Here is a 144,179-nt window from a genome sequence, read left to right on the forward strand (position 1 = left end):
ATCATAAAATCCATCTCCTACATGAAAATCCTCCAGGTCTACACTCACACAACTAAAGTGTCAGTACCAAGTGAAACCAAGATCTCCAAACCAAGAAGATACAAACCAAACTAGGAACTAATCATGCACTATCACCTCATCATTATCACAAGCTCCCACTAAACCATGTATCCAAGCTCTCCATGAAATCATGATGAAAAATCCATCCTCTAACCATGAGAATCAACCAAGGCATTAAACCATCAACAAACTCAAAGTGCACATCACGAGCTCTTCAAAAGAAGCCAAATAACCATGATCCTCAACCAAGAAGATATACCACCATAACCAAATCAAGAATCCAAACCAATGAACATCAAGGATGTACCTGTATATCCACTCAAGTCATGCCAAAATCTATGGAAGGTGTTATGATCACATCCATGAACCAAGCATCTGACTCTCAATATGTCCAACCTGTCAGTATAATATAGTCAACCATAATTCTCCACCATGAATATACCTGGTAACAACATCTCATCCCTTCTACATGAAGAAAAATTAGCAAATCGGTGACTTAGAGCATAGACAACCCAAATCCAAGCCACCAATCTAAATATGCATCAGTAATGAAAGATCAATGGGAAAAGACAACCCATAACCAAGCCATAAATGCAACTTGTAAGTATAGACCACTTACAATACTATACAACTTATAGACCCAACAAATCATCATACGTATCCAAACCAAACACTAATAACCATATCATTATGAGACCAATCTGAAATATGAATTGAGTATACAATGACATCAAATCTTAAATCTCCAAACATACAATGTCATAAACTCACAATGTTACCATAGTCAACATAGACTATTAATTGTTTAGATCAATACATCTCCAAATAAATCATGCCAAACCTACACCAAATCTAAACCAATGTGTAGATCTCTCAAAGAGCTTTTCGTTGACTACTCGAAGTCCAAAATCTGATTCCATATGCCCAAGTTATGCCCTAATCTGCGATCAAAATAAATAACATCTAACTTTTGGGCTCTTAAAACTTGACAAAATGTCAAAATCATAGAACCAAACCTACACCACATTGTAGTGCTCTAAATTAGCTTTCAACACCTATAAGAAGTTTGAAATACGATATCCTGAGAGAAAGTTATGATTGTTTTACTAAGACAATCCTTTTACCATTTTCACTATGATTTTTTTTTATGACGAAAATTCTGACAAGATTAAATTTGACAGCCATCACAGGATGAAACTAAAAAACTCTTTCATTTCCTTTGAACATGGCCAAACTAGGGCATATTATATATAAGAGTTTATGAAAACATTGACCTGGATCTAATGGTGAGGTCTGCTTTTACCTAGGAGGTCATTATCACAAGCCACCCCTTAAAAACCTCATTTAAATGAAATATCCAAAAAACTTTTTTGTCCAACAATTTCACATGCCAAAAATCTACCAATATTTCATCATAACAACAAATCCAAAACCCTTAGATCTGCAATAAACAAGTCATATATCTTGCCCTTTCTTTTATCCTCTCATGCATTCTCATGGATTCAATATAGGGTTACAATAATACAACCAGATACCACTTGTAAGGAAACTTAAAACAAAAAATATAACTATTTCCACATAACCCATGATAGATCTAAAATAAATATGTAATTGAAATCCACATGCAAGAGAATAGACAACATACCCACAAAAATTGTGACACAAAATATACCCTAGGAAACTCTCATTGAGGGAAAAACTTAGCCTCCAAAAGCATCCATCACCATGCATTATTCAACAAAAAACACCATTGCAATACAACCATGGAAGCCTTCAAAGCCATAGCCACAACAAGCAATCCATATGAACAAACATGAATCCACACATCCTATGCCATGCTTCCAACCTTCACAAATGCTCCTTTGGCTAACCTGTCAAGCCTTGTCCTGCTCGAATCTTTCCCTTTTACCCTTTTTATCTTCTTCTCATACCAACAACTACCCTTGTTGTTGCTTATATAGTAGCAAGTCCCATATGACCACCAAGTGATATTACATAAACAATGTGCTAAAACCGTGTGTTACCGAACCCATTGACCCCACATTTAACATTGGAAATTTAATTCTTTTCCCTAATATTAAATAATTACATGAAATATTATCACAATGTTACAATACAACTCATCAAGTATATCCCATGGAAATCTTTACATGTTGCACATCCATTTAGGTGGTCCTAGATGCAACATTACAGAAATAAAATAAAATAATACAATATAACAACATTATGCAATGTGTGCAACACCCATTATCTCAACATTTTATAATGGCTAAAGACTAAGGGCTTATAGATGTAACTTTTTGATAGTCAATAAAGGATTAAAAAAAATTGACGTGAATATTCCAACTACTGAGAAAGAATTGAGAATTTTCATTAAGATTGTTGTTCATGGAGAATTTGATTTTTGCTTGAGACAGTGGGTTGCTGATTTTTAGTGGTAGTCGAGGTTAATAACTTTGGTAGTATCAGTATTGCTATGGTTTCTTGCAATTTCTTCTCACTTTTTTTGTGTGGCATGTGCATTTTATGTTTGGAAAATGGGGATGTGAAAGAGTTGGGAGGTCATTGAATTTAACAGTCATTGAGCTAATGGTTTCTTATGATCTGAGAGCCACTTTGCCTTAATTATATCTTTATTTCCTCTATATTGGTATTTAGGAGTAAGGTTGCATATCATCCAGTAGTTGGTAGATGCATATAGGAGTAGAAGTGGAAGTAGTTGATGTGCCTATTTGGCGATGTAGGACTAAGGAAGGGCAACCAAAGAAGTTAGAAGACAATACAATATGTTTGAGCCCATAAAAATTAGCATTTGAATTTTTTATGATAAGTTCATTTATTAATAACAAATCTTTTTGACAACACTATAAATCAATGAGATCTTCCAAAGAAATTGATCCCCAACATAAACAAACAATTTTGGAATATTGATTAATGAATAAATGTACAACTGGAATGCATATAAGAACTTAAAAAAATTCAATACATCTAGAGTGTTCAAATGATCTTCCATAAGATAAATTTGGAGGCAATGGATATTTAAAAATATGGCATATCAACATTGAGAAATCTAATGTTAATTCTATGTATGACATATCAAATATTCATTATGGATATGCTGCATGCTCTTCCACCCAAACCATTTTATGGTATGCTACTATAAATCACCAACTTAGCATTTAAAGCAACTGATAATGTCAAAATTCAATAAGCTCTTTATTATCTTTTATCTGGACATACAATTGGGAGCTTTACCCTACAGATTGCCTTGCATTATTGAAGGAATACATCTGTAAACTTATGTCCTATTGAGTTGATTGTTGCTTAGATCTAGATACACAAGAGTTGACATTTCAAAAAAATGAAATGGGTATGGGACCTGATAGATTGTTTGAGGCCAATGCAAGCTTCTCCAAATGCAAAATCTTACCAAGACCAGAAGATATAAATCCATTCAACTAATTTGAACTTAGATCCAAGATTCTCAGATGAGAAAGTTGTCCCATTGAAGGAGGTAGTAAGCTTTTCAAATTGTTTCTAGGGAGATCTATGGAAGAAATATTTTCATGCCATGTCTTGGGTAGAAGACTAGAGAGATTTGTAGTCAGTGAATTAAAAAGCTTGGCAGGGGACCATATTGGAGACACCTTCTCCATGGAAATTACTATTATCTTGGGTTCAAAGGTCCAAATCCACCAATAATACAAACATTAAGGCCCTAGAAAAGTGTTGTATTATCATAGGTCCATCATTTGATATACAATCATATTACTTGCTCAAAGAACATATGATCATACTATTATAAAGGATTAATTTTTTACAACTCATGAGACTCATTAGAACACCTCTAATAAAATTTATTATAAGAGAAACAATATAAAAACCAATCTAAGAAGATCTCGCAAGAAACTAAAACAATATCTAACTTGAGCTTTAACTCCTTTGTGCACCACCAAGTAGACGTGCAAGCACTTATATTAAGTGTGATACATCAGGATTTAGTATTGTTCTTATAAGCGTTCATGCCAAATAAATGGTCAAGGTGGAGAAACATGCTTAGACTTAGGAGTTTTGAAAGATGGAGATGGGGCTAGAGCTAAATTAGGTGACATATCTAAGGGTAGTGTAAGAGGGGATTTATGCTTCAGAACAGTGGGTCAAACAATGTGGGAAGCTTTGCAATAAAGTTGCAAGAGGTGACTTCTTATCACTATACATAGATCTACATTCTTCCATGTCAAAAGTGAAATATGAGGCACACAATCAAATCCCTTGTCTTTATTTAATGGAACCAAATTAGGTATCCACTCATTGGGAATCTTTAGTTTTTACAAACCGAGACATCTTAGGTTTCTAGATATATGATGCGACATGCATTATGAAAATGAGTCAAATTGAAACAAATGAACAATAGAATCTACAAATTCTTCATAAGCAACATAATAAGAGGAAAGGTTTGCCATACCTTTGAGTGCCCTCCAAAATTACGTGGTTGTATTCCTCTTAGCTGTATACCCTACATATTTTGCATAGGAAAAGTATTTGTAGCTGGTTTTCTTGTATGGGAATGGCTCTCCTTTTTATAATCATACTAGTCATTTGCAACAACCAGAAGAAATAGAGAGGCATCACAGGGGCATAAAGTAGGAGAAGCCCTAGCCGCTTGGTGGTACTTTCAATCATCCTATAGCAATGGACGACCCTAGACCTCAATATATGTAACAAGTTTGAAATAACCCCAAGCTCAAGACCTGTACCTCGATTTTTGTCTCTTCTCTTGCCTTGGATATTGTGAAAGTGCTAAGCTGCCCCTACTGTTGGTAACTATTGATCATCTTCACCATGATTGAAATATTAATTATTCAAAATGGACATAAAATAGGGAGAAGACAACATTGAGATTGATTGTGCATGACATGTTTAATAACTAGTTAACATGGACCCATTGGCAATAATTTCTTGTACACTAGGAATTAAAAAACACCACCAAAGACCAAATGCCGCTAGAAAGAAAGTTTTGGGATGACATATATATCAATGTTCTAATTGGCAACTATTTTTCATTAATATCCCATACTATAATAAATTAATCCAAATACAAGTAAAATTGCACTTAAGTGCTCCCCCTTAAAAAACTTTTGAACTTTTGAACCGTTGAAACAATACTCCTTGTATGATTGTCGTTAACATTGGCCTATCCTAAAATGCGATCCTATCCACCATTGACCTATCTTAAAATGCGATCGTGTCCACTCATCTTTTTATTATTGTTATATTTTTTACTCAGTATGATTATACAATTCCGCATTTAAAAAGAAAACCAAACACTTTAATGCACTTCGCCCAAAAAAAGTTCTCAAATTATTCCACAGCTTTTTGACCGAAGCATAAGTTCAACTTGGAATTCAAGTCCAATTTCAGAAGGTGGACTCCCATCTTCACAGTTTCGTGAACTCATCTCACACATCCGTTGGCAAAATTTTCCAATAGAATCCTTGAAGTTTTGTTCCCACGGATAAATTTTTAATCTCCATAGGTTAAAATTGCGTATGGAACAACCGGCCTTGACGTATCGACATGACAATTCAATCCTTTTACCATTGAACGGGTTCATGGATTTAACTTTCATTCTCGTCCTCTTCTGTTTGGAACCCTCCCTTCAAACTTTCCTTTGACGCCGACAAGATGGCGATATGATCTATAACCCTTTTTCCACAATCTGTTGATTGCAATGATTCAAAGCAAGAATAAGAGCACTATAAAAATACAGAGTTGCTTACAAATGTTACCTGCAACTGCTAAACACAAGTTCAAAGGCCAATGGAGCAAGAATCCAACCATTACGCTGAAAAAGCGGCTAAAATTTCCGCCAGATACATTACCATAATCGTTTTTTTGGCACTTGCTTTCAGACCCACAGGAGGAAGCGGTAGTTGCCCGGCAAAAAATGGCCCGGTGGCAAATTCCTCTGCTCTGTTGTCTTTTTTACAACAATTGCAGCAATCTGCATTGCAAACATTAGGCTCCTCTGGTTTTGACCCCAAGCTCTATGTCGATTTGCCTCTCCGCTATAATTTGTCCGTCACCACACAGGCTTTCTTAGCCTTGCCTCAGCCCATAACGAAAAAAATCCTCTCTGATTTTCTCGGCAAGTATTTTGGACAGGCAGGAGATGATGTGGGTGCTCATTCTCCTCCAGATTTTGTCACAGAGCCGGATAGATTTTTAACTGGCGTTAAAAACCAGGAGGTAAGAAAATGGGCTTTGCAGGTGCATTCTCTTTGGAATGTACTGAGCAGGAAAGTTAATAAAAGTGTGGGCGAAGAGCCTGCTGACCATACCCTTCTGCCCTTACCGGAGGCTCTCATTATACCTGGCTCGCGCTTTAGAGAAGTTTATTACTGGGACAGCTACTGGATAATAAGGTATTGTTGATATTTCTATGCTTCTATCTTCTATAATGTATCGCTAAGAGTTAATATTATATCCATAAATTGATAATCATTCATGCCCACACTTCTTAAAAAAAAAAGTTGCTTGACAACCTCTGCGAGTCACTATTTTCTTTCATTCAATAAGTTGATAGACTGTCACACCCATGAATATCTTTTATTCAGTAACTTGATAAAATTGCACCCCCTTAGTGAATCGGTGAGTCAATTAACCCTGACTGTCACAACTAATTAGTAAGTTGATAAACGCTTTCAACCGCATTTGTTTCATGGTCAGTCACATAGTTTGTTAATAAATTGGTCAACAAGCACACACTATTTTTTAATCCTAAGTGAACTATTCCTTCCTCATAAAATTTTAAACAATAAAATTGAATAAATTGCTTAATACCCAAACTATTGGAAGTGCAGTAGCAAGCTTAGGCCTCTAACAGTAGCAAGCTTAGACCATTTTTAGGCCAAGAAGCCCTTTAGCTATTTGTCTCGGGCCTGCAAACATGCTATAATCATGGCATTGCTCCATCTTACTAATTGAATATGGTCTACAAGACAGTAAATGACCAGCGAATTGACAGTTAGGAGCTGCACATGATTTTCTAGAATTATGCAAATTTGGAGTTCTTTCAGCAGACAAAGGTTGCTAAAAAAAGGTTCAACAAATGTTGTGTCAAAATACCCACCAACTGAAATAGGAGTGGCACATGATTTTCTGGAATTATGCAAATTTGGAGTTCTTTCAGTAGACAAAAGTTGCTGAAAACAAGTTCAATGTATGTTACTATGTTGTGTCCCACCAACTAAAATATCAATGGAAGAAAAATGTGGTTCATGCCTTGGAGTCTTGGACTATGTAAGAATGCTAAAAGAAAGTTCAGTTTATGTTGTGTCATAATATCCACCAACCAGAATATCAATAGAAGAATAATGTGGTTCATGCCTTGGACTATGTAATGTGCGATGTAGAAATTCAGCCAATGTGGGGCTTGAAAGACTGCATGATCTTGGAACATGAGTTATGAAGAGTTAAGTGCATTTCAGCTGTTCAGATTTAGACTGGTGAAGTACATTTAGTGACACCCTTTTTCCGGAGGTGTGAAGATGCACATTAGGAAGTATCAACTAAGTGCAGGACAAATGTTAAAATTTGTGTTTATATTGAGAAGGATTCTTGAATTTTTGAGTTTGAGCTTGTGAAATCTAGTTTTCAAATCTTCCCATGTTTGAGGCTGGATTTCAAATTTTGGTTGTGGATAATTTCTCCTCCATGGTGACAGACAGCATTGCTGACGGCCAGTCAATCCTCATAACTCAGGAATGCCTAATCACAGGAGGAATACGTTCCAGCTCTGCATTCACAGCAAGAGACTTTGGATACCAAACCAGAAGTCCTAATAGACTCTTTGAGATTAGATTTTCGGAGAAAATAATTGCTCATAACAAACACTGTTTACATATTTATTAGCCACTGAAAGAAGATGAAGAGTCTTCTACCTTATGTGGTCTTTGTTGATTCTTTACAAAAATATTTTAGCCTACAAACAGACATATACAACAGTGTCTCTAAGTCCATGAATTTTGGATTGCCAACTTGGAACAATTTAGGTAGACAGGATTGCATGAGACAAGTACTGTAAAGCCATTAAACAACTTTAATCAAATAAAGACTACTTTAAGTCTTTAACAACTTCAAACAAATAAACTGCAAAGGGATAAGGGTTTACAGAATCTAATTTATTCATAGAATGCAAGAAACTGTGGATGTCTTTTGACTCCATTAGACTTAGTTTAAACATCAACATCAACCAAGCTAGTGTAATCTTCTAAGGTAAATGTAAGATGTTCAAACTGTCACCATTCGATAAACCCCATCCATTGATGCATATCAATGTGCAAGCAATAATCGAAGTTTGCCATTCATGCAAGACAAACTTACAATCAACAAGTAGCTAGTGGTTTGGTCTAAGCAAGTTTACCAAAGAGGCATCCAAAATATATTTGATATAATTAAACGCTACTTCTAATCAATAGGAAATAAAATCCCACTTCAAGTGAAGAGATGTAAAAACCATGCAATACTTCAAAGCAACACAAGTAATCCACTATGAAGACGAGAAATGAATCAACAATTACTTTGATAGTATTATCACAACAATTTCAACAAGTCTCCTCCTACTCCACTATGAAGACCAACAATGAATCAACAATTACTTTGGTAGCATTACGACAACAATCTCAACAAGTCTCCTTCTACTCTATTCTAAAACTAATCTGTTCTCATATAATCTTAATCTAATGAGTTACAAATGAGAAGGCCTTGGCCTTTTATGGTTGTTCAATTACAATGAAGGGCCAAGATCAAGGGCCAAGATTGATCCACTACAAACCCTAATTAGGGTTGCTACACTATCATCCAATTACATGAAGGCACCACACTGTGGGCCAATGAGAGAGTGACAATGCTATTGAGAGCCAAAGAGAAAGTTAATAAGGTATAGGCCTTGATGTCTTCTAGATGTACACTTGGCATAATATGATTGAATGTGCTTCAACATATGTAATTGGAACCATTTGATGGGTTGAAGACAAGTGGGTGCCACCTCGACATCCTTATCTCATAGACTTGATCAATTCTTTTGTGATGGGAGAATATCTCTTGATACTCAACATTATCAAGCATTCAATTGTGATAGCATATTCCTAAATTGCTTCATCTTTTAAAGTTTTTTCCATCTCTGTCCTAAGAATTTTCTCATAGCCATGATTTTGAACTGCTTTTACTTGCACAATGCAAACCAAGAGTCTCTTTTGATGCCTTGACCTTGATCTTCTTGAAGCGATGAAGTCTTCATGCACATAGATCTTTCAAAGTGAACCTAGATTTTCGGAGGAAACTCAAGTTGGTGATGATTTCTTTCTCTTGTAAACTGCAATTTTTTTTTTCTGTCCTTGTTGTTTGCTTTCTTGAACTCCATCTTGATCTTGCCGTGAATTTGTACCGTCAACTTTGAGCATTATCTTTCTTGTCCTTGAGCATCTTCTTGCTTGAAGTTTTTAACTTGATATTGTAGCACCTATCTTTTGTTGGCGTGATGGTTGAGGATTTGCATACCATCCATGTTCCAATCTTCTAAATTGCCCCAATAAGTAAATCTCGACTCAGCCCTCTCCCCTTCATAACTACCTCACAAAAACAAAAGAGATTTCATTATACCCACAAAATGATGAGTACAAATACTAAGGAAATCTGAAAGCTTACATGATATCAGACTACAACCTTTCTTCAAAACAAGGTGACTTTACCATTTCAATTTTCTCAAGATTTACATCAGATATACATAAAATAAGTCACTACGTTGGCTGATAGTTGAAATGTGGATGCCTAGCATTAACTTTAATGTGAATTTCCTTCAAATTCTTGCTTCACAGGGCCTGATTTTTCTTTATTTCAACCCAGATTTCTTTGTTCTGTGAGTTGTAATTCTGATTTTACTTGTCTTTTTATGCCCATATTGCTTCTTTTTGGTAGTTATAAATTCTGACTTTAGGCAAAATCAGAGGTTTGTCTTTTGGAACTTCTTCAAAATTGCCCCTGTTATCATTAAGAAATTTCCGCCTTTTCAATTGGGAAGTTGCTGCCTAAGAGGAGGTTGATCTGCTTGTTTAAAATGAAACGAATATGTCTATATAGGTGCATGGGGTGAAAGGTTGTATCCTTTGGGTTGAGGTCAACTTGCACCATATTGGGCCGATGCAATTGATTTGTTTAAACACCCGAGGCCCTCCTATAATGCTGACTTGTTTATGAGATACAAATTGACCAGAATTTACTCTTTTTGATGACATAGATCACTCATGTTGGCCTGACTCACTTGAGCTCCATACCATTTTGGATAAAATCAGATGCCCCATTATTTTGAACCTATCACACTTGATTTCAATCGACTTATTTCTTTGTATTGAACACCCAGATTTTGTGTCACTTCCACCCAGCATGGAGCCCGAGATGTATGCAGAGATTCCAAACTAGTCCAAGATGTTTGCACAAATTTTAAATGTGAGGCCAAGATGTGTGCATAAATTTCAAGTGTGCTATCCCTTGTCTTCAAATTTTCTTGTTTTTGGCCTTATGTTTCCAGATTTCAACTTTGTGTCAATGATTTGCAAGTTAATTTTGCACTTTGTTTTATGATCATTTTCAGATTTTCAAGTCATGAACCTACAATCTTGTGTGCAAATCGCTTGGGTACCCATTTTTTTGATTGCAAAACACACTAGGTGACGTTGTGGGGAGATCCTGGCGTGGAACTCCAAGGAAGGCAGTTTTGCATCTCTTCTTGGGCTTGATCCAAACACAGTGTCACACTGATTCCTAACTCGTACCAAATGTCCTCACAAAATTGCTATTTGTTGTTCCTCTTCAATTGCCCTCAAGTTTTAATCATTTGTGCAAATGTTAATCAAATTTAGATCAAGATGTGAGGGTGATGTGGTCATGAAGCCCGGGATGTGTTCACAAATTTCAGACGAGCTATCAATTGTCTTCATTTTTTCATGTTTTTTAAAAGTTTCAATTGGCACACAAGTCTCATTTCAATCTTCATACATCTCCATTTTGATGGTTGTTTTCATTTCAACTTCGAGACTTGACTAGCTCATAGCTTTAAATGGGCAAAGTTGCTCAAAATCATCTCTCAGACTTGGACACTTGGAAAATTGCCACTAAGCTACGACCACCTAAGGCAACTACCCCTACTGCCAAGTGAAATGAGGGGTCCCTATTTGCAATGGGTCGATGGCGTGAAAACCTCACAACATGCAGAATGCAGGAAATGGCACTCCTAGAAGAACCAGTGCAGGGGGTTCTAGTAGACCGTTCCAGCCCATTTGTGCCTAGAGAAGGAGAAGGATTACTACTTGAAGAGGAGCCGTCCTTGGTAGATGAGGTTGTTGAAGGAAGAATACTATTCACTTCTTGATGCAATTAGAAATGGAATCACACTTTATCAATATATGAATTAATGTAAGGATAGGAGAGAATCACGTTAGGAACAGAGATCTCATGGCCCACAAACGGAATATTGGGATGCTTTGGGGAAACTCACTCTTTCTGACTATAGCTGTTTGCATATAAAATAAATCAACCATTACCACAAGGCAAAAATGCTAGACAGGAGCAGGCTTTTATAACTCTGAAGGTATCTGAAAAAAGTTGAATCAATTGATTAATCCTTTAGCATGAAAATAGTCAAATCCTGGCTTAGTTTAAGGCCTTTTTCTGAGATAACAATAACATTTTGACCACTCATCGGAAACTTGGATGATGTGCTGAATTTTGCACACTGTGTGTGTGATTTAACTGTTGTTTTGTCCTTGCAGTTATAAAGTTTCATGATTAAATTCTTTCTGTTATGAACGTGCATGGCTAATGTATCTAATTAATGTCCAAGGAGCTTATTAGATTAAGAGACATTACTTTATTTTATCAGTAATTTATGTTCTTACGGTTTCTTTTAAAACACAATACGAGTACTTGCAGGGGCCTTCTTGTCAGCAGAATGTATGAGACGGCCAAGGGAATTGTCAACAATCTGATTTCTCTTATACAAACATATGGATTTGTTCTGAATGGTGCCAGGACTTACTACACTAATAGGAGGTAACCTGTTTTCTTTTCTATTTTATTGATGACTTGATATTATCGATATTGGATATTTCTGAACAATGCTAGGAATTATTAGACTGCTAAAAGGGTTGTTTTGCTTTGCAATTTCAAAATAACTTGATATTACAGATTTTTGGCTGAGCAGACCATTCCTTTCAATCTAGTGAAACCCTTGCTGGCCATTAAATACTTTTCCATCCCTTGAATGTGAAATTTATTAATAAAAAGAATGAAGTTGCAGAGACAAACCGAAAGATAATACAATATCTAGGATAAGAATAAAAAATCCCAATGGAGGCATGCAAATGGAGGAAAAAGCCAGAGAGAATTCTGACAACCTGTAAAACTAGGCAGCAAAATGTAACAAAAAGAAACTAAAAAGTTGAAGTGATTGTAATGTCTCCAACTAGACATTTACTTGATTTACCTTGAATCCCCAACTATTGTTTGGATTGATTTGTTCTGAATGGTGCCAGGACTTTCTACACTAATAGGAGGTAACTGTTTTTCCTTTCTATTTTTATTAATAACTTGACATTATCGATATTGGATATGTTCTGAACAATGCTAGGAATTATCAGACTGATATGCGGGTCGTGTTTTGCTTTGCAATTTCAAAATAACTCGATATTACAGATTTTTGGCTGAGCAGATTATTCCTTTCAATCTAGTGAAACCCTTGCTGGCCATCAAATAATTTTCTACCCCTTGAATGTGAAATTTATTAATCAAAAGAATTAAGTTGCAGAGGCAAACCGAAAGATAATAAATATCTAGGATAAGAATAAAACAATCCCAATGGAGGCATGCAAATGGAGGGAAAGGCCAGAGAGAAATCTGACCTGTAAAACTAGCCAGCAAAATGTAACAAAAAGAAACTTAAAAGTTGAAGTGATTGTAGTGTCCCCAACTAGAATTTTACTTGATTTACCTTATATGCCCAACTAGTGTTTGGATTGCACTTGGAAATGACAATTTGTATCATTTCCTACTAGGAGGTATTGTGGTAAAATTATGAACGTGTTCTTCAATAAATATCATAAATGATCTATATATACAATTATACACAAGAATGTTTCTATAACGAACAGAGAGAGAGAAATAGAAACATTCTAAAGAGAGAAACAAAAAGAGAAAGTTTCCACATTGAACAGAGAGAGAATATGGAAACATAGAATAGGAGTGACCATTAAAAATAGAAATAAACGGAGGAGAGAAACAAAAATAGAGAGATTTAACTCTAATACCCTCCCTTAATGGTCAATGTAACTTTAAAAAAGGCTGCTAGGGAATTCTCAGAAGGCGTAAAAGGATGACTCGGGCTAATCAGTGAGCTCTGTATGTTCTGCAATATTGGCTTGTGGCTGAGACCCTCTCTACTTCTGGTGTTAAGAAGCAATGCGAGTCTTGCAATCTTGGATCACATGACCAAATTTGTGGCAATAGTTGGACTGATTTTGCTTCTTCATGGAGCTATCTTGAGACTGAGTAGATGACTGAGATGGGCCTTTATTCTTGTGAAAGGATTGGGCTGAAAATGCTTGTTTAGAGGAGGATGAAGAAGCACTGCTACCAAACTATCGTTTCCAATGATCCTGCTGCAAAAGTTTGGTGCACAAATCTGAAAATTTGAGATCAATAAAATACACATAGGATTGTGGTAGGCTTTTTAGAGTAATGCCTACCATATCCTCTTCGTCCATTGTACAACCCATAGTTGGCATAATCGCCGAATAATCGGCGAGTTTCTACTAATCGCCGAGTTTTTGGGACTGGCGAGTTTTTCCCAAATTTAATCGCAAGAAAAAATCGCCGACTAATCGCCGAGTTTTTGCAAAAAATCGGCGAGTTTTTCAGAAAAACTCTTTTTAAATTTTTTTTTTTTTTTTTAAATTAAATTTTTTTTTTTTTTTTTTTTTTGTTAAAAACAAAAGGCAAAAAGCCTATATATATTATGTAAGATAGAGAGTTACAATATGCTAGTAGAGCTAGGGAGAGGAAAATTTGATTGTAATGATGTTTTTACTTTTAGTTTGACACAAATTATTTACTATTATGCTTCCCGCCATCAGCATTCAGCATGAGAATGTGATTTTGTACCCACTATGCATTTATATTTATCTAAACTCCTGCTTCTTTCTTTTGTGTTCTCTATAATGAACTCATTAGATACATCTTCTCATTGAAATTTGCAAAAAAATGTATTTTGAATTAAATTTTAGCGGTTTTTTTAGGTTCCCGAGTTTTCCCGAGTTTTATTTTTAAATGGCCGAGTTATTCCCGATTAAACTTTTGGGGGGCTCGACGAGTTTTCCAACTATGGTACAACCAATGGCCTCAATCTAATCTTTGATGTCCTTAATCTTCATAAGTTGTTTGTGGAAGGACATGTGCTCATCCATAATAATAGAGAATAGCTGATTCTTTTGAAAGAAAGCTGCTCATCCATAATAATAGAGAATAGCTGATTCTTTTGAAAGAAAGCTATGCTTTTTTTTGATGTCTGGTAGATCCTTCAGTATAGTCCAAATCTTTACAGTTGTCTTGTCGAATGACACTTGAGGCAGCTGATTATCAGTAATAGAAAGCTTAATGAGCATAACAGCTTCATGGTTACGCTCACCAAACTTGTCTTGAGTAGCATCCATTGTAGTCGGACGAGTCTTGGCATAGTTCAACTTCTCATTCTCTACCACTTCTCGGCAAATATCGGAGAGAAATTGACAATTTCTCGGGAAAATTTCAGGAATTTTAAAAATGATTTTAATTTAATCAAAAATGCATTTTTTCACAAAATTCAATAAGTAGATGCATGTATTGAGTTGGTAATTGAGTAAACAAACCAAACAAGCTGATCTAGATATATATAAATGCAATAAGTAACAAAATTGCATCCTCATGTGGAATGTCGATGTAGTTACAAACTTTGAACTCTGAAACAAGCTACAAATAGTAAATGCCGAATCGTCTCTGTCAAAATATAAGCAAATACAAATGTCAAGTTCAATATGAAACTAGTCCACATCTTCCTCTTCCCCATCCTAGTAGTTCTAGTAAAGTTTCGCTCCTAATCCATTGGAAATCGCTACAAATCAATGCCAAACACTTAGGTACTGCTCCAAAACCCTTCTCCTCCACCCAAGACGTTGAACGCAAGAAACAAAACAACAAAATGACATTTTTTGTGTGCAGGTTATTGGACGCCACCCGTGAGAAGACTGCAAGTTATTGCGAGAAATTGGCAATATATCGCTGATATCTTGCTAACTTCTCGCCACGAGAAGTGCAAAATCGCGGCCCCCAAAATCGATTATGGTCGGATGAGTCTCGGTGCCTAGAATAATCATCTCAAGGAGACGCCACTCAAAGATTGTAATCATTCTCTTCTTCCAGGTTTTGTAGTTCTTTTTGTTGAATCGTTGATTGCATTCCGAGAGAAGATTGTTGAGAGATGCCATGACACATTTAATCATCTCAAGGAGACAACACTCGAAGATTGTAATCATTCTCTTCTTCTAGGTTTTGTAGTTCTTTTTGTTGAATCGCTGATTGCATTCCAAGAGAATATTGTTGAGAGATGCCATGACATATTTTTTGATGCAAAAATGTGAATATCTGAAAAGGCACAAACTTCTTGGTGGATTGACGGAAAACCTAGAAAAAATGAAGACACCTAGAAGAGTCTCAAAGATGAAAATCTAGGCACGAAAAATGACGCACCCCAAAAAACTAAGATTGACCTAGTTGAGCTTATGAAGAACCCACAAGACATTTGCAAACAAAATAAATTTTTGACTTGAAATGAAGGGTGAAAATCATAGCTTAAATGTGTAGAAACCCTAGGTGATGCAGGAGCATCTTGGGTGTAAGAGCAATCTTACATCACCCAAAATTTTTTATTTTTAGTCTTTTCTATTTTAATAAGGACTAGTAGATAGGAAGGTTACTATTTATGAGAACTTGCTATTTTGAGTAAGTTTCTCATATGAGCTCAAAATGTTCTCATTTTCTACATGAAGGTTCATTTTGGAATTATAAGCCTACTATAAAGATCTCATTGCTCCAGCTTAAGTATCAGAGAAGTTATTGAGGATTTTCGGTGCAAGAATTTGTAGAAAAATCTTGAGGCTTACCATTGGAGGCCTTAGAGTGCCCGGATGAGGTCCGAAAACTTGATGGAAAGGTGCTTGTGTTGTTCCAAGCTTGTAGATCAGAAGCTGGTGTTTCTGAAAAGTGGTTATAATAGCCAATTAGAGCAACGGTTCGAGAGTTATGGCCTTCCAAAGTTGGGCTACTGAAATTTCTAAAATAATTTGTCAAAAATATATTTAACCGACTCTATATGTATTGTTACGGTTTGTTGGCCCTAGGTATTAAGTTTGAGCATCTAGAACCTTCCCGAGTGGCATAAAATTGCCTATTTAAGAAAGACCCGAACATTGTCTAGGACAGCTCTGGGTGGTAATTCGCAGCTTAGTCTTGTAGATTACTATAATGAAGGCGCCCATGTGGGTTAACATATTGTACTTGTGAATTCTGTAATTCCGCATTTGTGGCGCAAATAAGAAGTCCATATTTTGTTCTCGCATTTGTTGTTGTTTCTTTGTTTCTGTTATGAGTTTATGGTTTTAAGGGGAGCACCCTTCATTAAGTGGTATAAGAGCTAGAGTTTTTGAGTGCGTAGACAGATCGCCGACTGTGAGGCAGTTCGCACTAGGACTATGGTTTGGGCTGAGCATGTAGACAGATTACTGATTGTGAGGTAGTTTGCACTACGTTTTCAGCGGAAGCGTGAAAATGCCTCCACCAAGAGAGTGTGGCAGAAGAGTTATAGGTGTTACACTTGAGGGTTTTAGAGCCCTCCAAAGACAAATGCAAGCATTGGAAGAACAAATGCTTAGAGGAATAAATCTTTCCGCAAGAGATGAAAGTGAGGATGAGGACGAATTAGAAGAATATGCCGAAGCAGAGGTAGTTTTAAACCCAGAGGAAGAGAGGCTTTTTAGGGTCATCTCCAAGATTGGAAAAAGACTTAAGTTTTAAGTTCCCACATTTTCGGGAAATCTTAATCTAGAGGAGCTGATCGATTGGATCAATGAATTGGATGAGTACTTTGAGTATGAAGATATTGAGGATCCTAATAGGGTTAAGTTTGCGAAGGCAAAACTGAAGGGACATGCAAAGATCTGGTGGCAGGAGGTTCAATTAGAGTGAAATAGAAAGGGAAAGGACAAAATCACCAGATGGAATCGAATGATAGCTAAACTGAAGCGACAATTCATTCTTGTAGATTATGAGCTTGATCTGTTGAAGAAAATGCAAGGGTTGAAGCAAGTGAGAAAATTTGTTCAAGAGTATATCGAAGAGTTCTACCAAGTTCTCATTAGAACCGACCATGCAAAAGCTGATAAGGAGAAAGTAGCCCTTCATCTTAATGGGTTAAGGCCAAGTATTTAGAACGAGCTGAGTTTGGTTCGAATGAACAGTATTGAGGAGGTAAACCAGTTTGTCCTAAGAGTTGAGAAACTGAGCAAGAAGTTTGACAACAAGAATAGTGGAAGAGGTCGCGGTGGAAGATCTAGTGAACAATCATATGGAGGCCGTAATGGTGATCAAAAGAACAAGGATGAGGCTGGAAGTAGCAGTTAGAACCAGAGGGGAAACAATTCCAATCATTTCTATGATAAAAAAAATAGAGATCAGAGAGGAAGAGGTAGAGGACAAGGATTTGGAAGAGGAGGCTTCCGTGGGAAATGTTTTCACTGCAGAGAAGAAGGGCATGGAGCATTTCAATGTTTCCAGTGCCAAGGAAGGACAGATCGAAGAACAAAAGGCTAGGCCCGAGTTGCACATGTTGATGAAGATGTCGGATCCTCGCATTCTGAAGATGCTGAAAGAGAAGTCCTAGTTAACAGAAGAGTCCCACTGAGTGGTGAGAATGAACGTGATCAAAGGAGCTTGTTTCGCACAAGGTGTAGATGTGAAGATAAGTGTTGTGATGTGATTATTGATGGTGGAAGTATTAACAATCTGGTGTTAGAAATGATGGTCACCAAGTTGAAGCTGAAGAGATAGAAACACCCACGTCCATACCGTATTGCTTAGGTGCAAGATGACCACAAGGTCATGGTCAATGAGCAATGCTTAGTGAAATTTAAGATTGGAAACTACTAGGATGAGGTACTTTGTGATATCATATCTATGGACATATGTCATATGTTGCTGGGTAGGCCGTTGCAGTTTGATAGTCATGTTGTACATGATGGGCGAGCAAATACCTACACTCTAACCAGAGATGGAGTGAAGCATAAGTTGAAGCCGTTGAAGGAGAAAGAAGAAAAGGTATGTAGTGCTGCCAGAATATGTTTTGTTGATGGAAAAGAGTTTCTCAAAGGTATGAAGCATGAGCATATGTGTTTTGCTATAATTTCAAAAGGTAGTAAAGAAGTAGAGGAGGTACCTACAAAAGTTGTAGATATGTTGGGAGAGTTTTCTGATATTGTATCAGATAATATACCTAATGGATTGCCCCCAATGAGGAAGATCAATCACTAGATAGATTTGGTTCTAGGAGCTAGTTTGCCGAACAAGGCAGCACACAAAATGACACCAACAAAAAGTGAAGAGTTGAACAGACAAGTTCATGAGTTGTTATAGAAGGGGTTGATTCGAGAGAGTTTGAGTCCATGTGCTGTACCAGCCATATTAGCACCAAAGAAGAATGAAGAATGGAGGATGTGCACAGATTCTCGCGCTATCAACAAGATCACAATCAAATATAGATTTTCATTGCCAAGGATGGATGATATTATGGATTGTTTGAGTGGAGCGGAGTATTTCACAAAGGTAGATTTGAAGAATGGGTACCATCAGATTCGTATCAGAGAATGTGATGAGTGGATGACTGCTTTCAAGATAAAAGGACTGTACGAGTGGTTAGTCATGCCTTTTGGGCTAACCAATGCACCGAGCACTTTCATGCGACTCATGAATGAGGTACTGAAGGAGTTTCTGGGTAAGTTTGTCATTGTTTACTTGGATGATATTTTGATCTTTAGTAAGACATTGGAGGAGCATTTGATCCATATTCGCAAGGTGTTTGATAAGTTGAGGGAAGAAAAGTTGCTGATAAACCTGAAGAAGTGCAGTTTTATAAAGGAGTTGGTGTACCTAGGATTTGTAGTTTCAGTAGAAGGTCTGAAAATGGACCTAGAGAAAGTGAAGGCTATCCTTGAATGGCCTATTCTAAGAAGTGCGACAGAGGTAAAATCTTTTCATGGATTGACTAGTTTTTACAGAAGGTTCATAAGAGGTTTTAGTAGTATTTGTGGACCCTTGACTGAAACAATGAGAGGGGATAGGAAAGAATTTAAGTGGATTGTAGGAGCAGATAAGAGTTTTAATTTGTTGAAACAAAAAGTTACTGAGCAACTTGTTTTAGTTTTTCCTGATTTTAACAAGGTGTTTCTAGTGGACTGTAATGCGAGTGGTTTTGTAATAGGAGCTGTTATGAGCCAAGAAGGTAGACCTGTTGCTTATTTAGTGAGAAGTTGAATGATGCAAAAAGAAAATATTTTGTTTATGATTAGGAATTTTATGCTATAGTTCAAGCATTGAAGAAGTGGAGACACTATCTTCTTCCTAAGGAGTTTGTTTTGTATACTGATCATCAAGCTTTGCAATAGTTGAATAGTCAAGGAAAATTAAACCAAAGGCATTTGAAATGGGTTGAGTTTTTGCAGAGCTATACATTTGTTTTGAAACATAGGAGTGGGAAGTCTAACAGAGTTGCAGATGCTCTTAGTAGAAGACAACTTTTGCTGACACAAATGCAGATAGAGGTGGTTGGGTTCAAGTAACTCAGTACTTTGTATCTAGATGATCCTGATTTTGGTAAAGTGTGGAAGGCTTGTACAGAACTTGTGACACTTGACAGAACAAAGTGGTTGGATTTCATGATCCAAGATAGTTTGTTGTTCAAAGGAAGCCAATTGTGCATTCCTAGAAGTTCAATGAGGGAGAATCTCATCAAGGAGAAGCATAGTGGAGGATTGGCTATACATTTTGGCAGAGATAAAACCATAGCTTTGGTTGCAGAGAATTATTATGGCCACAGTTGTAGCAAGATGTGAAAAAGTTTGTACAGAGTTGTAGAGTATGTTAGATGGTGAAAGGAGTGAAGTAGAATATAGGGTTGTATCAGCCATTACTTGTACCAGAGAAGTTGTGGGAGGATGTCAGCATAGATTTTGTTCTTGGATTACCGAGGACATAGCATGGACATGATTCTATTTTTGTGGTGGTTGATGGGTTTTCAAAGATGACACATTTTATTCCTTACAAGAAGACTAGTGATGCTGTTCATGTGGCAAAGTTGTTTTTTAGAGAAGTGGTGAGACTACATGGTTTGCCACAGAGTATAGGTTCAAATTGGGATACCAAATTTGTTGGGTATTTCTGGCATACATTGTGGAAGAAATTGAAGACGGAGTTGAAGTTCAGTTCATCACATCATCCATAGACGAATGGATAGACAGAAGTTGTGAATCATAGTTTGGGAAACTTGCTGAGATGTTTGGTTGGAGACAAGCCAAAAAGATGGGATATGATTTTACCACAGGCGGAATTTGCATATAATAATTCTGTCAACAGGAGTACTGGTAAATCACCATTTCAGATTGTATATGGGAGTAGTCCCAGAAATGCTTCTGAACTGTGATAGTTGGATAAAGGAGAGATAAGTAGTGTTGAAGCAGAAGAATTTGTTGAACATTTGAAGAACATCCATGAGGAGGTGAGGAAGCACATCATAAAGATGAATACATAGTACAAGGCTAAGGCAGATGTGAAAAGAAGGTATAAGGAATTTCAGATTGGAGATGAAGTCATGGTTCATTTGAGAAAGGAGCGTTTTCTAGTGGGTATATATAATAAGTTGAAGATGAAGAAGTTTGGACCATGCAAGATAGTGAAAAGACATGATTCTGGAAATGCTTATGAAGTGGAGTTGCCTACTGAATTGAATATTTCACCAGTATTTAATATTTCAGATTTGACAAAGTATTATGAAGGAGGTGATGGTGATGAAGTTGTAGAAGCGCAATGAAGTATTCTAGTAGCTAGTTTGGCTACAAAGGAGATTGAGGAGATACTGGACAGTCGTGTTGGCAAAAGTACAAGGAACATAACTTATGCAAAATACTTGGTCAAATGGAAAAGGAGGCCAGTAGAGGATTCATCATGGTTAGCAAGGGAGGAGGTTAACTGTCTTGGTTTTCCTTTGAACACCTGAGACGTGACAGAGTCACTTCTCAAATTACCTCGGGTGTTTGATGCAGGAGCATCTTGGTTGTAAGAGCAATCTTCCATCACCCAAAAATATTTTATTTTCAGTCTTTTCTATTTTAATAAGGACTAGTAGATAGTGTGGTTACTATTTATGAGAACTTGCCATTTTTAGTAAGTTTCTCATACGAGCTCAGAATGTTCTCATTTTCTACATGAAGGTTCATTTTGGAATTATAAGCCTACCATAAAAATCCCATTACTCCAGCTTCAGTATCAAAGAAGTTATTGAGGATTTTTGTTGAAAAAATTTGCAGAAAAATCTTGAGGTTCACCGTTGGAGGCCTTTGAGTGCTCGGATGAGGTTTAAAAACTTGACGAAAGGGTGTTTGCATAGTACCAAGCCTGTAGATCAAGAGCTGACATTTCCAAAAAATGGTTATAATAGCCAATCGGAGCAACGGTTCGAGAGTTATGGCCTTCTGAAGTTGGGCTGCTGAAATTTCTAAAATAATTTGTCAAAGATGTATTTAGCCGACTCTATATGTATTATTAGGGTTTGTTGGCCCTAGGTATTAAGTTTGAGCATCTAGAACCTTCTCGGGCGACATAAAATTGCCTATTTAAGAAAAGCCCGAACATTGTCTAAGACAACTTTGGGTGGTAGTTCACAACTTAGTCTTGCAGATTACTGTAATGAAGGCACCCACATGGGTTAGCATATTGTACTGGTGAATTCTGTAATTTTGCATTTGCGGCGCAAATAAGAACTCCATATTTTGTTTTTGCATTTATTGTTGTTTCTTTGTTTTTGTTATGAGTTTATGGTTTTAAGGGGAGCACCCTTCATCACTAGGTGGCCATGGACAAATTAGAAAAGCTTGAGTGAAAAATTAGTCAAAAAATGCTCTGCAACAAAAAACGCAGATTGGAGGAGGCTAAACACAACCTCACATGCACAAAACAAGCAAAAAATTGTCGTTTTTAGCAGAGAAAGCATGAAAATTTTGCAAAAAAAACTCTCGTTGAGTATAGATTAGAGAATGAAGGGAGATGTGACAGGGAGACACGTCTGCAATAGTAGAAAGCAAGAGTGACTAGAAAGAAGCCGAAGAGAATATTTGCAGAGATGGGTCACCAAAAAATCATCCAAAAATGGCTTTGCGGGAGGATGTTTTTCCCTTGTAAAAACAGAAAAAAGAAGCACCAAATGTAGAAGAAATCACACAGGTTGTAGGGGGGAGCCACCTGATTCGAAGAGAGGAGACTGTGATGGAGAAAAAGAACCCTTGCAAAAATAAATAAAAAAATAGAACATACCCAGGCAAAAGAATGTTGAAAATCTTACGAGTCTAAAATTTCATGAAGAAACTAAAGATTTTCAAAACCTATTTTGAAAAATAACACAGGAAATTTCAATAATGAAATTATTATTTTTTTGAAAAAAATATTTCCGATGCCAAATTGTGGTAAAATAATAAATGTGTTCTTAAGAAAAGATCATAAATGATCTATATATACAAGAATACTCAAGAATGTTTCTATAATGAACAAAGATAGAGAAATAGCGACATTCTGTAGAGAGATAAAAAGAGGAAGTTTCATTGAACAAAGAGAGAATATGAAAACATAGAAGAGGAGTGATCATTAGAAATAGAAACAAACCTATGGAAGAGATAAATAAAATTAGAGAGATTTAAATCTAATAGGAGGCTGCCAATCCCTAATGAATAATGTCCATTACTATGCATTTAAATTAGATTAAGGTAAGAAACAATTACTGATATATTATATATACTTAAGCCCTAATTCCTTCTCACTTAAACATCGACCTTAAGAAGGAAGGGGATTTACTTGTCCTTAGGGCACTTGGACACCAATCTACAAGTAGGCTCCTTCAAGGTTTATGGAACATATTCATGCCTATCTTGGGATTTCTCCCTCAAGATTCATGATATATGTCCTTACCCCAACTTGGGACTTTCCGTCTACATTGCGAGGTTTTACTCTTATGTTTCCCCGACAACACCAACCTATCCTCTTACCAATATTAGCGAGTGATCAAGGAATGAGTATGTACATATTAATATGTCATGTATTGCAAACATATATATTTATGGCATAACATTTTTATTTACTTTATATTTTTGAAATACTCTGATCTTTTTTCCTGATCAGTACCCAATATGCTTTATATATTAACATTAATATTTATTATCAATCCTATTTTAGTAAGGAGGCATCACAGTGATTCCCAACTTGCTTCTAGAAATGAGGCCTCTATCTCGATACATTATATTTTTTCTGACCTAGACTATGGATTCCTCAAGTATCTTGACAAAAATCATCATTTGAATAAGGTGTGGATGGCCATTATGTTGTCCTTTTTCATTGTAATCGTATGTAAACAAGAGGCGTGATTTTACCTTGGTCTTATATTATATTTGACAAAGATGGATTCAGATAATTTGCAGTAGAGAAGGAGTTGCTGCTCTTTCTTAATTAGTCATGGAGCATCTGGGTTCAATGCATGTTCCTTTGGATGTTATCAACTATGTGTAGCAAGAGAGGTTTCTGGCTTCCATAAGTACACAACTTAATTTTCTTTGGCGTCTTTTTTTGTATTTTAATGAATCCATGAGGCCTAGAATAATACTTACACAGCACACTAGTGGTGATTAATACTGTTGGTTTGTTGCAGTTTTTGATGTATATTCCCCCAGTATTTGTGTGCTAGTATTGGTATGTTTCAGTGAAAAATTGTTCTGTGAAGAAAATGCATGATCAAAGGAAGGAAACGGTGCATATTAGGTCAAGAGCAATAATATAACTAAATATGTGAACATATTTAACATTGATTTTATATGCTTCTTATTATTTGTTATTGATGTTAATTATTATGTGGTTAATTGTTGGTTGTTCAATAAGTTTTACAGGCTATTTCATGCCACAATTTAAAAAACAATGGATATCCATTCATTTTAGGTTCTAATTCTGATGTAATTTTGCTAGGATTGAAGATTTATGAAAAATTTGAACACTAGAATGATGTCTTTTCAAAAAACAAAAAATGTTATATTTCTAATATTATGTTCGACTCTTTGCTTTTGAGAAAGAGCTTTGGAAGTCATTTTGACTTGAAGGATAATATCCTTTCATATCAAAAACAAATTGTTGAAGTTCTGGAGAGCATGTAGGCATTACATGTATCCTCTAAAAAGAGTATTCCATTTCTGAATTAGTTTAATCTCTGTATTTTTTTTTTCTTTGTTTGTCAAGGATTAAGTTTCTTCATTTGTATTGCTTATTAAATTGCATATGAATTAAGGAGTTTTACTTAGCATGAATATTGTTCACAAGTGAGGGCTTTAGAGACAGAATGTTAGCAGGATTTCAATTCTTTTAATGTACTGTCACATTCAGGTTCATGTGCATGTTAAATGACTATATTCTTACAAATACCTTTATTTTGCAATTTTTGTAGTCAACCTCCTCTCCTTAGTGCAATGGTACGAGCCATTTACATGAAAACAGGGGACCTGACTTTCTTAAAAAAGACATTTCCTACTTTGCTGCAGGAACACAGATTTTGGAACTCAGGTAATGTATAACCAAGTTACGGGTTTCTTTCAACAGGCTGGTTACATTGCATTCACAGCCCTGTAGACTAGATGTATATATATTATTTCAAGGATAAAGTTGATTACACTTCTTTTACATATTATTGCATTTGATCTTATTTCAATTCCGTTATGTGTCTTTTATATTTCATTATTGCGAATGATGAATATTTAAATCCTCTCCAAGATTTGTATCACATTAATATTGAAATAGTTGCATCATATGGCTGAACTTCTTCATAGCCGCTAAAGGAAAATATGAAATATTTGTAACAGCTTTCCATAAAGTTACTGTGCGTGATGTGAATGGCATCAAACATTCTTTAAGCAGATACTATGCAATGTGGAACACCCCGAGACCAGAATCTGCAACAATTGTAAGTATTAGATCGGTATATACTAAATGATTTTTGAGATTTGTAAATTGAAAATTCTGCATATAATATAATACTCTTTTTAGACTGTAGAATAGATAATTTAGGAGTCAACACCCTTGAAATAAGATTAAATATGCGAGTACTTCCCAACAAATAGCAATAGAAAACATCTCTATGAAAAAATACAACCCAAATGGGAAATAACGTCCACATCGATATATCACCCATCATAATAGTTAAATAGACCCAACACCAAATCAGTGAGAAACTATGACAACTTTCCTCAAATGCCACAAAACTGATTAGACAACATCCCATCATGCCTAGGCATTGGCATTGCATGCCCTATGGTGTCCCTGTCAAAATAAAATCCATGTAATTAAATAATAAATAAATAAAATAATAATGGAATATTAATCATGTTAAATTTACTATATTTATTGCATAATATATTAACATGAAATATGAGAATTAAATATTATATAATTGTTACTCAATTTTCACACATGTTCAAATGGAGTAAAGCATACATGTTTATCACTTTCAAGTTAGAATTGCAAAAAAGAAAGCATTTTATTCATATTGAGATAGTATACAATGTTTGTATGATGGTACAATTGATGTTTACAAGTGTGGAATGAAGATGCTGAAAGTAAAATTCTCTCACACATTTGATTGTGAGAGTAGTCTCTATCTATTGATATATATTCCTGCTCTACTGAAATGAATAACATGAAAGAAGAATAAATAGAGGAAAGGTCATGGGCACTAGTCATTGCCTGTAATGACTGGTCGAGTTGCATCCATTTGCATCCATCGAGTTGCATCCATCTGTTCGCTGCCCTGAATCTCGTCCTTTCCATGCATCTGATTCCTGCATTCATGAAAAAGATAGGTTAGATCCAATGGATCTAAGCAGTGCTGGTACCTCACTTCACCTCACATTTACCATCCTAGCATGTTACTCATCTCAGCAAAATAAAGATGTACATCAATGGATAAAGAAGACAATCAGGAAAAGCAAAAGTATTAAAAGGACAAGACTTTGAGCCTTGAAATCTTTTGTTTCAAACAAACTAATGTAGCTGAAAGACATCAATTACAGGAAACAACAATAAAAGACAATCCAACATTGTTTAAGAAGTTGAAAAACATGGTGGTGAAAAAACAATTCAAGGAATAGAAGATGTGAAGAAAAGTTTGATAAACAAGGAAGCATGATGTAATCAGCAGAAAATGAGAAGAAGTGACAATAACATGCTAAAGGTGTATCAAATACATATGTTGGAGTAGCAAAGAATAAAAGAGAAGACAACATCCAGAGATAGCAGAATAAACTGAAATTCTATACCAGTCACTTGCTAAGAAATCATGCTTTTATATGGCAGAATAACAGAAGAACAAAACTTATTCAAAAAAAAGCCGGGTGCAGGTAGTCCTTCATAGGATTTGAGTAGTTTCTATAGGTAGAAATGTGACAGGCATAGAGGAAATGTGCTCAATTTTCAGATTTTATAACAAAAGATCAGAAGTCAGCTAGCAGAAACCCTCAAAATTGCATATAAAAGTATAAGACTGAAAGTGAGTTTCTGCGAAAAGACCATGTTTTCATGAATATCTCAATACCAAAATTATGGAAGAGGCCACATCTTTTTCTTGAAATTTTATTTGAAAATTATTCATATTTTTCACAAGAGAAACCCCATGAATGTAGCAACATCTTTGAAAAAGTGAGGGTTTCTTGTGCAAGATGTCAGTATATATAAACAAAAAGTCCAACTACAATTGAGAAATTATGGTTTCCAAAAACATGGTTCATACTGTTTATACCATATCTAGTGAAACAACATCAACTTACAACAGTAAAAAGATTACCTGCAAAAAGGCCTCCGATATCATGGTAGAAATGCAGAGAATGAAGCCATGCTTATAAAAACAACAAGAGCTTGATCACGTTGTATGCGGAGTAGAATAATGGCTAGTCAACAAGATGGAGGAACCCAACTCACAGCTAGTAGAAATAGAGCCACGTAATCAGCAAATTAACCGTCAAAGCCACGAAATTGGAGAAGTCATGGCGTCCGAATATACTAGTAGATATAGCGTCAAAGAGCCATGAAAGAAGGGAAATTGCTCACGACAGCCAATGTATCAAGCAAAAATAATGGAGTTCATGCCATTAGCAAACAAGAAATCCAATAGCACTCATGACAAGGCAACCATCAACCAAATCCGCAAGAAGAAAGAGCCAACAAGAGGAGAAACATGGCGTCCAGATCAATCACGACTACTAGTGGAAAACAAAACCAAGAGACATGGGATCCAATATGATGGAGCAAGCAGGAAATCGCAAGGAGAAACTCTCATGGCGGTTAGGGTTTGAAGACTTTAAACAAATATCTCTTCTCATATTTCTTCTAAGGCATTCGAATGACAACATAAAACAAAGACTTAGAAATTGCCTTGTTTATATTTTAATTCATAGCATTTTGGATCCGCTTGGTATAGGAATGATAAAATTAATAATATTGATAATAGTATAGGACTTGTTGTTAAAGTCTTCATTATTATTATTTTTATTAGTAATTTATTATTATTTGTTGCATTATTGTCTTGTTATTGTAAATTATTATTATTTGAGTTGATAAATTATTAAAAGTCAACTATTTAAAAATAATTATCTTTTTTTAATGCAACAAATAATAAAAATTGAATTAGGCTATTTTTGGACTAAAGTGTGTTCAAAAGGGAATTTGCATGATCAAAATGCCTAAGTTCGAGGGTGGACATTCAATTGCTATTTTTGGACGTGCAATTGAGACTCAGGAGTTTGGAGTCAATTATGGAGCTATTTTTGGCATTTTTAGAGTCTTCTTGGACTTGTTTACATGCGTGTGTGGTCAAGACTCAGTTAGGGTACATGAGACATTTTTGGAGCTGTTAGGCTATTTTTGTAAACAGTTAACTCATAATTTCGACCCTCACTTCCTGATTTTGTGGGAAGGTGGTGGTGTTTTTGATATTGTTATATACCCCTCTTGTTTATGGAGAAGGGATTCAGATCTTGAGAGGAAAGAGATGTGCATGTGAGATTCGTCCTTGGCATCTTTTTTTCGATTGTTCTGAGCTATTATGCAGAGATATTGTTATTTGGGCCTTTGATTGTAATATAGTTTTCATTGGATTCAACTTTTGGAGTAAAGGATTTGGTTGCATGCTTTGTGGTGATTGATGTTATTCATTTGTGTTTTATTGATAAACCTTATGAATTATGTCTTGTTTTGCATCTTCCATGTCTGATATTTGTTTTCATAGGTTTTGAGTTGTGTTTTCTTATTGATATATTTGATTGTGATCAATTTCCTTTCATATATTCAGATTCTAACCTTCTCTTAAAATATTGATATGAATTAATAGTTCTTTCAAGCTGGTTTTTGTGATTATCTGTCAAAAATCTTTCATTGTGTTACAAGTATAACAGTGTTTTGCGTTATCAATTCAGGTGTATCACCTTATGTTTCATCCTTTAGGTTTTCATTTTTAAGTTTACATCTTTACCCTTTTCCATACAAGTTTAACATCTCCATTAGCATAGGTGAGATATTAGATATATCAGACACGAACCGGCCTAGAATCCGGAGGTTCAATCAGGTCATAGATTACCCACAACTTCGGGTTGATCCAATGTTTCTCCAAAATAACTGAGGGTCTTAGGACTTCAGGCAAATTAGGGTGCAGATTTTGGAGATGATAATAATATTTAGATTAACAATGTAAATATATAAAGTAAATATATTATAATTAGTAATATTAATATTAATATAATTTATATTACTAATATAATATATGTTATTAATATAATTATATTATCAAGTATAATATAATTATTATTTATGTAAAATCATGACTCTTAGAATGAAAGAGTATATATAGAATAAAAAGACTTTGAGAAATCATGAATTAGATAAGAAATATAAATTTTTGGTCAGTAAAAGTCTGAAAGGCAAATCCCAAAACAGATAATTTAATGTCCTAATAGGGGACATTACAAATGGTATCAGAGCATGTTCTTGCCATCTTGTGAGAAGAAGATTGCAAGAAAAAAAGTCCTTTTATTACACTCTCTCTAACATCTACAACTACATGCACTTGAGAAATGATATTGAATGATAATTATTGACTGTTTAAACAACAATTCTGCAATCTCTTTAAACAAATAGGACCTTTGGCAAATCCTTTAAATTACCAAACAACATTACGGTCAGCAATTCAATATTACTATTGATTACATATCCATATATATCTACTGACATATTATGGAGTTGGGATTTGTATAGGTCTAGATTATGTATTTCCTTAGAGTGCTGAAAAATATCATTATTGCAACCTTGTGATTGCATCGAACTAGTTAGATATTCTTCCCTATTAAGGGTTTGTTCATTCCTCACTCCCTAAGTGTTAGTGACATATTAACACCCATTTCCATATATCTAATTTCCAAATAGAAAGAGATAAAGATTGAAAGTCCCAATTAGAGTATGAATGTAGAGGGAAGAGGATAGTATCAACAGTCAATAACGAGGGGCATAAAAAGTTAAGGATTTGCAACTATGAAAAAAGAATATGGAGCCAATGAATAGAGGACAACACCAATCACATATGAACGGGTGTGATTAGCATTTGAAAGGATTCCACTATTAACAAACATGACTTTCCATTCTTATCCACAATTTATATGCAGGCACTCGATAAGATCTCAATCCGAAAGAGACTGGTGGCATGGATACTACAAAGAAAAATTAGCGATAAGTGTGTTGACGTTCTGTGAGCCACATTAAGCATCGCATAGAAATTACCTTGCATCATAAGGTTTAGAAGGGAATGATGGAAGAAAGGTGGATATTAGGAAAAAAAAGAAATTCGGATAATTCTTTGATCACAAGCAACAATGTCTACATACTAGAAACAACAACAGATTTGCGCCCAAGAATATAAGGAAATAAAGTATTTACAAATAGATCAAATACAAACAGATCAATCACATAATCATTATCATCAAGCAAGTAAGAAAGATGTCTTGATCATAGAACAAAACTTCATGTATCCATGAGGCAGCTATTTATTATACTGTATGTTATAATGTAATAAGGGGAATACTGAAATCGTTTATTTAATATATATGCCCAAGACAATTATTATCTCTAAGCTAGAAGAGGAAGCAAGATATAGAGGTGCTTAAATAATGGAGAGAGTGTGTGCTTGAAGACTAAAAGACATGATATGTATCAAAATTTTTAATGTGAAGAGCAATTGATTCGAGACTACGATAAATAGCAGATTGAGAAAGAAAAGACATTCATATTTGAAGTGAAAAACAGGGTCCATTATTAGTTGAGTAAGCAACATCGCCAAGGTGGAAAAGAAGTTTGTGTGCACTGGATTTGTTCTCACGAAGACAATCAGTAGGAGTTGGTGCTTCCGTAGGTCAGTGCCTACGAAGAGTGGAAGTTGGTGCTTCTTGTGAGTTGCTGCTCATAAACATAGGCATTGGAGCCTCTAGTAAGCCGTAGTCTACCAATCTTTGTAAAAGAACAAGTTTATATATAAAGCAATTATTTGCTATAGTTTTCCCCTGCATTGGGTTTCCACGTAAGTCTTGTGCATAATAATTGATTTCAATATTAGAAAGTTATTAAAACAATTTTCTTTGAATAATTTTTTTTAAATTGGTAAAGCTGTTATTATACTGATTCACCCCCCTACGCCCCCCTCTAAATATAATTGTGTGCTCTTCATACCCCTTTCAAACGTAGAGGAAGGTTGAAGTTTAATATCAGCCTTTGTAAACCAACGACAATATGCACATAGTCAGCAAGCTTACGGACAAGAAGATCCAATACACCAATCAACAAAATCAATTGAGCATGTTACATCCCAATTTTTGACCTAATTTAAAATATAGCCGTTGAGGTTCACATGAAGTCAGTTGATAGTTAAATTGGTTATAATCCTATGAAATGATGAGATGGTTAGTCATTATAATTTCATGTGAACATAACATGCTAGTTGATTATTTATCACGAATCCATGGAATTGAAAAGGCAGCTAGCCTTTATGATTATTTATAACTTGTAGGAAACATGTCGAATGGGTGGAAGCATTGTCAGAAAAGAATTAGGCACAAGAGCATCACCATTAGTGGGTAGATGAGTTGAGGACCTAGTGACTTGAAACATGATACATTTGTGGGACCTGCATGCGCTATTTAAATAAATAATTTGAGAAACATAAATAATTGGGTTAAAATATAAAACATCTCTCAAGAGATTTTTAATTAATCTTCATCATATTATTATAATAAATACTTACATACGTACATATAAATATGCAATAAAATGACACCAATAAATTATAATAACATAATTTAATGATGTCACCCTATTTATATACTTACATGCACGTATACAAATATATATTATAATAACATTTGAAAATCTTTAATCTTTCCAATTCTTCTTTCCAACTTTCTTTTTTAATTTATTTATTCTTTCCTTTCTCTCCATAATCGAATTAATAATTGGAATTCAAATGGATTTCTTTCTTTGAAATCGATGGAAGCCAAGAAGCCACGACTAGTCTTTAAAATAGAAGCCATAATGGAAGTTGGACATCACAAAATCCCAACCTTACTATCTTTCGGCTACCATTTCCAAATACCTTGCTTTACAACAATCCGAGTTCCATGATATCACATTAATTTATCTGTATCTGGCAGTACCTTGCAATTGTCGTATCCAGCATTGATCGAATTTGTGTGTTACAATTGAGCCGTGCAAGAGTTCTGGCTAGAAGACGTGAGGGTGCCAATCCCAAGTCAAGGTCTTCAATCACATATATACCAGGTTATGAAAAGCTTCCAATGTTTTTTATTATTGCCTTTTTCCTGAATGTAAGACCTACTACAGCTGGCTAGGCATGGTAATTCAGTATTAGGACATAGATTATCATATGTAGCATTGCTGTTGGTCACCTTCGAATTTTGTAGAGTCTTCCATTTTTGATTTTCTTTATATATTTTCATTGTATCTCAGACCATCAATAAAGAAGTCGAGTGGTAAGTTTAGGGGTCTCAAAATGATATATGAACCATCACAAATAGTATGGATATCAACAATAAGAATTATACTATTTTAAACCATGATAAATGTGTAATAAGAGCAGTATGCTCATCCAATGCACCTGGGAGTCACCGGCAATAAAGCCACAATGGTGAAGAGGTGAAAAAAGGGTAGTGAGCTCATAAATTTTAATGCACCTAGGATTCACCGGCTAATAGCCATGAAATGGTGAAGAGGTGGAATGAACCTGCAAGGAAACATAAAAGAAATCAGACATGAATAACTTAAATAAAATATAATTAATAGCTCATGCATGATCTTGTTTATTGTATTTCCCTGCTATCAAGACAAGTGGTGTGGTTAGATACAAGGATGCTCAGCGGATGACAAGATGATCCTTGTATATTCCGAGTAGGGAGGGCCTTTCTCGATAGAGATTGTGTGGGGATAAGTTATGGTCCGAGATTGGGTGGTTAATCCCTTGACAATGTTTCACCTCTTCCAAGTTGTTGGACGTACAACAAACAAAGAGAAGCTATGCATTCAATTGTTTTTCGGAAATAGGTATTTTTACTTTTATGATGAATATGCTAGACTAAGGTAAGATTAATTGAGTTATATCCTAGTTACAGTTATTTTATATTTAGATGCGAGAGATAGATTTATTTGATGGATTGTTATATCAATCTTTCATTTATGTGAATAATTAATATGAGCATATCTTCTAATCTTATGTTATTGCCACAGTTAAGCAATCAGAAGGAAAGGAATGATACAGTGGTATCTGAAGCCCTAATTGATTCCATGGTATCTGGAACCCTAAACGATACAGTGGAATGTGAAGCCCTAAATGATATAGTAGTATTTGAAGCCCTAATTGATTCAGTGGTATCTGAAGCCGAAATTGATATAGTGGTATTTGAGCCCCTAATTGATCCAGTGGTAGCTGAAGCCCTAAGTGATACAGTGGTATCAGAAGCCCTAAATGATCCAATGGTAATCGATGCCCTAATTGATACAGTGGTATGTGATGCCCTAATTTTATATAGTGGTATTTAATGGTAATCGTCGTTTGATTTCGATATAGTGGTATTGGATGGTAGTTGTTATTTGATATTGTTATAGTGGTATTTGTGGACTAACCTGGGTGGTTGTAGAAGCATCCCTACAAAGATTTCTTGGTTCAATTCTATGGTATATGGATTTTAATTTCCATAGTAAATTCATTTATGGTATTCAATTCTTAGTTATTAAATTTTGTCTAACTAATTTTAACGGTAAATCTCTTTCACATGAACATGACCGATATAACTGTCTTCTTATGAAATTGAAGTAATAACTGTATTCTTTGAGTATGTTAGTTGTTAATTAAGACCTAGGAAAACTGGTTGTTATAGAGCAGAGAAATATTGAAGGTAATGTAAGACAATAGAAAATAGAGATCATATTTACTTCTTTCGATCCATATTTCGATCACTAAGTAGGGCTATAAGATACGGTATAAGCAACAAGCTCGACATACATTGAAGACAACAATTTATATACTAACCAAGGAAGGCGCTCTTCAACGTTTGGCATTTGAAAGTGGAGGCAATTTATCTAGATCATCATTGAAGTCAATAGAAAACACCCATTCTTGGAACTTAAAGATAAACGAAGGATCCAATTTTTAGAACTTAGCATTAGCGGGTTGATAGGTCCAATCAGTAAAGAGATATGATTGACAATCAGTGATTACTAGTCAGAGTAGAGAGAATTGCGGGACTCGTGTTCAACATTGATTTGGATACAAATCATCATCAGACAAACAAGATTTGGGCATTACAGACTCACCATACTAAATACAAAATTTACACTTTGCACTTGAGAGTTAGAGGATGTCTAATAGAAGTCTACAGTGATAACATCCCATCTCCATTTTGACACAATCAACATCTATCAACCATATGCAATAGATGATGACAATTGTCATCACAATATTGGAGGTATTTGCAATTGGGAGATCAAAGCTGCAATTGGTCAGTATACCCATATCTTTTGACTATCATATATAATGAGTTGTGAGCTAGAGTAGTCTACATTGTGACTGATGGACATTAGATTTCCAAAAAGAGCAGATTTGTACTAGTGTTAATTATATTTGACATTTGAGTGATAGTTGAGATAGGAGGTAAAATATGTAATTCATCAATGACCTCATTAGATAAATTCACATTGGAGTCACAACTAAACTATATATCTAACAAAAGGATCGGATTAAATATATATTTGAGATTAAACATATATCTGACGATTGTAAGAGGAATAAGAGGATATATGTATTATCTGAGAGAGAGATTATCAATATATTAATACCTTTCAAGGAAAGGAGAAGAAATACAAAACATAAGAACAAATAATTACATAGTATCGATATTGCATGAGTATCATTCAATGCAAAGATTATGTCATACATATTTATTGTTTAGATTCTTTATATTTTTGTTGCCTAAGTTTTAGTCTATATCTTTGCTTTAGGGTTTTTGAGTCAAGTCAAAAGTTAAAGTCTCGAGTTTGAGTCTAGATTTCCCTTAGAATGGTCTTTCTTCTTATCTCCCTTTGAGTTAACCTAATGCGGGAAATCATATGAGCAATGAATTATTTCTTGGCTAGATGATTAGGTTTTGGGAAGGTTTTGTTATGCATTTCCCTGATGAGAAGAAGGTCTGAATATCTCTAATGATTTATATTCTTTGTTCCTAGTCATGTTGAATACGAGATCCATGTTAAGGAGCAGTTCTTTATGAAAGCATTTCTTCATCTTTGAAAGTTTCTAATTCCATGGTCAAGGATTTATATCTAGAGAAAGATACATTTTCACAAATATATATAGAGCAAATGCATAAGAGAACAATGAAGACTAAAGTTGAAGATTGATATACAGATCATGAGAGTAGTTCAGAATCAAGTTCAGTTGAATTCAATACAAAATGAATGCTTAAAAATGCAGAAATGGCAAAAGAAACAAGTCAAAGGTGGCGAAGACCAAAGTTGAAAAGTCAATTGAACGAAAGAAAGCGTGCTATTGGCCAGTTGAAAAGTCCAAATGCTTACTTGTTAGATTGGGTCCCATTTAAATATTAAACAAAAGTTGGATGCCTTCATCCGTTAGATCAAAGAAGATCTACGAAGGTCGTAATGTCGCTATGTTAAGATGCCCATTTGATAATTTATGCGACAAAGCAATGTGAAGGCACGTGTCCAGTGGGCCATGACATTTCACGAAGCGTACTCAGAATCCAATCACTAAGTACCACGAAGGAAAGAAAGTCAACGTCAGATTCCCCAAGCAATGGAATGGTGCCAACTGTTTGCCACGGTGTGCCTAGTTGTAAAGAGGGACTCACATCGCGAAACAAAGAGACCTAACATCATTTTGTTATCACCGTCAAATCAGAAAAAGATCCGTGGATGTCGCTATCTCGCTATGTGAAGTTGCGCGATTGTTATTCTATGTGACAAAGCGACAAGAAGACACGTATATGGAGGGACCCGCAAAGGAAGTTATAAAGAAAGTCATAACATTTTAATCTCGACCATTGATTTAAGATCAACAATAGGAATTCGAAAATGCAGTGACCGTTAGAATATGAAATATATGGATTTGGTGTGAAAAGACATAAAATGAAGAATAAACAATTTTCTACAGGATTTTCTTAGACTTTACATGAAGATGAACAATCATGGTGTGTTTTCAGGAATATCATGGATTTAGAATCATCAATAGAAGAGAGAGCACGTGCTTGTATCGCAATACCAATTGAATATTTCCATATTTTATTCTCTATTATATGACTGTTGCTCTGTCAGAATTTAGAAATGATAACAAGAGACTATAAATGTAATATCTTTTGACATAATAAGGGATGGCAAATTGGAGAGGGAATGGTTCTGTAATTCCATTTACAGTTATTTTATTTTCATGTTTTGTAGTCCATGCATCAAATAGCTTTGCACTTATAGTTGAAAGACAATTATGTATGATCCTGTAAATAATCAGATTGATTCTACTTTGTTTTGATATTTGCAGTACAGTAATTCCGTTTGCTGCGTCATATATGGTTCTATTTTTTCTCTTGATAGTTTCATACATGTTATGCATTTCATTGGGAATTAAAGGATAATGTATGTGAATCTGTTGGATACTTGTTGAATTCCATTTCAGTCAAGGCTAATAGCCAAAGCAATTCCACGTGCCCTCATATGTATAATCTTTTCTTTCTCATTTATGCATTTAGATGAATACTTTGCATTTAGAATAAAATTAGAAGTCAGAAAATATCAAGATAATCTATTGCAATCATTCCATTGAGTGTGATAGGTTATTCATATACATCTTGCCTGAGCTGTTTGTGCCTACAAACAACTTGGTTATCCTTTACTGCTCTTAGGTTAAGAGATTATAATATCAAGAATTTCTGATCACATAAAGACATATTCATTTCATATTATTGCAAGAATCATAGGGAGTTGTACCTAATCAATTCAGAGGGCAGTGATAGGATACACACACTGACCCATTTGTTGGTAAACATCCTTTTGTTCCTCCAAACATTGGGTATCAAAGAGTCAAGATTATCAAATATAATAGAACGAACTATTAACCAACAATTATAAAGATCTAAATCATAGTGAGATTTCGAGCTTGGAGATACATAACTAAAAAGTCTAATATATATGGTAAACCCTAACCATAAGTTTGAACATTTGAGATTCAGGGCAAAGTTTTAGGGTAAAATAAAAAGGGGACATTACAAGAGCCCATTCCCAAAGACTGGATCATCACTATATTTTAAAATGAAGTGATGATTTGTTTATTGGCATGAGAGTATTGGCTATTCGTGATGACAAATTGGTGAAGATTGGAACAAGATTTAATGATAGGTAAAATTAGTCATATTGTTTTCATTGATGTCAATTAATGACTAAGTGTGACTAGATATTCATTGGAGCAAAGATTGAGTTGGAGTATGAATAAAGTGTTTCTATCCTACAAGAAGGTTAAGTGATGTGTTGTGATGCTAAGTTTATGATAACACCCATTTATGTAATGAATTGAGTAAGTTATGATTGATGGAATCAAACTAGGTGACTATTAAGGCAATCAATGATGAACAGTTAAATGATTTGAATGTTTCTTCAAATTCTTAAAAGAATTGGTTGGATTGATTATTGGATATGATAGAGGATAATGTCAAGGTGATGTGGTTAAGATAACACCAAAAAAGGATTAGAGGTCAAGGTTATTTGACAAGTTGGAAATGATGCTGATAGGAATAAATAAATTGATGAACTAGACATTTGAACTGGTAAACTAGGTGACGCAAGGAAGGGATGAAGAACTAGGGCCAAAGGCTCACCCAACTATCCAAACCACCCTGTAAGAGTTAACACAATGGAAGCAAACATAAAGAACAACAACAAAGGAGGAAGAAGAGTGAAATACTTTTATTGATTCATCAAAATGTCTTCATACATGCCCTACTGTAAGGCCTTCTAGGTTACGGCCAAATACAAATACATTCACATTCAAAGATCCAACAACAAATTCACAATTTCCAGTTTTTCTCTCCAATCCTCTTCCCAAAAACTGCCCTAACTCTAAGCCTAAACATTCTATATATACTTGCCAAAATGGCTTACAAAACATTCTAGATCATAGAGAAGCCACAAGTCGGCTCACAACCAATATTAACGATCTATACCAAAATTAACTGCAAGCAGTGTTGGCCCAAACTGGAACCAAACACAAAATACACAGCAAATGAAGACTTTGCAAATACTGGCACTCGACATCTACACGAACTCGACATCCAAAGGAATCACATGGCAGCTATTGCGAACTCGGCATCCTCCAACACTCGGCAACCAAAGGAAATGACTCGGCATATGAAGGAACTCGGCAACCAAAGGAACTCGACAACCAAAGGAATAACTCGACAACCATAGATCACTCGACATCAACTAGGAACTCGGCATCAACTGCAAACTGGTGCTCGACAACAATTGCAATTTGGTAGAAACTGCTAGGAAAGAAACCAAAGTGCAAGATTGCAAGACAACCCAGGATGCTCCTGCATCAGACAACCGGGGTTGGAAGAAATGATTCTTCTGAATCATGAAAATGTCATAACCCGAGCTGAATCCAACTCAGATTGAGAAATCCATGTAGCATCCTCAATAGGTCTGTTCTTCCACTTCATCAAATACTCGTAGTAATCTTTTCCCCTTGTTTACTTACCAACTCTTTGATTCAATATCTGTTCAACCACTTCAATCTTCTTCTTAGGATAATCATCAAGTACAACAACTTCATCATCTGACTCATGATACTTATATAGATCAACAACATTGAATATAGGAGATATATCCATGTCACTAGGTAACTCAACCTCATAAGCATTACCATTGTCAAACTTCTTCAAGATCTTACAAAGTCCAAACTTCTTCATCTTCAGCTTACTATATGTTCCCACTAGAAATCTTCCTTTCTTCAGATGAACCATTACCTCATCACCAACTTGAAAATCATGGTGTCTTCTAGACTTATCAGCATTCCTTTTATACTTTTGATTACTTTGTTCCAACCTTAACTTTACTTCCTTATGTAAAGACAACATAAAATCAGCAAATTGTTCTCCTGTAGCGCTTCTCTTTTCTTCACCAGCAACATCTCTCAAATTTGATATACCTCTAGGATGCATTCCAATAACAATCTCAAAAGGTGTTTTCCCTGTACTCCTATTCACAGAATTGTTATATGCAAATTCAGCTTATTCCAATACCATCTTCCAATTACTTGGCTTATTCCCAACTAAACATGTCAGCAAATTACCCAAGCTTCTATTCACAACCTTTGTCTGTCCATCTATTTGTGGATGGAATGTAGAACTAAACTTCAACTCAGTACCTATCTTCTTCCACAAAGTCTTCCAAAAATAACCAACAAACTTACTGTCTTTGCTAGAAATAATACTTTTTGGTAATCCATGCAATCTCACGATCTCTTTAAAGAGAAGTTCAGCAACATGCTCTGCATCTGATGTCTTCTTACATGGTATGAAATGAGGTATCTTAAAAAATATGTCCACTACAACAAATATGGAATCATACCCCTTCACTGTCTTAGGTAATCCAAGAACAAAATCCATACTGATGTAATGTCCCCTTTTTAGCGTTCATAGCATGATGTTGTCGTTAGCCTATTTCCCCACGGTCCTGTAGGCTAACTAGGACATTAAAGGGACTTAAAGGCCATTTGGCCTAGATAGTTTCAATTGCAGGTCTTTCTACGGGGTTTTGAGGCAACTTTGGGCATACTTACTATTTATAGTAAGTCATCTTGGGCATGGGCGGACATCCAGTGGCAACGGTATGTCGATGGTAATTGTTTAAAATCGACAAGAAGACTTGTTTATCACTGATAAGATTTGTTATGCATTGATAAAGCTATTTTATAAAGTTAAATTTAAATATTTAACTTTATTAATGCATAGACTATAGTTTGTGGGAAATATTTAAATTAAAAGAGTTCCCTTTATTTTATAACACATTGGAGACATAAGTTACGTAAAAGGAGTTATGTTTTATCACACATTGAGAAAACGAAGGATAGAGCCCTTGTGAGAACACTATAAAAGAAATGGAAAGAGCTTCTTTTAAGCATGCTTGGAAATATCAAAGAAATTGAGAAATTTTCTGGAGATTATGTCTCAATAGTTTGAAGGACGAAATCTCTTCAAGTTGGAAATCTTGACGCCATTGAAAGATATGGTCTTGAGATTCAAAGGGTAGCAGTCTGAAAAAGCAGATACGAAAAAGCAGTCCGAAAAAGCGGAATCGAAAAAGCAAGCTGAAAAAGCGGAATCGAAAAAGTAGGCCGAAAAAGCAATCCGAAAAAGCAGTTCGAAAAAACAAATCGGAAAAGCAAAGCAGAAGGGGCAGCATTGAAGAAAATTATTACAGACATCTACAACCAAGTTCCTTTATTAGTATTTTTTTTTAGGGTGTTATAAGTTTCAGCTGTAAGTGTGCATTATACGAGCATTATCATTTTATAATCCATGTAAATGCCAAAAGTCTTGGCCATATTTTATGAGCATTGTATTAGAAATTTCATTGCAAATTAAGAAGATAATAGTTGCTGGTGTCATTTAAGCAATTCAATATCATTATTTATCAGCTAGTTAGTTTGCACACCGTTTGTAAAAATGTCAGTTGGCTGTAGGTGTTCATTTCTCATGCTTAGATCATATATATGCACTGAATATTGTCAAAATTAGTAGCACACTCATGTTAGGCCATTGTGTAGTCCATTTGGAGTCTTCTAGCACAAAATTCTCATTGATGCAAACTGAAAAAGAGTCATTTAAAGCCAGCTGAAATACTATATCGGTCATACGTCCCTTGCATGTGAATTGTTTGATGAAATTCCTTGAGCTTTCATCAGCATTTTTTGAGAGCAGATTTGAGGAGGGTCATTAAAACTGATGTCACTCCAAGGTCTCTTAGGAACAGTAATAGGTGTATACAAACTAGTATTTTGACTCACTCCTTTTGCAACTTGACAAACTCCACAACTTTTTACAAATTTCTGAACATCCTTATACATTTGTGGCCAATAATACTTCTCTTTCAGCAAACTCAATGTCCTATCAATTCCAAAATGTGCAGCTAATCCACCACTATGCTTTTCCTTAATCAGATTCAGCCTCATAGAACTTCTAGGAATACACAACTAAATACCTTTGAACAACATACCTTCTCTGATGAAATACTCATCATACTTATGCGATTTGTCAGATTTGGTCATCTGCACTCTCTCCACACCTCATAAAAATCAAGATCAGCATCATACAAATCTTTCATTTCATCAAAACCAAGAACTTCAACCTTCATTTTAGTCAACAAGGAACGTCTTCTACTCAATGCATCAACAACTCTATTGGTAACTCCACTCTTGTGCTTGATTACAAATGTAAAATTTTGCAAATATTCAACCCACTTCATATGTCTCTGATTCAATTTATGTTGACTTTCCAAGTATTGTAAAACTTTATGATCAGTATACAACACAAACTCCTTATGAATCAAATAATGTCTCCACTTCTTCAATACTTGAACAATAGCATAAAACTCTTGATCATACATAGAATACTTCCTTTTAACATAATTCAACTTCTCACTAAAGAAAGCAATGGGTTTACCTTCTTGACTTAATACAACTCCTATTGCATTACCACTTGCACCACATTCAACTTGAAATACTTTGTTGAAATTAGAGAAAGCCAATACAGGTAATTCAACAACCTTTTGTTTCAAAGTCTCAAAACTCTTATCAACTCTATGTGTCCTCTTGAATTCGTTTTTTATCTCCCCTCATTGTTTTAGTCATAGCATTACAAAAAACACTGCAATTCTTTATAAACTTTTTGTAAAAACTAGCCAAACCATGAAATGATCTTACCTCACCCACATTCTCAGGTGTAGGCCATTCCAAAATTGCTTTAATGTTCTTAGGATCCATCTTCAATCCATCAGTTGAAATCACAAATCCCAAATACACAATCTTCTATTGCATAAAAGAACACTTTTTTAGATTAATCAACAACTTTTCCTCTTTCAGCCTATGCAATACTTGTCTAATATGCCCAATATGTTATTCCTTAGTCTTACTGAATATTAGAATATCATCCAAATAAACAATCACAAACTTACCCAAGAATATTTTCAGAACATCATTCATCAACCTCATGAAAGTACTAGGTGCATTAGTCAAACCAAAAAACAATCAACCATTCATACAAATCATCTTTTGTTTTGAAAGTAGTCTTCCATTCATCACCTTCTCTGATGGTAGCCACTCTTCAAATCAATCTTGGTAAAATACTTTGCTCCACTCAAACAGTCGATGATGTTATCTATCCTCGGCATAGGAAAACTATATTTCACTGTGATTTTGTTAATAGCTCTGGAATTGGTACACATTCTCCATTCTTCATTCTTTTTAGGTGCTAATATAGTGGGTACAACACATTGACTCAAACTTTCTGTGATCAAGCCTTTCTGCAACAACTCATGCACTTGTTTGTTAAGTTCTTCATTCTCTGTAGGTGTCAATCTATATGGTGCTTTATTCGACAAACTAGCTCCAGGAATCAAATCCATACAATGACTTATACTTCTCATTGGAGGTAAACCATCGGGAATATCCTTAGCAACAATATCCTTATACTCATTCAACAATTTTGTAATTTCTATTGGTACTCGGCTATCACTATCTGCTGTGACTCGGTCATTACCAGCTTTTGCTGCTCTGTGTTTACCGTACTGGGTAAAGAAATCAATGCATACAGACAATGGATTAGAATAGCAGTGAGAATAGCAGAACTCCTTATATTATTCGCATACGCCAGATATTACATTATGCTTATGATGATGATTACAATGATCCCGAAAGGGGTATATATACATCTTGAGGAACCTTCTCAAAGGGGTCCATCAGCTACATACAATATGTCGGCTACATAATAAGAACCTTCCCAATACCGATGACATACATCCCGATACACACCCTGTTGGCCAATACCGACGACATACATCCTGATATTGACGGCATACATTCTGATACTGACGACATATATCTTGAACCCGATGGCATACATCTTGATACCATATTTACTGACGACACTCTATCATTACTACCAAGACTTGGTCCTCTAGGAACTATAACAAAACAAACTTGATTCTTCTTTACTTCCTTTTCAAATTGCTTTCCATTAACCATACAAACTTTTATTGCAGTACAATTGACCTCATTTGGATTTTCAATCAAAGGCAGCAATGTTTGTTTCTTCCCATTTACCCAAAGAGTATATTGAGTCAGTCTTCCATCATGCACAACATATCTATCACATTGCCAAGGTCTACCCAACAAAATATGACAACAATACATGGGCATAATATCACACAAAACTTCATCAAAGTAATGTCCAATTTTGAACTTCACAATACATTGCTCATTTATCAATATCTTATGCTCATCTTTGATTTATGAAACATGACAAGGTTTGAGATGTTTCAGAGTCTGCAACTGCAACTTTGTAACTAGCTCTTCTGATGCCAAATTTGTAGAACTTACACTATCAATGATTACTTTGCAGCATTTTCGATTCATCTTACATCTGGTCTTGAAAAGACTTCTTTTAAGGACAGGTTCCTCATCGCTTCCCTTATTACATAAGGTTCATCTCACCATCAAATTTTCTTCAGCCTCAAGTCCACTTGGTGAACCCTCATCATCTCCTTGAAACACAACATTTCTGTTACCTTGCCCACTTTCAGAGGATCTACATTCAAAAGATCCATGTCCCTCTTTACCACATCTGAAACAATTACCGTGAAATCCACTTTTAGAATAAGAATGACCTCTTTCTCGGTAAGAATTAGTACCTCCTCGGTGAGAATTACCACTTTTCTATTCGGTCTTGCTTTTGCCATCATTCTTCCACTCAGATTTGCTTTTATCTTGTGCAAAATTGTCAGATCTGCCACCTTCACCATAAGATCTACCTCTGCCTCTCTGGAATCTACCACCTCTACCTCTTTGTCTTTGTTCATGCTTCTTTGCTAAGATCTCCTTAGCTTTCAAGGCATATTGATATGCTTCTTCCACACTTTCCAACTTCACAAAACTTATTTTATCTTGAATTCCAAATTTCAATCCATTTATGTACCTTGCAATTTTCTCAACACCATCATCCACATGTCCAGATCTGATGTCCAATCTATAGAATTCCTCAGTATACTCTTTCATAGTCATGTCCTTTTGTTTCAAATTTTGCATCTTTCTCCACAAGCTAACTTGGTAATCAATAGGAAGGAATTTGTTCTTTACCTTGTTCACCATCTTCAGCCAAGTTCTGATCTTCTCCTTTCCTCTCCTGTGTCTATCAGTTTGCAAGTGCTCTCACCATAGTGATGTATGACCTTTCAACCTAGTGACTGCAATCTTCACCTTTCCATTATCAGGATTGTTTTCATATTCAAAGAACTTGTCCATATTTGAGATCCAATCCAACACAGTATTGTATCCAATTTTCCATCATACGGAACAACTTCTACAACAGGCTTTGAATTTGCCCTAGACAACACTTGCAATAATCTTTCCTCATCTGGATCTTCTTCAAGTTCTGGATTATGGTTTGTTTTGCTGCTTCATCATCCCTTACATTATCAAGATGTGCTCCTCTCCTCTGAGCTGTCTCTACATCATCTAATCTGGCTGCAATTTGTCTCAACTGATCCAATATTGCATTATCAACATTTTCTCTACCACGAACCATCTTTACAAATTAGGTTCCTGCAAGATCGTAACCTTCTGCAAGTTATGGGTTAAATCTGTAAATCTGCCACCCTACAACTAAATCCAAATCAAGGTTTTACATGATCCAATCTCCACAAAGACGAACCTCTAGCTCTAATACCGACTGACGCAAGGAAGGGATGAAGAACTAGGGCCTAAGGTTCACCCAACTATCCAAACCACCCTGCAAGAGTTAACACAATGGAAGCAAACACAAAGAACAACAACCAAAGGAGGAAGAAGAGTGAAATACTTTTATTGATTTATCAAAATATCTTCATACATGTCCAACTGTAAGGCTTTTTGCATTACAGCCAAATACAAATACATTCACATTCAAAGATCCAACAACAAATTCACACTTTCCAATCCTCTTCCCAAAAACTGCCCCAACTCTAAGCCTAAACATTATATATATACTTGCTAAAACGGCTTACAGAACACTCTAGAACATAGAGAAGCCACAAGTCGGCTCACAACCAATATTAACTATCTATACCAAAATTAACTGCGAGCAGTGTCGGCCCAAATTAGAACCAGATAGAATACACGGCGAATGAAGACTTCACAAATATTGGCACTCGGCATCTACGCGAACTCGGCATCCAAAGGAATCACATGGCAACTATTGCAAACTTGGCATCCTCTAGCACTCGGCAACCAAAGGAAATGACTCGGCATCTGAAGGAACTCGGCAACCAAAGAAAATCACTCAGCAATCAAAGGAATAACTCGGCAACCAAAGATCACTCGACATCATCTAGGAACTCGGCATCAACCGTAAACTATTGCTCGGCAACAACTGTAATTCGGCAGAAACTGCCAGGAAAGAAACCAAAGTGCAAGATTACAAGACAACCCAGGATGCTCTTGCATCACTAGGTCTTATCGAAAAAACTAATGCAATGTCCTCATTTCTGCCAATATCAAAGCTTCAGGGATTAGCCTATTATTGTGATCCTCGTAAGCTAATTATTGTGGATAAAGGGTCTTCTGAGGTATTTGGCTTAGGAGGGTCTTATCTTCTCCACAATTTAGTAGGCTATAGATTGGTTTTCGTTTGGCTCAGATTGGACTTCATTTGGGCTTAGTTTTGTGTACTTACTAGTTGTGTTAAGCTAGGTGTTGATTGAGATGAACCCTTTCTATTTTTGGAAAGTGCATTTGGACACATGGAGAAATAATAGGTACAACTTATATTTCAAACAACATATTGAAATGATGAGTATTTTGGGAGTTATATTTTTAGTGGCCAAATTATTATTAATTTATTAAATGACTTATTCTAAAGTTATAATTTAACTTTATAATTTCAGTTAAGTTGAGAGTTGAATTATCATTAGAAAGAGCCTTTTATAATTAGTTAAGCCAAGTCAAGCAAAAGAATCTAATGCAAGCTTCTAATTAATGTTGTGTGGTGAAGCTTCTTGAGTGAAGTTACATTTTGGCAACAAAAATGGCATCTGGAGGTTATAAATACAAGCGCATTTATTGAGAAAAGTATGCTTGGATATTTTATTTGTTTTTGATGCCTTTGTGGCTTTTTCTGAATTCTGATATTTTGTGGCCCTTGCTGAAGTATAAGGGTCGAGTCTTAAGAAGTTTTTGGCAATTGTGCTAAAATATACAATTGGCCAACATCTCCTACTGTATTTGTTGTAGCTAAGGAGAATAATCTTGATTATTATATACTTATTGAAGCATCTGGCTAAGGGTTTGGAGTTTTAGAATTGAGTATTGATTCTGCACTTGAGGTATTCTGGATAAATTTCTTAAGGTTTGCATCTTCCATTTTTGTCATTACTGTTGCTTGGGAGAAAGTGTGTGAAATTTTGAGATGCAATTTGATTCAATGCTAATGTAAATTCAATTGAGAGATGAATGTGGAGTAGTTCAATTTTTTTAAAATTACATGGCATGGTCAATCAAATGCAAATCTATCATTGCCATTGAATTGAGCTTGGTCATCACCAGTGTTGTTCAAAATTGCCTAATCTTGGTGAATGTGATTTAGTTAGCCTTGGAGTTCTTCTTAGTAGTATTGTCATTGTATGCTGAATGTTACGACGTAATGTCAAAAGTTAGAAATATTAGCAGAAATACTAGTATTTATTAGAGCTATAGCTAGGCAGGGTTATTACCGTGGTATCAAAGTGATTTCCTGCACACCTTCATGAATCAAGCTCAGTTATCAGTTTGATTCAATGATATGGATGGTGATAAAAGATTCATCCCGGGTAGATATTATATTCGCAGAGGGTGTACTTTGCCAAGGGATGGAGAATCTTAGATACAGGGTATTGTGAAACAGTTGGATGCGCTAGTGAATGAGCTGAATCAAAATCACAAACAGATGACCTAGCTGATTTCAAATCCGAGATTTGAGCAGAGCATGATATCACTTTTTCGAAGAGTGAAATGTGATGATATAGTTGCGGCTACAGATGTGCAGGACATTTTTTATGAGACACTGCATGAATTGGGCACAGATGTGGTGGAATGTGATGATAATTCATGTTAGGTTGATTTAGATGATGTAGTTGTTGGCATGAGGTTCCAAGATCATGCATTTGATGGCGATGCAACGATAGTGGGAGTAGGAGCATGTGAGGATACTGTCATATCAGCAACCACTTCTATGTTGGTTGAGCCATTTAGCGAGGAGTTAAGCAGTATGCATGTAGTGGTTGTAGGTGTGTGTCTTGAAGATAGTACACTTGTCAATGATGATGAGGTGAGTGGTGTCGAGGCAAAGTCATGTTATAGTTCAGATCGACATAGTGGTGAGGTTCACTTTGTGGACAATCCTATATTTGACATGGATGCAACATTGTCTTATGACAATCCACTGTTTGAGGTTGATGTTGATCACTCACTCAATTGAGTGAAATTGGATTCGGTTTTCACCATTTGCAAATTCAATTCAGTTTTCTGTTGCGGTAGTTGGTGTTGTTCCTGTGACAACATATTTTGACATGGCTACACCTATTATTGATATAGTTTGCATGAGTGCATATGGTTCCCCTATAGCTACACCTCTTCTAGGAATTTTTGATCAAGATTCCAGTTCAGTATATATTATGTGGGTGGTGACCAGGAAGAAGAGATTTCTTGTGGAGTTTTCTTTTGGTGATATTCTAACTCCTACATCATTAACACAAGTTTTGAGTGCTATATTGCAGGTTATGTTGTCGGTCCTGATGATGTTAGTGGTATGTAGTTGGTTCAATGTTGATAGGGGTGTCACATACTTCTTCATTTGGGATCTAGCTGGAGGTTGGAGTTTACTGTGTTGCTAGATTGCTTGAGGACAAACAATCTTGGGGAGGGAGGATTGCAATGTCCCAATTTCTGCCAGCATCAAAGTTTCAGGGACTAGCCTATTATTATGATCCTCGTAGGCAAATTATTGTGGATAGAGGGTCTTCTGAGGTAGTGGCTTGGCTTAGAAGGGTCATATCATCTCCACAATTCAGTAAGCTATAGGTTGGTCTTCATTTGGCTCAAATTGGACTTCGTTTGGGCTTAGTTTTGTGTACTTACTATTTGTGGTAAGTTGGGTGTTGATTGGGATGAATCCTTTCGATTTTTGGAAAGTGCATTTGGACACATGGAGAAATAATAGGTATAACTCCTATTTCAAACTACATATTCAAATGATGAGTATTTTGGGAGTTATTAAATTTTTAGTGGCCAAATTATTATTAATTTATTAAATGCCTTATTATAAAGTTATATCATCATTGGAAAGAGTCATTTATAAATAAGTTAAGCCAAGTCAAGTGAAAGAATCTAATAGAAGCTTCTAATTAATGTTGTTTGGTGAAGCTTCTTGAGTGAAGTGACATTTTGGTAACAAAAAAGGCATCTGGAGGTTATAAATACAAGCCCATTTGTTGAGAAAAGTATGCTTGGATATTTTATTTGCTTTTGATGTCTTTGTGACTTTTTCCGAGTTCTGATATTTTGCGGCCCTTGCTGAAGTATAAGGGTTGAGTCTAAGAAGTTTTTGGCAATTGCGCTAAAGTATACATTTGGCCAACATCTCCTACTGTATTTATTGTAGCTAAGGAGAATAGTCTTGATTATTATATACTTATTGAATTATTTGGCTAAGGGTTTGGAGTTTTAGAATTGACCATTGATCCTGTAGCTAAGGTATTGTGGATCAATTTCTTAAGGTTTGCATCTTCCATTTCTGTCATTACTGTTGCTTGGAAGAAAGTGTGTGAAATTTTGTGATGTAATTTGATTCAATGCTGATGTAAATTGAATTGAGAGATAAATATGGAGTAGTTCAGTTTTTTCAAAGTTACATGGCATGATAAATCAAATGCAAATCTATCCATGCCATTGAATTGAGCTTGATCATCAACAATGTTGTTCAAAATTGCCTAATCTTGGTGAATGTGATTTAGTCAGCCTTGGAGTTCTTTTTAGTAGTATTGGCATTGTATGCTAAATGTTATGACATAATGCCAATAGTAAAAAATATTAGTATTTATTAGAGCTATAGCCATGAAGGGTTATCACAACTAAGCTTATCGGTAAACTAGAAGTGAGCAAGTGAATTGGATGAATAGTTGAATAGGTATGAAGGATGAATAGGTAAACAAGGAAGGCTTATCGGTAAACAGGGAACAGTTAATAAAGATTCAAGGCACGATTGTAAGATTTGAATTTTTATTGGGATCGATGATTTTGGACAACTGGAAGTTTGATGCATGATTTGTTGAAGAAACTTATAACACAGAGATTGAAATTAAACATTAGATAAGATAACATAAGATAATAATATTAATGTCCAAATAAAGACTACCAAAAGGTCTATGGTATTGGAGGATTACAACAAGAAAGCTGACAATAGCAGGAGCACCAAATGATGTCCGAGACAAGTGTACAACAAAATTAAGAAGAAAAGATACAAAGAGAGAGGCCAAGACAAGGACTAGGAGTCCTTTCTTGGGAAAAAGGAATTAGTCACAGAAGGGTACGACTGAGGATGGATAGAAGCTTTGATCTGTCTCTGTGAGCTTGTAGAGGAGTGTTGCTAGTGCAAGAAGCCGGTACGGGGTCTGACAGACTTGGAATGCCCAAAAGAATTGGTAGAACTAGACAACCTTTTCACATTGTGTAAAGGAGAAAAGGGTGTGAAAAAGGCCGTCATGAGTTGAGTAGATGTATGCCGATGAGGAAGTCGTGACTGCAAAGTACTATCATGGAGCAGGGTGGCCTTTTGAAGATAGAGTGCAAGACACCATTGGTCACAGTAACTGAAGAAATTTGAAAGAGAGAAACAATCCTGGAACAGATAGTAAAATCTCCCTTTGATCTCATAATAGATAGGGCAACATAAAATAAAGTGAGTCTCTATCTCGACCTCATCTAACGGACACAACTTACAAATCCGCTCTCCACTATCAATATGATGGTTAGTCTGAGCCCGAAGACAGTGAGAACCAACTCTGAATAACCTTAGGTAGATATGTAGGGCATGAGACCACCATCGAGATAGGTAACTAGGATGAACAATAATCCCATCACAAATGTCCAAAAAGTTCTTCGCATAGAAGGTCATCCTCGGACATAAGCTACTAGGCGGGTTAGTCTAGGTAGTGATAATGTACAGTTTGTAAATATCTAGTCTGACATGCTCATTCAACTCCTGTTGTGAGGGGAGGAGATGAGTAGGGGCATTCAATGAGAACTGGTAAGGAGGGAGGCGGTCAATATCTATCCCAATCGATCTCAGCAGAGAAGCCTGTGCATACCAGCAATGAGCTCGAGAACAAGTATCAAAACTCAAAGTAGCAACTTAAGAGCAATATGCCAAGTAGGAGTATCTATCATGTTCACCAACGGAATTCGCAAAACCACACAAACAATGAAGGAACCAAACTAGATCATATATGGCTGCAAGATTGAAGGGATGAGTGCCCAACTTAGCAAGAATGATACTATGAGGAGTGAACCTGTGACATCTAATGATATGTTGTAAGAGTAAAGTCTAAATCTTTTCGATCGAGGCCCAATTAGAACCAAGGAGAGACGAGCCCTAAACCACAGAGCCTTAAAGAACTGTTGATTGAACAAGGGAGTCCAAGAAGGATAACTTGGACGAGGTATCTTGAAAGTGGTGTCTAAAACACTGTTTCTCAAGCATAGCAAGAGAACCCATACCCTTATTAACTCTGGACTGAATCGCCGGTCTCATATTGAATCGAGGTCCAAAAAACTTCACTCCTAGATTCATGTAAGAGGAAGTGATCTCAATCTTTTGTCCTTGAAAAAAGAAGTGAAGACGAGAAGTCTTTAAGCAATTAAAGATCATAACGCGAGTCTTACCCAGGTTAACCACAAGCTGTCGTTGATCACAAAAGGAAGCCAAACCATCAAGCAACCTCTATAAACTCTCTGGAGAAGAAGCAAGAAGAACCACATCATCCACGAAAGAAGAATGGAGATCAAAACTTGGTGTAAATAACAACCGTCACCTGAGAGCAATGACTTCGAAAGGAAGTCTTCAAGCTCATCAATATATAAACTGAACAAAGTAGGGGAGAGAGGACAACCTTGTTTGACCCCAATGGTGCTATCGACCGGATTTGAGAAACCCTTAGGGGTCTTGAATCTACCGACCACAGTCTCATATAATCTCATAGTAGTAGTAAGTAGCATCTTAGAAATCCCAATCTCTTTAAGCCTCTCAAAAAGAGCCATCCAAGGAACATAATCAAAAGCCTTGCAAAAATCAACAAAGCAATAGTAAACTTTCATTGATCTGTGTCTAGCCTCCTCAATAATAGCCCATAAAGTGAAAATATGGTCCATGGTCTGATAGTCGACCCAAAAACCAGCCCGCCCTCTAGCTCTACAACCTTTCCTGTCAAGCTCGCTAGATAACATAGCATTAAGAGTTGTCACATAAAGTTTGGCAAATGTGTGCCTAATCATCATGTTTATGTAATTCCCAGGATCAGAGACATGATTGGTCTTGTGAATAGGGTAAATTAGATTCTTGGACCAAGAAGTTGGGACCTAGTGCAAATCACTCTATTGAAAAGTATAGAGAGATAGGGTCCTAGAACCGAGGCACCAAACTTGAAGAGTTCAGCCTGGAACTTGTTCTCATCCGTTGCTCAGCTACATCTCATGGATCTAATGGCCTTGTAAATGTAAGAGGGGGTGAACAAGTGGTAGAAAGGAGGTGAAATGGGTTGGATAGAAGGTTGCCCAGGGATATCATAAAGAGCTGTGGTGTGAGAGTTGAGGGAGCGAAAGTCAAGGATGGAGGACAAAGGGTAACAACGGGGAAAAAGGGTGCACCAAAAAAGTTGGGGGTTGCGAATCAACGTGGAGCAAAGGGATCTGCACTGGGAAGTGGTAAATGATCGTTTCTTACAGTGAAGAAAATGAAGGTAAGACAACAGAAAGTGAGCAAAGTTGGGGGAGTGGGCCTCGAAAGCAGTATGCACTGTGCGATGAAAAGCTTTGTAGTCAATATCAAACCATTGGTTCATAGGACATGTATTAGGGTGTTTTCTGCAGAGAGTAAGTGAAAGACAGTGAGGTATGGAAAGGATGGTGAAAGAGAGATGAGGTGACAAAAGGGGAGGCAAAGCAAGAGGAGAGATGCGAGTACGAATACAAAGGAGAGCATGGTCCGCAAGAGGAAGGCGTAAGATGGTGAAGTTGTGGACGAAGGGGATGAAGGAGGGAGAGGTGAGGGCATAATCAACAATGCTAACACCTCCACAATGAGGCCAGCAAGTGAAGAGATTAGATCCAGGAAAGCAGGAAAGACCGTTCAAGATCACAAGTTCAAAGGAATCACATAGTTGCAGAAGATGGCAACTATAACAGGAAATTAGTCCAAGAGCATTATTAGAAATATGCAGAAGCCCCCAAGTAGTTAGATCAATCTTAGTGGAGCAGATGGAATCAGACCTATGGTCTTAGAGCAGAGTTTGGAGTTGTCTGGACCTCGCATTGAAATTACCGAGAATAATGATGTCTCCTAAAGCAACAAACTAAGAGACACTCTGACTAAGGTCGACAAAAGGGTCACCGTCCTCAGTACCATGGACAGTATAATGGGAGGAAGCTGGTGGGAAATAACAAACAACAATAAAGAAATCTCTCTAACGGTGACTCTTACGATCAATGTGGACCTAACAAAAATCTGGCAAACATATTAGAGTGGACAATAGAAATACGGCTGAAAATATTATCTCTAATCAAGTAGGCCACTCCATCAGATCCACAGAGCCCACTAGAAGCATGAACCTCCTCTCTACAAACAGATAACCACTGATAACCTATAAACCCTGGAAGAGAACGCACAGGACTCTTGTGAGTCTCAGTAATGACAAGTATATCCGCAGACCCTACAACATCATGCAAAAGACCAGGTAATGATTCTTAAAGAAGTTTCTACATGGTCAAAACAATTTATGAAGATGAAACAATTTCCAAGGCACAGATCGAATGTGAGTTGACGTGGTCAGAAGAAAACAAAGAATGAATGGTCAGATTCATCTTAATCAATTATGGGTTTAGGGTTTATTATTGAGACAAATTCTACTTAAGAGAAAGAAATAATGAACTATTTGCTGGTTGCAAGTGGAATGCAAAGTTTGCGAAGGTTGCAATCCCAGGGGAAGTTATAGAATTAGGTGCGATCAAGCTAGAGGATTGTTGGTTATCAATTTGTTCTCCTGTTTGATTTTATAATTTGACTCTTTTAATGCCCAATGTCTTGGAGAAACAAAAACCATGTTACCAACAAATGGGTTAGTGTATGTGTTCTATCACTGGGCTTTGAATTACAAGGTATAACTCCCTTAAGATTTGCAATGATGTGCATCGAATGTGTCTTTCTTAGGTCAGAAGTTTTGATAGAATAAGCTCTTAAGATGAGAGCAGTAAAGGCTAACCAATTTGATTTGTAGACACAAACAATTTAGGCAAAATGTATGGGACAACCTATCACACCCAATGGAATCACTATAGTAGGTTATCTTCGAGATTTTCTAACTCTTCTATTCTAAATGCAGATTAATCATCTAAATGCAAAAGAGGAAAAGAAGGAGAGATGCACATAAGAGCAAATGGAATTGCTTTAACTATTAGGCTTATATGAAATGAAAACCAACAAGTTACTAATAGATTCATCCACATTTATTCTTCAAGTCCCAAGGAAACTAATTTTAACATACCATGGAATAAACAAGAGGAGAAGCAGAATCATATGTAAAAGAATAAATGGAATTACTTATACTGTAAATACTAGAGTGAAATGGAATCCACGAGGTGGTCACAGATGCACATGTGATTGTCCTTCAACTCTCAATGCAGAACTAATCTATTGAATGTGAAACAAAACATTAATAGCAAATTACGTAAATGAAATTACAGAGCCAATTCACCATCAAGTTTGCCGACCATTGAATTATCAGAAGCAATTGCATTTATAGTTTTTGTAATCCCTCAGTTCTAGCAAAGCAACAGTTATATAATAGAAATAAAATATGAAATTATATAATAACCCCAACAGGTTATAACTTCTTCATACACCAAAAATCTTTATACTTCAATTGTTTGACATTTTGTCAAACACTTTGCAAGCTAGCTCTGCTACCACTGTAATAATCCTGCCCAATTCCGACATTAAAATGCTGATTGAAGGCTCGAAGAATTTTGTCAGACACTTTGCATACAAGGGGTCATATGACTGATATAACTTTTTAGATTGCTGCAACGACTCTTGTTTCGATTTGCATCAAAGAGAATGCTTACAAAAAAAACTCCAGATTGTCTAAACAATGACCTAACATGAATGTGCAACTAATTTTGACAATATTCAATACAAATATGAGACTTAACTACTTGCAATATGCAGCTACAGCAACTAGTCATTATGACAAATACTTTGGATGCAACCTAAGATGGCATTAATGCACTTACAACCAAGTGTCATTAATATAAACACTTAGTATGCAAAATTATAACATTATTTATGCCAAAAAGAGAACTTATAGCCAATTGACATTTTGTCAAACAATTGGTATGCAAACTAATAAGCTGATCATCAAACTCTAGGTTTGCAATATAGATAGTCTAAAAATTACAATGCTCTTTCAATTGCAAAATCCTAGCCTTGCTTTGATACCAATAATGCCAAATGGCAAACAAAGACAAGTACAATGTGAAATAGTGAAGTGCTGAAGCTATATTTTGTACTCAGCTGAAAACCTACATTTCTCAGAAAATATGCCAAATGAGAAGTGAAGAACCTGATTGTAGATGGTTGCAATAATTTTCTTCAATGCTGCCCCTTCCGCTTTGTTTTTTTCTGATCTGCTTTTTCCACTTGCTTTTTTCCGAATTTGCTTTTTTCGTTTTGCTTTTTCAAACTGCTTTCTCGGATTGCTTTTTTTTTTCGGAGCTGCTTTTTCGGCTTGCTTTTTCGGTTCTGCTTTTTAATGGCTTCCTATAATTTCAGACCTGCTAGAAATGACCTCCAATAATTTCGGCCTTGCTAAAAATGCCTGCTGAAATGCTGAAAAATGGCCTTAGGCCCAATGATGCCTTAGCTGAAGTGACTGAAGTATCACCTCCAAATGTGTAACCCTTCAGAAGATATTTCACTTCCTCAGTTATGCAAATCCAAGTGAGTTTTCGTTCCCAAAGATCAACTGACTATCTGAAACCACTTGGCTCCACAATAGACTATGTAACTGAATCACAATTTGATGTCAAGAGAGAAATAAACAACTGGATGATTAGAATGAAGCCTGGGGTGCCTATTTATTCTTTTTCTCCACTTTCTCCAGAAACTTCTAGAACATTATTTTATTTTATCTAATAAGTGACTTTATAAAAAATATTTTATAATTCAAGTCACTTTATTAAATTAATTAAATATAAAGTTACCGTTTAATTTTTATTTATTAAATAACTTTATAAATAATTAACTTAATACCACTTATTTATTTAATTAAAATAATTAATTAGTCATCCTCATAAAATATTCATTATTTTGGACAACTTAATTAATTAAATTAATTAAATCAAATTGCCTCCAAAATGGGGACATGACAAATTATTTAATCTACAACATGATATGGACATGTGGCATCTTCCTCATCGAAGATCCTGACTGCATAACACTTCCGGAAACACATGGCGACTGTATATCTTCATGCTGCTTTAAGGACATTGTGAAAATCTTCATTTTCTTCATATTCTACTGTTGGCGCCAAGTCCATATGATTTGTATTTCAACGGTTACATCAAGTTTGAAGTCTAGCCATTGACTTGAGATCAATGATAAAGATTAAAACCTGGCAATCTTCCTTATTTCTGAAAGATCCCTGATAGATGCCCTTGTTGATCTACTGTAGTTTTTAAATTAATAAACTATATTTTCTTGTGATTTCTTTGATGGTCTTTGAGAATAGACAGAAGTTGTAGAAGGTTTTGTTTTTTGTTTTGTGGTTTTTGATAGTTTTCACAATAGTAATGAATAATGAACAAAAAACATGAGAGGAGATTGAAAATAAATAAGAACATAGAGCCAAATCAGAATTGCTATAAATCGTACCAGACAGATTTCCGATTTATAAAGCCAAATAATAAATCCAATGCAGTTCCAAGGAGCTTACATCCAACAATGATGCCAAACTGCTGCAAATGGCAGTCGTAAGATTGCAAGGAATCACGTCCCAGCTGAAAGAATCAATCTGTAACGTTGAAATCATAAATCTGCAACCTGAATCCACAATAAAGAATGGTGTACTCTATCCCTGATAGCAACACACACTGTTTGAAGAATCTAATGCCAATAACTGCTGAGGGCTACGTCCCAGCCAATCTAGAACTTGGGGTTTGCGTCCCAGATGAAGAATTGCTCTCTCAGAGCCAATTAACAAAAACAAGTTTTTCAATATGCCAAAAAGATGATCTTAGAATGAAGCTTCCATCTCCTTATAACCCCCTCTCAATTGCAAATCGAACCCTAAGTGTCTCCAAGTGGTGTTGTGTAGTGAAAATGTTATAATTTCTTATTTTAAAGTAGTCATGTTACTAGAAAATGACCTTTTTCCTTATAGATAGAATTCCATTCACTGAAATGCCCTGAGACCAAAGAGAAAGATTTAGAGAATTTTGAGACCTTTCCAACGAGTTATAACACATAGGTGTACTTGATCAACAGAAGCCAAAATCCCCTTATTACTCCAAAATGGTTATATTATTAACCTTATTTTAATTTATTTAATCACCAACTTAGGAAATATTTAAATACATTAAAATATTTCCCAAATGGTCCCAAAAGGCCCAAAATGACCAATCAAACATGAATCTGACCTTGTCACCTGTCTGTGACTGATGTCGGATAAGATGTGTCAATTGGTAGTCCATCCCTAAAATCTAGGGATGCTCCTAAAAAGTAGGAGACAACCCCAATCAACCAAAATTGAGTCCCAATGACTCCCCTGCTGTGTGCACCTCTGAGAGAACTTTCACTGAACTGGGAGTTCCTCCTAAAAAATAGGAATGCCTCCTAAAAAATAGGAGATGCACTCTAAGTCTCCAAAACATTCGCTGAGGTCTCCAAACGCCTCCTAGACCACTCCTAGTCAATCCCTACAAATTAGGAATCCCTCCTAAATTGTAGGAAACTGTTGTCTACTGCTCCAAACTACTTGGGAAGCTCATGCATGACTCTCAAAGTCCCTGGGTTGGTTTCCTCTACGCTCTGCTGGCCTATGGGAACCAGATAATAGACCAACCCTGCTAGAAATGTTGTCACTAAGGAAGGGCAAAAATTGGGGACATGACAGTCCTCCCTTCCCAAAGATTGCTTGTCCTCAAGCAATGTCAATCCAACTCCATAAACATCAGGCAAGTCCATACCATAACCAAGAATGATCCCAGGGTCCCAAGCCATCCTGGAAGGTTTGTAGTTCCATCTTCTAGAAACATTGTCCTGCACTGCACCCAAACAAGTAACCTCCTGAAAACCCCCTGAAGGAAGAGCAATCAAATACTGTACCAACTCTGTCAACTCCTCAATGAATTGTTCTCCGAAAGAACCAAATTGGAACACTAAAGGCGGAAACTCTAGTAAGCCTACATTGGCTTCCACATCCTCAACTATTGAACTGCAAATTCAAGTGATTCTAGGATTCCAAATCCGCCTCAAAAGGGAACCACCATGCTGACGCTTCGTCACTCTGATATAAGTATTAGTGAACCACAAGTTGTGAAGCAATTCATTAGGACCTTGAAGCACCAATGTATCAATGAGACCAGGGCTCGGATCCCAAACCAAAATACCAAATGTACTGAATGAGATGAAGAAGTATCTCAATCGCACTCCATGAAACATACATACAATGAAGCAGACTAGCAAGGTGTGAAAGTGAACTCCCATAAACCAGTATTCCAACCCACATGACCACCTAACAATGCTGCTATAATTCTGACCAGCAACTCGAATGATATCATAGACGTCATCATGCCAATGCCAAACAACAAATGTCCCAAAGAAACACTCCTCAATGCCCTCATACTGAATCATGGATGTAGTCAATGCCAAGTCAAGTAGTAAATGATTCCAGCTTGGACAACCACTAGTCCATAAGGAATCGAAGACTATGGAATCACCAATCAACAAGGATACCACTGCCATATCAATGGATGTAGATGACAAACTCGAAGATGAAGTATGTATGCCATCATGAGAAAAACCAAAGCATGTGTCATTTGTACCCAACATTGTAGGATTATCAATTCCTGTATCCCTTATCGATCTGAGAAATGTTGCTCCACCCAACCACTGCGCTACTTTGATGTAAACATCTGTATACCAAAAGTGAAGCAACTCAACATGAATCCACTGAAGAAATGCCCAACACATGTTGATGCCAAGATCCCAAATCTTTGCACTGACACATCCCTCCGGCATGTTGATACTCATTATGTTGCTGTTGTGAAACTGTACCTCATCTAACCAACTAAGAACTTCACTCCAAATGAAGCCACAATTACTACCAACAACCAATGCTGTTAGGAATTCACAAATGAGCCAATCATTGGCAAGGAAAGTTTGTTGAATACTTTTCCAAGTCCTCCAAACAGCTACTGCAACTTTACCTATATTTCCACAAATTAGTGTGCCTTCATTAAAGGTTGTTAAGTAAATGTTTTGTTTAACCATGTAACCAACGAAGTCCCTTATATTCTGATCTTGAAAGCCCAATGTAATATTTAAAAAGTCTGAATCTTCAATCAAAAGGTACATCGTTGCCCTATCATATGGAAGAGGTGATAAACCCATTGATGAATGAGAGATGTTTCTAATTTTCAACAAAGACAGGCTCTTTGTGGCTGGTCCACTAGGTATGCAACTTAATATATCATCAACTCTTAGTAGGGAAGGATCAACTTCACACTTGAACGCCCCAACTTGAATGTAACCAACCCAAGGTTCAAAGTTTGACTCATGAGATGAAAGAGAATTGCTGTTCAAAGTCAGAAAATCAGAAATATGTTCATACTTTTCCTCAATGTTTTTGCGGTCTTCTCTTGCCTCTCCTTCCAAGGTAGGTGACTCCTCTAAAGGTGCTGGTCCATGGGGTGTGTTCAAACGAATATAACATGTCCCATTAACTGCCTTAGCTGCCCAAAATCTGATCCATACCTCTATCTCCATAACTAATATGTTTTCCATTACTAACAAACTCCAAGGTGTAGTATGCCAAACAAACCAAACATTATCAAAATGCAATATCTTCTTGGTAAGAAGCCTCTTAGTCTCCCTAATCATCTCTTTAAGACAAGATGCTTCATATGATCTTAACAATTGTCCTTCCATTGTAGATGATGCATGACTAACCAAATCAGAATCAATAATGTTCCATTCCACACAAATGAAAATAACACTTGTGGCTAGTCCATCAAGTGTGAAACTAATATCATCATTATTTGGAGCCTTTAAGGGGCTCTTTAAAAGAGGAACATCATAAATTTCATGATGCAAACTAGACCAAACTGAGTTTTCTAAATCATAACTCTTTTCCTCTTCACACATCTCAACATGCTCTTCTTGTGGCCTTACTTCAAGAAGCTCTTCCCTTGTATGCTTAACATCCTCACTTTCTTCCCTTGGAAGAAATAAGGATCTAATGTATGACTCTCTTTGTCTTCTTGCATTATCAAGCTGATTGCATCTTTCCTTGACCTCTTGTAAGTGTTGTCTTGCTTGGGCAGCAAGCATCTTGGCCTTCTTAGCTCTATGTGACCATCCATTGCACGTCTCTTGAGCCTTTTTCACATTTTCCAAGGTGGGGTAAACACAATCAAAACCTTTGTGGTTTGAATCCACAATATAAATCTCATGTGCAACACACTTAACCTGAGTATCATCATAGGAAGAATCAACAACCTCATTACCTTCATGTGAAATGGATGATACCACATGACTAGAGCTATTATTGCAAAAATTAGAATAGGTATCAGACCTTGGAGACATGCTTTCAGCATCCCTAATGGACTGATCCATGATTGTAATCTCTTCCATTTTGTGATCAACTTGATGAATCAATGATGTGCTATGTGTCTACTCCTGATCTAGAGTTATTTCTTCTTTAGGAATTCCACACGATGACTGATTTTCGTTTTTCATAGGCTGCAACTCAAATGATAACACATCTTCATGCCTTTCTTCTGCATACCCTGCAAGTGACTGATCCATTATGGTGTTTTTATCATGAACATGGATAGATTGACAGAAATCTTCTTTCTCACATGAAAACATATCATCAACTATGGCATGGTATTCATTTTTTGCAAGCTTAACCTTATGACAAATTTTTGGATTACAGGGATTACCTGCTTTCAATTTTGCATTTGACACAACTTAAAATTTTGCCCATTATAAGAGCATGGCAGAGTTTCTCCAGTGGGATATGCCAACTTGAAAGAGTTGTTCTGGTTCACTTGTATGATTTGAAATGGCCCTTTCCACAAAGCCTGGAACTTGGAGTGCATTCCTCTTGGTTCATGTCTCTTATCCCATAGTAGGACCAAATCACCTTCCATGAATTTCCTTGGTCTTGCTTTTTTATCAAATAACTTCTTGACTCTTCCTTGATGTTCAGTGATTCTGTCAACCATTTTTTCTCTTTCTTCCTGCAGCTTGGTTAGATACAAAGTTCTCTTTTCTAATCCATTTTTGAAAACATCCTCTTCAATCACAGTCTTCAATTTACAAGTGGAAAGCTCTAGAGGTAATGGCAAGTTAGCTTCTACTCCATAAACTAACTCAAAGGTGAGATCCCAATGGCCCTTTTAGGTGTAGTTCTATTTGCCCATAAAGCATCATGTATCTTCTTGTGCTAACTTTTTTGATTATCTGAATCTGATTTCTTCAAGATATTAATCAAATTCTTATTGCTAGATTTGGCCTGCCCAAATAATCAGAAGAATGACCAACTTGGATACCATTATCATAACAAAACTCAACGATTTCTAAAGAAGAAAGGTAAGATGCATTGTCCATTATCAATTTTACAGGGACTCCAAATCTGACCAATATATGTTCTTTGAGAGACTCACATACCAGTTCTAAAGAAGTCTTCTTCATAGGTTTGGCTTCCACCCATTTACTAAAATAATCTGTGGCAGTTAGGATATAAGAATGTCCTTGACTGGAAGGAGGATTAATTGGGCCTATCAAATCCAAACCCCACTGATGAAAAGGAACTTCAATCACCACAGGTCTAAGAGGAATGGCAGCTAGCTGAGGTTTACAAGTAAACATCCTGCATTTCTCATAATTGGCAACCCACTTATATGCATCCTTAAACATACCAGGCCAACAATAGCATTGCCTTAAGATTTTAAATGCAGTAAAAGCAGAAGAGAAGTGTCCTCCACATGCCTCATCATGAAAGGATGTTAACAACATCACTTGCTGCTCCTTATCAACGCATCTTAGAAATGTACCATCAATAACTCTCTTATACAGAATATCATCATGTATTACATACTTTAAAGCCTTTGTTTTTAAATCCCTTCTTTGCTTAGCAGTCAATCCATCAGGGCACTAGCCATATGTCAGAAAGTATGCAATATTTGAAGACCAAGGAGCTTGAAGACCTACCATGAGAACTTTTGGAGTATCTTCCTCTTCAACTTGCTGATCTTCTGTCAAAGTTTTACAAAGTGCATTTCCTCTGACAAGTTTGGTAGGCTTCATTTCTATATCATATTCTTGGACCCTTGCTATCCAAGCTCCTCTAGTATTGCAACCAACATCTTGTTGTGTCAAAATGCTTTTCATTGCAGAATCTGGCACATGTATCACTGAATGAGAATGCAAAAGATAAAGCCTGAATTTTTTGAGAGCTCTCACGACATATGCATGTTTCTCCATTTGTGAGTATTTCAATTCTTGATTCTTCAATGGCATACTCATGAAAGCGATTAGGGCTTGTATTACTTCTTTGTTTTCGTGCATCAATATGGCTGACATGGTATGTTCTGATGCATAATAATATATGTTGAATTCTTTAGTGTAATCTAAATGAACAAGAACAGGGGCTTTGGCAATAGCACCTTTGATGTCTTCAAAAGCCCTTTTTCTAATATCACTCCATTTGAAAGTTTTATTACCCTTCATCATATCTACTATACACTTAACTATTTTAGAGAAATCAGGCACAAACCTCCTTAAGAAATTTACCTAGCCAAAGAAAGATTTTACTCCGGTTTTGCTCAATGGCAGACTTAATTGATGAATGGCTTTAATTCTGTCTGGATCAATTTTCACCCCTTCTTGAGAGACAATATGACCAAGTAGTTTACCTTATGTTACACAGAATACTGATTTCTTGGGATTCAATGAGACACCATGAGCTCTGCATCTTTGTAGCACTCTTTCTAAATCTTTGATGTGTTCTTCTCTTCTCTTGGAAAAGATTGTCAAATCATCTAGGTACACAACATTGATTTTATCCTTCAAATCACTGAAAGCCAAATTCATTGCACGTTGAAAAGTTGCACCTGCATTAATTAAGCCAAAAGGCATCCTATTATATCGAAAAGTACCCCATGGTGTGGTGAAGGCTGCCTTGAACTGATTTGCTTCATCTACTTGAATCTAATTATATCCTGAAAAGCCATCCAACATAGACATCATCTTTGACCTTGCAATAGTCTGCAAGAGGTGATCCATGCTGGGAAGTGCAAAGTTATCTTCGAGAGAAGCTTGATTTAGATTTCTAAAATCCACACAAATCGTTATCTCTACATTCTTCTTCCTTACTAGCACAATGTTGGCTACTCAAGTAAAGTAATGAATAGGATATATGATCCTAGCCTGCAGCATTTTATCAATCTCCTTAAAGATTGCTCCTTCAACTATAGGGTTATAGTTCCTTTGTTTCTGTCTAAATGCTGTTGCTCTTGGCTTAAGAGGAATTTCATGTTTGAATTTCCCATCCATGAATTTTTTCGGATCTTCATAACTCCAAGAAAATACATCTTGATATTCAATGAGTGATTTCTTGATTTCTACCCTCTCTTTTTGTATGCAACACTTTCCTATGTTTATCATTTTTGGATTGATTTCTGTCCCTAAATTAATTCCATCATACTCACCATAGGCTTTTCCTTTCTTATCTCTTTCTCACTTAATGTATGCATCATGCCTATCTAAGAGCTTTTCCAAAAAAATGAGATGAGGTGGAATCTTGTTACCTTTCAATTGGATCATATCTGGATCTGATTTCATTTTGTCATCTGTTACTGGATCACCACTTGAATTAGTGCTTCCTTCAAAATACAAGCCTTCAAAAGGTTCTCCTCCTTCAATGAATTGTTGTATGTGTTTGTCATCTTCAAACACCTGCCAAGAATCTTCATTATCTGGGACATTAGACCTGAATAGAACTTCCACTTTATAGATTTGATCTTTGAAATCAAGATGTGGTAGAAGCAAAGATGCAGAAACTGCCAGAGAATTAGCTCTTGAATTGAATTCCCTTGGTATTGCTATAATTGAGAAAGTATCCAAACTCTCAATTTCATCCCACACCTTATTATGATAGTTTCTTAATCTTGGATTCTTTACTGCATATTGATTTTTCACTTGCCTTACCACCAATTTTGCATCTCCTTGAGCTTTGAGTATCTTGACTCCTTTTTGTTTTGCTCCAATTATACCAAGGAGAAGGGCTTCATACTTGCAGTATTGTTAGTATTTTTGAAATCTAACTTGTATGCCAAACAAGTTGTTTCTCCACTAGGTGATTTCAAAACCACTCCTACACCTGAACTAGCATTGGCACAACTGCCATCAAATTCCAAAGTCCATAACTATTCACCATGAACTTGCTCTGATTCTTCTTGAATGTCCGGGGTATCAGAAAATAACATATATTTACCAAATTGCATTTCTTGATATAATATTTGAAACCTAAGATCATATGATTTTAGAACAATGAATTTTACCTTTTCTTCTAGTTCTAGTTTCATATTTTTATCTCCAACTTGGATAGTAGCATAAGACTAGTCTAGTTTTATCTTTGCCCCCATGTCTTTACAAAAACTTCTACATAGGAGCATTCCATAACTTGCAGGGATGTCTGCTACTAGGATGGTAAGTTTTAGCCTTTTAGAAGGATAGGCAGCTAGAGCAACTTGAGCATCCTTTATTTGTCCAAGCAAGGGTACTTGTTTTGCATCGATTGAGTAGCAACGGCCAAAGGTTTTAGTTAGTGGAAGACTTAGAGCTTTAGCTACAGAGGTAGGCATCACATTATCAGAAGCTCCTGAGTCTATGATACAGTTACTCAACCTATTTCCATTGATAAACAAGGAAATCTAAAAAGGATCTGGTTTTTGTTTTGGAGAGGTAGCCAAGACAATAGACTCCTCTTCTTGAAACAACTTAGAAAGTACAAGATCTTCATCAATCAGAGAAATTCCACTAGTGCTAGCTTTACTGTGATAATCAACATTAGCATTCATACTATTATGCCCTCCATCTTTATTTCTACATTGTTTAACTAACCTTTGCAATTGATCAGGATTAGACCTCAAGTAATCCAGTGGAGATATCAAAATTCTCACCTCTTCATAGTATCATAATATGTCAAAGGAATTAGATTACTTACCTTTGTGATCATTTTGTGATGTTGAAGGTACCATGCCGCTGTCCTAATCTACTTTGTTTGTCGATGCATGATTTTTAGGAGGAACTGCATTGGAGGATTGATTCCTATTCTTTTGACTTCTCGTGATGACTGCCATCTGAGGTCCATCTAGAGCTGCAAAATAGTCATGTCCATTTTCTGATTCTGATTCATACTCCAAATAAAAGTTTTCAGAGTTACCACAAGGAGTATGATCATCTTCACTTTCAGGATATTCAACTCTTTGTTCCTTTTTGTCTACCATCTGCTTACATCTGATCATGTCAGCACATGTATCTCCATCATACTAATAAATAGGCGGAGAAGCAGAATCATATGTAAAAAATAAAAATGGAATTACTTATACTGTAAATACCAGAGTGAAATGGAATCCACGAGGTAATCGTAGATGCACATGTGATTGTCCTTCAACTCTCAATGCATAATTAATCTATTGAATGGGAAACAAAACATTAAGAGCAAATTAGGTAAATGAAATTACAGAGCCAATTCACCATCAAGTTTGCCAACCATTGTATTATCAGAAGAAATTGCATTTATAGTTTTTTATAATCCCTTAGTTCTAGTAGAGCAACAGTCACATAATAGAAATAAAATGTGAAATTATTTAATCTACAACATGATATGGACACGTGGCTTCTTCCTTATCGAAGATCCTAACTCCATAACACTTCCGAAATCACGTGGCGATTGTTTATCTTTGTGCTGCTTGAGGAACTTTGTGAAAACCTTCGTTTTCTTCATATTTTGCTGTTGGCGCCAAGTCCATATAATTCGTATTTCAATGGTTACAACAAGTTTGAAGCCTAGGCGTCGATCTAAGATCAATGATCAAGATTAAAACCTGACAATCTTCCTTATTTCTCCCTTGTCGCTTCTTTGCAACTTTCTTTCATTCAATATCTTTACTCGATGCGATGATGCGATCCAACAATTGTTATTTCATTTTGTAGTTTCGCAGCCTAAAATGTTTTGCATTCTTTTTAACCTGCAACTTTGCTATTTCTCTTATTTCCCACTTTGCAGTTTGACTTGTCTCCATTCTACTAACCGCAACGACTTAGGGATGATTGCACACTAACATGGTCGCACGTTTACAACATTAACCTCAGGTTGTCTACAACTGCTGGTGACCGCGCGATCAATTGCTTTTCGCTGCTTCGCTATGTTAATTTATGGTTATCCTTAATTGCTTGCGAATGTGCGACCTTCATTGATTTTTGAGATTTGACAACTAGGAATAGAAGATCTTAACTCTTTGTTCTACTTTGCAATGTGGGTCCACCTGCTCCACATGTCATGTTGTTTCCTCTGCGCACCATTGCAACTTAGATTTCCATTGGTTAGCTTTGAGTTGCGATCATGCGCCTAGCACTCATTTCTGGCATTTCGCGGCTTCGTAATTGTTATCCTTAAACTGCTGGCCAACGTTGCAATCAAGTGATTCCTTGCTTGCGCACCTTCACTACGTTAACTGTGGGTTATCCTTGACTGCTAGCGACCATGCAATTCTTTTGTTTTCGCTGCTTCGCAACCTTGACTCGGGGTTACCTCTACTTATTATCGCTTGGTTGCAACTTAAAATATATTGAATACTCCAGACCTTGCATACACCCTTGATTTGATCTTCATTTGACGATCAAGGATCTATCTTCAAAGGCAATTGACTTTCAACTAACCAATCGCATTTGCTCCTTTTTATTGATTGACTTTTCCACTCGTCCACGTAGTTGCTGATACAAATCAATTTCTTTTGCATTCTGAGCCCGATTGTTGTGATATCTTCCATGAAAACTGTAACACAAATTTGAGTCTTCACCTTCAACATGATTAAGAATAGGGACGAACATCAGAGGAACGCAAAAAAAACCCTTCAAAACCTAATCACCTAGCATTTTAAATAGTGTATTGCTCGCATAATTTCCTGTATTAGGTTAACTCAAAGGGATGATAAGAAGATAGGTCATCCTATGGCCATTCTAGACTCACACTCAAGACATTGACACATTTGACTTGACCCAAACCTAAAGCAAAAAGGAATGAACTGAAAATTGGGCAACAAGGATATAGTATGATATGTTATTGAGTTACATAGCTTCATTGGATCTGATCTAGCAAAGGTAGTGCAAATTACAAATCATTTATTATTTGTTCCTAATAGGTCCCTTTATAAAATCCTCTAATCAGGTGACATTCTTAAAAGAGAGTTTAAAATCTTTTAACAAGGTTACTTCTAATAGGGGAAGGACTTTAATAGGTCTCATGGAAAATCCCTTAACCAGGTAGCACATAATAGAGCTATTTCAACCCTTAAGCGAGCAAGCTCCTAACATAGCATATTCCAGAAGAATACACAATTTTTGAGCATCATTCTTGCACTGTGGTTTTCACCCTAATCGGGTTTTCACAAGATATATCTGGTGTTATACTTGTGTGGTGATTTTTATGTGTTGCATGTTACTTTAAAGTTTACTTTACCTATTGTGCTGATTGGAAATTTAAGAGGTTAAACGTGCTTAACGGTTTGATCAGATTGTTTGGGTGATAGTTTAAGTTTTAATTGGTGATTATTGTTTCACCCCCCTCTCAATAATCAATCCTATTCTTACAATTAGAATGTTAGTTGGAAAATCTTAAACATGGTTATTGATGAAGATTTTGGAGCATGGTTATCATTGTTGGTGAACCATTGAAGGGGTAAAATCATTATTGATATCCATTGAATGAATTGCGTAAGCCCCTTTGTCATAACCAACATATCACATCATAAAACAAAGTAAATGTCCATGATTGAGAAGGAACCTTGTGATTCTGATCACACAATTCATCTATATTGTTTAGCATATGAGCATTCTTATGTCAGGATTAGAGGATATTGTTGGTACTTGGGAGTGTTGCAGAGATGTGTCTTGATGACAGGTTTGTCATTGATGTCAACATATATTCTTTTGTTCATGATAGAATCAGATTCTGTACATCACAATCTACTTATCAATTCAACGTAGATAGTGGTTGGTAAACTTTGGTATGCAAGCTTACATTTGTGTAGGAGAATGAGTGTAGACATCATGTCTACGATCGCTATACTTTATGTGATATTTTGTAGAGTTATAGTTTGTTTTGTGAAGATTGGTAGCAGATTAGTATTCAGGAAAATATGACAGAGATGGTTGAAGTGTTTTTGCTATATCTTAATGGTGAGCAAGAATTAATGTTGGCAAGCATGGAAGATGATTGAAAACTTGTTCGTGTGCGTATGTTTAGATTTGTGAGTCATTTGGCTTATTTTGTAAAGGTCGCTAGTGTTTAAAGTATTATGCATTTTATTGGTAGTCCATTGGATCATTGTAGTGTGTGAAATACATTGGCAAGAGTTAATTTCATATTGTAGCGTGTCGAACACTTAATATAATGTTTTTATAGATGCTTGTGAAGGTGCGTATGCCTTACATGGTCCTATGTAATTAATTGTACATTAGAGAAGCCCTAATAGGTTGACCTAATTAATTGTTTGTAATGGGTATAAAAGAAAGTTATTTTCCTCTTTTGGGATGTATGTATGGGATGTATAGATGCAAGCCTTGATGCTGGATTGTCAAAGCAAAATCCAGTAGTTATTTGGATGTTTGTAAAGAGGTATGAGTGGAATCTATCATTCCTAGTGGACTTCAAAGGAACTATTTTGGCAAGTTGTAGATTAGCCAGCTCATATTGTTGGATTTGTTATCAATTTGTAAAGGTGGTTTAACCTTTCATCCTTTGAGCAATTGCTCGGGCAGAGTGCCTTTTATTTTCATCAACCTTTAACAGGGTTATAACCTTCTAACAAGGGTTCAAGGTCTCCTAACGGGGATCTATCTTTTAACAGGGACTGTTTTACTAAATAAAATGTATATGACTCCTAACAGGGTCACATCCTTTCACAAGAAACTTATGTATTAGTATACTATCTTGTGGGTGCCATCCCCACTAGGGTTTTCCTAGTCAACAAAATCGTTGTGTTATGGTGTATAGTTTCTTATTATTGTGCTTTATTGTTTTAATTTTTGGTGATTAATTATAGAAGTTTGGAGTTAATCATATTTGCTCACAAAAGATTTAGCCCCGCAATTTTGGTGTGTGGTCTTTACTTCTTAACAATTGGTATTAGATCATTAAGTCCTCTTTAAGAAGGAAGCTTAGGAGCTTGAGGAGATCTACAATGGCTTATAGGAAGGAGAGTCCTAACTTTAATGGTGATAACTATGACAGCTGGAAGAACAAGATGAGAATGCATTTGATCTGTATGAGAATTGATTATTGGTTGATCACAAAGGAGAAGACAGATGTCAAAATTGAAAGCGAGCTATCTTAATGCACAGATGAGGAATACAAGTAATTTCAGTACAACATAGTTATAAGGGAAGAATTGATTAGCGCTCTATCTGAAGAAGAGTTTATTGAGGTAAAAGAACTTGACTTAGCACATGATATTTGGACTATATTAGAAAGACTTTTTGAAGGTGATGAATATATAAAGAAGGCGAAGTTGCTGAACTGGAAAGTTAGATTGGAGAATGCTAGAACGCAAGAAGATGAAACCATCGAAGCATATATACAAAGGATCACAAAGATTGTAATAGGGTAAAGAGCACAGGAGGAGTTACACCTGAAGATGAGGTAGTAAAGAAAATTCTCAAATCTTTGACACCATCCTATTAGAACAAAGTCAATGTTATTAAGGAAGTCATTCCTCTCATCAAGGGATTCAACATGGAGATGCTAATTGGTAAGTTACAAGCTTTTGAAATTGCAAAACTAAGAGATTCTATAGCTAGAGTTGAAACTGCATTTAAGGCTAGTGTGCATAAGGATAAAATGATACTAACAAAGAGTGTGAACACTAGTAGCAAAAATCTTGGAGATTATGCCAAGGAATGGGCAGAAATTGAAGAAGAAGAGAGAAAGATGGATATAACTTGAGGCTTTGATCATGAAAAGAGAACAAAGAGGTAAGGGGATATTTAAAGGCAAGTTACCTTTAGTCTGTTATAAATGCAAGAAAATTGGTCATTTTGCTTCAAGATATCCTACAAGAGAATCTAAGGTTAAGCTTAGACCCTACAAGTCAAAACTTCCTAAGGAATGTCTTTATGTTAGGGATGATGAGATGAACTCAAGGAAATAAACTTAAAAGGAAATGACAATGAGGATGAGATATGACTTGTTGCAATTAAAGATGAAAGTCCTATTATAGAAGGAAAAGCATAGGTTTCACATGTTGAGAAGAAGAAGTTAGACTGGATTATAGGTAGTGGATGTTCACATCATATGACAGGTGACAAAGACAAGTTTGTTGAGCTGAAAAGGTATGATGGACTTGTTATCAGATTTGGTGACAATACACATTGCTTGATTAAGGGAAAAGATTCTATAATACTTGATGGTAAGACTTACATAGATAATGAATTATTTGTTGATGACTTGAAACATAACTTGCTAAGTGGTGAACGACTTATAGACAAGGGTTACCATTTGCAATTTATAGATGGAAAATGTTCAATCAAAGATAAAGCAAGGAATGAGATTGCAACCGCTACTAAGACCACTGGTACTAGGACCAAAGGTAATGTATTTTAGTTAAATTCTTCTGAGATAAGTTGTTTTGTTGGAAAAGTTGATGACAGTTGGTTATGGCATAAGAGATTTTGTCATATAAACTTTGATAACATAGTGGAGGTTAGTAAATCTAGTGCTGTCAGAGATTTACCTAAGATTATGAGGCCTACTAAACTGATGTGTATGGAATGTGTGATGGCAAAGAAGAAAATGATTACATTTCAGAACAAAGCATTCACTACCACATAAAAGTGGAATTGGTGCACATAGACTTATGTGGACAGGTACAATGACAAGAACATTCTATGGTGTGAAGTATTTTATTCTTTTTACAAATGATTACACTAGAATGATGTGGGTTGCTTTTCTAAGAGAGAAATTTGAGGCATATGATAAGTTTAAAATCTTTAAAGCAAAAGTTGAGAATGAATTAGGATTCAAGATAAATTTTTAAGGTTTGACATAGGACTGTTTTCATCTGATAAATTTAATGCATATTGTGAGGATCATGGAATTCACAGACATACTTCAGCCCCTAGAACACCACAGCAAAATGGAGTAGGAAAAAGAAGAAACATAATAGTTTGTGAGGCAACAAGAGTGATGTTAGTTGAAGTAATGCAGCACATGTACATTGGAGAGAAGCAACAAATACTACAGTATACACAAGGTTCAATCAATGAAGTATATGTAGATATTTACTATTTCAATATTCATAATCCCGTAGAACTCCAAGTTTCCGCCCCTACTCTTTGTAAAATCCTGACAATCCCCAAAACCTGCCCAGGCATAATGCTTGTTCAACAAAAACTCTTAATTCCACATTGATTAAAATGGTAATAATTTAATAAATGAATGATAGACACAAGGGTGACAAAGTTTTGAAGAGGGTGATCAAATTACTTTGAGAAAAATTGGATTGAGCTCAAATTGTAATGACCTTCAATCAACTCTAGACAAAAACTGCTACCAAAGGGTTATGAGGATCAAGCATGAAAGGAAGGAGAGGTAGAAGGTGGTTTGAAAGTCATGCGAAAATCAAGAATAGTCTTGACATAGGGCAGGACCTGCCCCTTTTCAGGATTGCAAATCTCATCATCTCCATATTTCTGCCCTAGCATTATGAGGTGACAAGTCTTGGTGTGAAAACAAATCTCGAAATCCCTTGATCTCTGCCATGGCATATTGATATTGTGAGTTTGGAATGATGAAACAAAATGTTAATTTTGCCCTTTGAATGCTCATTGGACACCTTAAATAAGGCAAGTAAAATGCTATGCGAAACTCAACATAGGGCAGAATCCGCCCATCATGGAGATTGATAATCTCGACAAGTCAATATCTCTGCCCAGACTTGATGGTGAAGGAAAATTAGATTGATGGGTGTTTGAAAGAAAATCATATCACATGGATGCATGAAAAGAACAATAATGGCAAATCAATTAGTCTAAATCGACTTAATTATAAATACCAGTTCGATATTTTTGCCTTATTCAAAATTGTTGCCTTGATGCTATTAAATTAATTATTGATTAATTATTGGTTGCTTTGCAGTATTGCATGGTTTCTAAATCATCTCACTGAGTAAATTTCGTTTTATGGTGATTAGAAGTAGTGCTTAGTTTAATGGAAGATATTCTGGATGCATCTTTTGTAAAAAGCCCTATCTGTAATGTTGATGCACAAATGATATTTTCTTGTATTTTTGATGTTTTTTTGTTTTTTGTAATTTTTGCAATCTATACGTTTTGGTCTTTTTTCTGAAATAAGTGAACAGCTCTAATGAAAGAAATGGCTCTAATGAAAGAAATGGAAATGAAAATATAGATTCTCCAACTGAATTTAATTGCCAGACCACATGAATTGCTTATTTGCATATAGAAAAGATATTACAATTTTTTCTTAGGAACCTAATTATGCTTGTAATGCTCAGTTTGTCAATCCCACCAACTACAATCAATCAGACTAGACCACATGAATTGCTTATTTGCATATAGAAAAGATATTACAATTTTTTCTAAGGAACCTAATTATGCTTGTAATGCTCAGGTTGTCAATCCCACCAACTACAATCGATCAAACTACATTCGATCAGGCTTGGGGATTATTTAAATCTACACGATGCCAAATGCAGACCCCTTTTATTTGCTCAATCCACTCAATAGATTAAATGCCGCTTACCAAACAGTGAAACATTGGCTCATACACAAATCACTGGGCATATGAGATGAATCGCGGGCCCACAAAGAATAATCGCAGGGCTGCAAAGTGAATCGCAGGTCCAAGAAATGGCACAAAATCTTCAATCTGCCAACATAGGGGTGCTACCAATGTGCCGTCCACTCTTCAAGAGCCCAATTCGAACCACCAAACCCCACGATACTAATTAGGGTGTTCTTTAAATTCTCATGACTTACATCGTACCTCCAAGACAGTTTCAGAATTTGCAAAATAAATACAATTGATTCCTTCACCAATTTCAAATGCCACAACCAACGATTACTTCTCCATAGATACAAAAATCACAGTAGGAGAGAAAATGCAAATTATTTACTTCAGCATAATTTGCAATCACTAAATTCAAAATTCTCAGAACTTCTCAAACCCTTAGTTAGATGCTCTACAAATTCAATATAATAATCAAGATTATTCTTCTTGGCTATAGAAAATACAGTAGGAGATGTTGGCCAATTGTATACGTCAGCACAATGGCCAAGAACTTCTTAGAATCTCAGACTCAACCCTTATACTTCAGCAAGGGCCACAAAATATCAGAACTCAAAAAAAGCCATAAAGACAACAAAAGAAAATAAATTATCCAAGTGTGCTTTTTCCAATGAAATGAGCTCCTATTTATAATCCTTTGTTGGCCAAAGTTTCCCAGAGAACTCTACTTTAGAAATTGTGGAAGTTTCCCAAAAGAACTCAACACTTGAAACTTTCCAACACACTTTTAAAAAAATATCTCTTACTGTCATTATTATAATAACATAAATATTATTATAATAAGGCAACTTTAATAATTAATTAATAAATAAGAGCTCATGCAATTATTAACCTCATCTACTACAGGTCACGACCAAATGCCAGAGCCACCCACTGCATTGCCAAAAATAACAACTGCCAAAAATAGACATACTAAAAATAGTAATTCCACAACTGGGACCCCCAAATCACCTTGTCAGCTCACGAGGGTTGCTATGATGAGCTAACTCCATCAACTGCACAAACTTGCCAAAAATGGGGACATTACATCTTTGGTGAACTTGTTTAGACTAAACAAATAGCTGCTTGCTGATTGTAAGTACCCATTGCTTGGTTGAATGGCTTATGAACTTAGATTCAATTGTTACTTGCCAAATATATGCATCAGTGGATGGTTTTAATGGAATGGTGGTAGTTTGAACATCTTACATTTACCTTAGGAGATTGCTCTAGCTTGGGTGATGTCAATGGGTAAAATAAGTCTAGTAGAGGCACAAAGACATCCGTAGTTTCTTACATTCTAGGAGTAGATTAGCATTCTAAGCCCTTATCCCTTACAGTTTGTTGATTGTAAGAAGTTAAAGTCAAGTTGATATCCATTGATTGAACAACACAAGTCCCCTTGTGATACCAATATATCACCTCATTATAGCTGAGTGAAAGTCCATGATAAGAAGGAACCTTGGGGCTGTCTCATTTGGTCACACAATTCAGACACATTGTTTAGCACATGAGCTTCCTTATTCAAGAAAGGGTCGAAGATTATTCAGTTTTGCATGTTGAAGTGGCATTAAGTCCATGATAAGAAGGAACCTTGGGGCTGTCTCATTTGATCACACAATTCGGACACATTGTTTAGCACATGAGCTTCCTTATTCAAGAAAAGGTTGATGATTTGGTATTCTATTCAGAATACTAAGTATTCAGCTCTGCGTTGTAGTGGCATAAAACTCATATCAACACTGCCTCTCTCAAATGCAGAGGAAATTCTCCTATTCGAGGGGAATTTCTCTGATTGTTTTGCAATAGTATTGCTGCCCATTTGGAAACCCACTTGATTTCAACAAACATCACAATGACAAATCCATTTATCAACACTTTGAAGTACATTTTTCTCTTAGCGTTGCTCCATGTAGTCAAGGGAAATAAATTACTACTTGAAATTGTGTCATGCTGCTCAGCTCCCAACTATGAATTGTTTGTCTTTCAATATGATATCATACTTATGCGTAATGAACTTTTGTATTCTTCTAAAATTATTGATTCATTTCAATTCAAGTGGATGCCTTGTATTTATTCTCCATGAAAAATGCAAATTCCTCAAAATCTAAATGTGCAATGTTTTTCTGACATACAGGATAAGGGAACTGCTGATGGGTTGACAGAAGCCAAAAAGAAACTTCTTTACCGTGAGATTGCTACAACTGCTGAAACTGGATGGGATTTCAGTTCACGATGGATGCGGTAATGTGTGTTAAAAATGTTTCAAATCATTATCATAGCATGTCTCACAACGGAAACATAAATTGTTAAGAGTTTGCGCAGTTGCTGGCAATCTTTTCCAATAAACCTGGTTTTCCCATGCTTTAGAAAAGAGATTTCTTTTTTAATACATTTTGTAGGTGAGTTGTGACACTTACACATAATGCGGCTGTGAGTGGAAGCTTTTCTCATTTAACTTATTCTTCCCATACTTTAGAGGACAATAGAAATTCATGTTAGTGAATTGCAGTTGAGTAATGATACTTTCATATAATATGGCTCCATGCTAGTTTAAACTCCTTTGCATGCAAGAGTTTGCTAGCAGTTTTTTTCTTGTCTACAAGATCCATGTGTTAGAGTTGTGATAGTTATGCTGCATGCATAATGCAGCTGTATGCTTGTTTAGCCTGCTTTGCATGCAAGAGCTTTCTAGCAGTTTTTGGGTTATATATAAGATCCATGTCTGAGACACATTCTATTTTGTATTCCAGTGAATGGAACATGAATAAATCCCAAGGTCAAACGAATGGGATTTGTTTTGATATTCTTTGTGCAGCTTGGTATTTGGTGACATGTTTGAGACATTTTGATTTGGATATTTATATTGATAGATCATAGTTTCGATGTTTGAGACTATTGTTGTAATGCTGCAATACTGATTTATATTAAAGCTATTATCATTTATGTTGTAATACTACTATTGTAACTTGTGAATTTGTAATTTATTTGCATATTGTCTTCTTGTTATCTCGCAGATTTCATTTGGGACACTAGAGCTGTCATACTATATGCCTAAAGTATACTGATAACAGAAAATAAATAAATAGACAATTAAGCATTACTATTGAAAATTATCAAAGATGTGGATACAATTGTAGTAAATTCTAATTTCTAATAATGTTACATAGTCTTTCATGAAACAATTATCACAAGGAGGAATTTGTGATTCACTCAACATTGTTGTGCTTTTTGAACAGCAATTAGGTTTTATTTGATGTTCTCAACTTTCTAGTAACAATTAATTAGATTAATTTTTATTAAGTTGTCAAAAAAAATTTGAAATGATGGCTGCTCATGCAGATCCCGAACTTTCTGGATCAAGTCTTGATAGTTGTGCCACGTGTACCTTCACACAGAAAATCAGGGAAAAGGTTCTAGAAAGGGGTTTGCCTTGGTCAAACCCTTGTTTAGGAACCAACCTTAAAAATGGAAGGAAATTGCACAAAGGGGTGTGTGTGAATGTAAAGGTAAATGCTTGATCTACCTGTGTAAATAAATATACCTTCATAAATGGATATAAAAATTACTTATATATATATATATATATATATATATATATATATATATATATATATATATATATATATATATATATATATATGAAGATGCTTACATGTTGCTTGAATTCTAGTTGTTGACCTTGGAATTTATAAATAAATCAAGTATGCCTACACAAATGAATGGATCTATGTACACCACTCCTAAATCTTCAATGTTGTTATGCTTGATGATCGCTTTCTATGGACGAAGAATGGATGGGGATGGATAAAGGATCTTCTAGCTTGATTGCAATCTCCTCTACATAGCCATCATGAGAGAGAAGTTTTCTGTGATGGAGAAGGCTTCACAATGCCTTGGATACTAGATTTTGAACGCTTGACTTCAAATCTTGAATTAAGTTGACTGCCAAATGCTTGATTGTAGATGCCCTTCTTGCACGACAAGGAGAGATAGGGTGTTTATATACCTCTCAAACACTTTAGGATTCAAAATTAAGCTAGGCTGACCACAAGACCTTATTTCCCGCCAAAATATCCACATAGGGCCCCGATTCAAATGTGAGCCATTTTATGGAGGAACATAATGATCCCAGTGTTATGTTCTTAGGAACATAACATTTATAGTATTATGTTCTGGGTAACATAACATTTGTAGCATCATGTTCCAAGGAAAATGATCACAAAATTTGGATAGGGTGTAAGGGTGATGGGGTAGATGTCGAATTATGAAGCACAACTAAATTTGAGGTTGGGACTAAACGTGAAGGCCATAATTGGTAGTATAGGACCTAGGTGACCAAATAAATAGTTGGATCAAACATAACAAAAACATTAAATCTCAAAATCACCAAATGGGGCCTAATAGAGCCTCCAATTATGGGTGCTAACTTTTTAGGACGATATATATTCTATTTATCGCATTGTGTTAATTAGCTTATGCATAGTTCAAATGCTTTTCTCCTCTTACATGATTAATCTTGGGGATAAATCATAAGAATTACTTGGACGTAAGTACTTTGATTTGTGTTCGCCCATTCTCCTGCTAACATTGGGTTTGTTGAAGGGAACTAGGTTATGTTGTGCAGAGGAAATTCAAACTAATAGATTCAATCTAGGCAGAAGAATAGGAACAAGAGATGAATTTTTCATGTCATGTCGAAGTTGTCAAAAGTTGTAGTTTTGGTTAGGGGTAGTTGGTGGTTGGATATATAGTAGGGAATGGTTCTAATTGTAGAAATATGTAATCCAAACTCAAATGCCAAGGTTGGAGAATGTGAAGAAGGAAACTATTGTTTTGGCATCTTTTCTCTGTAATTTTAACACATTGATGATTGAATTCCTATTTGTGTACAGACTGTATGCCCATGTCATGATTTGTACATGATTGGAGATGTTAGAATTGTGAATTAGCCTCCTTTTGTATCTGGTTTCATTAGATTTCATTAAGCTTTAGAGAAGATATTGCAATTTCCTTGTTGACAGGTACGAACCTTGGCTAGGGTGTCTAGTGGCAATGTTTGTCTATAACATGGCCTCCCATTGTTGGACTCCCATGAAAATTGGTCTGGAGTTCTGTGCCAACATTAACTCCTGTCCCTCCGAGTCTCAGATTGTTATGTGTTGTCTTGTAAGAGTTATTGTTGACTATCTTGGAAAGATAGAGTATGATAGTGAACTAAAAGCAATATTAAAGTATGACAAGGTTGGTTATTGTGTATTTTGAATGGAATACTCAGGGAACTCATCCAAGAATTTTGTGAGAATTCTTCCAAGTTGAGGGTTACAGGTCTGTAACAAACTTATGCTTAAATGGCCTTAGCTTGTCAAGGCTGTCTCCTATAGATTGAACAAAGGAAGAATTGTAGTACCAATGAATTGTTTTACTTCAAATGTCTTCATCAAAGAATTGTTTGTGATCATTTATGCCATATAACAATTGTGTCCATGTCATTTGAGATGTCTAATGCAAGTATGTTTAAGGTTCTAAAGTAGGCCCAATGGTTGGGGTCTAGGGTGGAACACAGAGACTGTACCTATGTTGGCACTGAAGAGACCCTCTGATAGATTTGTGTTTGTGTTAAAATAAGAGTCCTTCCTTTGCAGCATTTTGGTATAAGAGCAAGGAAGATCAGTCAAAGCCAATAAGTGAATACAAAACAAGTTGAATTGTAGACAAGCCAAGATGCCTCCAAGAGCCAATGATGTTGAATGAGCAGTAGAAATGACAGCCAAAGAGATGAGAGACTCTCTTGTCTAAGAGTTGAGAGAAATGAAGCTTAATATTGATGCAAGCCTTACAACAATTGAGACTAATCAAAGAAGAGGGGTAGTCATAAGGGAATTTGAGTGATCAAGAAGAAAGAATGGGAGAAACAATCCACCACAAGAAGAAACTTTGAAAGAGAGAGGTGTTGAAGAGTTGAGACTCGAAAGATTGCTGAAGAAAGTCAAGGGTGAAGGTTCCAAGGTGAAGATGGAACTTATTGCATGTAGGTAGTTTGAATAGTGAGGAACTTCTTGATTTGATAAGGGAATTGACAAATATTTCAAATTTGAAGATGTATCTGAGGAGCAACAAGTGAAGTTGGCTATAATCTAGTGACTATGCAACTCAATTGTATATGCAGCTATAAAACTTCAAACAAAAGGATAAAGACTTATACAAAAGAGTTTTACAAATTAGATTAGGCCATATGGAGGATGATGTTGAGAAGGCTGCAAGATATCTTAATGGATTGAAACCTAGTTTACAAGATGAGTTGAGTCTTGTAAATATTAGGAATCTTGAAGAATGCTATCAATTAGCTGTGAAGGCCAGGGATAAATTGAAGAGAAGACAAAAGAGACAAAGTAGAGGTAGGGGAAGGACTTTCAGAGGAAGAGGAAGCTTTGCTGATAGAGGACACTCTCAAAAGTCTCAAGGAGAGGCAAGTAACTCTCAAGGACACACACCAGATTCAAAGGGGTGGTTTTAAAGGAAGAAGATCCAATTTTAGGGGCAGATTTGGGAGTAGAGAAGGAACAAGTGGCTTCACTAGGAAATGTTATAACTTTAATCAGTTTATAGGTCTATAAGGTCATCAAGCATGCGAATGCCTTGAAGATAAGTCACCTACTTCTTTTAGAATGAAAGGAGAAATCAAGTAGCACAAAATGGTGATGCTGAAAGCACAAACACTTCACCACAAATTGAAGAACCTAGTTTTATTTTTTTCATTGTTTCAATTCATATTTTTATTGCATATTAAAATCTCAAAAAAAGCACAATGAGCAGGAGTGGAAGTACTAGTAGTAGTGATGGTGATGAGAAAAATGTGGTTGGGGATGATATTGTTAGTAGTGGGACCAGGAGAAAAATGTGGTTGGGAATGATATTGTTAGTAGTGGGACCAGGAAAGAAGTTGATCCTAAAACTGATTATTTTAAATGCCCTTCCACCATCATGAAGGATTATGCAAAGGGTCCTTTCAATAGGAAAAAACCTCTTCTCCAATTTGTCACACTTTGGCCACAAGAAAAAAAGAGTGCAAGAGGGACTAGGGTGTGGGATCGTCATGTTTCTCATTATGATTTTAGGGGCAGCTATACAAGAGTGAAGTCACACTTTTTAGGTGTTGCACGCCATGGAGTCAAACCTTGTCTTGACTTGACTGACAAAGAGAGATTAGAGTGCCAAATATTGCACTTAAGAGGCTGAAATGAGGGGGGCAAAATTTGACAATGACAACATCCTCTATTCACTCACAATCATCAAGGCATATGACATTCACCATTGGCACTAGTGGCAGCACTATTGAGACTAGAGGGAAGAGGAAGATGGATAGTGCTGAGATGGGCTCGGTGGAAAGTTTGTTTAATGCACAAGCAAAGGAAGCTTGTGAGGGATCCATTGGTAGATTCTTTGTTGCTAATGGTATCCCACATAATGCATCCAGTTTCACTTATTTTAAACAAATGGTGAAAGATATATTGAATATGAATCCCTCCTTTGTACCCCTTCGTGTGCATAAGCTACAAACTGCCGTCTTACATAGTGAGTACTCTAAGGTTGCTTTGTTGTTTGAGGATACAAAATGTATTTTGGTTAGGACAGGCAACTCTATTGCGATGGATGAGTGGAACATCGGCCACTTATCAATATCATTGTCACATCCCATGCTGGCTGTTATTTTTTGAAAGCCATAGATTGGTTAGCAAAGAGGAAGGACTCATAGTTCCAGTTCACTGTTTTGAGTGATGCGATAGAGGCGACTAATGTAGTACAGGTGATCACGGATTTTGCACGTGTGTGCAAATCAGTCGGTTTGATCGTATTGGGTGGATATTTTTGCAACTGACAATTTTATTCAAATTCAGTCACAAAATAGGTAGACCAACCACAACATATGAGACAAAGTCTCTCCTGTCTTAAAGGGAAGGCTCCTCCTTCTCATCATTCCTTGCATGAACTCAAGGTAAGCAAGAAGTTGAGAGATTTTGAAAGGGTATTACTAAAATTCTTTCCTCTTAACTTCCAGGAAAGAGTCCACTTATCCGTGTGTTGATGCGAGTTTTGTATCACTTACATAGCATATTAGGATTTGAATATTTGATACGGGATATCAAACATGCAACTCCTTTGTTGAAAAGTTAGTGCTCATGGGACATGAGTATAACTCCAATGTTCCTTACACCGTTGGATACTCGCTCAGTTTTATCGATGTGATTCATTGATAATCATGTAGGCAGCCTTACGTAAATTGTTGAGGATGACTTGGACTTTGATGGGATGAAGGTGATGGTGGTTCGGTTTGTGAAATGTGTGGAAGCAGATAATGTTGATGGTCGTGATGATGGAGGGTGTGTCTACCGATGATGATGTTGATGGGAAAGCGATGGTCGTGGAAGTTGAATGGATGTGTTTTAATGCTTGACCTACTCCTTCTAACTTCCTTCTCTCTAAACTTCAACTACCCATCTACTCACTATTCTACTCCTACTCCTATGAATGGAAGGTTAGCAAATGGATGGGGATCGAACTTAATGAGAGCTGACCAGCGGCCTCACTTCCACTGGTGCAATGATTCAAAGGAATAATAGACTAGTTTACCACACAAAGCTTCCTAACCAGCTGCTAGGATGCTAGTGGCCTAGTATTGATCCCTATCAAACATTTACCAATGCTACCATACAACTATCCATCTACTTCACTCCCACTTAGCAACTTGAAATGAAACCAACTTTAACAACTTGAAAGGAAATCTAACTAAGTGGGAGTAGAAAACATGCAATAATACCTAATGTTCTTAATCAACATGCAAATCGCAACAATGAAAAAGAGAGCAATTTTGGTATTATCTTCGCAACAATTTCTCCGACCCCTTTACAAATGAGAGCAAATGGCCTTTTATAGGGGCCAAAAATACAACGGATGGTGGAGATCAAAACAAGATCAACGATCCAGATTGGATTCTCAAAACTCTAATTAGGGTTGCCACCCCATCAGCCAATGAGAAGCTGCCACCTCATCAATGGACCAATGAAAAAAGTGCAAAAAGTGGCAACCAATGAGAAGACACCAAAATGGTGTCCAATCAGAAATAGACATGTGTCCTATTCTAGAAGAAAGAGAAATTGCCACTTGGGCTTACATCAAATGATCTTCTAATATAAATCTTCTCTTTTCTTTCATTTTCTTAGCTAAGGCAATGAACTTAGCTAGCCTTTCGTTAACTTCTTCCATAGGAGAACAAGGTGTGTGCTTTGCCTTGAGTTCCACTGACTTCGCCAAGTTATTTGCTACTTGTAGTATCTTTTCGTGATCCTTCTCATATTCCTTTGCAAATCCAATAAAAGCGCTGAGAGAGGAAAGGGTGCCCAAACGTTTTTTCTTAATAGTAACCTTGCCTAACTCATCTAGTCTTGATCCAAAATCTGTCTCATTGATATCTTCTTCTCTAATATCCTCAAAATCAAGTGCCACCCCAACGTTGCTCATCATGGTTGAAATAGAAGTGTCGACGCTTGGATTGTGTCGTGCAATCTCATTATGTATCTCTTCAAGTGTTCTAAATCTGGTAGTCAATGCAACAAACCAAGATTCAACTATACTCAATCCTCTCTGATCAACCAATCTAGCCCTTTGCAAATATGCCTCTGGTAACCCAATGAACGCTTGTAGCCTAGGAATAGCCAAATCTCTGATGGGAAGGAAACCTTTCCACTCTTCTTCGAATAACCTGAACTTGTCTCTAATGGCCACTAATGACTGGGATGTCCAGATGAAGGAAGGCAAGAAATTTCGCCCATCTTGGATTGTATCATGGATCCAATCCCTGACTTCATGTAGCTGAGTTGATATCTCTCCTGAATTGCTCCCGCTATCTTGAGGAAGGGTTGCCTGGTGCAGCTATTGGATGGGCTGGCTATCTCTCCAATATTTGTTCTTGGCCTCCAACTTTACTATCCTTTCGTTTGCCTTAACCTTTCTCTGATTGATGCTATACCTTCCTGGACCTCCTCACACTCCATATCATTTGTATTCCTTCCCAAGTTATGTTCTACTATCTCGTATTCTTGGGCCACAATCTCATTCACTGCCTTGTTGACTATTGGAATAGCAATCTGAACCTTTCAGTGATCATCATTGTCGCTGTTGATTACTCTTGCCACCGTTTTTGCCATTTGTTTTTGGTTCTCGCTATCACCCTTTTCCATTAACCCTTGGATGTCCTCAGCTATATGAGCCGTTACCACCACACCTCTTGGCATAAGCATTTGTCTTAACCATAGTGGTGCAATGCATCTCCCCAAATCTGGATTTGGTTCCTCTAACAAAGCATCACCAACGACCTCGGGTTCCTGACTTATTGCCTCGATGTCGATTGGTCCATCTTCTTCTCTACTAGTTTCTTCCATATCAATTCCTTGTTGGTTCTCTGAGAGAGGGGAGTACTCGGTGCTTTCACTATAGCCACTTGATTTTGAATCAGAGCTCACCTCCACTGCGGCCCCTTTATCATTTGAATTGACCTCTTGGCTTCTAGCCTCAACTATACTCTCTCTTGATGGCGTTGCATGCTGTCTCTTGGTTGGAGGCTCTGGATGTTCTTTGCCCTTCTCTACCTCCAAAACTTTCTTCTTGCTATTTCTAATTATTTCCTGTTGCTGGCTATTTCCTTCATTCCTTTGTCCGACTGATTCTGCTCGTCTCTCTTTTGGTTTCATCATCTCATAAGTAAGGGGAATCCTTTGTCTTTGTAGCTTCCTTAGTCCTTGATTATACCACGACTCGGTATGTAAATCCACTACCCTTGTGATCGCTTCCAAGGAGGGATCCTAATGGTCATCCCAATCCACTAGATTCAATTCTGTTCCTTCTACTGTATCATAGTCTTCTCTCAACACATTCCCATCATCCTCCAGTTGATCCGAAATATGAAGGCCTCTCCATCTAATAGCCCTCATCATGTTCACCGTCAGCCTTGAGAAAGCTAGCTTTCTCGCATGAAAGTCATCTTCGGCGTTGGCCCAAAAGTCTTCTATGGTGGGAACATGCCCAAATTCGTTTCCATGAGATGCCTTGATAAGACCATTAGGGACAAACCCTTGCCTTGCTCTGTACCATCCTAGATGATACCATTTCAATTCCTTCTCTGCGGCTTCAAAGGAGGCCCAATTTGGGCAACTATCATTGCCAATTATGATTGAGAATGAAATGCCCATTTTCTCTTCGTTTCTCGTTATTCTATCATAGTGCTCAATTTGTCTAGCCAATTCTAACAAAACTACCTTGTCGGGTGGGTACTTTGGAAGCCTCTTGGGACAAACTGTACTTCCTGCCACTCTAATGTATGTAAACTGCGGAAATTGGATGAACCAACTCCCAAACTTCTTAATTCTTGCTTTTGCTTCCAATGAAAGTCTCTTAGCAGGTGTCCCTTGTAATACCCTTACTGTCTTCATGGCGAAGGCGTCGCAAAATATCTTGTAATCTTTGTTATTGTGCAAATGGAGCTGCGGATAGCATTCATGTACCAAATATTGTCTCGGTCCGCTACCAACTTCTCCTAAGGTCTTAAGTCCCGGACTCTTGTACAATCTAGCAATTAGGTAGAACAGATAGGAGCCCATGTAGAATTGCCTTTGGTTTTGCACAGTTATGAGTTGCAATTCTAAGTTCTCGCTTATGATCTTCGCCCAATCAAACCTTCTTTTTCCTCTCTCAATCTCATCAATGAAGAAGTACATCCAATTTTCAAATCTCATCCCTTGAGCTAGGCCCATGATTCGATTGAGTAGAACAACGAGATCGCCATATTCTGGTTTGAAATCTGCCATTGTGAGCCTTGATGATCTGTTAACTCCTTTCCTTCCCTTGCATATCCAATTCTGCTTTAGATGCGTGTAATAGGCCTCTTGGTTATCTTGAAATGACTTAGTTGCTTGATCCATCATCACAATTGTCATGCCCTTGTACTGGGGAATGTTGAATGTTTCTTCGATTGCTTGTTTGCCAATGCTGGCCAACACTCTCTTCCCTTCATCAAAAATGATGAAATTACTGTTTAGATCAAATCTGGATGCACATTCCATAATCAATTCTGGACAGGGGAATGTGGGAGGAAAAGCCGCTGCGTGTACAATTCCGCTCTTGTAAATCCTTTTTGCCAAGGGGGATTGACCTTCCTTCAGTTTGTCTCTCATCCGTATCATGTCCACTATATCGATATTGGTGTCGGTTATTCTCTTCATTTTCAAGAAGAAAGTTTTGGGTGTCATATCCTCTTTGTCTTTCTTAGTGTTCGCCTGCTTGGGATTCTTACTTGCACTATCATCCTCCATGCTCGTCGCCCTATTACGGGATGGTAGAGTGGTGGACCAAAAGGCAAGAAGAACCAAGCGGAGCAATCCTTAGACTAGAACGAAAGATGGATGTCAGCTTAAGCACCCCTTGCAACTCTAGATGATGAAAATTCACCTTAACCAATAATTTACAGCGACTTTTCGGAACTTAGGATATGACTTTCAAGAAGTTCAAATCCCTTTGCAAAATAGAAATTTACACTTCTAAAACTATCCAACACTTGCCTTCTATGCAAAAATCAAACTTTCATATGCATCTCTTCTCCCAACAAAATTACCAAAATCTGGTATAAAAATGCAGTCCTAAATAGGAAAAAAAAATCAGACCTTCACCATGAATTGCCCAAAAATTAGAATCAGATCTGCCTCAATAAAATGCCAAGAATGGAAAATTTTACCTTTGTCTCAAATTCGCCCAAGCATGAAGTCTGAAATCTGCCCAAAATGCCACCTAGGGCACAAATCGCAGCTCATAAATGGAGGAGAAAACCACCAAAATCTGCAAAAGGTCTGCCCCTTGAGAAATCGCCAAGCATGAAAATGGAGAAATGCAAGCTAAAATCACCCAAGCATGCAAAACACTGCCTTCCACAAAGTCGCCTAAGTCTAGAAAAATCTGCGTTCAAGGAAATTCGCCCAACATGGAGAGGAGAAAAATGATTTGTGAAAATGAAATGGGGAGGAGACTCCCTTTATAGCCAATTCCCTTCTCCTCAAAGCTGGCCGACCTGGTCTAGGAGAAAACAAAAAACAAAATTAAATCCAAGTTAAGGCCCTTAATTAAATACTTAGTTCAAAAAAATTAATTTTGCCAAAAGAAAATTGCATTTTTAAATTTGCCAATTAGCTCCAAATTGCAAAACGAAATTAAATAGCCTTGAAGGTGTTAAATATTTCCATTTAATGAGGGTTTAGTAATTAATACGTCATTAAATTTGGATTTTGGCTAACCAAAAGCCATTTTTTCAATATTAAATTACTAAATTTATTAAAAATTAAAAGTTTTCAAGGCAAATTAATCCAATTAAAGCCAATTTTTTGCAATTTTCTACCAAGTCGATTTTGCCAAGCTAAATAAAAATAAAAAATAAAATTGCATCTAGAACTAAAAATCGATTTTTTGCAATTTTCCTCATTTTGACAAAATTAAAATTTTCACCAGAGAAAAATTTGAGATTTTCCAAAAACTCAAGTCTAATTAAAATTTCCCTTTTGAAAGTCGTCCAAATTTACAAAATTAAAACCATATTTTCAAAAGAAAACGTCTAAGTACAAAATCCACAATTTTATCCTACCAAGTTGAAATTAACTTGGAAAATTATTCGGCCTAGGGGTAAAATCAATAGCTTTGAAAAATCAAGTTGAAACTGGGTGAAAATAAGTTAAGCCTCCCATATTTGTCTTGAAGGTGCCAAGGTGTGAAATTTTCAAAATTCAAAAATTTTGGGCAATCCAAAAATTTGCCGAGGCGATTAACAAGAGGGGGGTCCGGCAATGTGTGAAAACCTTACAACACTGTGGAGCGAGAAATGGGTAAGATGAAATCTGTAACTACACTAATATCTAATTGTTAGAAGCAGTGATATTGATAAACCAACACTAACTTTTTTTTTTGAAGGAAAGTGCTTGGCACATTCCCACATGAACTCAGGTTTTAGGCTAGTCACTATGAAAGTGGAGACCAAATGAATTATTGCTTCTTTGGATTTGAAGCACGTCTTCTCAACAAGATGTCATTATTCTTGGAATAAGTTTTGACATATCTTGAAGAGTGTGCTGCAACATGAAGATGAAAACATCTTTCCATGAGATTGGATTCATGAAAATTTTGGGATTTGAGTTACAATGACGAATCTGCGAGGGATGAGTGTTCAAAGTATGGATTAGATACTTATGAAACACATGTGATGGCTGGAAATGAACCAGAAAACATATGTATTTGGGCGAAAAGGGCCAAAATCAGACTCTCAAGGGTGGATTTCATGTGGGTAAAGATGGGCTTTTGTGGGTATGGCCAAAATGCAAGTTGGGATGCATATGGATGTGCACAAATACGACTTTGGTGTTTAAAAGTGTGTCCTTTTACCACAATCGGGTTCTCTAGAGCTAATTAGACGTAATACTTGAGGTGCACATGTAATCCAGTTCAGAGGATGTAATTGTTAGAGTAATTAGATATTTCCTAATTAACTCTAGTTTGCTTAAGCTAAACTTTAGGCATCTAATAATTAATTCTTTTATTAATTATTATGATGCAACGTAGGTTCGACCTTTTTAGGGTTTTGATCCCATTTTATAAGCATTGATCTCTTTGTAGTTTATTCATTCACTTTTGATAATAGCAATTTCTCTTTTTGCTCATCAAGAATGTCTCATTTATGGATTTGTGAATTTCAACCTCCATAGCTTTTGCTTCTCTTTTTTTGTGATAGGTGTTTGCATGCAAGTGATTCTTGGGAGTTGTGGGGTTGATCTTTCATCAACTTCAACATGGTATCAGAGCTCTAGATCTTCATGCCCTTGTTCTATTTATGAGAGGTTTGGCTTGGCTTTTAGATCCGTAATTTTGTTTCAAAAGGTTTCATATTTTAGAGGATTTTTGTATTGGATCTGGGAGCTCACTGGTTTTTAGGACAGTTTGAGCCCAAACAGACATAATTGTTAAGCGCAGAGCGCCCAAAAACCCTTATTTTCATATAAAATTTGTCCAATTTGGACATAGTTGGAATCTAACGAAAAATAATATTGCTTCTAGATTGGGCATGTTTCTTGAGGTGGCAATTTTTTGATTTATGGCACGCAGATCGAAATTTTTCAGCACTAAAATCAAAATTTTTTTGCACAAAAATCGAGATTTTATGGCACAAATCGAGATTCTTTGGCACGCAAAATAGAGATTTTTTGACATGTGAATCGAAATTTGTGGCACACAAATCAAGACAGCTTGGGTACAAAATTGGCACACTTCCCGAGGTAATTTGTGGCACTGGTGATACGCTTTTTGGGACATTTTGACACAGATTGAGAGGCGCTAAGTTTTTTTGGGGCCCTTTCAGCTTTGTTTTGACCTACATGTGGTTTTTGGGTGTAACTTGCTCATTCGAACTCCGTTTTTCACAAACGAGATATCATCGGAAAGCTGGTTCCTAGACCGTCCTGATGGTGCAGTTTATTTGGACTTTTGATGATGTTTGGTTGCCAGTTTATGCAGTCAAATTCTATTTTGCATTCCAAGAGACATATTTTGAGATATTCTATTTTCCAAATTTTGCTCTAGGCACATCCCATTCAGTTTTTTGCATTTTTGCATTCTGGTTGATATCTTAGTTGTTTCAAGTCCGGAGATTGATTTTGTTGCTTTAGATGATTTTGTATGGGTTGTACTATCTCTTGTATCAACCTTATGTCTTTTTTGATTTTTGTTGACATCTTTTTGTAGTATTTTTGCAAATGCATTGAGATAAAGTGCCATTCTATTGCATTTTGGGATCTTGCACATCTTTGTGTTTTGTTGTACTCGCATTACATTATAAAGTGCCTTGGGGGGTTTCATGTTGGCCATATTTGCCATCTTCCTTTGTCAAGTGAGTGTTCCTTCCACAACATTAGCTTTCATGATGTGTCGATGACATGTGCCATTATAGGTGTTTGTACTTCTTTTGCACTCTCGATGCTGCTGGTTTTTTTTTTTTTTTTTTCCTATAGGAGATATTGCATTCAATTTCAGTGTTCATGTCTTACCTCTTACCATTATAGGGGGGTTATGTTGGTTCTATTGCTTTCTTGGTTCGATGGAGTGAGCTGTGTATTCAGTATTTGATCCTATGTACTAGGTAATTGCAGTGGTTGGATACCTATGCATTTCGGTGAGATGGATTATTTACCATATAGACATTCTTTCATTCCTATTTTTGGAGGCCATGAAGATACCTTCCATTTTTGATTGATCAGCTCTTCAGACTTAGTCTTGTCTACTTTGTAATGTTTTATAGAGTGGAGGTTCTTTAGATCAACAATTTGACAATATTTGTAGGTTCATGCTTCAGTGGTGTTCTTCATGATCATTCTTTTGTTCTTATTTTCTAGGACATTCTCTAGTTTGGAGGCTTCTTCAGTCCTACTAGTTTCTTTTCAGCATGTTTTTCATCTCTTTTTGGAGTAGGGATTTTCTCATGTGTTTTTCTCTATTTCTCCTCTTTTTAGAGATTTGGTTGTGCTTTGGTACCTCATTAGGCCTTGTTGCTAGGACCCAAATGTACTTTTAGTAGTAGTTTCTAGGTTTTTAGCTACTCCCTAAGTTTATCTTAAGGGGGGGTGTTAGAGTAATTAGATATTTCCTAATTAACTGTAGTTTGCTTAAGCTAAAATTTAGGCATCTAATAATTAATTCTTTTATTAGTTATTATGATGCAACGTAGGTTATACCTTTTTAGGGTTTTGATATCCTTTTATAAGGATTGATCTATTTGTAATTTATTCATTCACTTTTGATAATAGCAATTTCTTTTTTTGCTCATCAAAAATGTCTCATCTATGGATTTGTGAATTTCAGTCTCCATAGCTTTTGTTTCTCTTTCTGTGACAGGTGTTTGCATGCAGGTGATTCTTGGGAGTTGTGGGGTTGATCTTTCATCAACTTCTACAGTAATTGCATGTGTTGGAAAATGGATGGAATATGCATTGACATGGAAAGATGAAAGGTGAAAGGATTTGGATGCACTTGCATTCTTGGGTAAGATTCCTCAACTTTATTCCAAAAAAGGAAGCCAAAACAAGCAAGCAAACAAACAAGAAAACTAAAACATACCTCTTGCTTTGACTCAAATTTTCTTCTACATGCAATTTCATTTATGGAGTTTGGAAGATTTTCAAGTATTCAAAAATAGAAGATTTCATCTTGCTTAAAGAAAATTTATGAAATACATGGCATGCGTTTGAACAAATGGACAAAAATGAGTCAAAACATGCAATATAATAGAAAAGTAAGCAAGAAAAGACGAACAAAGTTGAAATCATCTACTTGGAGCTCAAAGAGCCAAATTTGAAAGAAAGAGAAGTTGAAATCAAAGACTCTTCTCCGAAATCGAAATCTCCAAGTACAAATGCATACAACTCAATAGCTTTTGACTATTTCAAAGTTACAAGTGTAATCCTCCAAATGCAAATATATGAGGTGTCTTTACACGTAGATGCAAAAAACACGTAGGTGTAGAAACGTTAATTTTTAACACTTCCAAGTGCAAAACGTTTTTGAGAAACTCATATATTTGGGATCTTTCTGGGTAAAAATGTGCTCTCCAAATGCATGTAAATGAGTCGTTTTTGCATGAAAAGGTTAAAAATGTGGATTCCAAATGCATGAGTATGCATCAAAACTTAAAAACGTGCCCTCTAGTTCCAAATGCATGGGCTGTAAATGCCATTTTCTAGGCTTTTTTGTAAAACGTGGCTCCAAAATGCATATATTTTGGTTGTTTTTGACTTGTGAATGCAAAAACATCTTCCCTAAGGGCCCATTTGGTTGTGGGATAGGAATTGACAATCAGGATTGCTGTTCTAGAATAGAAAATTGTTTTCTTTGTTTGGCTAGACAAAATAGAAATTGGAATTGAAAAACATGTGAAGAACAAAATTTGACTTTAAGATTATTCAAATTGGTTTGCTTGGGTGGAAATTTGGAAATGGCCATTGTTTGTCTAGCCAAGCCGCATTCATAGTGCGGTTACAACCTTGTAAACTATTATCAACAAACACCTTTTGTCACATGTCTCGCTCTTCTCAGTTGCCATGATTTCGATAATAAAAAAACTGAGTGTGCCTGCATATGTGCCACGTTCATAAAACCCTTTTCATATACTTCGATTCATTTTTCGATCCCAAATGATTTTCTCGTCAATTATCAACCTTGCGAAATTCTAACTCTCTCAACAATAATCGTGAAAGGAGCTAAAAATCATTTGATTTACCTTTTGTTGTCACAATATTGATGCCCTGATTTTATTTTAGGCACAAGTGAGAAGAATTTGGTTGGTAGATGAGCATTTTTGTAACTCTCGAAATTCACAGGTATTTTAATCCATTTGTAAGCCCACAAGATTCACAAGGCGGCAGTGACATTCACCATTTTAACTTTCACATGGATGATTTTGTTTCAATGGATTTCAAATTTTGATGAAATAAGCAAAAGTCAAAAGGGGAATAGGAATAGCTATTCCAATAACAAGGATTTTTAGGAATGAACATATACTCATTTTGGGGTCAAAATGGGAATACACATTCCTATTCCCAATTTTGATTTAGTGCACCACATAGAGAATACAAAACAAATTCTAATTTTCAATTCCTATTCTAGTTGTATTCCAGCAACCAAACGGGCCCTAAATGCTAAAACATGGATCCAAATGCAAAAACGTGGATGAAAATTCAAATTTCTGGGCATTTTAAGCAAAAATGTGCCCTACAAATGCATGTATTGGAGCTGTTTTTGGCTTGGGAATGCAAAATCCTGGTCTCCAATAGCATTTACATGTACTAAAATGCCTAGACGCACTCTATGGAGGAGTTTACATGTTTAAAATGCATACATTTGAAGGTTGGGAAAGCAAATCACACTCTCCATAGGCAAACACATGTTTTAAAATGCATGTAAATGAAGTTAAAGGAGCAAATCACACTCTCCTAGGCCTATTGCATGTTTTAAAATATGCAGTATGTAATATGCTTTGGTTGTTTTTGGACTTGGAAGGCAAAATCATGGACTTGGGATGCAATTACATGAGTTTTAAGTGCAAAATCGGATTCTCGAAGACACATTACATGTAAAGCTACATTGTCGGAAGTGCATTTACATGTAAATGGACTCCTACATATTTCAAATATGCATTTACATGTTAAAATGAGACTCTAATTATACATTTGCATATTTAGATGTTCTAGTGCAAATCACACTCTCAAGAGGCAATATGTAAAGTGATTTACATGTAAAGGGGAATTTTCATGCAAAGTGGACTCTAGGAAGTCTATAACATGCATTTCTAGTGCAAATCGCATTCTAGGAATGCATTCGCATAAAAACATGTAAATTGAGTTTGCACAACTTAAAATTAAGCACATCTTTAATTGATTTTTGAGTCAATATTACTTAATTGGGTCAAAAATAATATTTGCACTAAATAGTTTATATATTATGTGCATATACTATTCAAAAAGTAATATTTAAATTAGATGTTTTAAAATAAAACATATAGTAATACACAGAAATATATTAAACTATATAGTTAATAAATGTCAATATTAAAATATAACATTGATATTTTAATTATGCGACTGTGCCTAGAAAGTCCACTTTTTGGGCACTTTAAATGGTCATATCTTTTGACTACTAAGTCCAATTAAACCCTAAGATATACCAAATCAAAGGGAAAACTGAAAGCAAGAGATTGGACAAAACAAAAAGACTAAAAGAAACTAAACACACTAAAAAACACAAGAAAGAATGTTGAAGACTTCAATAATCAAGTACAGGCTTAATAAAATGAAAAATGAAAAGGATTTGATGAAAGCCTTTAGTAAAAGGATTCATTATACAAATTGGGGTTGATTGGTTGATCAATGTTAGCTAAATTATCTTAGAGAAATGTGAAACTAAGTTGAAAATATTTTGTATTGTTACCTATATTTTGTGGTGACAAAATGCAGGACAATGGATGGTAGAAGGTACTTATAGGCACATCTTTTGGAGTCCTTATTGTGTTCATGCATTGAGTAATGCATTGAAGGCCATAAGGAAGATTGAGTGGGTGAAACAGATGGTGTTAGAAGCTAGAGAAGTGCAAATGTTTATATGCACCCACAACACTTCACTTGCTCTATTCAAGTCCTCTAACAAGGAGTTCCTCAAACCAGCCGAGACAAGGCATGTCAATTTTAATTATAGTTTAGTTTAAAGTTACAAACTTAAATGTGATGTGTTTAATGTACTTTATTTTAATATATAATTGTCTCTATAGGTATTGCGCATTTTTCATCTTGATGGAGTGGACAATTGAGGTGCATGAGGCCCTCCAATTGATGGTGGTGAATCCAAAGTGAGAAAGATGGTCCAATTCTAAGTCCTCTGAAGGAAATGTGGTGAAGCAAAGGATCCTTGATGACAACTGGTGGTCCACAATGAGGTAAGTTGTTGATTTTCAAATTAAATGTTAGTCTTTTGCTTGCTGATTTTCATACTAATTTAAAATTTCTAATTTTGATTTTAATTTTTGTTTGCATCTTGCAGATATATTTGCTCTTTCATATTCCCTATTGTAGATGCCATTAGATATGTTGATACTGATGCTTCTAGTCTTGGAGAGATATATGAGACTTTTGACAACATGTTGAGGAAGATGAAGAAAATTGTGGCAGCAAAGGATCCTACATTGGGGTTTTATGAGGAGCATATTAGGCCTCTTGTGACACGGAGGTGGAATATAATGAATACCCCGCTTCATATGGCTACCTTTTCTCTAAATCTCAAATAGTATGCAGAGTTCGGTGGAAGTGGCCTCCCATGTGATGATGCTGAGGTATTGGATGGCTTCACAAGAGCCATTGGTAAGATGCTTTCATCTCAAGAGGCCTCTAATCTTCGTGCACAATTCCTTGATTTCACCAACTTTCGTGGCCCAAACTTGAGTAAGCCACAAACAAGGGTGGATATAGCAGTTTTGGCATAGAGAGATCCTATTGGATGGTGGACCTAGTATGGGAGAGATACAACAGAGTTGAAAGTACTTGCCACATGTCTTCTTGTATAGGTTGCTAGTTCCTCATCTGCAGAGAGGAATTGGTGCACATATTTATTAATCTAGTCTATTAAGAGGAATAGACTTACCTCTAAACGAGTAGAGAAGTTAGTAGTGGTGCATCTTGCTCTTTGACTTGTGAATCACTAAACTTCAAAGTATAGGCAGACTCTAGCTTTGCGATGGGATGTTGGGCCTGGGGATGTGGCCCAGATAGATGAGAATGAGACAACACCAAGATTGGTTGGGGTTCCATTGGATGAGACTACGCTTCCTATGGAGCATGCTAGTGAGAATGAGGACTCTGATTTTGATGCCATGGTGGCAGAAGAAGAATAAGAGCAGCAGTTTGCTTCATTTTTCTATATTTTTCTTTTTATGTTGAACTTGAACATGACGATGAAACTTTATGGCAGCCCTCTAGCCTTTTGGCATATTTAGATTTCCATATTTCTATGATATTGTTCACTACTAAACTTATATTTTTGTTTACATATTGATATGCATATTGACAATTTACTCATTGAGTATGGAATCAGTTATTATTTTCTAGATGGCATTGAAATGGTGCATGTTAAGGTTCTATAACATTTAAATGACATGCTTTGTGCTTAGGTTCATATGAATGACATGTATATTTGCAAATTTCAGTGTATATTTTATATTTTCACTATATATATATATATATATATATATATAACTCCCCTCCTCCCCACCCCCAATCCTCAAAATTGTCAAATTTTTTTGCCATCTCAGAAACTCGTCCTGCTGTCCCTGTCCCGGAAACTCAGGGGAACATAGTTTATTATATTATTATGTTGATGTATTATATCTGATTATAATATTATTATATTCATTATTTGATATAGATATAATATTATATCTTATTATACTATTTCTTTATTATTAATTTAATAATAAATTACATAATAATTCATTATTATTTACTCCTTTGTTAGCAATATTTATTATTTATTAGTAAATCCTACTGGAGAAAAGGGGACACAATCTTGATGAGGATTTTGGAAGATCTTATAATTTGTTAGACCTAGCTAAATTTCAGTTCTCAACACACTTCCACCAATGTTCTCTTCTATAGCTTCTTTTGACTTTCCAAGTTAAATTTGATACTAGAATAAGGATTTTTCAAGAATTTCCACAATTTTGAATGTTTTTCCTTGTTTTCAAATTTGGAACATTTCACCACTTCTCACTTTTTTTACGAAATCTCAGATAAACCTGAAGTTTGAACAAGAATTTTTCGATTGGGCGATTTCACGGATCTTAGTTGCAACTTTTGGCCTTCCAAAAAAAAAGAAACTTTTAAGAATAGAGATTTGTACAAAGTAGAAAGGCAATAAAAAAAGAAGACTCCAATTGGCCTTAAAGTGCCAAAAATGAAACTTTTCGAAAAGTAGAAAAGCCGAAAAAAACAACCTTTCCTATAAAGGAGTTGTCCAAATCAACCTCAAGTAATGTTGATCGTTGTCCATTGACCCTTTTGAATACCTCTGTGGCATCAAAGACTAAAATTGAAACACTTAAACAAAATCGCTAAAAAACAAAAAACAGGGGGTTCCCATTTGCAATGGGGCGATGTGTGATTACGTCACAACACTTTGGCGCACCGTGCATGTAAAAAGAAAAAGTTTTAGCAGGTTTTTAGATTTGTAGAGCTTTTGGAGGACAATATTCTTCCCTGAGGACATCATTTGTGGGAGTGAAAATTTTCTCCAGGGTGGTAAATTGATTCTTTCATTTCAAAGGCAATATTTGGGCCTCAAATTCAGTTTGGTGGTGAATATTTCAGTGTAGGGTTTGATATTAGTTTTGAATCATCATGATATTTATGGTTTTATGATTGAGTATTGGTTAATATGATAGTTCTTTGCAAGGGCATGACATTGCCTTATAGGAGTATTGTGGTTCGCGCCAAAGATGAATGATTTGGGTAAACTATGAATGATTTTCATCTGGGTATTTTTGGATATGGTTTCTAAGCATTAGGCAACTAGTTTCAAAGAAATTTGCGTCATGCATTGTCAAAAAAAAATATTGAATGGGAGTCTTGTATTTTTGCCTTGGTTGCATTGTGAAATTTTAAGAAATCGGATCTCTGATGTTAGAATAATAATGCTTTTTCTTATTAATTAAATCATATTAATCTAATTATTAAGTCACTTATTATCTCTAGTTTACTTAATCTAAACTTTGGACATACAATAATTAATTCTTTTATTAATTATTATCATGCAATCGAGGTTAGTTACCTGTTAGGGTTTTGATCTCCTTTATAAGGACGATCTCTCTTTGTAATTATTCGTGCCCTTTTGATAAGAGCAATTTCTCTTTTTGCTCATCAAGAATGTCTGATCTGTGGATCTGGGAATTCCGGCCTCCATAACTTTTGCTTATCTCTTTCTGTGATAGGCGTTTGCATGTAGGTGATTCTTGGGAGTTGTGGGGTTGAGCTTTCATCAACTTCAACATGGTATTAGAGCTCCAGATCTTCATGCCCCTGTCTGTTTGTAAGAAGATTGGCTTGGTTTTTAGATTTGTGTTTTTCTGTTTCAGAGGGTTTCAGTTTATAGAAGTGTTTTGTATTAGATCTAGGGAGGACCTATTATTTAGAGCACTTTGAGCCCAAACAAACATCATCGTTGAGCTCAGAGCACTCAAAAACCCCCATTTTCATATAAAATACATCTAGTTTGGACATTGTTGAAATTTGAGGCATATGATTTTTGCACCCACGCCGTTTTGACATGGGCCCACAAATCGACAACGTGATATTTTAATCTTTTCTCAAAAAATTAATTACTTTTTTTTACAATATGTTTTGTAAAAGCACTTTATTAAGCACTAGTTCACTTTTTTAAATAGTAAATCAACATGCTTTGCATGGATGGGTGAATGTTTTTTATTAAAAAAACATCATTGAAAAGTTTTTTTGGGGAGTGGCCTCACTACATTCCTATGCGGGCGTTTGGTGCTTTCTTCCCACAGTGGGCCCCTTCGCATGCTAATATCCTTTCTCTATGGGATTTGTGCTTGACCTTGGACTCCTCTCACGTGCCTCTGTCAACCTTTTTTGATTGGACAAAGACCCTTCTTTGTGCAAGGATGAAGCACCTCGTACTCTGCTTCTTTTTGTGAGTTGGCGCACATAGACCAAGGGCCCCTCCCAATCAGTAGGATGTACCTCCCCATGTGATTTGATCCAACCTTGGGACTCCTCGTGGGAGTATGGTAGGATCTTGGTTATCTTGCCAAGATGAAGCACATAATTTTCATTGGAACAAAATTTTCGAATGTAGCCTATCTTGTCTTGACTTGGGCCTATTTTGTACGTTCTTTGGAGCCTATTTTTGGCTCACATAACTCCTTGGGCTGTGCACATTGCAGAAGTTTTTCTTGCGGGAGCTGAAATCACCTTAGGAAATAGACTGCCAATGATGAGCGCTTTGGTTTGACGTCCTTGGAAAACAACCTCCTTTCCAGCCTAGACCTTTGTGTCTTTTGAATGGCATCCTTGGTTGCTTCCTATGTACCCTCGAGTTTCTGGTACGGGGACAGCGTGGGACGGTAGGACGGGTTTTCGGGATAGCAAATTTTTTTGGTGATTTTGGGGATGGGGGGGGGACAGCAAACGAGGATGATATATATATATATATATATATATATATATATATAGCGAAATTTTAAATATACATTAAAATTTGCAAATATACATGTCATTCATATGAAACTAAGCACAAAGCAGGTCATTTAAACATTATAGAACCATAACATACAACATTTGAATGCCATCTATGAAATAATATCCGATTTCAGTACTCAATTGTCCAAATGCATATCAATATCAGTGAACAATATTATAATGATAAACATGATAAATCTAAAAATCTAAATCTAAATATACCTAAAGCTATACGCCCAAAGGCTAGAGGGCTTCCGCAAAGTAATAAGTATCAATGCATCATAATCATGTTCACGTTCAACATAAAAAAACATGAAAAATGAAGCAGATTGTTGCTCCTATTCTGCCTCTACCTCATTTGGAGGTGTGGGGACCACCTCGACGACCTAGTAAGAAGGCTTAAAATTATTTTTTAATGTTCACTTTTTAATTTTTTGCATTAATTTAAAAAAATAAAAATAATAAAAAATAAAAAAAATTGGGGACGACTGGCCGTACCCAGTACGGTTAGGGGACGTCTAGGCATCCCCTTTCCATATTGAGGACGGCCAGTCGTCCCCCTTTTTTTTCTAGCCATCCCCAAGTTTCAAGGACGTTCCCTGGTAAATTGCCTTTTTTGGGGATGGCTGGGGACATCCCATACTCGTCCCCCCGTCCTTGGGACCTCCCCATTTCTGGAACTCCTATTTTTAGGCTGGGTATGCATCCCTGGGGAACATAGGTTGCTTCCTATACTTCATCCACCAATCACGATTGCAGCTTTTTTGGTGGCATCAGTGGTGTATTTTTGGCCCACTTGCCAATTGTTGAACAAACAGTTTGAGTTTTTTTTTCTCAGAACGGTTCAAGTGATAGTTGGTGTTTTAGGGCCATTTGTTGTGGTTTCTTTGGCTCATAATGACAGTTTTTAAGGTGACTAGTGGTTATGGCATTCATGTTGGCGATATTAGCATATTTTATGTAGCTCGATATTTTCTAGCAAACATGTTTGAGTTTGGACATGTGATTTTCGGTGGTTAGCAATTATTGGAGACTGTGCATTCTTTCTTCAAGTTGGCGTCCCCTTTTTTGGTTCATGCACAGTCCCATGCCTTGATCGCATGTGATTGATGTCTGCCCTCAGTGATCAATGTCGCTATTTTTGGTCCAAACTTCGTGTTAAGCCCTATTTTTTTAGCATTGACTCCTTGATGCCATTGGTTTTTGCAATCTCTATGTGGATTCTATTGAAATGGGTTAGTCCTACTCGTAGTTTTTTGGGTTGTTATTTGATCGTTTCACCAATTGTTTGTTTGGCCACCAGAATGTATTTCTGGCACTTACCCCTCCATTTTCTGGCAATTTGTTTTCGGGCTACTGGTCTTTTTCCGAAAACAAGGTCATTTTTAGGCATTTTTTGTGTCGACAACCGTTTGACCATCAATTTTATGCTCGTCACTTGTTGACGTCAGTATTGCATCAACACTCCTGTCACCTCTTCAGGCTCTATTTGGACCTACCTTTGATTTTTTGCTCATATCTCGGGCACACGAACTCTATTTTCCGGAATCGAGATATTGCCAAAAAGCTAGTTCTGAGCTTGTCATAGTGGTGTAGGTATTTTTCAGTTTTGATGCTTTTTTATGGCATTTTCTGCTGTCAAAGTCAGGGGTACAATTTTGCACTCCTAGAGACATATCTTGAGCATCTGATTTTTGATTTGGGAATTCTTTATATCATTGGAAAGGTCTTTCAGAGCTTTTTTTAGTGATGTTGGTTGTTTTTCCAGATTCAGCTCCAAACACATTCTATTAAGTTTTTTCCTTTTTTGAATTCTGGTGTATATCTTGGTTGTTTCAGGTTTGGGGATCAATTTCGTTGCTTTAGATGATTCGTCATGAGTTGTGCTATCTATTGTATTAGCCTTATGTCTCTTTTGGTCTATTTAGATATCATTTGTATGCATTCTTGGAAACTCACTGCGATAAAGTGCCATATTCCATCTGTATTTTCGTTTTAGTTGTTTTTGCTCGGTTTTGCCCTTTGATTTGAGTAGTTTCATCTGAGGACACTCATAGATTATTGTATTCCTGAGATTCACCATATCTTGTGCCTTATTGTACATGCACTACTCTGATTAAAGTGCCATAAGGGGGTTGATGTTTTTCCTTTGTTTGCCATCTTCCTTTGTATAGTGAATTTCCCTTCTCTGACATTAGCCACACAACGTGTCTAAGATTGATCACCTCAGTACACATATATGTACTCTTTTGTGCATCCTAATTGTGGTTCCTTGACATGCAATTCTATTGGCCCACATTTCTAGTTGCCTGTCACCTTACCCTTGTTTGCATTAGGGGGGGGGGTTCTTCTTTTGTTTTTCATGCTTTTTTGGTTCAATGGAGTAAGCTATGTATTTAGTTTTTGTTCTTATGTACTAGGCAGATGCAGTGGCTAGGTACCTATGCATTTCGGTGAGATGGATCATTTACCATATAGACACTCTTCTTTTTGTTCTTACTTTGGTTGCAGCCTTCCATGTTCGATTGATCAGCTTTTCAAACTTTGGTGTTTCATGCCATCTGTATCTTCGAGTTCAGTTGTTTTCTTTTGTGTGTTTCTTGATTCGATGCAGATTATAGTCTTCTCTACCTAGTCAGGTTCTATTTCAATGGAGGTTCTTGAAATCAACAATTACTTTTGACAAAGCTTTGCAACTTCTACATGCTTCAGTAGTGTTCTTCATGATCATCTTTTGTTCCTATCTTTTGAGACATTCCCTAGTTTGGAGGCTTCTTCATTCCTTCACTAGTTCTTTTCAACATTATTTCCATCTCCTTTTGGATTAGGGTTTTTCCCATGTGGTTTTCTCTATTTCTCCTTTTTGTAGAGATTTGGTTGTGCTTGGGTACCTCATCAGGCTTTTGTTGTCAGGACCCAAATTTACTTTCAGTAGTAGTTTTTAGGTTTTTAGCTACTCCCTAAGTTTATCTTAACGGCGGGTGTTAGAGTAATAATGCTTTTTCTTATTAATTAAATCATATTGATTTAATTATTAAGTCACTTATTTTCTCTAGTTTACAACTAAACTTTGAGCATATAATAATTAATTCTTTTATTAATTATTATCATGCAACTTAGGCTAGTTACCTGTTAGGGTTTTGATCTCCTTTATAAGGACGATCTCTCTTTGTAATTATTCAGTCACTTTTGATATTAGCAATTTGCTCATCAAGAATGTCTCATTTGTGGATTTGAGAATTCTAGCCTTCATAACTTTTGCTTCTCTCTTTCTGTGATAGGTGTTTGTACACAGGTGATTCTTAGGAGCTTTGGGGTTGAGCTTTCATCAACTTCAACATCTAACCCTTCAATTTGATGCAAGGGCAAATTGGAATTTTTCTGTCATTGTTTCTAACTCTCTCTATGGTCCTAGTGCCTCATTGCAATGAATTTGAGATTTTCTGGAGTAGTCTTGAAATTTATAGAGTATTGGTTAATACAATAGTTCTTTGCAAGGGCATGACATTGCCTTATATGAGCATTGTGGTTCTAGCCAAAGGTGAATGGTTTGGGCAAACTATGAACGATTTTGATCTTGGTATTTTCTGATATGGTTTCTAAGCATTAGGTAACTAGTTTCATAAAACATTGTGTCATGCATAGTCAAAAAGTAGATATTGAATGGGAGTCTAGTATTTCTGCCTTGGCTGCACTGTAGAAATTTAAGAAATCGGATCTCTAACGCTTCAATTTGATGCAAGGGTGAACTGCAATATTTTTTGGCATTGTTTATAACTCTCCTATGGTCCTAGTGCCTCATTGCGAGGAATTTGAGATTTTTTGGAGTAGTCTTGGAATTTATAGAGCAGATTGCACCTTCCAATCCATGGCACCATTTTTGAGCAGCATTTGATATCTGCTATTCAGTTTGTGCATGGTGTTGAAATCCCTTTTGAGGTGATTAGGAGTTGGTTGACTTGCATTTCGTGATGCCGGGAATCCCTTTCTCTTCTTCATATCCTTTTGAAGGTTCACTGGCAGGTTTGATTCTGTAGAAAGTTCAACTTATTGACTGTGAAAGAGACTTAATGTTCAGGAATTTGCTACAGCAGTATACTGACAGTTATATTCATCATTGAGAATGCTAACAGGGCTGCAGGTCAAATTAGTTCACTGGGAAGACTATTGCAGCGCAAAAGATGGTTTCATCATTGTTATGCTCCTGTTTTTGCTGCAATTAATTGTCAATAGCAGAATTAGTTCTCAGGCCTGCCATTAGTAACCTTTGAGGGTCTTTTACCCTCTGTCAAATTAAACGTATGCACTTCTGTGGCTGACTCTTCAACTTGATGCATTGTAATCAAGTTTGCATATAATTGGGAGCTTTAATAATGCTAATTCTAAACTTTATTGGTGGAATGGTAACTTCTTTAATTGTAAAGTTCAAGCGCTGGCTTTAAGCATTCCGTATGGCATCTTGATGAAAATGTTACTCTGTTCAAAACATCTGCAAAATGAAACCTGTCCTTGCAATTTTGACTAGCAAAATTGATGTCCATCTGTTTGGAAATCTCATTTGTTTATCAAATATAGACTTGGTATAGGTAATTTTGTGGAGACGGTGCTACAGATTCTTTGTGCAGAACTTGTGATAGGAAAATATTAATATATTTTCTTCAATATGTTCTTTTGTCAATATATTTTGGGGGATTAGAATTTGAGTGGAAATTGTATCATGACAGAATCACATGAATTTGAAAATCCATTTCTTATCTTATGTGAACTAATATCACTTGGCACTAGAGCATGCCATTGAAGGTTGAGAGATATGGAATAAACTTAGCTGGAAAGAGAACATAATTGGAAGCATCAGTTCTGGACTAAATTCAGTTCACAGTAGAACATAATCTAGAAGGATGACGAATCCATAGTGACTCAATATTTAGTATGATCTAATGGGGCCATCTCAAACAAAGACTAATGTTTGATTCAGATGTTAAATGGGGTGTATGTTGTGAAAACGAGTGTAATGTCCCCATCATGTAATAAAATAAATAATAATATTTGTAATTCTGATCCCAATTAATTGGAAGCATGAGTTCTGGACTAAATTCAGTTCACAGTAGAACATAATCTAGAAGGATGACGAATCCATAGTGACTCAATATTTAGTATGATCTAATGGGGCCATCTCAAACAAAGACTAATGTTTGATTCAGATGTTAAATGGTGTGTATGTTGTAAAAACAAGTGTAATGTCCCCATCATGAAATAAAATAAATAATAATATTTGTAATTCTGGTCCCAATTGATTTATGTATATATTGCGCCCATCTTTTATTTTTTATTTGTAGGTGTCTGTTGTCATGTTGAAACTTGTTGTGCACCTCTGGAGTTTTGCTTTGATGGGGTATTTATGACTGCTGTGTAGGATGGTTTTCAGTATGCAACTTGAATTATTTTATTGTACTATAAATTCTAGTTGGAGTTCCACTTGCTTTGCCATTTTGGAAGTGAAAGATCTTCCCTATTTGGATTCATAGTTTCGGTGTGATTTATCCATCACCCCATTCTTCTTTTCTCTCTCATTGTTCTGGACTTGGCAAATCTGGGAACCCTACCATTGTTGGAATCTTGAGATTCCTTAGATGTAATACTACTATTAATATTTAGTGGCATCCAATCTCTGTTGCTCCCTAATAATCTTAAGGCATATAACATAGATCAAATAAATAGCAATGGGTATCATCAAACCCCGTCATGGGCTGTACCACCGTATGGTGTAAGGTGATCCAAAGGCCTGCTAAAGACTGTATGGGCTGTGGGAATCAGAAACTCCATAGGGCACTGCATCACTATTTTTACTCATTGGATGTTTGCACCATCTGAAGGACAGGGTCATTGTACGTCAAAGGGCCATACAGCTTGCTGCTGATTCTGTATGACATCCAGCAGCCATGTGGTGAGAGTCTGTCATACCTTTTGTTGCTGCCGTCAATCGTACAACACTTGTTACCACACGGGAGGAAACCCCATTGTATGCTAGTAACTACATTGTCCACCCTTCTGATATTGCTACCGTACGGTCATACGCGAACATAATCATTTGGAGGTCATCCCTACATGATGTGAGTTGTCTTCAGTGAATGCCATCGGGTGGGGACCATTATAACGAGTAACTACCAATCTTGTATTTCACAGATATTTTCACAGGTGCTTGTCTATATTGGAATATAAATATTATTTAATATTCATTCTCATTTCTTTTTTTAAAGTTCAACCAACTTTACCAATTTTTCAAGTGATTAATTTCAAATTGACTTTGATCTAACAGTTTTGAATTACTATTGAAATGATGATTTATCTCAATGAGAAAAATATTTGATCGTTTTGCAGTGATCAGAAGAATCTCACAACATTGCATACCACTTTTATCATTCCTGTAGATCTGAATACTTATTTATTGCAGGTATATTATAATATTTGTTTGAGCACATCACTTTAATGTATTCCTTTCTTGAAAGGATGTTTGATAGAGTTCAAGGAGCGGGGAATTTTATTCATTTATGAGGAAAAATATAATAATTAGCTTAATTATTAACACATGATTTTAGCATAATTTTACTTATTTCTTTATCATCTTGATATGTTTCTAGTCTAATTACTATTTCCATTTTAAATTGTTTATATTCCCAGAGAAGACATTTATTTTGAATATTATGGCACCATAGTTTTTATTAATCTTTTCTGTGCTCTAGATGGAGTTGAATATAGCCTTTTTTGCCAAAACTCTTGGTAAAAAGTCAGTTGCAAAAGCTTTTACTCAAGCTTCGGTTGCTCGGCAACTTGCAATCGATGCTATCCTTTGGAACAATGACATGGGCCAGTGGCTTGATTATTGGTTTGATCAACACAAATGCGAAAACATTCAAATCAGTGATCAACAGGCTGAGGTTTGCAGAGTGTATACATTAAAAGCATCAAGAATAATGTTTAAAACATTCATCAGTCTTGGTTTTAGATTCATACACTACGTTGCTTATGCTTGATGGACCTAAATGCATGCAGGAAATCTATGAATGGGATACACAAAATCAAAACAAAAACATTTTTGCTTCTAACTTTTTCCCATTATGGATAGACGGTTTTCATTCAGGTTCTCTCTCTCTCTCTCACACACACACACACACACACACACACACAGAGTTAGTGGTGTCTGCAAGCATCATTTTTTGAATATCTGAGAAGCTTATGAACTGGTAGGCCATAATGAGAAGGAACTACTATTCATTCACCTTGCGAAGGTCTGAGTTTGCTTGAGTTTTACACAATGTGGAAAAGTAATTTTCGGACTTGTAACTGTTAAAGAAGCTATTTGACACTTTTAGTTTCAGGTTGTAAGCAAAAAATATATACTGCTCTTTTTTGAATTATTTTGAATCAGTTAACTAACTCAATGTTTTTTGTTTGTTTTACTTCTACACTGTTAACATAAACAAAAAAGGCTTTCATTCGAGAGCATGAGAAGCCAATCAACCAAATCTAATTAAATTACTGTAGTGACATCTGAGGTCAGATGTTGATTTTGTTTTTACAATGTTTCTATTCTTGAGACCATTCCTGACATGATAAACAGGATTATAATATACCATTTGAATATCAACTAAATGTGATGGGAATTTCGACTTATAAACACAAGACAAGTTGATGGTGCTAGAACTATGGAAAATTTATAAATTAATCATTTCTCTGATCAGTTTGATATTGATCTGATTTTAATTTTTTAAAATATTGAAGATCCTACAAGAGTAGAAAAGGTGATTCAGAAATTCCAAACCTCTGGACTTCTTCAACCAGCTGGAATCTCAACATCGTTGATGAATACAGGGCAACAGTGGTAGGTTTCTTTTGTCAACTCTATTCAATATCGCAGTCAAGAGCAATCCAGATATTATTTATGCAAAATGCCAAACCAAATTTGTATTTGCCTGTTTAACTACCTTATCAACAGGGACTTTCCAAATGGATGGGCCCCAGTACAACATATAATTATTGAAGGTATAGAAAAGCATTCATCAAAACAAGGAAAAGAACTAGCAGAAGACATAGCTCGTAGGTGGCTGAGGACCAATTATGCAGCATTCACAAGTACCAAACAAATGCATGAAAAGTATGATGTAGAAGCTTGTGGAAGTATTGGAAATGGTGGTGAATATACAACCCAGGTATGTCAGTTTGGCATGTGCACAAATTGAATGAGTTGTTCTTATATTTTTTGGAATCCAAACATTTTCCATGTGTGTCAGGTTTCCATTTTTATATTTTGAATGAGATATTTTGTCAGATATTTTTATGGAATACAAATTTTATTTTGATATCCTCATTCTCATCGTATTGGTGCAGACGGGTTTTGGGTGGTCCAATGGTGTGGTTCTGGTACTACTTGAAAAGTTTGGTTGGCCTACAAAAACACCCATTAGTTGCAGATAATTACAGCTCACAGCATCATTCTACTACATTTTTATGAATAATATATCAATACGGTTGGAGGCATTTGGTACAATAAGACAAAATGGAGGCATTTAGAATCAGAAGACTGTTGAAATAACTGAGATCGTATTTGCAGATGTACTTTCATTACCATTGTAATTGATGATTTCCAAATGCAGATTTGGATCTCATATATGTATAATATGAGAGGAGACATGTCTCTTCAAGAGACATGAAGAGACATGTCTCTATAGTTAATCACCATTTAGATTATCAATAACTATATGCATAACTTATCTTTAACATATATATAATATTAATATATTAACCATATATGTAATATAATATAATATTATTATATAATAATATATAATGCATAATATATATATATATGAGATATATAATGCATAATATAAAATATATATTACATATATAATATATATTACATATATAAGAATCACAAATAACAATTTATCTGAAAAGATAAACACAAAATAGTATATCAAATAATCAATGTTTTACTTCTACTGACGCTAAAACATTAAGACTCCCTCTTTAGCTAGGGAGAAGTAAAACATTAATTAAGTCAGAATCATCATATAAGCAACACAATATGAATAGTAAATGATCTCTATTTGCACTTAAGCAATGTCTAGAGATAGCACATGAAATCTGTACTTGCACTTAAGCAATGTCTAGAGATAGCACACATAGTCTCTACTTGGCACTTAAGCAATGTCTAGAGATAGCTCACATAGTCTCTACTTGCACTTAAGCAATGTCTAGAGAAGCCCAAAAATAATCTCTTCTTGCATTTGAGCAATGTCTAGAGAAGTCCATAATAACAGAACTATCATTTGTAAGATTGTCACCTTACAAAGATTGCCTTTTGTTTGCTATCATGATGTCCAGATTCTAGCCCAAGAACCATGATAACAGACCTATCATATGTAAGATTGTCACCTTACAATGATTACCTTATATATATATGCCAATGAAAGATTGTCATCTTTCATTACATATCTGAAACAACAATTATATAACCAGATATAGATTGAAATCAACATATCAAGTTTTACCTTTGAAATATTTCAATTTAACTTTTCCCTTTAGAACTTCTCATAGAGAAGATATCATCTATAAGGGATTGCATCTCAAAATTTCTCCCTCTGAATATTGATCTTGGGATGTCAGGTCCTCTTGTTACTTTCCCAAAAACTCTCTTTTCCCAAGGATGCATTTCAAACTCATCACTCCCTTATGATATATGTAGGATTAGGCCCATCAACATCATGCAGTTACCCACATGGATTTCTCGACTCCCTCTGAGTATCAATCTTCTAAGCTCCAACATTGCCTTTGAAGAAGTGTCACACTCCCTCTTAATGTAGAAGAATCTCATAATCTCAATCATCAAAGATACTTGCATCAAGAGCCACACTTGATCATCAGGGTCTTTGGAACTATTATCATTAGATTTAGTCTGCACAATATTTGCTAGCATATTTTTAGTACCAACCTTGTTTTCGTGTAAGAATATCCTCAAACATAAAGGAAAAGATCAAAGCAAATAACCCTTCGGGTATGTATAGAATTACAAATACATGAATAGATAAATGTAAAAGATACAAGTACTTATCTACCCATGAGGATCATGGAATATCTCATTTTCTAAGGATGGTTCAAGTGGAAATGAAACATTGTCTGTTATTCCCCCCACAATGTAAAGTTACCACTCGTATATCTTTGAACACTTTCACATCACATCAAATTTGAATACTTCTTTCTAAGTTACAACTTGCTCTTTTCATCTATAGAAGCTACAAACCTTAAGCTTAGTAGTATGAGCGAACACAAACTTGTCCACAAGGGGTAGACCCATTAAATCACATAGTTGCATGAAATTACAATCTTCTTAATTGTTACACTTTATCGATCATTGAAGGTTCTATTACAACACAGTTTACTCCCTCTGAATCAATATGATCGAGATCACCGAAGATTGACTAAATCATATTCTCTGTCTTCTCCCTCTCTTATAATGTTGCTTGAAATATTAACCTCCTCCTGAATCTCAATCTCCCTCTATTTCTGCAAGAACATTCTCAGAGGAAAAGATCAAGGTATATAGCTCTTGGTTGTATAAATCAGAATGTCAACATGCATGTTAGTAATTGAACACATGCCCATTACTAACAACATAAATGATTATAACATCTCTCTTTATTTTCAATAATAAAATTAGGATCACACAATACTTAGTTTCTATATATATGACTTTCCCTCATGTGACATATTCTCCTCCCATTTCATTTATATTTCAATAACAATATTAGTACTTCACATCAATACTAATAACTTATATTGTTTAACATATTTATAATATTAAATTATTAAATATCATTTAGACATTCTCCTTATAAAATTATTAAATATCATTTAGACATTCTCCTTATAAATTCTCATTTATATACATATCTATATAAAAATGATGTATAAAGAAGACTTAAAATAGTAATGCACTTTTTATACTTACATCCCATTTTCTTTTTCTTTTAAATACATTTTTGTTGAATATGTTTACATCGAATGTATGTCTTTGAAATGTGACTTTTCACGTTAAAAACTTATATCCCTTCGAAAATAAATTACACCTCTTCTAAAGTTAATAGTCTTCTTTAACTTTAATGTTTTAATTTTATATTTTAATCAATCGCCCCTCATCTTGTATTGAGCTTATAGTAATTAAAAATAATTGTATATTAATTAATTTCATTATGATAATTAATTAATTTTCTACATAACTCTCCAATATAACCGCGAGCCATAGATATATGAATGTTGACAATTCATAATAACAAAATATGTTAATAGATCAATTTTAATAAATAAACATGCTACCATTATATAATAGACATGCTTACCTTATTTACCTTTCCAATTGATAATATGGGCCATTACCTTATAAAAAGAACTATTTTCCCTTTGGTGGTGATTGTACCCATTACCACTCTTTCTTTATTTCTAACTCATATTTCCTTCCTGATGTAATTGGAACATATAATATATGGAGAATATTTATAACAATAGAAATATACTTTTCCATTTACCTTGATGGATCGTTTTACCTAATGCCTTTAATAATTATTGGTGTTCCTTGTTCTATGTTATAATTGCAGGTGCACGGTTATTTAGTTTAAACCCTTATCTTATGCAAGTCTTGACTTCTTTATCTTCTTCTTCTTCCTTATACTCAACGTATGCATGGATTGTTACTGACTCGTTTTTCTAGCATGACGTGCAACTTAGTGGACATCACCCACCATCCTTCCATACGATCCTTTGCCAGTTCAATCTCTTCATAGTCATCGCTTCTCTTTATCTTTCCATGTTAATATATTTCTACATTATTGCATCTTCCCATTGTTGTATGATTTCGTGTCTTATTCTAAAAGCTCTTGATATTTATGGTCTTCTAGGTTGTCATTTGAACTTCTCCCAAGAATGGTCACTAGTCACTGCTTTTATGTTAAATTCTTCTCTTAATTTGTATTCCAATGGAATAACAGAGACTTGTATATTTGTTGCTCAAGCCCAGATTCGATCATGGCTTGTTATCATTGTTTGATTCCAGGATTCTTTTACTAAAGTTCTAAAATCTGATGGCATCTTTAATAATTAACATGTCTTTTGTATCATGGATCCAATAGTCGTTGAGGTTTGATCGCTGCATAACAAATTTGACATTGACTTTATCCACCGTTTCATCTATTAACTCTGATGGTTATTATATTTTCTTTTAAGATGATATGCAAAGTTCTCAACCTCATTATTTGGGTCTTACTTCGTAAGTAGATTTTTGTATCATAATTTCATTTCCAAATTAGAAACCTGACGACTTATGTTGGCTAACTGGTGCCTAAGATCATCTTGTCCATTATTTATGATCTGATCTGCTTCTCCTTGCTCTGCCAATTTTGTTTCATGTTGTTACCATATAATCCATATGCTGAATATAAGATATTCTTTAGTTTTCTATCCTCACACGGTTTACGTGTACCATCTATGTGTATTTGTATTGCTGATAGAGAATTTATATGTCTATTTCTACTAATTAGAAAGTCTGAATTCGGAAATGAATCAGATCCTTATATGTATATTTAATAAATCTAATTCTTATTAATCATTGATGTAATGATATTTGAAGACCCTTATTTTCCAAAACAGAAGTATTGAAATCGTTGTTATGAAGTAATATGAATATTTGTAGACTGTAATATATATTAGCAAACTGTCGATGAAGAAAGGAATTGATTAATCTCTACTGTAATTAATTATTGTAGATCTTTGGACGTACGCCTTTCATCGCCGCTTTTAAATGAATGACTTAGAACACTTGTTATGTATGCTTATGCTTTAATGCTCACCTGGTTATACCAGACAAGAGTGATGTTGATATGAATATTTCTTAACTTATTATGGTTACTCACGGGGCCGGTTCTGCCTGAGGAATATTTCTAAGCGTTCTTTACAAGGCTTGCCTTTTACCTCTTACTGTTTGACGATACCCAATCAAATATTGTTGTTGCTTTGTTTGACAACTCAGGCCAATCCCTATTTCCTTAGCCTTTTTCTTTGATGCCCATCCTAAAAATTAAAAACATTGTCTCCATCATATACTCTGTTCAATGTTCCTTCCTTGCATAAGGGATGACCATTCACATTCTTCCAATATTACCCTTCCGCTCATGCAGAATTGAATTCAAACAATCATCTGTATAGATTGCTAGGCACATAACCATCTTCGATCATAACCATTTTCGATGGTCTTTGTATGTTGAATTGATATTATTTTCCTCTATCATGACTAATCTTGCACGGATCTCAATACCAAATGTTGTTGGGGTTTGTGTTCTACCACTACCACTATTCATTTTTTTCAAACTCGAAAGACTTATTATTAAATCATAGGTGCTATTCCAAATTATAGGATTGAGGTGGAAACAGGTCATCGTCCATTTTCTCATGGGATTGTGTAGGGCTGCAGACCCGGAGATGCCCAAATAGACGACCAGATGCCAAGCATGCACCAAGAATCCCTACGCGGGTTGGGTCTCACTTGTCGTGACCAGTTGATGGCCAGTGAGATCAAAATGCTCTTGGGCTTTCTAAGTGTCTTATGTCTTCCTGCGAAGATAATTTCCCCAACTACTCAAACAAAAACTTGGCCAATTCGCGCACGTGATTTATCAATTGCCAATTCCAAGCATATAAATGTATATTTCTTTACTAAGTTTGACCATAAATTCTGGTCTATGATTAACAACCTCTTCAATGACAGGGATGACAGATGTTGAATAATCCTTTCAATTTATGTCGATAATTTATGACATTTTCAGTTCCGCTCTGATATCATGTTGAAGTAATTGAGATCGTATCTGCAGATGTACTTTCATTGCCATTGTAATTGATGATTTTCAAATGCAGATTTGGATCTCATATGTGTATAATATGAAAGGAGACATGTCTCTATAGTTAATCACCATTTAAATTATCAATAACTATATGCATAACTTATCTTTCACACACACACACACACACACACACATATATATATACACACACACACACACATATACATATACACACACACACACACACACACACACACACACATATATATAATATTATATTATATAATAATATATAATGCATAATATATAATATATATTATATATATAAGAATCACGAATAACAATTTATCTGAAAAGATAAACATAGATTAGTATATCAAATAATCAATGTTTTATTTCTACTGACGCTAAAACATTAACAAAGACAAGGAGGAAGGCGGTATCTTATCATTAAGCTTGGAGGGATGATGTCTTTTGACCAAAAGTGACCACGATGTGGTTTTTTTCTAATTGTGGAAGTTTTTCATTATATTAAGTTGATGACGGATTTAACTAGAGAAACACACCACCAACTTCCCAACTACAGATTGAGGTAGTAGGGGCTAAATAGAATTCGAATGGGCTGTTGCCCATAGGTAAACAATGTTTTGCTTCCCTTGTTCCATAGGAAGGGTTGAATAGAATTTGAAGGGGCCAATGGAATCTGGTGACTCTCTTGAAGAAAAAAAAAATCCAACCAAATTTCAGCACATTGTTTTGGTCTCTTCATATATATATTAGTTCATTTTTTCTTAAATAATTATACAATCATAAATCTCAAATTGTTTGTTAGTATTTATGTCTCCTCATTTTATTTTGTAGTTAGATTAGATACACCAAGAATGTTTATTTTATTACCTAGTTTATAGGAGAAGAATGAATCCATGCACTTGCAAGTGTGCCAATTTTATGGTTTCTTTTAAGAAAACTTTAGCTATGTAAAGTAGGTAGCCAATCACTTTAAAAAACCATGGCTATGGAAGGTAGCTTGTCATTGTTATGCAATATAATATTGGAGGTTAGTTTCTCATAAATAGGTGTTGAAATAAGTTTTCAGTTTTCACATTAATGGTTTTGTTAATCTATAAACACAATGTCTCCTTTTCGACAAATTCAAGCTTGTAGACAAGAAACCTATTTCACTTATCTTTTGATGAGCTAAGCTTGATGGAACCATGCTTCTTAGGTCTCAAGTGAATAGTGTAGAAGCTTGTGTTAAACCTTTTATGCTTGAGCTTTTTATACCTCTGTCTAACACCACTCGTTCCTTTTCCCTTGTTGGAGTTTTCAGATTTTCCCTATTGGTGTGCCTTCTCTTGACTCCTCAACTCCTAACCTTTGGCATGCATCATGCACTATCCTCAACCCCTACTCTTTGACATTTTTTTCTGTTTATACCACTCGCATCACTTGCTTGACATGATAAGTAATCGCTATTGACGCTAGATTTTGATTGTGCAATTTCTCCAAAAGAATTTCATGTCAAGAAATAATGTTAAAATTAAAGGGTTTGAATTTATATGTATACGATTGGAGGATGAAGACCATTTTCATCAATATGATGTTTGATGGTTTTTTGTCATTTCAATGGTATCTGTAGGCTCTTCTTTGCCTTTGCATGCTCAAAGCTGAAGGCACCATTAGCATTGTCAATGTTAAGGCAATGATTGTGGATTTCAAGGATATCAAGTGTGAACACATTATTCAAAGAATTATTATGCATTGCTCTCCAAATTGGAAACTTAGGTTGGGGTCCCACAGGCATCCGCTTCCTTAAGAATATAGCGGATGCTGTTGAGACATTTTAGGAATATTTATAGAGAAGCGGTCCCATGAATTTTATATTGAATCCTCTTTTAAAAAAAACTAGCTCTTAAAACAAAGGAATCTAGTTGTCTCATAAATTTTAAAATAAAGAAATTATTTCATTTTTGTGGGATTTTGAAGAGCTTGATGACAAATGGCAAAATCCTTCCCTAAGTTGGTGGGCTATTTCCATTCCTAACTTATTTTCACCCCCTTAAATTGAGAGGACTAAAAAGTTGGGGCTTCTATTTTATTGGAAAAGATTCCAAATAAACCTTTAGCCCCCCTTAAAAAGTTATCATGGGGTCACTCGCTCCACAAAATAGAGCCCAAGTCCCTCCCATGGGACCCTGCCTTAGTCAACATTGTTTTGTACACCAATGTTCAAATTGTTAGATCCGAGGCTGAAAACCGTCAAAGTGCAAGAAACCAATACATGGAAACCCTTTTGGTTTGCCATTTATCAAAATGGAAATCCTTTTACTTGGTAGGTCGATGTCACTTGAAGGTTGCATACATGAACTTAAAGGTTGCTCATCTTTTGCTTAAGAGAGTCATGGGATTGAATATTGCATAATTACTTGTAATAGGATGTTGTTGCAGTGTTGTAATGTATTTAGAATAATTGATTACTAAACACACTTTCTTCGCACATCCTTTTGAGTTTGATTTATATAATTTTTGTCATAATGTTACTATGTAGAAGTGAAGGAATTAACATGTAGATGTGAAGGAATTGGGTTTGTGTTATATTTGGGTTGTGATTTACTTTTATTTTTTTGGCATCAACTTAGGATTTGTTGTTGATGAATGTATTCTAGACTTATTTGCCCATAAGTTTTATAAGGTTTTCTACTAAGGAGCCACTCATGAACCCAATCACATATTAATATTTGTGTATGAGGAAAATATAAAATTGCTATTTGTGATAATTGTTCAAATTTAAAATTTAGTAGTTGAAATACTATGCTTTACCAAATTTACTAAATTTGTTGTTGAAAAACACACAATCAAATGGAAAAACAAATCTACATACTAAGCTTTTTTTTAATGTAGTTTTGGGTATCGATCAATGCTGGTTTCTTAGAAGAATTATGGTTTCTCATAATAATGTTGGTGGGAGATAAATATGTTCAATCTTTATTCAATAACCTAAAGGATGAGATACAAAGCTTGGATAGTTACAACATGAAAATCTAAAATTTATTCAAGTTTAAAATAAAGTTGTCCTAATGTGAACAAGTATTATGATGTTGATTTATAACAAAATTAAATAACAATTAACATTAGCATAAGATAACAACAATAAAATAAATTAGTAACATAAGATCAACACACACTAGTTCAAAAATAACAATATGTGACTAAAAAACCTTTAAAAATTGTATATATGTGACTAAACCTAGTCATGTGACTAATAGTAGTTAATATTCAGTTATTTATAACACTGCTAAATTTACTACGCAATTTTAGTCATTTATTTGATGACTGATTTTGATCATTGATTTAGTGGTATATGTAGTAATTGATTTAGTTGTATATTTAATCATGCGGCTAGTCACATATTTAGTAGTTGCTTTAGTAGTATTAAATAAGCCATGTGATAAATAATTTATTAATACTATGAATTTAACAATGTAAAATAACATAATCTTGAACTTGAAGAAAGCCATAAAAGAAAATAAAAATATTAGATATATGAACAAGCTTATAAAATATTCATGCAACGTTATCACTCCTCCTCAAGGTGTTCTTCTTCATCATTATTATGTCAGTTATTCCTCCGACCAACAAGTTTATGTGCAAGAAGCATATTATCTAAAGGAGCAATAAGATAAGAGTTCGAGGCATACACAACAAACATATGTATCATAACGTAAGCCAAAATAAGATACTATTATGCATAACCAAAATGATATCATAGCGGGAGCATAACTCAGAGATCCCAATGTTGCAACATGGGCTCTAATACCAAATGTAATGCCCTTCCCAGAGATCCTTGGAATAAGGATAAATAAAATCCAACAATTTTTTTAAAAGGTATTAAGCATGGATTCTAACAACATCAACATGCAATTGATCACAATATTGCAACGAAAGACTTTACCAAACAATCCAAGTAACCAACGATCTCCAAGCATTGCTACTTACCATTGTATTCATTAACCAAATGTGTGAGTTAAGCATACAATGATAGACTTTATATTTGAACTATCAAGCTCTAGGAAGGTGCACAATCCAATAGAGTATCCAAGACTCCAAACCTCATTTCTGAAAGGTGCACAAAAATGCTCCCTGTTTATTGCGCAAAGAAGTACATCATGCTATACTTGTGCAAGTGAATACATGTTTGCATGAGAAATTACCAGGCCTCATGTAAGAGAATGGTCGACTGCATGAGAAAACACCTTAAGTGCGAGATAGTATTAGCTCATGCAAGTAAATCCAAGCTGCACCAAAGAATACCTTAAGTGCAAGCCAGTATTATCTTGTGCGAGTAAATCCCTAGCTAAGCGAGAGTACACACTCTCATGTGAGTATCTACCACGCCCTGCATGAGATAATGTTTTCCTCACACGAGGAAACACATTTCTGATGTGAAATTGACTTATGTCATAGATAAAATGTATAAATGGAAGTATAGTAAGAATAAATCCTCCACATTAGAGAATATTAGAAATACATATGTCGAGGCTCAAACACTTGAGAACATGGAATATAAACAATATGCTAATAAAGGAGAATCAACATCTAACCATCTAATCCATAGCATCTAATGTAAACATGTGGAATAAAACATCACATTGAACATACATGCACATAAATCAACTATCTCAATAAACTAAAATAACATAAATCTCATGGTAAACATACTCCAGAAAGGCATGGAGAACCATGTGAACATCTAGCTCTAGAATTGAACATGGAGGAGTGCCAACTCCGTACATTGGTCCCCAATAGTGGTATAGGTAGCTATGACTCCCAACCATTTGGAACCCATAGGCCCACTACCACTGTGCTGATGGAGATAGTGATCCGACCACAAACACACACAATACAATCATCCATGGCTAATAATCATGCCAAGAAGTGCAAATAATTGAAACCAAGATCATGCAACAATGCAACACAATAGGCCCTGGTCATATTCTCTATGAGTCTACTATGTAGGGATTCTAGTGGAGGGTAGATTGCTTGGCATTGTAGAGACCAGGCTAAACATTATGTGGAAACTCTCCCTCGGGACTCCCTTAGGAGGCCATCAAATTGTGTCCTCAGTATACCCATATAGACACTTGCCCTCAAAACACTCGTACATGTATTTTCTTATCTTATCTTAGTTTTATTACCCATTAATTGATTTTGTTATCACTTGTTAGAAAATTCTTCATGTTTACCTTGTCGGAGATGTTACTCAGGGTAACAAGAGAAGCCCCTCCACTTGTTCGCCCTACATACCCATGTTCATCACATGATGAGTGCTTGTAGGCAATTTAGTTTTCCAACCCAAACCAACCCCAATGAACATAACTCTACTGATATCAATCGGGAGTTTGGGTCTCACAAGAACCCAAAGAGTGCACGCTCATGTTCTTGTGTGTGGGCTCACCAACACATGAAAATCATAAATGACAAGGATTGGATGAGAAACAATAAAATACCAAGTATAAAAATCACTCAACTGAGCACATTGTCAGGAGTATGTATTTGACACAAATCCTAATACATGAAGAATACATCTATGGTCAGATTGGATTCCTCATGGATAATTCGTGTCCACAATGAACATTAGTGCCAAGAAACACTCAAGAAAACTAGGCGACATGCAAATTGAGGTGAAGTAAAAAGTGCCCAAAATCCAACGTTGAAGAAAATCAATAAATTAAAACCCTAGTTCGAATCGGGTATTAAAAAACCCCAGATATCAAATAAAATTTGCGTTCGGAGTCCATATGCAAAAATGACTAGCATAACAGTTTGAAACCCCCAAACCCCACTCCAAAAGGCAAACAAATTCTTGCACCCGTCCAACTAGGTAGAGCCAACATATAGGAACAAAGGGGAACACTGGTTCTCTGCCTCCTAGCAAAATAGTACCAAAAAAAGACTCAGAAACAAAGCTAAGGCATAAAAATAGAACAACCTTACCTGGCAGCCAAAAGGGAAAAAAGGGACGCTCATGATAAAATAATTTCTTTGCTAAAACTATTGAAAATATTGGCAAACCAAGGTCTCCTCGAGTGGATCTAATGAGATTAATCCCATGCCAATCCCATACCCGTAGCTCACGCAATGAATAAAACAACAATCCTCCTTAAGAGGGTTTTTGGATTTTGCTCTCAAATTCCAACTTAAAAGTGAGAAGTGAGAAATAACTCTTTTTGGAATATATATTCACTTTAAAATTGTAATATGAAATTAGGAAAATAACTAGCTTACTAGATTAAACCCCTTCTCAACCTAGACAAAATTAGGTAATTCCAATTAAATTGAATTCAACTTCGACAAAGTTGCTGGTACTTAGAATAATAAGATCAACTACCAAAATACCCTTAAAATCTTAAATCATAATATTCCTTAATAATTTTCGTGACAAATGCAAACATCTAAATGCATAGACATAATATTGGTCTAGTCACGAATGCAAATCCGGATTTATTAAATCACTAGGGGGTTTAATTAACAATTAAACAAGATACATCGCCCATATAGAGATGACATTTTCTAGGTATAAACAACTAAATCACTAACTCCATGTGTTTCCAGGGATATAAATCCTACACACTAAGATAAGATAGATAAGATAAGATAAGATAAATTTATTAATGTCCAACAAAAGACCACAACATGGGTCTATGGGACTGGAATCTTAGAACAAGGAAAAAACAGACAAATAGAGCACCAAACGGTGTCCAAAAAAGAACAAGCACAACAAAAGAAGAAGAAAGCAGGAAACATCACGGAAAAGATTAGGTATCTATCTTCATAGGGAAAAAGTCCAATAGTGACTGATCTGTGCAGCTACCAGAGGCCCTCTGATGAAGCTGAGTGCTACGAGAGGAGTGTCGATGGAAAAAAGGTCCCCTGCGGGGTCTCACCGATCTGGAACAGCCTGTGTTAGGGAAACTGTACGGTCGCTTCACACCCTGATCTGGAGTTAAGGGCGAGAAGAAGGTCATAATAAGCTGTGCTTGGGTCTGACTCATGGGAAATGAAAGCTGTAAAGTATGGTCACGAAGCTGTAAGGACTAGCGAAGATAGAGTGCAATGCAACGCTGATCGGTGTACCTAAAAAAATCTAAGAGGGATCTGCAATCTCTAAATAGACAGTAAAATCTCCCTCTAATCTAGTAGTATATGGGGCATTTGAAAAGAAAATGAATCTCAGATTCTGCCTTTGCTAAGGTACAAAGTGTACACACTTGATCCTCTCTAGCAATATGGTGATCAACCTGAATCTGGACTTTGTGCGAGCCCACCCTAAAGGAGCCAAGGGAGATACGCAGGGCATGAGTCCAGTATCTATGTAAGCACTCAGGGCGTATAATAATCCCATCTCGGATAACTAAAAAGTGCTTAGCGTAGAAAGCCATCCTTGGACATAGTCCCCCTGGAGGATCCACCCAGGTCCGTGTGATATACTTCTTGTAAATGTCAAGTCTGACATGCCTGTTCAACTCCTACCAAGAAGGGAGAAGATGAGCAGGGGCATCCAATGAGAACTGGCAGGGAGGAAGATGATCAATGTCAATTCCCATTGAACTCAGTAGGGTAGTAGCCTGAGCATACCAACTGCGAGCTCTAGTGGCATGATCGAAGTCAGCAATAGCAACTGAGGAGCAGTAGGCTAAATGTGGGTATCTGTGTTGGCCTTCCTCCGAGTCAGCAAAGCCATGAAGACGGTGGAGAAACCAGATCAAGTCAAAAATGGCTGCAAGTCTGAATTGGTGAGCACTGAACTCATCCAAAATAATATTGTGGGGGGTAGAACCATGACATTTGATAATCCGACGAAGGAGCATAATCTGGGTACGCTCGATCATGGCCCAATTCGAGTCTAAAAGAGAAGGACCCCAAACCACCGAACAATAGAGCACTGTGGGTCTTACTAAGGAATCCAAGAGGGATAGCTTAGACGATGTATCCTGAAAGTGGTGTCTGAAGCACTATCTCTCGAGCATGGCAAGGGAACCCAACCCTTTACTGATTCGAGGTTGAATAGCTGATCTCAAGCTGAAACGAGATCCAAAAAACTTAACCCCAAGGTATGTGTAAGATGATGTAATCTCAACTTCCCGACCTTGGAAGTGAAAATGGAGATGTGAAGTCTTCAGACCGTTGAAGACCATAACCCAAGTCTTCTCAAGGTTCACAACAAATTGTCTCATATCATAAAAAGATGAAAGTCTATCTAAAAGCCTCTGAAGACCCTCAGGAGAGGAAGTAAGAAGAACCACATCATCAACAAAGAGAAGGATGGAGATCAATACCTGGTGTAGATGACAACCATCACCTGGAAGCGAGGAGTCACTAAGAAAAGCCTCGAGTTCATCAATGTAGATCCCGAACAAGGTGGGCGAGAGAGAACAGCCCTGCTTCACCCCAATGATGCTCTAGATAGGATCAGAGAGGCCCTCTGTGGTCGTGAGTCTACCAATCACAATCTCATGTAACCTCATAATAGCCGTCAATAAAATCTCAGAAATACCAATATCTCTCAGTCTCTGAAAAAGGGCTGCTCTGGGGATGGAATCAAAAGCCTTACGAAAATTCACAAAACAACATTAGACTTTCTTCGAGTGATGTCGAGCCTCCTTGATAATAGCTCGTAGTGTAAAGATATGATCTATGGTCTGGTAGTTTGTCCTGAATCCTGCTTGACCCTTAGCCTTGCAATTCCTCCTATCAAGCTCACTGGATAAAATAGTATTCAAAGTTGTAGCATAAAGTTTGGCAAAAGTATGCCCAATCATGATGGTCCTATAGTTTCCGAGATCAGAGATCAGCCCAGACTTATGGATCAGGTGAATAATGTGTCTCGACCAAGAGTCCGAAAAACCAAAACAAAGCACTCTATTAAAGAGCGTAGAGAGATAAGGGCCCAAGATCGTGGTATCGAGTTTGAAGAGCTCTGCCTGAAAACCTGCCTCATCAGCCGCCCTGCTGCATCTCATAAGTTTGATGGCCTTATAAATGTTGGAGGTGGAGAATAAGTGCTAATGGGGGAGCAGACTGGGAAGGGGGGCGAGCTGACCCGGGATGTCATACAACGTGGAGATATGGGAAGCAAGGAGATGAAGGTCGGGGGTGGATTGGGGTTGGCTATGCCTGGGGAACATTATGCACCAAAACAACTTGGGGTACTTAATAAGCGTGTCTTAGAGGGATCTACCTGGTGAAGCAATAAATAATCGCTTCTTATGACAAAGAAAGCGTTTGTAAGAGAGTCGTAAATTGGTGAAAGCAAGGGAATGAGTATCAAAAGCCAAGCGCAAAGAGCGGTGGAAAGTTTTACAGTCATCATCAAACCACTGATTCATGGGACAAGTATTTCGTCAAGTTGATCTGTGAGTGTTGGAAATGGAGCGGTGAGGGATAGAGAGGAGAGTTGACTCCCAAATCACGGTAGCTAATGAGTGAAACATGGACACCTGACTGTGATCCATGAAGCTAGTTGGGCAGAGGAATCTTCTCAAATGGAAAATGAAGAGGTCTTGATCACTATCCTCGAAACAGAAATGAGTGTGGGGGTAGAACTGGGTAGGGTGAGTAGAGATGGGTGGTAAAGGGTGGGAAGAAACACGGACCAAAAGGCTAAGAAGGGCATGATTAGCCAAGGGAAGATGGGAGATAGTAAAATTTTTGATGGAGGGGAGGAAGGAAGCAACAAGGAGGATGTAATCCACCACGCTCGCACCCCCACTATGAGGCCAACACGTAAAAAGTTCAGAACTCGGGAAATAAGAGAGGCATTTAGAATCACCAAGTTGGAGGACTCACAGAGTTGGAGAAGGTGGCGACCATAACAAGTTAGAGGTCCACTGTGATCCTCAGATAAACTCTGAAGCCCCATACTAGTAAGATCCCTCTTAGTAGTACAAATCAAATTGGACCCACGGTCATATTGGGGGGTCTGGAGATCTTTAGTCTGTGCATTAAAATCTACTAAGATGATGATGTCGCCCATAGCCCCAAACTTGGAGATGCTCTCAAATAGGTCTGAAAAAGGGTTCCCATCCTCAACACTATGAATGGCGTAAGGTGAGGTAGTCGGCGGGAAGTAACAAACAACAATGAAGATATCTTTCTGATGGTGGCTGGTACCTCCAATTTGGATCCACATAAATCTGGCATAAGTGTCAGAAAGAACCAATGTGGTAGTACTAAATAGATCATCTCTAATCAAACAAGCAACTCCACCAGAACCATGCACATCACCCGAAGCTCGGACCTCCTCTCTACAAACTGAAAGCCATTGATACCTTGTGTAACCTGGAAGGGGCCGAGCATGACTCTCACGAGTCTCGGTAAAAGCTAACAAATCAACATCCCCAACTGCATCATGAAGTAAGCTTGGAAAAGACCACAGGGAACCATTGCCATTCCAACAGTTGACAAGCAAAGAGCCAATGGAGGGCTTACTTGCATGAGCTAATACTATCTCGCACTTAAGGTGTTTTCTCATGCGGTCGAGCATTCTCTTACATGAGGCTTGGTAATTTCTCATGCAAACATGCATTCACTCGCACAAGTATAGATAAGATAAGATACGATAAGATAAGATAGCAAAATGATCAAGTACACTCACATATAATAATATAGCCGAAGTGATAAATGCATTAAATCATGTTTTTAACCATTTATTTAATTACTTTAAAATAATCTATTTACATCACTCACTGATTCATAAAACATCTCAAGGAAAGAATGAAGTAAATATATGTAGCATTGAATCACAGTATCCAAAATCCAATAAGTCCATCATATAATCATAAACAAAGTATATGTCCAAATACAAAATAACCAGATATTATCATAAAGCATCATATCACATCAATAAACATCATCATGTAGATATGATCAAACTGAACAACATAGTATTTATCATCTATGATATTGACAATCAGAATATAGCATCTGACCATTAGGTCATCTAAAATGTCATCCAACATGAGTATCAAAATCTCTCTTGTATCAAAATATAACAAGGTACAAAATGCAAACACGAGCAGTATTATAGTGTCTAGCACTTTTCTCTTTTCTTCACTAGTACCGCTAGGTTTAGTGATCTTGATAACTCCTTTCTTCACTGGTGGCTTGACTCTTACTTCTGCTACTGCCCTAGTCCTTAGTTTTTGTGGTGCAAGAGGAGAGAGGGGATTGGGTGTTGTCTTCTTTGATACCTTTGTCATTAGGCTTTGTAATTTTTTCTAATTTATCCTTCTTTTCTGATGGGGTGATTTCTCTATACTTTCTTCCTCTTCCTCATCACCACTGCCATTTTCTTCATCCTCTCCAAGACCTTGAGTCAACATCAAAGGTTCTTTGCCTTTTTTCTATTTTCCTAGCATTCCTTCTAGGTCTTCAACCATTTTCTTTCTCTTCTTATCTGTAGAAGCAATTTTGATTTCCACTGTAATTCTAGCCTTTTCTTCTTCATACTTGCCAAATGACTCTACCTCTGTATTAATTTATTCCATAAGTAGTGTATCAATGTTTGCACTAACATCATTAGCTTCAATATCATAACCAAAAGGCTTAATCCATGCTTTCCTAGGCTTAACTGCCTATACAAATGTATTATCCATGTCTACCAAAAAAACATACATCATTATAACACTTCATCACTAATGATGTAGGATCCTTATTCTTTTCCTCATCTTCTGTTTGGATTCCTCAAAATACTTATCCATAACACTTTCAAAATTTTTCCCAACTGTGTTATGTACTCACCAATCTATTTTGTAACTAGTTTTCCTTGCTCCCAAACGAAATTTCTAATAGTAGGAAAATAATTCCGAACATAGAAGAAAATGCACACAATTAATGAGCCAAACTTACACTTAGAATTCTTTGCCTTCCTGATTGATGTTAGGTTCTCTTCCAATTGTGGCCTTTGTAACTCACCAAGATCATATTCATGATCCTTCATGATGATATTCCATGCTTGGTCAACTTCTATACATGACACACTATTCGATCTACTTGACTAATAGAAATTATAAGAGATGACTCACTACAAGTTCAATCACTGGATTTGTAATGGTTGAAATAGACAATCCTTGTCCATCCCATTTAGCTTTTGTATTAGTCTCAGTTTCTTCTCTTTGTAGGCACCACATAGTCTTCTTCTTATCAATTTTTGGATATCTAGTTACATTATGAATCACTTTCTTTGAAATCTCGATAGGTCCATTTTCTAATCACAACTTCATATCATGAATTCTACTTAGAACCACTTTAATCCATTCAATCTTAAAATTATTTGAAAAGTTTAGGGCATAAGTTAATCCTTTCCTTTCAACAATTTTGAACTCATCTCTCAGTATACCTTTATCACATAATTTCTTGTATGCCACACGAATCTCATAGTCTTTGACTTCACTAGTTTTACATATGTAGAAGCTCTGTACATCATGTATCATAATAACATTAGGTGGTATAAATGATAATGCACCTATTGAATCTCCTTTGATAGAGATATATGGAATAGCATAAAACTTAGGTAGAAGAAAAGTGTCACTCATCACCAATTGAACATTGCTTACCTCTATTCCTTGATTCTTCACTCTAGATGATGAAGATGCCATATTCCTGTGTTAGGGTTTTGAAACTTCTCTTTTTGAGTTATTTGGTACAACTGAAGATCAATGCTCGATCAATCTTTCACTTCTAGTTCACTTCCAATCGCCTTTGAAATCACTTCACTAATTACTCAAATCGCTCTATGCTCTCAAGATTTGAATGCAGGGTGTGAAGAATACCTTCAAATTTTTGATATATACCTCCATTCATTCAAGTTAAGGTCTCCATTAATGTTTTACCCTTTGTTAGGTGGAATCCTAATGTCTCAGTTGTTACTAAAATTTTGGACTCGATATATAGCTTGGTAAATTTCATCTAACTTGGCCTATAGATTAGTCTGTCATTGGTGTACTTGGTCCATTTTGCAATGCTCGATCAACATACACAATTTTTACTGATGTTCAACACCCATTTTGTAAATGATTCTTTTGCACTATTCTTTCCATTGATCTATTCTAATACATCTTTTCCCATGTAGATGTGAACTTTTGTACATTTTATGTTAGGAACTGATGTAAGATAAATCATTAAGTACATTGTTCCTTACATACCTTTCTTGATCAGTTTGAGGTGGTGTGATCACCTTCTCCATTGGATTGGGTGACTTTAACTTCATTTATTCCACTATTTTCTTCTTCCTTTTTCTTCTAGGTCTGATTCATCTCCTTTATTTGTTTAACAACCACATTTCCTTTACCCTTGTTGTGGTCACTGTTTGGTATTGGTTGGTGCATGAACACCTAAGGGTAAGGTAGAACCCTAACTCAAGTTTGGTTTGTAAATGGTCTAACTAACCATTTAGATAATAAGGAATACATATAAATTCCCAATTTAGTCTTAGGAGGCATGGTTAGGTAAGTGTGGAGTGTGAGTCAAGTTTGTCCAACTAGGTCTTGACAAACCTAAAAATTGCTCAAGGTGGCTCTATGAGGAAAAAAAATGAAAAATGCCTAAAATAGGGCAATAAATATTCAAAGGAGGTAATTAGAGGTCCTAATTTCATTTTATGAGGTTTGAAAACAAACTAGTCAAGTTTGAAGGCTTAGTTTGCAAAATTACAAAAGTTGTCAAAATTGCTCATTGACAATTTTGCAATTCTTGCAAAATTACAATAGTAATTTTTGCATAGTTTGAGAAATGAGAAACATATGTAGTTATGGCTCTAAAAAAAGGGAAAGGTGGCGGGGAAAACTAATATAAACACCTTCCAACTCATTTCCAAGGGTTGGACATGCATTTGTATGGAGAACACCTGTATGTGGAGCATTTTGTGATGAGAAAACATAGTTTAGAAGGATTGAGAAAAGAAACATGATTGAATAGCTTACTATTTTGAATGGAATAGATTTTTGGATTGATGTATTGATTCTATGCAAGGTTTTCTAGTTCTTAAGTTTTCATTTCAAGAGGTTTTCAAAATTAGTTAGCTTTTACATTTTTGTTGTCTAGTTTGGAGTAACCAACACTAAAATGGCTATAGCTTGAGTTTCCAGGGTCAAATTATTATGGCCTTTTGGAATCAAGTAATAGCCATTATATTTTATGTAAATAATTATTTTGGATTTTGTGGAAGTCAAGAAGCTATTTTTACAAGCGAGCCCTAGACAAGCAAGGAAGGCTTGGCAAGGTTCAATGAAGGCTTGCAATTGAATTCTAATGAGAATAGATGATTGGAACATGCCAATCTTGGATGGGAAATGGTAGAGCAGGGTGTTAGGTGTCTATAGACTAGAGGAGAAGGTCTGATGCAAAGATTAGAGCATTTGGTAAGAGTTTTGCTTCTATTGCCCATAAAACCCTCAAAATAGGGGTAAACTGGAATCATACAATACATACACCATAGAGACCTAAGAACTAAAAAATATTCAAGCCTAGGTCAATTTAAATCAAAGTCTTGAAGACATCAACATGCCTTGTTAAGATCTTTTGTAAGTTAATGAAGTTTCCTTGATTCTAGGAGGGCTAATAAGGGCTCTTAAGGCTACAAGGGCAAACAGGGCGAGATAGGTTTGTGGGTGTGTGAAACTTAACAAGATGATGCAGAATGACATGAAATGTGTCAAGAGACTCATAAGGGTGGTTCAAACTTGATTTTGGCCTACTGGTGGCACTTGGGAAAGATTTGGCATGTTGAGCCAAAAGATGCACAGTTGGGGATTTGAAGTCAGAGGATGGAAACTTGAGTTGTTTGGGAGAGTTTCTTAGTGAAAGGGGATTGGAAGGAAGTCCTCTAGGTTGGGGTTGGAATATTAACCCTAAGTAGGCTAGGAGCAGCCTTGGTAGAGCAAGAATTCTCTAGAGTGAATAAGCTCCCCATCACCGGTGCTTGGGTCCTACAATTCTTATTCACATGTCCAATCTTATGAAAATTAGAACAAACTTTCTTTGGTACATTCCGATTTGTGTAGTTAGGTTTTTTTCGTGTTCTACATTCATATGCTCTTTTTCCAAAATTTTGAAAATTGTAACAATAACCTTCAAATCTAGGTGTAGTAGGTGTTTTGTCCATTCTTGATATACAATCATGTATTTGATGTCCTTGCTTCTTGCAGTAAAAAAAATTACGAACAAACTTAAGTTTAGGATTTTACATACTAGTCTTGCTTCTACAAATGTTTGCAGTGTATCCAAGTTCACGACAATGATAGCATGTTAGTTTTCCTTTTGATTTTTCATTTCTCAACTCTCCACTCTTAGATGATTCTCATTCTTTAGTAGATGAATGTTGCTTTTTATGTCCTTATCTAGAAGTGATGCCAGATGACCTAGGTGATTTCATCAGTTCCTCAAAGTATTTTAATGCTTCACTGAGCTTGTTTTTCCTTTCCACAAGTTAATTATTTGATCTTAACTCATTCCTTAGTAGGCCAATCTATGATCTCTGATTTTCTATATCCATGTCTTTCCTATTCAATTCTTGATTTGCAAGCATCAATTGATTCATCATGTCTAGCTGAGTGTTTGTAATATTTTGCACATTAGATGACCTTTCTTCAAGTTTGATAGCCATTTGTCTTTTGTCTTCCTTAGCTACAACTTTTTCTTCTTCAAATTTCTTCTTCTATTCAGTCACTTTACATATCTATACTTACTAGATTTCATGTTCTCTCTTCAATCCTCTAACTTCTTCATTTAGGATACTGTTCTTCTTGAGTAGATATGCAATGGTTGCATCACTCTCATTAGAATTTCGAGTGTTGAACATTCCTTTGGTATCAAATTCTTCATAAAGTGTGTGATTCTGTTGAATGGACATATCCTTTCTCTTTCTAAGAGATTTCCTCAATTTCTCTCTTGCTACTTCGAGTTGCTACTGTATGAGCTAGATGTCAATCACTTGATGGTCAATCAATAACCTTTCCCCATTCACAAGTCTTCATCTCCAAGATATGAACTCACAACCTATTAGACTTCTTTTAAGAGAATCAAGGCTCTAATACCAATTGTTGGAATTTTAATTACGAAACTAAGATACTAAGGGGGGTAGGGGTGAATTAGGATGTATACAAATTTTATCCTTCAAAACAACTTTACTGCATTCAGCATATTAACCTTCTCATATCTAGTTTATGCATGATATAACTTGTAAAATCAGATGCTCTAACAAATAGACCTATCTATCAATTAAATCCATGAAATGTAAACACATTACACAATTTGGTTACTTAGAAACCCTCCAAGGTGAAGGTAAAACTGGGGTGAGGATGACACCCACAAATCTTTACTATAGGAGTAACAAAGTTAGCCTACTAGGGTTACAAGTTTGATCAATTCTGATGATCTACTGTGTGATGGGTCTGCCCTGCTAAAAGCATTAAAGACTGTTAGGTCTTACCCTGTTAAAGGATTTTACTCTTACAATGAAGTAAGGACTCTGTTAGAGATCTACAAAGGTTTGTTAAAACCACTCTATTAAGAGATTTGTCTAGATTTAATCTATTAGAACCGTCTCAATACCTAATCCTTTATTCTACACTTTGATTACTAATTATGAGTGTCCTCCTTTCAATCTCTAATTTGATCTGCAATATGATATATCTTTTCTCAATTCTTTACTATTTCATAATGGTTTCTATACTTTGTTCTTCTCAACTCTCTCATGCATGCATCATCCAAAACTTAACTTCTTTGCTTCCTTCACATACTTCATAATCTCTTGTATGATAGATCCTTCATATATCTTAAAAATAGTGTATGGATCTACCTATTTAAAGACTTCTGTGGAGTCTTCTAGATGCTTCCCTTTTTGCCTCTTCATTTAATTGGTTGTTCATTCCTCATAGGGATTGATGATCCAAGTCAAAACACATAACAAACTCTATAACAAACTCTGCAATCATTAAATGTTGTGTCCATGTTGGCTTGAAATAGTTTACCTTAATTTTTTTTAACATTTTAGAATTTTATGTTCTCTTTGTGTTACTTGATAGTCACTATTTCTAATGCTCAGTCATAATTGTTCTTAATTCTATTTCTTAGCCTTAACTATACTTGGCTCATTCCATATAACTTGACATCTATGTGCACTGTCTATGGAATACTCACTAGTCTTGTAGTGAAAATACTTAGTGACCAAAGACTTTCCCGACTCCTATAGAACTCAACATATACATGATTATTTACAAGTCTTTACATGTCTCAGCCTATGTAGAGTAGCTTGGTTGTAGTGATGACCGTTCGACTCTACCTTATATATGAATAAGTGTTTGACATTGATATACAACAAGAATTAGAGATATCAAAAACAACTTTCTGACAAGACAATTTAATTCTGTAGAAGCCTTCAATTAGTTATCCATGCAAAATGATAGACGTGGTAGTAAGTTCATCTACCACTTCTTTTGTTGGGTGGATATTTTGCAACTGATAGTTTGCGCAAATCTAGTTATAAAATAGGTAGAACAACCATAGTGTATGTGACAAAGTCTCTCCTATCTTAAAGGGAAGGTTTCTCCTTCTCACCATTCCTTGGATCAACTCAAGGTAAGAAAGAAGTTGAGATATTTGTAAGGGGTGTTACCAATATTTTTCCCTCTTAACTTTTAGAAAAGAATCCACTTACCCACGAAATGAGTAATGAGAAAGATTAAATGTCTAAACTACCTTCTATCTAATAGCTATAAATGATGATATTGATTAAACAAAACCAACTCAAAGGATGATTGAAAGCATACCAGTTTGGCTCTAAGTGTTGTTTTAATCTATTCTATAAGAATAACCTCTACCATTGGGTCATAAAGATTTCTAGAAGTAGGGAGTTCTTGTTAGCCCCAACTAATAATGTAATTGATGATACTATGAATGTATGTAAATGAGTCATATTAGTTTCTATGTTCTCATTGATGTCAAAGTCTTAGTTGGCTAGATGCTAACTCAATAGAGTGCTATATCAAGTTGTTTAATGAAGAGGATTTGAAGAAAGTATGATGAAGACAAAGTTGATAAGTATGGTATTCAATGATCACTTAAATTGATTGGACAATAATGTAATATTGGTTTGATTATTTCACAATCATGTAATATTTTAATGTAATGAGCTACACAAGCTAAATTGAGTGACAAGGTTAAAGAAGGAAGGCAATATTTGCCTAGTGACTACAATGTTCATTGAGAAGTTGGCAAAGCTAAGTTGGAATCTTAGTATTGCCTGAATAATTTTAGTATTAACCAAGAATTATATTACCTAAGTGAAATGCTATGTTCACCAAATAATTGTAAGAATGACAAATTTGTAAAGATGGAATGTAAGGCCAAATTTTGATGGAATTCAAGAATGTTTGAGAAGTTTAAAGGCATGAGTCAAATTTTGTTACAAGATCAATGATTGGAAAAATGAAAGGAAGATTTGATGATAGATATTGAAGAAGGATAAGGATGGATACAAAGTTCTATTTAAGTTCTATTTTATGAGTGCCTATATTCGTTGCATTTGGTATTAATCTGAGATCAACAATCATGATTAAGAGATAATTATTGGAAGAATTTGGAAGCATATAGACTACTATTTAAGGAGCAGTTAGGCAAAGTTTTTTGTTTCTTATACTATTGATATCACTGATAAGGTTGTTGATTGCATAAGGAGATCAAAGTGCAAAGTTTTGTAGAGAGAAGTTGAGCTAGGTGAACCAAGAAAACTTGAAAGAAGGAAGAAAGAGAGGTGTGAATTAACCAAACAAAAAGGAGATTTGAACAAGCAAGGTAGTGCTATACCTTACAAATCATTTGTACTATTACTTCTAATTATTATAGAAGAAAAATATCTTAGTTGAGCAAATCTAACAAGTCTATAAAATCCTATATGGTAACATCGATTAGTGGTGTTTATAAGTCATTTAGAGAAGGCCACTCTTTAGACAAGATCAAGGAGTGATAAGTTCTAAATGATATTTTGATGCAAATCCTCTAGCAAGGTCACATTAACAATGTGTATGTAAAATTTTAACAAGGTTGGCTCCTAGCAGAGCTCACTTTAGAAGAGTCAAAATTTTGGGTTGCCAGTCCCAGTTTGTTTTTCCCTTTAAATGGTTTCCACATTTAAAAACTGAATGTCAAATGTGTGAATGTTGTTATGTTGCAAGTTGATTTACATGTTATTTTTATTTTGCTTCTAATTGGTGACAACTAAATTAATGGTCAGTAATAACTTAGTTCTATTGCTATCAGTAAGTTATAACAAAAGAGTGAGTGAACAGTTTGGAATAAAGTGATTCAATGAGGTAATTGATAAGTTGAATGAGTACTACCAAGTGAATGATTATGGTGTTTATGAAGTTTGTTTGGTATTGAAATTGTTTGAAGGGACTGTAGGATAACTAAACATAAATGATTCATTCCTCCTCCCAATTATCTAAAAATTGGTATCAGACATAGTACATGGAGAAAGGCATTTAAAGGAACTTGAGCTACAGAAAACAAGATGTATAAGGGAAATGTACCAAAGATAAACAAGGATAATTTATCATTATGGAAAGACATAGTGAGGTTACATTTTTCTAGAATTGGAAATAATATCACTCACTGGTCGAATCATGAATATGGTGCACCTCATGCTCCTATAACATTGGAACTAATGATAGAGAAGAAGAACCATAATAGCTTGATGATTGAGATTGCATCTTCTCTTAATGATACTAAGTTTGCTAATATAAATAACTTCACTAATGATAAACAAATGTGGGACAAATTGGAACTTGTATACAATGGAGATCCAAATGTGTTGAGATCTAAAGCTGAAATTTTGAGAGGAAAGTGTGATGACATGAGAATGAAAGAAGGTGAGAATGTCACACTGTATGTGAACCGAATCAAAGAAGTTGTAAGTGCAACCGGATCTACTAGTGGAACAATCAATGATAATGAAATTGTAAGTAAATTTCTTAGAACTCTTTTTCCTATTTATGCTATCAAAGTTTCTACAATTTAAGAAGTGAGAGCCATGGTTGATAATGTTTTGACACTTGGAAATTTAGTTGGTCAATTGATTGCATTTGAGTTTAGCAATTTTGACAATAGTATGGTTACAATTGGAGATTATTTTAATCTTCACTAACCATTGGAATTTCCAAGAAAGAAAAGAAAAGTAAGGAAGAAAGTGAATCTGAATTTGAGGTTGATCTAGATGAACTTTAAGCATTACTTACAAGGAGACTATTAAGAGGTAAAGGTAAATAGAAAGGTAAACTACCCCTAATTTGTTTTAAGTGTAATAAAGTGGGTCATTTTGCTGCTAAGTTTCCTGACAAAAGTAAGAGTGAAAAAAATGACAAGAAAGATTAAAAGTATAGGAAGAACAAGGATTACAAAGACAAAGGGAAGAAGTCATGCTACATTGTTGAAGAAGAGCACACCAAGTCCAATACTGATGAAGAGAAGGAAATTGTTGAGATGGTATGTGTTGCGATCAAGGAAGATTCTAATGGTGAAAGGCATGGAAGTGAAACTTACCTTATTTCACATGTTAACAAGAATTATTCATGGATTATAGATAGTGGATGCTAATATCACATGACTAATGATATAAGTAAGTTTGATATATTTGAAGAAATTGATGATGGTGGAACAATTAAGCTAGGTAATGATGTTCCATGTTCATTGAAAGGTAAAGGATCATTAATGTTGAATTATAAGATCATATGTGATGATGCTTACTAGGTACAAGGACTAAAGTATAATATTTTAATTGTTTCTCAGTTTAATAACTTGGGTCACAAGTTGGAATTTCATAATAGAAAAGTCAAGATCTTTGATGATGAAAGGAATTTGATTGGAATTGAAATGCAAACAAGAGGTAACTTATTTTGTCTTGATCCTACTGTTGACACATGCTTATTTGTGAAAGTTGAAGATGTATGGTTATGACATAAAAGACTGTGTCATGTAAATTTTTAGAACATGTTGATGGTTAGTAGAAAGAAAAGAGTTAGAGGCTTGCTGAATCTACAAAAACTTGAAAATTCTGTGTACAGAATGTCATCTCGGTAAGATGAAAAAATATTTTTTTTCAAGAAAAATGCACACTTCAAATGATTTCCTAGAACTAGTGCATACTAATCTATATGGACCAATAGTTTCTGATAGTTATTATGGAGACATATGCTTCATATTGTTTTCTAATGACTATTTTAGAATGATGGTTGTTATGTTCATAAAGGTGAAATTACATGATTTTGATATATTCAAATGGTATAAAGCTAGAGTTGAGAAAGAAAATGGAAAATATTTAAAATGTTTAAGATTTGATATAGGTAGTAAGTTTATGTCTATTGAGTGCACTAACTTTTGTACTGAGAATGGATTAAGTGCTAGTTATCTGCATTGAGGACACCACAATAGAATGATATTACTGAGAGAAGAAATAGATCAATTGTGGATTGTATAAGGATATCAATGATTGAAAAATAGGTTTCTCACATATTCTGGAGAGAAGCAATTAACACTGTTGTTTATACTCTCAAGTGAGTTTAGCTGAAGAAAGGAACAAACAAGACACCCTATGAACTTTGGTATGATCATACAACGAATGCAATTTATTTCAAATTCTTTGGAAGTAGCTGTTATATTCACAATGATGCAAGGAATGATAAATTTTATTTTAAAGGTGATGGAGGTATATTCCTTGGATATTAATCTCAAAGAAAAGCTTATAAATGTTTGAACAAAGCCACTAACAAGATGATTAAAAGTGCTAAGAATTGATGAATTTATAGATATGAATGATGTGGAAAGAAAGAGGGAACCTAAAGACTACGACAAGTTTATGTATGTATATAAAGAGACACTAGACACAATACTTGAGTTGCACCAAAGAGCAACCAAGCACTAGATAGTATCACACGAGTTAAATAACGCTTTACCCAAGCATTAGATAGTACTACCCAAGTATGACGTTGAAACCCCTACTGAGTGGATAAAATATTGAAATTCAAAAGACTAAACCTCTATTGGTAAAATATGTGAGAAATAATCATTCCCCAACATAAATTATTGGCGTCAAAAGCACTAAAGTATATACAAGAAGTAAATTGAGAGGCAGTACCTATTTGATTGTTGATTTTGAACCAAAAACAATAAAGGTGCATTGGATAATAAGGATTGGATAAATAATATGAACAAGGAGATTGATAAAATAGAGAAGAACAATACATGGGCATTAGTACCAAGACCTGAAGACAAGAATGTGATTGAAACCAAAAGGATTTTTAGGAACAAGTTAAATGAAAATGGAGAAGTGGTAAGAAACAAGGCAAGACTGGTTTGCATAGGTTATGCACAAGAAGAAGCAATAGATTATGGTGACACTTTTTCACATGTGGCTAGATTGGAAGGAGTTAGAAAATCGTTAGCCTATGCTACATACAAGAAGTTCAAAGTTTATCAAATGAATGTCAAATCTACATTTCTGAAAGGAATACTTGAAAGGAGGTCTATATTGAACAACTTGAAGGATTCATTGAACCTAATTAGAGGAAGATCATTTGCAAATTGAACAAGGCATTGTATGGACTAAAAAAAGCATTGATAGCTTGGTATGAAAGGTTATATTCCTATTTGATTAAGATTGGGTTATCTAGAACAAGTGAGAACAATAATCTGTATTTGAAATGTGAATATGATGATATGGTATTGATTGCTGAAATATTTGTGGATGGCATTATATTTGGAGGAAATGATATGTTGTGTACAAGACATTTTTTGATCAAATTGTTGGGATTTACAAGAGGGAAGATTTACTTCTAGGGGGGGGGGGGGTTAAATCAGAAGTAACTAACTTTAACCTTTTCAAAACTTTTAGCTGAGATCATTCATATGCATCTAGTTCATCTAATAAACATGAAAGTAAAGATATGCATGAAAATAGATAACACAAGATTTTGGTAACCCAGAAACCCTCCAAAATGAGAAGGTATAACTTGGGTGGGGATGACACCCACAAAGTATCACTACAACAATATTTAACTGTTTAAGGTTACAAAGTTTGACCACTTCCAATGGTCTGCCCTATGAAAGGCTTGTCTTGTTAAAGACTTTACACCCTATTAAAAGTAACCTGGTTAAAGGATTTACAAACACTCCCTTGGAATGTTACCCTGTTAAAGGATTTGATACCTTGTTGAAAGCCTTACAACATGGCTATTAGACCAACCTATCATCATAGGATTTTCATTCCTAATACAATGGCTAAAGAGTATTAAAATGTCTTGACCCGATGACTTGCAATCTTCAATTTTTGATTCCAGATCCTTGTTTTACTCTTGTCTGTTCTGATCGTTGGTTGATCTGATATGTCTTTCCTTGAAATTATGATACTTTTTTCTTGATCAATTGAATTTTGCAATGCTATTCCGCTTTTTAAGTCTTTACACCCCTCTACACTTTGCTAGCATTCTCCCATATAACTATCACTCATACACTCACACAATGGGGTTTTGTCCTCCTTTTAAAGGCTTCAAAGACTTAGGGTTACGTATGAATCTATGATCAATATTCATTCTTCTTTTCATGCTCAATTATTTCACTTTTCCTATTGGTTGCATGCCTTCTCCATTTTTCTGATTAGCTGCATGTTGATTACATAGGTAATGCGAAAGATTCGATCTCATCTTAAAGATCCTTCGAGATTCATCCTTAGTTGGCTGAAAAATAGTTTACATTTGAGTTTTTGAAGACACAAACTCATATGTTGATTCTATGTTACTCAGTACTTACTAGTTGTTGATGCTCAATGCATATAGGAATTCTGTCACACTCGGCTCTTGTAGTGATTCTGTTTCACTCGACATCTATACTTTGCTCGACATATATACTTTGCTTGGCACCTATAGTGACTCGACATCACTTATCACTTGGCACTTGATACTTTCTTGGCACCTAAAGTTCACTCGACACCTATTGAATTTCTAGCTCAGCACATACTATAGTTTGATATTTGTATTATACTCGACATCAACTTGAGAATTGGTTAAGTGTGTTGACACTCAATTGTCAAAACCAATCTGAGACCAACAATCTCCCCTTTTGACATGAGTGGCAAAAACACTTAACTAAGAATTATGAGTCTAGTCTCTATGTGTATAATACACATTCTTTTTGACATATGTACAAAACTTCAAAAGCTTGTTCAAAATTTTGTAGAAGACTATATACCTCAAAAACTTGTTAACTTCGCTTGAGTCGATGTCCATTTCTATAACCAAAATTCCTTAAGCTGAATTTGTCTCATGCTGATGTGTTTGATACTCTTTGCCTTGTCTGTATCTGTTCTGTTTGTACTCCCCCTTTTTTTTTGCTTCCCCTTTCATACATCTCCTTGCATTTTTTATTATCCTTTTGGCCATATCTCCTTATTTCTCCTCAAAATTCAAATTTGAATATCTCCCCTTTTGGGTATGTCTCCTCCTTTGGGTTTCTTTATTATATCATCTCCCCTTTATTTACATAATGTATTATCTCCACCATTCTTATTATTTCTTATCTTTATTATATCTCCCCCTTACATGAATATCTCCCCCTTTTTGACACTTATGTCAAAGGGTCCTAAGAATGAATGGAATATTTAGCCAAAAATGTTTTATTTACCTCCATTATCATCTTCAAAGAAGCATCCCAATTGTCTAAGGAAATTTCAAGGGCTTTGAGCTAGATGGCTGTCTCTGCTGCAAGATGTACAAGACCTTCTAAGGTAGAAAGATTTGGATCTTTCGTTAAAACATTTTCTACATAGGCCACTTCTTTATGCAATACTTCTAGATGTGGGGTGATAGAAGACTTTATTTGTATTAATTTGGCTTTAACATTGGCCTCTTCTTCTATTAGTACAACTAACTCCTTTTGAGTGTGAAGCGTTGTTGCAAAATGCTTCTCACTTTGAGCTAGATCCTTAGATAGCTATGTGCTAGATATCTTAAGGTTCCTTTCCAAGCTCAGTATTCTCTGGCTAGTTTCTCGTGTGAAATATGATGAATCACACAATTTGGAGTACAATGAGAATATGTTCTCAAGTACTATTTTAACTTTGTCAACCTTTTTATCCAGTTCAACCTATGATAGTGCTATTTCACTAAATATCTTCTCATTAACTTTCATTTGAAATTTCTTTTCAGACCATTCTAATAATTTGACATTATTATCAAGGTCTTCATTTTGTGCTCGGTCCACTATGTTGGACAATTGCTCCATGATGGGCTTTGTTTCATCAGGTACTAGCAAGCTAAATGCATGAAGAAAGATGTCTTTGATTTCTACTAATGCTTGCCTCTGTCTATAATCATTTCTAAGTATCTCTTGCTTCTTCCTTCTCTCCAGTGCCTCTTGCACTTCATTTGTATGTGTTAGGTTCATTGTTTTAAAGTCATAACTTGGTATGACTATTTCTTCATCAAGTGTAGGATCTCCATAGTGAAGTACTCTTGCTACCTTGGTGGAGCTCCAACCTAGTGCTAAAACTTGTAGGGGTATTGCATCAATGCTTGACTACTTGGTAGGAGTCCCTGAGGTAGGAAAATTTACCAGTTTCTATATTGCCTCTTGATCTCTTTCCTTGGGGGTTTTCTAATCTTCCTTGTCTTTTTCTCTTCTACCTTGATCAATGATAATGATTTGAGGAGGTGCACCTTGACTTTGTGTTGTAGGAACCTTTTGTCCTATCTGCTCCTTTACTGACTCCTTGATAGTTGTTGTTACTATTACTGTGGGATCGGCCTTAGCATTTGTGTCTTGTGCTGCTTGCTCTTGGTTGATCATTTGTTGCTGTGGGAGGTTGTGAAGGTGGTTCTTGTGTGTTTACCTTCTCCTTGGTAATTTCTGCTATAGCTTTTTGTAACTCTTCTAAACTCTCTAAAACAAGATTTGTGAACAATTGTGATTGCAATGTTGTTTGGTGAAGGATCTTTTTAAGGTCCTCTACAGTTAATAGATTGATGTTTCGACCTGAGGTGTTAGGAACATCCTTTACCATTATAGTTTTTGCAGATGTAGGTGTTGTATGTGGAGGACTTGGTGGTGGCAATTGGGTGTCTTAGACACTCTGTTCTTGCTGCTACTCCTCAGCTGTTGCCTCATCACAGTTACTTCTTCCTTCTCTTTCTCTCCTTCTTCATCCTTCTCATTCTCCTCTTCTTTCTCATAATTTCTTCCCTCAAAGGGATCTTCTTGCCCTTCCTTGATAATAGTCAATCCATAAATTAATTTCCACATTTGTGTGGCTTTCTTTACAACATCTTCAATTTTATTCTGTAAAATACTGAAGGCTCTATATTTGGGTGCAAATTTTCTCCCATGTTTCTTGTTAGCCTTTCTTAATTGACCTTTTGTAAGGTTTGGCATTACATGAGCCAATGTTGACTCTCTTATTTCCTTCTCCATTTTTAGGCAATAATGCCATTTATTTTCAACTATTGAGGTTAGCTCCTTAGGCATAGAATTGTCCAATTCAAGTGGAGTAGTCTTTAACTTGGCGATCATAGTGTAGATAGATTCTTCCACTATGTTTTTCTCTTCTCTACTTAGCTTATTAAATCAATGCCTTGTAAACTAGTCAAATCTGCATTGTCCCTAATGTTGTCACAAACATTTTCAAGATCAGATTTGGTAGTGTGACTTACCAATCTAAATTGATCATTGTTAGATTCAATTCTCTCTTCATCTGTCTCTGGTGGTGCCACATATTTCCTTCTTTTCCTTTCTACTACCCCTCCTTTCTCTGTGGCTTTTTGCTTTTCCTATTCCTTAGCCACCTTAGTTGAAGCCCTTGTGTTTTCCCTTGTGGTAGGCTTGGCTGGGCTTGGCTTTGCTGCTGGTTTCTTCTTCCCTTTGGGTTCTATAGAAGATTATTTTTGTGCCTTTCTCTTCTTAGGCTCTAGCTTTGGTGCTTCCTTCTCAACACCTTCTTCTTCTATGTTCTCACCCATGCCTTGGGCTAATGCAGGTGGCCCTTGTTCTTGTTCATCTTCATGTTCTTCTGCTTCTTCACCTTCTTCTTCTTCAATAGTCCCCTCACCAAATTTTGCCTTTAGCTTCTTTACAAGTTTTTCCTTTGTCTTCAGTGTGGAGGTAGTCTTCAACTCCATGTCCACCTTTGATTTCACCACATCATAAGTACCAAAATGTGGTGCACTCTTGCCAACTTCCTCAACTAATAATGTAGTTATGGCTATAGATGCCTCATCTATATTAATCCCATAGCCAAGAGGTCTTAACCATCTAACCCTTGGTGTAGCTTCTTGTATGTAAGTATAATCAATATCTACAAGAAAGCATACATCATTTACATGCTGTTCTACTAATGAAACTGATATCCTTAGTCTTTATTTCATGGTCTTCTTGAAATCTTCAAAGTAACTTGTTATAAGGGTTTCAAAATTAGCTCCCATTTGTTCTATATATTCATTAACTTGAGCTATTATAATCTTGTTGGTTTTCTAGCTTATTTTACTAAAAGATGGAAATTTATTTTGTACATAGAAAAAATGCAAATGAAAATTGCTCCAAACTTGCACTGTGCTCTTTTTGTTCTCCTTATTGTTGCTAGGTTCTCATTGATTTGTTGCAATTGTAGTTCTGTAAGATCATAAGTATGATCCTTTTTCACTAGTTTGTAACCAACATCCACAACAATACTGGATTGATAGAATTTGTGTGAAATGACTCTAACAACAAAGTCAATAAGAGGGTCTTGGATAGTGTCTATTGTCATTCCTCTCTTGTTCCATTTGACACCAGTGTTCTTCTCAATTGCTTCCTTGGAATCACTTCTAAGGGTTTTTGGCCGATCTAGGGTTGGATACCCTATTACTCTATGTACATTCCTTTTTTTAATTTTTACTAGACCAATCTCCAACCATAAACTCCCATCATGAATCTTGCTGAGCACTATCTTGATCCATTCAATTTTGAAAACTGTAGGAAATTCTAGGGCATGTGTCAAACCCTTCTTCTCAATAATTTGATACTCTTCTTTCAGGACTCTATTTTCACACAATTTGTCATAGGCTTTCCTCATCTCCATATCTCCTATGGCTCCAATTTTGCAGTTGTAACATCTTCTTACATCTTAGACCATAATTACTTTAGGGGGTATAATAGATAGGGCTCCAGCTGGATCATTTTTGTATGCCACCTCTAGGATTGGTCAAAAATCTGGTTGTTTTACTTTGTTTGACACAAGTTGGACCTCAAATAGTTCTTTCTCCTATGATTTCCTAGAACTAGAGGCCATTTGTGCTAGCTAGGGTTTTAACACAAAGAAAATGTGACTACCTTGAAATCAATGAAACTATGTTGAATCACTGTTGAAATATGCTCAAATGCTGAATTCGCTGCTTTGAAATTATTCTGCACTATTCTTCATCTTTGTTCTTCGTTTGCGATGAAGAAAAATGATTCAAAATGTAATAATATACCCTTTTTTTCATAGCATTTAATGCTTAGTACATTTACAGCTATCCACTCAGCTTCTTAAGCATTTCTACATTACTTAGCTTCCATTGTCTTTCCAAACAGTCGGCATCCACTGAAGTATCCCTCACTCGGCTTCAACTAAAATTTCTCTTCACTCGACTTCCACTACCAACTCGACTGTAACTAGTCATTCGGCTTCTATTGACTTTGGCAATCAACTCGGCATGCACTGGGATCTTATGTGGCATTTGAAGGAAACTTTTCTAACTCGAAAACACTAAAGAAAAATTGATATTTTAACTTTGTATCTCTATTCATGCTGGTCTTTCCTTTTCAATACTTGCTTGTTTAGGAATTGATGTATGATAAAGCTTTGTATATCAGTTCCACATACCTTCTTGTGCTTAGTTTGATGAAGTGTGACCACTTGACCTTTTAGGTGAAGTGATCCCTTCATTTGATGTACTGCTCCCATCTTTCTTCTTGTTCAACATCTCCCTTCTCTTTTGCTTTGTTGATCTCTGAGTTGGGTGCCTTTGACCTTGTGGGGAAACTCCTGCTAATATGACCAGTTTTCAAACAACTAAAACATGTGGTTTGGCTGAGCCATCTGTTGTAGTTTCCACTGAAATGTGTTGTCATGTAATTTTTAGGGATGTGTCCATATTCCTAACAGTAATGGCAGCTACACTTGGTGTTGTAGTCCCAATTATAGTGATGTCCATGATTATTTCCCCTTGCTGGTTAATTAGGTGTCCACATAAGTTTTGATCTGCACTCAAAAGCTCTATGTCCATACTTCTTGCAATTGTAGCAGTGATCTTCAAATCTTGGTGTTTTGATAATCCTAGTCCTGTAGTTAAGTGCTTGATGTCTTTGTTTGTTGCACTTGTGACACTGACCCACATTCTTAGGTTTGTCATGCTAATGGGCATTCTTGCTCCTGCATACATTAGAGGTATGTCCATTTTTACCACCGAAATGACAAGTAGGTTTAGTGTTCCTACCTTTGTTACTTCTTTCTTCTGCAATCTTCGATGACTCTCCTTGTTCAGTGCTGATGTAACGTAGTCCTAAAGTATCATTGCTAGCTCTTGGTAATTTCAGTAGCCGCTCAATGTATTTGATGGCCTCATTTGATTTTTTTGAAGCTTTCTGCAATCTCCTTCTCTCTTTTCAAGTAATTTTGCAATTTTTCGTTTTGCATCTTTAGTGTGGAGATCTCAATATCTTTGACATTCAGTTCATGATGTGCATTCATCATTTGGCTTAGAGTGTCTAGTTGCATATTTGAAATTCTTACAACTTTAATTAACTTCTCTTCTAGTCTATTGGCAAGATTTCTCTTATCATCCTCTAGCATAACCTTATCTTCAATGGCTCTTTTCTTCTGTTTAGTCACTTCACAAATCATCATAGCTTGTGATTCTTGTTCAATCTTGAGTGTTCTGATTTCTTCTGCTTGGGATCTATTCTTCTCCATTAGGTCTGCTATTGCTGCATTAAACTCTTTGGAATCTCCATTTGAAATTTTTTTTGAGGTGTCAATCTCCTTGTATTGTGTATCATTCTTAGCTATGGCAATCTCTCTTCTTCTCTTTAAAGATTTTCTTAGTTCTTCTCTTGCTTCTTCCAAAGTGTGTAGAGCAAGTTGTACATCAATTGCCTGATTCTCTATGACCTTCCCAAGTTTGTAGACTTCCATTTCCAGATCTTTTCTCCAAGCTATAAGGCTCCTCCTTGTGAGAACTTGCCTCTAATACTAATTATTAGAATTTACAAGTGGGAAGATTTACTTCCGAGAGGGGGTAGGGGGGGGTTGAATCAGAAGTAACTAACTTCAACCTTTTCAAAACTTTTAGTGAGATCATTCATATGCACCTAGTTCATCTAGTAAACATGAAAGTAAAGACATGCATGAAAATAGATAACACAAGATTTTGGTAACCTAGAAACCCTCCAAAATGAGAAGGTAAAACTGGGGTGGGCATGAGACACACAAAGTATCACTACAACAATATGTAACTATTTAAGGTTACAAAGTTTGACCACTTCCAATGGTTTGCCCTATGAAAGGCCTATCCTATTAAAGACTTTACACCTTATTAAAAGAAACTTGGTTAAAGGATTTACAAACACTCCTGTGGAATGTTACCCTGTTAAAGGATTTAGTATCTTGTTGAAAGGCTTGCAACATGTCTATTAGACCAACCTATCATCATAGGATTTTCATTCCTAATACAATGGCCAGAGAGTATTAGAAAGTGTTGACCTGATGACTTGCAATCTTTAATTGTTGATTCCAAATCCTTTTTTTGCTCTTGTTTGTTTTGATCTTTGCCTGATCTGATATGTCTTTCCTCATAATTCTGATACTTTGTTCTTGATCAATTGAATTCTGCAATGCTGTTCTACTTTTTAAGTCTTTACACCCCTCTACACTTCACTAGCATTCTCCCATATAACTATCACTCATGTGCATACACGATGGAGTTTCATCCTCCTTTTAAAGGCTTCAAAGACTTAGGGTTAGGTATGAATCTACGATCAATATTCATTCTTTTCCCACTCAATTCTTTCACTTTTCCTATTGGTTGCATGTCTTCTCCATTTTTCTGATTAGCTGCATTCTGATTACATAGCTAATGCAAAAAATTCAATCTTATCTTCAAGATCCTTCAAGATTTATCTTGAGTTGGCTAAAAAATGGTTTACATCTGAGTTTGTGAAGACACAAACTCATATGTTGATTCTGTGTTACTCAACACTTACTAGTTGCTGATGCTTGACACATATAGGAATTCTATCACACTTGACTCTTGTAGTGATTCTATTTCGCTCAACATCTATACTTTGCTTGGCACCTATAGTGACTTGACATCACTTATCACTCAAAATTTGATACTTGCTCAGCACCTAAAGTTCACTTGACACCTGTTGAATTTCTGGCTCGGCACATACTATAGCTCAGGATTTGTATTATACTCAACATCAACTTGAGAATTAGTTAAGTGTGTTGACACTCAATTGTCAAAACCAATCTAAGACCAACAAAAATGAGTATCAAATTTGAGATGTTAATATTTAGTGAGATTAAATTTCTCATTGGATTACAAGGTCATAAAACAAGTATATATATATATATATATATATATATGTAACTCAATCTAAGTATGTGAAAGAAATCTTGAAGGCTTTTGGGATGGATGAGTCTAAGCCAATCAATACACCTATGGTGAGTGGAGTTAAATTTTCAAAGGAAGACACTAATGGATAGGTAAATGAAACACAATACAAATCCATGATTGGAAAACAATAGTATATTATACATATTAAACAAAATATTGCACACATTGTTGGTATATTTACAAGGTTTTCCTCTAATTCTAAGGAGACACACATGACTGTTATAAAAAGGATATCCAAATATCTAAAAGGAATTGAAGATTATGGTGCAAGTATAGGATGGATTATTGAGGAGTGGGGGAAGGGGCTGAATTAGTAATCAAAAAATTTAAATTTACTTTCTCTTTAACTCACAAACTTTCTTTAACTCACAAACTTTATCGATAAGAAAATAGTTATGCCTATAGTGTTGTTATCGATTAAATAAACAACATACTTGAAATAAATAGTAAAAAGCATCAATAATTGCAACACCATGATTATCTCATGGAAACCAGATTAGGGTGAAAAAAATGGTCTGAGAACAATGCTCATAGAATAAAGTACTCTTCTAGAATACCCTCTATTAGGAGCTTGCCTAGTTTAGGGTTATAAAACATCATTAAGTGCACCCTATTACATGATTTCCCTCTAGATTTTTTAGGGTCTTTACTCTGTTAGGAGTAACCTTGTTAAAGGATTTTGA

The 144,179-nt window shown here is 35.8% G+C and overlaps 1 protein-coding gene across 1 annotated transcript; it reads left to right on the forward strand.

Moving 5' to 3' along the window:
* Positions 1-5,466: 5,466 nt before the first annotated feature.
* LOC149531914 (putative trehalase) lies at positions 5,467-106,629 on the forward strand. The gene is made up of 11 exons (XM_089809779.1): positions 5,467-6,485; positions 12,049-12,168; positions 24,944-25,059; positions 25,356-25,456; positions 75,143-75,249; positions 104,256-104,328; positions 104,618-104,812; positions 104,928-105,015; positions 105,657-105,756; positions 105,871-106,084; positions 106,263-106,629. The coding sequence occupies exons 1-11, from the start codon at positions 5,881-5,883 to the stop codon at positions 106,347-106,349; spliced, it is 1,806 nt and encodes a 601-aa protein (XP_089665905.1). The 5' UTR covers positions 5,467-5,880; the 3' UTR covers positions 106,350-106,629.
* Positions 106,630-144,179: the final 37,550 nt, after the last annotated feature.

Source organism: Cupressus sempervirens, chromosome 11 (assembly GCF_028749045.1).
Source record: "Cupressus sempervirens isolate cs-2001-9-10 chromosome 11, ASM2874904v1, whole genome shotgun sequence".
Classification (NCBI taxonomy): Eukaryota; Viridiplantae; Streptophyta; class Pinopsida; order Cupressales; family Cupressaceae; genus Cupressus; species Cupressus sempervirens.

Excerpts from the sequence above, each read along its gene's own strand:
- LOC149531914 (XM_089809779.1), top strand. The coding sequence starts at position 5,881 with ATGGAGCAAGAATCCAACCATTACGCTGAAAAAGCGGCTAAAATTTCC. Across the intron at positions 25,060-25,355 it reads ACACAGATTTTGGAACTCAG|CTTTCCATAAAGTTACTGTG; the intron begins GTAATGTATAAC and ends TATTTGTAACAG. Across the intron at positions 106,085-106,262 it reads GTGGTGAATATACAACCCAG|ACGGGTTTTGGGTGGTCCAA; the intron begins GTATGTCAGTTT and ends GTATTGGTGCAG.